This window comes from Barbus barbus, assembly GCF_936440315.1.
Source record: "Barbus barbus genome assembly, chromosome: 33".
Lineage (NCBI taxonomy): Eukaryota > Metazoa > Chordata > Actinopteri > Cypriniformes > Cyprinidae > Barbus > Barbus barbus.
In genome coordinates, this window is record NC_136761.1 from 22,265,436 (window position 1) to 22,387,331 (window position 121,896).

General features: G+C 36.8%; 8 protein-coding genes across 12 annotated transcripts; 3 read left to right on the plus strand and 5 right to left on the minus strand.

The window, feature by feature from the left end:
* Positions 1 to 34,106: 34,106 nt before the first annotated feature.
* On the plus strand, positions 34,107 to 35,408 carry LOC306853332 (putative G-protein coupled receptor 101; the record flags this gene model as incomplete). The annotated part of the gene is made up of 1 exon (XM_079390645.1): positions 34,107 to 35,408. One exon carries the CDS (start codon positions 34,107 to 34,109, stop codon positions 35,406 to 35,408), a length of 1,302 nt encoding a protein of 433 aa, XP_079246771.1.
* Positions 35,409 to 37,722: 2,314 nt separating this feature from the next.
* On the minus strand, positions 37,723 to 52,639 carry LOC306853102 (transmembrane 9 superfamily member 2-like). Of its 2 annotated transcripts, XM_079390288.1 has the most exons (18): positions 52,344 to 52,639; positions 52,051 to 52,118; positions 51,863 to 51,956; positions 51,414 to 51,541; positions 51,089 to 51,218; positions 48,255 to 48,382; positions 47,883 to 47,994; positions 47,721 to 47,800; positions 47,520 to 47,625; positions 47,175 to 47,216; positions 46,754 to 46,886; positions 44,193 to 44,312; positions 43,696 to 43,753; positions 43,435 to 43,594; positions 43,000 to 43,151; positions 42,799 to 42,910; positions 42,353 to 42,524; positions 37,724 to 39,805 (listed from the first exon to the last, which is right to left on the minus strand). In XM_079390288.1, the coding sequence occupies exons 1-18, from the start codon at positions 52,479 to 52,481 to the stop codon at positions 39,738 to 39,740; spliced, it is 2,001 nt and encodes a 666-aa protein (XP_079246414.1). In that variant the 5' UTR covers positions 52,482 to 52,639; the 3' UTR covers positions 37,724 to 39,737. The 2 variants fall into 2 exon arrangements, with proteins under 2 accessions (XP_079246415.1, XP_079246414.1); XM_079390289.1 differs by lacking the exon at positions 47,175 to 47,216 and having other exon boundaries at positions 37,723 to 39,805.
* Positions 52,640 to 53,492: 853 nt separating this feature from the next.
* LOC306853736 (RNA-binding motif protein, X chromosome) lies at positions 53,493 to 59,330 on the plus strand. 2 transcript variants are annotated; one of them, XM_079391369.1, is made up of 10 exons: positions 53,493 to 53,573; positions 54,394 to 54,519; positions 54,680 to 54,786; positions 54,984 to 55,143; positions 55,302 to 55,418; positions 55,498 to 55,606; positions 56,595 to 56,729; positions 56,806 to 56,897; positions 57,446 to 59,122; positions 59,200 to 59,330. In XM_079391369.1, exons 2-9 carry the CDS (start codon positions 54,411 to 54,413, stop codon positions 57,757 to 57,759), a joined length of 1,143 nt encoding a protein of 380 aa, XP_079247495.1. In that variant the 5' UTR covers positions 53,493 to 53,573; positions 54,394 to 54,410; the 3' UTR covers positions 57,760 to 59,122; positions 59,200 to 59,330. The 2 variants fall into 2 exon arrangements, with proteins under 2 accessions (XP_079247495.1, XP_079247496.1); XM_079391370.1 differs by having other exon boundaries at positions 55,317 to 55,418.
* A 215-nt stretch (positions 59,331 to 59,545) lies between these two features.
* LOC306853735 (rho guanine nucleotide exchange factor 6-like) lies at positions 59,546 to 85,497 on the plus strand. 2 transcript variants are annotated; one of them, XM_079391367.1, is made up of 22 exons: positions 59,589 to 59,832; positions 61,379 to 61,462; positions 64,080 to 64,164; positions 66,770 to 66,888; positions 67,894 to 68,098; positions 68,186 to 68,256; positions 68,346 to 68,440; positions 68,856 to 68,951; positions 70,386 to 70,508; positions 72,445 to 72,583; positions 72,672 to 72,731; positions 74,033 to 74,179; positions 74,986 to 75,072; positions 75,184 to 75,265; positions 76,604 to 76,719; positions 76,836 to 76,997; positions 77,437 to 77,457; positions 80,184 to 80,277; positions 80,456 to 80,542; positions 80,662 to 80,761; positions 82,502 to 82,556; positions 82,649 to 85,497. In XM_079391367.1, exons 1-22 carry the CDS (start codon positions 59,668 to 59,670, stop codon positions 82,766 to 82,768), a joined length of 2,313 nt encoding a protein of 770 aa, XP_079247493.1. In that variant the 5' UTR covers positions 59,589 to 59,667; the 3' UTR covers positions 82,769 to 85,497. The 2 variants fall into 2 exon arrangements, with proteins under 2 accessions (XP_079247494.1, XP_079247493.1); XM_079391368.1 differs by lacking the exon at positions 77,437 to 77,457 and having other exon boundaries at positions 59,546 to 59,832.
* A 654-nt stretch (positions 85,498 to 86,151) lies between these two features.
* LOC306853417 (CD40 ligand-like) lies at positions 86,152 to 89,327 on the minus strand. Of its 2 annotated transcripts, none has more exons than XM_079390805.1 (5): positions 89,081 to 89,327; positions 87,378 to 87,509; positions 87,219 to 87,240; positions 86,920 to 86,991; positions 86,152 to 86,805 (listed from the first exon to the last, which is right to left on the minus strand). In XM_079390805.1, the coding sequence occupies exons 1-5, from the start codon at positions 89,255 to 89,257 to the stop codon at positions 86,417 to 86,419; spliced, it is 792 nt and encodes a 263-aa protein (XP_079246931.1). In that variant the 5' UTR covers positions 89,258 to 89,327; the 3' UTR covers positions 86,152 to 86,416. The 2 variants fall into 2 exon arrangements, with proteins under 2 accessions (XP_079246931.1, XP_079246932.1); XM_079390806.1 differs by having other exon boundaries at positions 87,378 to 87,506; positions 89,081 to 89,320.
* A 2,882-nt stretch (positions 89,328 to 92,209) lies between these two features.
* Positions 92,210 to 99,769, minus strand: LOC306853410 (pinopsin-like; the record flags this gene model as incomplete). The annotated part of the gene is made up of 4 exons (XM_079390784.1): positions 92,210 to 92,404; positions 93,181 to 93,414; positions 95,994 to 96,322; positions 99,388 to 99,769. 4 exons carry the CDS (start codon positions 99,767 to 99,769, stop codon positions 92,210 to 92,212), a joined length of 1,140 nt encoding a protein of 379 aa, XP_079246910.1.
* Positions 99,770 to 105,571: 5,802 nt separating this feature from the next.
* On the minus strand, positions 105,572 to 108,501 carry LOC306853239 (uncharacterized protein). The gene is made up of 4 exons (XM_079390497.1): positions 108,332 to 108,501; positions 106,820 to 106,998; positions 106,326 to 106,715; positions 105,572 to 106,100 (listed from the first exon to the last, which is right to left on the minus strand). Exons 2-4 carry the CDS (start codon positions 106,989 to 106,991, stop codon positions 106,060 to 106,062), a joined length of 603 nt encoding a protein of 200 aa, XP_079246623.1. The 5' UTR covers positions 106,992 to 106,998; positions 108,332 to 108,501; the 3' UTR covers positions 105,572 to 106,059.
* Positions 108,502 to 109,159: 658 nt separating this feature from the next.
* On the minus strand, positions 109,160 to 121,564 carry adgrg4a (adhesion G protein-coupled receptor G4a; the record flags this gene model as incomplete). Its single annotated transcript, XM_079390646.1, has 18 exons — positions 109,160 to 109,323; positions 109,869 to 110,149; positions 111,475 to 111,571; positions 111,722 to 111,990; positions 112,142 to 112,263; positions 112,547 to 112,650; positions 112,763 to 112,808; positions 113,091 to 113,210; positions 113,591 to 113,740; positions 114,836 to 115,001; positions 115,731 to 115,932; positions 116,026 to 116,135; positions 118,093 to 118,219; positions 118,308 to 118,456; positions 118,549 to 118,613; positions 120,032 to 120,176; positions 120,435 to 120,492; positions 120,970 to 121,564. 18 exons carry the CDS (start codon positions 121,562 to 121,564, stop codon positions 109,160 to 109,162), a joined length of 2,970 nt encoding a protein of 989 aa, XP_079246772.1.
* Positions 121,565 to 121,896: the final 332 nt, after the last annotated feature.

Below are 121,896 nucleotides of genomic sequence, written 5' to 3' on the forward strand. Positions count from 1 at the left end.
TATATATATATATATATATATATATATATATATATATATATATATATATATATATATATATATATATATATATATATATATATATACACACACACATATATATACAATTTTAAATAAATTAATTCCACCTTATTTCTTAAACTATCTTTTGCAAAGTGACATGGGCTGACCTTAGGTTTTAATGCTTCTCAAAGCAGTAAAAACTGAAACTACAGTCATTAAAGGGCTGTGAACAAGAGGGGGAAGGCGGTGGGTGGGGATTTGAGGGGGGATTAGGTTTCTATGGCAACACTGAAGTTCAAGTCCCACCATGTACTGGAGAAAGTAGCAGAGCTCTGGAGGGTTCCATCCATACAGCACGGATAGACCCTTTGTTGGGGTGTTTTGCTGGCTCAAGACTGGCCCCGTAATATTAAATAAATCATGGACACAGGCTCCTGAGGAACAGGGCTGTAAAGTGCTCAGGACAGGACCCCTAATGTCTAGAAGGGGTTGGCCTTAGACTGGCACTAATTTGACACAGCGAGGTAATCTGACAAAACTGTGGGGCTTCTCCGCTTTGTCACAATGTATAAGGGTCCTTGTATTTAAGGATGGCTGCTTTCACAGTGGAGTTAATTAAGGTACAGTTTAACACAAATTGCTGAGGACAGGACCTAATTGATGGCCTTAAAGGTCAGAGAGCCACCTTAAGCCTTGCAATCTGAACTGTGAGTCTATAAGCTGGGCCGACATGGGAAAATTAATTTAACAGAGAAGCCATTCAGTCTTCTGCACCAATATAAATCACAGCAAACTCAGAAAATAGAAACAAATATCTGTTATGACTAAGAGACTTGAGAATAGAGTCCATCAATACAGCAGATCAATACCGTCTCTAACCTCTCTCACAACTCTGACACACTTGATATGTCTTGTGCAAGCAAGTGCAGTGAGTCACACTCAAAAGATAACAAAAAGAAAGTCAGCTTTCAACATCTGACAATGATTGTAAATGATGCGCCTCTTCAACAATAGGAAAAGGCTACTCCCCTTAGAATACCACTCATGAATGGAACAGAATCTAAATTCCATCAAAGACAAACACCCCATGCCACCTGCGACAAAGACAGTAACAAGGTCAATATTTAAATCTTTTTTAAAAATTCTGTTTATCCTTCCAAAGGCAAATATTTTTAAGGCAAGCATCAGAGGACTTCCCGAATCAATGGCTTCTCGCCTATATTCAAAGAATAAGGAGTGTGTCCAGGGGCTAAATGAATATTTTGGAGACCCATATAGTATACACACTACAACAAAACATTCAGAGTGGACTTAAGTAATATTTTTATAGTTTTACAATTACATTTTATTTTTTATTGTTAATTATGTGTTTGATCGTTTTTCTTTTAAAATAAAACAAAATTATATTATATTATACCAAGGACTTACATAATATTATTATACAGTTTTTAAAATTTTTTTTTTTAGATTGTTTTAGATTTAGATAATTTATATATAGCTTCCTTTTCAAAATTAATCAATTTAATATATATATATATATATATATATATATATATATATATATATATATATATATATATATATATAAAATATAATATAATATAACATAATATAATTTCAAGACATATTTGGTGAGCTTAAGTAATTATTTTTAAAAATAAAACTAATTTACATTATATTATATATTATATTACAGCATGGACTTACATAATATTTTTTATACAGTTTTTACTTGTTTCTTTTATTTTTTTAGATTAATAATTATATATTTCCTTCAAGTAAATTAAGTAATTTAAAATAATAATAATAATAATAATAATAATAATAAGTATAATATAATACCAAGATATATTTTGTGAGCTTAAGTAGTATTTTATAAAAAATAAAATTACAGTTGTTATGCATGTAGCTTGTGCATGTATTTATTTTTTTGTTCATTCATTTTTTTGATCATTTACATGTGACCTTTTTTAATAAAATAAAATAAATATTTTAAAGTATTAAAGCATTTTTAAAATAAACATTTTTATATAGTATTTAGTATTTAATTAGCTCCATATCCAAATGTTTTGGGCCAATTTAAGCCCTGAATGTACCATGAAATAAATATGCTATGCCAAAAGAACCATAAAGGCTACTAAATACATTCATTTCAGAAATCAACATGTTGATACAACGGGAAATATCATTTTATTAACATTCATGTAAGAAAGAACCTATTAGAAACTCTATGAAGAGGAAGGTCTTGTAAGTGACTGGGCCCCAGTCTAAAATGGTTGGGGCCCAGTCTTTGCCCTTGTCTTGTCTCTGGGGGCTGATTAGGAAATCACTACTGAGTGATGTCTTATTAGGAGCTCTCATCACTATTAAACAACCACTGCTTTGTTTGTTTCAACATGAACACAGGTCAGGAGATATCAGGTGTGAATTATGAGAGGCTAAAAGTTCAGATTGAAAATGAAAGCTGTATTACAGCTGTCAAGGGTCTGCAGCTGGCCTTAGTCACTACAGCTCTAAACGACCATACATAATCAGTTTTGGGTCACATGATGAAGTACACACAAATAACACTCAAAGCCCATCCAGTCAGAGTCAGCATCCAATGCTGTTAGTCCTCATGATGTGGTGTGCCTTACTTGTTAAGCTGTGATTTATAAATGCAATCACAACACTGCTCGACACAAACAGACATCATAGGCTCCAGTTGCACCTGGTATTAACATCAGTTTCGGTTGATCTGATCACAGCGGACAACTGAGAAATATTACTGTTTATACCAGGTATTTACACTCCCACGATAAAAAGGTACAAAAGCTGTCACTGAGGCGGTCAAAGTATACTAAAACTCTGTTATCATCATTTACTCACCCTCAAGTTGTTCCAAACCTGTATGAATTTCTTTATGTTGAACACAAAAGAAGATATTTGAAGTGTGTTGGTAACCAAACAGTTTCTGGTAGCCACTGACATCCATAAGGGAAAAAAAAATTACAATGGAAGTCATTAGCTACCAGCAACTGTTACCAAAATTACCAAGTAGAATCAGAAGAAAGAAATTCATATAGGTTTGGAACAACATAAGGGTGAGTAAATGATGACAGAATTTGAATTTTTGGGTGAACTATCCTTTTAAGTAGTATAGGGAACCGGCACAGTGACAGCTTTTGTAGCTTTTTTTCTTCCAGGAGTGTACATGTGTCTCATATGTGACCTCTTGCTGGATCATATTTCAAAGGGAGGGTCTCTGAATTTAAAACTACATTAAAGACTTACTACATCAGTGTATCATCATGTTAAATTGTTTAAAAAATTATAGTTCATTCCAAAATGAAAATTACATCAAAATGTACTCACCCATATGTTGTTTCAAACAGAAAAAAGGATATAAAAAAATTAAAAAAAGTCTCAGTGCTTCTTTTTCCATGGAAGGAAAATCAGTATGATTTAATGCGGTTTTGGACATTTAGACTTTTATTAATTATATGAACAAAACATTTAAACCATTCTTTAAATTATCTTTGGTTTGGAATGACATGAAGGTGAGAAATTACAGAATTTTAAATTTTTGGGTGAATTATTCCTATAACCCTTTAACTAAGGGTTCATTTTCAGTAATGAGTAGTCTAGAAAGTGAGAAGATTGACTTTGACTGCTGTGATTTAAAGTCTTGTCTTCAGGGGTCTTGAGTGTGTAAGAACACAAGTTTCCAAGTTCATCCTGGTGAATGCGCTAACCAGACTGCCTGTCTTCAAAGTGTGAAGCTAGTCCTGATGCAATCAAACTAAGACAGCAAAGCAGCCACTTACATTGCAAATGCACCATAAAAAATCCTATTTGAGGACTGGAAAAGGAGAACCAACCGACTTTGTTGGCTTGCAGCTGTAAAGCAATGTCAGACTCAAGTTTCCCTGACCATGAGAAACAGCCCCAAACGCACCCATCCATGGCGTCCCCCCACCACCCCTCACTGCCTGCCGCTCCCTAGGGGGATCACCACCTCCTGACCTCCTCTACTAAAGGGTCAAAGGGAATTTAACACAAGGCTCCCACATTCCTCCAAGGTGATAATTGCTGTTGCTCTCTACAGGGGGCCATCAGGCAGTGGGTAAACAGGAGGAACTTAAAAAACTCACCTACTCCCCTCCCCTCACACAGCATCCCGTGGATGACACACATGAATTATGGCATCAGCCGACAGTGTGTCGACAGCGACACCAGCGCAGCGTATGTTTTTTACAGCCCTCGCAAGTGTGCAGCTGTTAGCCTCAGTGTAAACAGCAGACCCACTTCACACCTTCAGTCAGATGTCTCCAAGCACCTCCTATGCTAATAAGATTTATTGAAAATTTCAAACTGAGCCCATAATAAAACAAAACATCATGGCGGCTTAATTAGTCCTCTTCATCATCTATACCCCCCACTCTGTTGTCCCGTAAGGAGAAGGCCTTGGAGGGAACTGATAGATGGACCGTGTCAGGGATGAGACCTCCCTCATTAATCCAGGACTGAAGCACTGCTCCTCTCCTGCGGATGTGAGCTGTGATAATGTGCAGCTAAGATCCAAAATTAACTTTCTGCCACACCTGCCAATGGCAGGTGAATTAAGAAACTTTATCCACTGCAGATATGTCTGACTGGCCGTGAAAGTATGTATGGATGCATGTATAGTTATTATTATTAAAATAATAAACATTTCATCCCTATAAAAATGGGATTAAATAAAGATTTGTAAATTTGTGACAAACAGTGCACAAGATCAAGAGTTATATTACAAATATGTTCCCACAACTTCACATTACTCTAAGCACCAAAAAAAACTGCAAGTACGAAAGAAGTGATATTAAAATTCTAGCTGACCAATAAGCAATAACTATTTTAATGATAATGCCTGATATTAAAATTCTTTACTATTTTGTGTAAACTAAAATTAAAACACCAAAATAAAACTTTTTAAATGTTACAAGTGAATTTAGGCAACATCACAATGTTATATTATAGAGTTTGAAATGATAAAATACAGTATAAAAATTGGATGTTCATATTGAGATTTGCAGAAGATTACACTGAACAGTTTTATTTAATTATTGGCGTTTTAAACTTTCAGTGAGAGTTAGAGGAGAGCAAATGTAATCTAAATAAAAATAATCAAACAAATTAAATATCTAATACTGATGTTTTTTTAACAAACCTGTTAATGTCAGCCAATTTCAAACATAGTGTCTTAACTTGAAAAAAATCATCATGTTTCTAGCAATGCAACATGATTCCCCATTAAGAAGAAATAAATGTTGCCGCCTGCTGCAATGATTATGGTGAGCATCCATAGCCAAATACTTCTCTAGCCTTGATTAAAAGCCCATTACTCAAACTAAATTCTTTGTGAATTTTAGATTTAAATCATTTTACTATTTAAAACACCTGATTCAACTCATCTGCTTGTTAGTGTGTTAAATAGGGAGACATCTAAAACATCCTCAGAAGTGGGTCCCAAGGACAGGAGTTGGGAAGTACTGACTTCAGGATGCATGGAAGATCAGCTTTCTCAACACAACCTCAAGTGACACATGAAAACTATATAACGTCTAAACTTCCTAGCATCATTTTAACTGCAAAACTATTATAAATCTTCAACAAAACTTTCTGAAAACCAGTATCCAACAATTCCTCCACTACAGCAGCCAATATCCCATAAACATTACAGACAGCAAAATCTGGTTAAGAACAGCCTGCCTTTGGTGTTTGGTTAAGGCTATTACTTTTAAGGGGAAAGGAAGACATTTTCTTGTCTGCTCGACATTTCCTGGCCTGTGCCCACATGTGGTTTCCCCGAGCCACACAGTGAGGCTTTGGGGGTAATAAAAGCAGAGGTGGTGATTAAGGAGCAGGAATAATGGCCTCCACAAAACCTGGAATGCGTTTAACTGCCACGACAACCCAGGAATCATTCAGGGCCCAGCTCCATTAATATCTGGCATTATTCAGCTTTTCCAGGGCAGATGCATTTTTGACTTATTAGGCTCTGCAAAAATACGGTCATTAGCTTAGGAGTTGTACAAAACCCTAACAGGGCATAAAAACAAAGAGAAGTGCGTAATCTCTGGAACCATGTAGGACAGTATCAATGTTCTGTTTCACTCAACCCAATTGGTTGCAAATTTATATGATTTTAATTCAAAAAATTAAGCATGAAAGTCCACATCTAACCCTACCTAACCAATCCAACCTTCAATGAAGTGTAAGCAGATCAAACTAAAATATACAAATGAGATTGTATGAATCCATACAAACTCATTAACTCACCAAACCGTGAAATAGTTATGAATACGAATAAGTCTGTGTTGGTTTCACTTGATGAACATGTAATATTGTCCATCAAGGCAAGACAAGCCATTCACAGGTTGTCTAGTGCCTACTAATTTTTGTCAGGCCGTGCTTCCGTTATGCTTTGCTAACCTGCCTACTGATTTAACCTTGTTAAATTTTGTGAGTCCTCTATAAATCCTGGATTAGGGAGGACAAATGTCACAGAGACTCTCACTCAAAGACATCCTCCATGTGACTGTGTGCTCAGCACACCCAAACCCCATCACTTTCCTCATTACATGCACTTCATGGCTCCTTAAGGCTCCGGGTTTTATCTGGGATTTCACATTTCTCCTCTCGCATTTGATATCCCTGGCCCAGTAACTTCTAATCAGGACCTGGCGCAGGACTCTAGAGCTGCAGTGCGGCACCTTTATTTCTGCAAAGTACCAATGGTAGAGTTAAGCCCTGATAATTACAGGTCAAAAATAAACTTCTGGCCTCCTCCCACAGAACACACTGACCTGAGCTAATGGTTAAAGTGTGGGAGCAACGACAGGGGTTTGTATTTTATCTGCTTGTTCAGTTGTTCTACAATGTGCCAGGGTAAGGGGGTCCATGTGTGTTTTGGATGTCTGTTGAGTATGTGTCTAATTGAGAGGTAAGCAAAAAAAAGGTTTGTGCCTTCAGAAAGTTTCCAATAAATATCCTGCTCTTAATTTTAAACACCTGCCCATAAACCTCTGAGGAATGCTAAATAAAACTAAAGCTTTCAGAGAAAGCCTTCTGCCTGGCTCTCACACCAAGACTGCAGGATTTGTAATGGCTGTAACTAAGATTAAGCAGTTCAGGCTGGACCGGCTGTGTAAAAAAAAATAAATGTAAATGCACTGGTACACACTTCACAGTAGGAATGTGCACAATATTATATATTGCATAAGTATAACATAACACATAAATAAAAAACATTAATCATTTAAAAATCATTCAATAAGACTGTTTTTTCATAAAAATAATCAATAAAAAAATAATACAAAATAAATAAATCCGTAAAATGTATCCAGACAGACATACATACATATATATATATATATATATATACATACATACATACATACACACACACACACATATTGTAAAGCATGTAAATGTGTAAACCACACATACACACACACACACACACACACACTTGTTTTGCTATCCTTGTGGGGACTTCCATAGGCGTAATGGTTTTTCTACTGTACAGACCGTATATTCTATTGTCCTACACCAACCTTACAGCTAAACTTAGCCCTCACAGGAGACTTTTTTAGATTTTCAAAAACCTTCATTCTGTGTGATTTATAAGCTTGTTTACCCGTGGGGACCTCAATTTAGGTCCCCACTATGACACAACTCCCCGTAAATCTGTGTGTATTCAGGTATATATATTCAGGTATCCACCGGTATATAAAAACAAACACACACACACACAAAGAATAAAGACAAAAAAAATTAAAATGTAGACATGTCAGGACCTAAACAAGAGCAAAAATAAGATAACAGCGTCAATCATGCTTTCTTTGTGTCCACCCTCCACATTCAGTCACAAAACACACAGCAGACCTTGTGCACAGCAAAATAGGGCAGGAAAAGGGTCTTGAACTTGCTTTCAATTTTGACCCCCAGGAGGGGGGCGAGGGGTAACCTAGGGGCTGGAGACGGTTCTACTATACTGCAGCTCTGGTTTCGATTGCCCAAACTCCTGACGCCTTCCGCTGCTGCACCTGTCAGCCGTCAATAGACCCCCTGCCCGCACCCTTTCAGCATGGTGAATATATGGCCATGCTGAATGCCCCCACCCAGCTAATTACTGAGACCTCAAAGGCCTGGATCTGCTGCACGCACCACTATGACACCAAACCAGCCAGCTCTGACCTATGCATCTTATATACACCCTCTCACACACAAACACGCGCGTGCATGCACTTACACATGTGGGTCGCTCGTGAGGAGCACGGCTGATGGAAGCACTATTGCGTGGCAGGAGATTAACGGAGCGGTCTACACGAGAGCATGAATAATACAGTTATCACTCCAGACAGACAGGCAACACAGACGGCAGGTTTAAACTGCAGCTCAGCACTGAAGCCCTGGCAGGACACTGCATCTAAATACACACTCTCTGCAAGAGATTATGTACATGAAGCATCTGCAAAAAAATAAATCAAGATTAGGGGAGACTGGGGCTAGTTGTCACATGCCTATGTCTCAGTGAATATGGTGTACTGAGTCAAAAGTCTCATTACACAAATGTGTTTTCTTTAGCAGTAGTTTTAGATGTGGGATTCAATACCCAATTCTGTTTTCTTTTTTTTTTTGTGAATTGGATTCTCCAATCAGCAAATATTTTTGCGATTGTTCTTGTGTGAAACCATTACACGTAACATAATCACAATAAGACACTTTAAGGCAAGAGTCAAATCTTTAATAATAAAGTCCTGTTGAAACACAACAAATTCTTCTGTATTTTGACATACAGTGTAATGTAATGGCTTAATGAGAAAGAAAAAAATACATGTAGGGTGGGGACTTGGTTCTATCCATCAGCTGTTTGGATTTTGAGACGTGGGCGTTGCATTCAAAAGTGGAGGCTGACGAATCAGAGCTTGCAGGGACTGGTTTAAGCAGACTACATGATACATGACACGTATCCAGAAAGAGGTCTGTCATTTTCACTACAAGGTCAAGTTGATCACACATTTTGATTTACAATTATGAAGGCAAATATAAAACATATGCAGATATTAATTGATCACAATATATCTATCACACACATCTGGGTCACGTTGTCACATGTTTGTGTAAAACACGTTATTATAAATACTGTTTATTAAAATGTACAGTTTATTATTCTGGTATGTAACCTATATTATGTATTTTTTCATTATTTTGCGAACAGTTTTGCGTTTCACAATTGTGTCACTGTTTATATTTTTTGGAAAACACTGTATTAGGTTGTAATGTCAGATTGTTATTATTTATGCAAACTTACCTCATATATTGTGACAACGTGCCTCTCTACAGAGACAAAAGGTGTGCAAATTATGGGGGGAAAATATTTAAATATGTATATATATATATATATATATATATATATATATATATATACTAAAGTATGTGCTTGTACAAAAAATTAGCCCATAGCCCCAGTCTCCTCTATATTGATCCTAATATGTGCCATTAAAGTCTTAACTATTATATTAACTCGATGTTCATATCTAACAGAAACTAAGTTTACATAAAGAAACGTGGTGCCAGTGCGTGCGTAATGCACAATATGTAGCGCAAAACATAGCCAATAATCCTCAAGAACGCAATCATGCATGAAGCATGATTTAGAAATGTGTACACCAGCGGGACAAAATTGTCAAAGGCACGTTCCAGACCGACGTGTAATCCCAACAACAACAAAAAACACATGACCACATACGCCTTGGCACCTGATTCGCTCTCGTCACAGTGATGCAAGGAGCTCAAACATGGATGCGCCTCATTAACACTTCATAGCGCGAATCGTTGCAGGTGCATCTTCGCATTATCTCGCTACATAAAGTGGGCTCACAATAAAATGTGCTGTACACAATCATACCCACATATAACTACGTTTCCATCAACTGTCAACACTTCAGCTTTCACTGTCTGTGGTGTTTGTCAGCTGCACCTGCGACAGCCCACCGGCTCTGTTCTAAAGCAAATCCCCAACATTAACGCATATATTTAGTTGAAGACAATGTTACAAGTCTACATATGCCCAGACTACAGAGTGCGACATGATATCTGTGCAAACTGGCATTGCTGCGTACCGGCGTCACAGAGAAAGTGTGTCGTCTGCGCTGAACTTGCAGAGGATGAAAGTGATGGTTGAGAAGCGCTCACTCAGCTCAGGTCCTCAGCATCCACCTCCCAAAACTATAGAAACCTGTCTCGAAGCCTCCAGTACAGAGCAGGTTCAGGGCGTCCCACAATCACCGTCCGCCCTGCGACATATTTTTAGTTTTGACCCGTTGATGTCATTTCCTGTATGAGTGCCACATACCTTGAGTCGATTCAAAACCACTAATTGGGAGCAATTTTTCAGCTCGCTTGACCGCGCTGGTCTATAGGGTCAAGCGAGCGGTTATCACAAAGAAATGCATAAACAAATCTGTCGGGTTTAGTGTTTTGAAAAATTTAAAGTGATATTCAACATCCTGCTTCGCGCGTCCGCCGACTGTGGCGCATTTACTTTATATAATCGCAGAATGATTCAGTCGCACTTTATCGAGTCAAATGCGTTTGCAGGAAATGTTTTATGTGAGTGACCTTTATCAAACTGCCTGAAGGCCTTTCTCAAATGTTCTTCTACAAAGTTTGTTGACAAAAACATTTTACATTTTTTTTAATCTATGCGATTACAGATTTCATTTAAACGCCTGAAAAGTGAGTTTTGTTGTTGTTTTTGGTATTTATTTATTTAAACTTTGATGTTTTATTAGCATAGATGTCTGCTACAAATTAAAGTAATTGTGTGAATTAATATCAATTACGCAGAGGGCTGTTAAAAATTAATGTTTGTTTAAAATATTATTATGCACCCCCCATTTTTTATTTTATTTTTTTATTCAAAATGGTAAAGAAATATTTTAATGAAAATAAAAATAGGCTAATTGAATTGAATGAAAACACCACATTAATTAAATATAGGCTGTGTATTTGTATATAAAAGTTTTTTATTTTACTTTTTATATCAATTGCTTTGTATTCTTTAAATGTTTATACAGAAATGTATACTGTCAACTTCTACTGTACCGTTAGGTGGCATGTGGTATGGTTTTTTTAAATGATGGAGGGAGTTGCAAATTCCTGCTCTCCTTGCATACATTTAGTGTTGATCCATTGCCATTATAGCCATAGTATTTGAACAGACTACAGTGTTTATTACGGTCATGTGTTGATCAGGCATTTAGATTTTGTAGGAGTGTTTGTAGTTCACATTGGTGTTGCCTATGTTTGTAGTTGGCCTATTTACATTTATTTACATTTATGCATTTAGCAGACGCTTTTATCCAAAGCGACTTACATTGTATTCAAGTTACAGTTTTTACATTTTTATCTGCTCTTGCTTTCCCTGGGAATCGAACCCATGACCTTGGCGTTGCTAGCCTATAGTCGTCTTGCCTATACAGTACCACTTCTGAGTTAAGAAAAGAAATACTAAAGATTTTCTATCACTGACTAATGCTCCCTCCACTGCTGGATGAGTGAAAGAGGGGCCCAGTTTGTTTGTTTTTTTTTTCTTTAAGGTGAAAGGATTCTAGGAGTTTAAAACTGGACCCCTGCAAGGCGCTCTCTTCTTGTCTTTTTACCTCTTAACCTGTAGACTCGGCAGCCTATCTCTGATCTATGGAGTTGCTCTCCTTGAGCCAACATGCCATGATAGATGGTCATTGGCCTGCACATACAGCCCAATATTTCAATTTCCTGCCAAGGCAGAGGCATTTCAGAGTTTGAATAGAGTTCATAGGCACAGTGTGGTTCCTGCTGCTGCCCCCGGCACCCGTAGCGAAGACCCCCAGACCCAAACATAGCACCAAGCACATTCCAAAGGCTCAGCAAAAGCAACCTGGCTCTCAATGGTAATGGAGTGGGCTGCTGCTACACCTAATACTGTTCAAAGAAACCTGTATACAAGTCAAAAGTGTTGGATATATACTTATTTTTTATTGCTATTTTCCACGATTTTGAAAAGTTTTAAAAACTACAGTGAAAGGATTGTAGGAGTTTAAAACTGGACCCACAAATGATTTTATCTCTTATTTGAATTCAAATTTAATTCACCTCACATTTGACATTGTCTCATCTTACGCTTAAATAAATGTATGTATGTATGTATTTATGTATTTATTTATTAATTCATTCATTTTAATTTATAACTTATATGGTTCACATGCATAAACTTGTGGGATCCTTTTCCTTCGCTGTCTGGTTAAACTCTTCATTTAAAAAAATAAAATAATAAATTGTTTATTTTAGTTTGATGAAATATGCACAATTTATATTTGTCTAACAAAGTAATTTTTAGCCTTAAGATTAAAAGGTTTTTAAAATCATGAGGGAAAAATGCCATATGTGTCCAAAGTTTGTTCTGAACATTAGTAGTGTATGTTTACTGTGTAAAAAAATAATTTTATCCTACTTGGGAAGTTATTATTTTTCATTCAAGATTTTGCCTCAAAATATGCCACCTAATATTATCTAAATCAGTTTATATTCTTTTTAGCTGCATTCACTCTGTCTAAAGATGGATTAGAAATATTTTAAAAGCTGTTTATAGTTTAAAATCAGTCACTCAGTAAATTCGATAATACACCAATTCTAATACATATGTTACATGCCATTTTTTAATGCTTATAAAAAATGTTATGCTCATATAAAGCGTAACATCTATATTTGATATTTTAAGTCACTTTTTATGATGATGCACCTTTCTATTTTGTCATTAATCTATAGGATTAGGTTACAGAGTATTTGATCACACAATTTACATTAAAGTGATAATGCAGTAAGCAGTCTGGCAGTAGTGCAACCATGCTAACTCAACAAAAACTGTAAAAGATCAAAGGATGTTCTTACGTGTGAGTGAGAGAGTGACACATTAGGCAACAAAGTTGAAAGAGAATCCCCTGCACAAAAGAAAGATATGCAGCATTGCTTTTCAAGGAAGCAACGCTTCACTTTGGAATCTTTTCCCTTCAGTATAGCGCTCTCTCCCAAAGCCCATATGGCAAACATTCAGAGAGAGCGAGAAAGAGCAAAGAGAAAGACAAAAATACATGCAAGAATGAAGGCATAGCTCACACTGTGATATGTGTCTCATTTTGACATTGTTATCTGGGTCAGTTATATTTATGAGTATCATGGTGTTTTAGGGAAACGTGATTATGTATATGTTCATTTTAGGTGACAAAGGAAAGCTGATATCCGTTTTCTGCGTGCATGGGGTGGGGGTGCATGTTTGCATGAAGAGAAATTCTGTACATCCTAGAAAGTGACTGGATGTGTGTGACTGCACATGTTCTATCCCTCTAACTATGGATTTGTAATGGAGCGCTCTAATTGGACGTGGCTCATAGTGCACTCTAGTGGCACGTGAGGACGGAAACACACAAACACAGCAGCTTATTCAGTATACATTATCACTGTAAACCATCAATAAATGTTGTAAAATAAAAGTTGTAGACCTAAGATTGTGCATGTACAATTGATCCTTAATCCTTATGATTACAATCGCTCGACAAATTCACACAATGACTTGCTGCAGGCTAGTGCACATTCATTTCATTATTCCAGCACTGATGTGGTGTATAATTGTGCTGTAATCTCATGTCTAAAAATAGCATGTATCCTCATGTGCCCCTCATATATGGGACATCATGCTTCTGTGATCAAAACAGAGGGTTTGTAAGCCCTCTAACCTTCAGATAACCCTGCCCCCATCCCCTCATCCAAACCAAATGGCACTAACAGCGACTTCAAAGTCAATAGGCTTCCGGCTATCAGTTCAGCTTCAACAACAACAAAAAAATGGGTAGAAAGCTGTATGGGTAAATGCTGTATCTTGGTACGAAAGGTTCTTTATTGGCATTGATGGTTCCATAAAGAACCTTTAAAGGAACACTCCACTTTTTTTTGGAAATAGGCTCATTTTACAACTCCCCTAGAGTACCATGGGTGCAGCAGGCGCAATGATATGATGCAGCGTCTGAAAGTAGTCCCCAGCTATATCATAACTAGTTACCTAGCTGGGGACTACTTTCAGACGCTGCGTCATATCATTGCGCCTGCTGCACCCATGGTACGGCAGCAAAGTTCCTTGATTATTACGCCGGAATGAGAGTATAGTTCCTACCCATATCAGCCTAGAAAATCACAACTTTTCATTTTCTGTCAGTCTTAGTACACAATGTAACTACAGAAGAGTCAAGCTTTAAATAGGAAAATTATCGAAACTCTTTTTTGATGACCAAATGCTAATGGTCTAATCTAATTAATCTAAGCTAATTTGTCTACACTAAAAGTGCTACCAGAGATTGGCTGAATGGATTAAAAAACGGTCAAACTCAACTGTTTAACTCTAGGGGACTTTTGGAACCTTTATTTTGTGGAAAAAGTTTTTTCAGATTATTACAATGTTCTTCACACATTCTTAAAATATAGAATATAGAAATAGAAGAACAATTTTGGATTCCCCAAAGAACCTTTCATTGAGCAGTTCCCAAAAGTGTGAAAAGCATTTAATAATCTAATCAACCTTTTTTCCACTCTAAAGAACCTTTTAGACACTGAAAAATGTCCATGGATGTTAAAGGTTCTTTATGGAACCAAAGATGCCAATAAAGAAACTTTATTTAAAACAATGCACTTATTTTAAACAATGCAGAAAAAAAGTGGTTCTTTTGAGAACTGTTCAATGAAAGGTGTTTGGGGAACCCAAAATTGTTCTTATAAATTGTTATTAATCTTTATTTGTAAGACCGTCACCCCCTCCTCTGCCAAATCAGCCAGCTGTCTCCCAAACAACCATTACCTGTGGCCATCAAAAGCTACTTAAATACTACTTGATAAACACCAGATTGAAGAACAAGAGGAAGACGAGTGGAATGAGTGCGATGGGATGAGGATGGGGTTTAGCTGGACGATGAGTGAAGTGAAAAGAGGTGGGGGGGGGGGGGGGTTGGACTGCAGCACGCCAGACCCCCTAAAGCAGGGTTTAGCCGAGGCCTACAGGCCTAGGCAGATTCCTTTTAGCTCGCGAAGTAGATTAATAATGAATTAAGGCATAAACCCTCCCCCAACCCCAACATACACATCCCCAAAAAGACATGCATGCATGCTAATGCATTCATTATTTATAATGTGTGTGCACGACTGGGGCAGGATGGCCACATCTGAGCCTGCGAGTGACAGAGTGCGAGAGAGAGATGAAGGGAGCACAATCACCCCCGGATGAGACTCCGAGGCTGGCGAGGAAACATCCGCCCATTGTGCAGCATCTCTGGGCTTCCCTGGGTTCGGTTTGGGGGGTGGGGGATTAAACAAATAAATACATGATAAGAAATGATCATGCTGGGGTAGGAGAGCTAAATGGAGACAAAGAGGCTAAAGGAACAAGCAGGGGGTCAGAGAGGGTTAGACTGACCCAGATTTACTGTCTGGACTACAGACCTGGTCATGGCATGTTGGATTTTTATATAGTTGAAGATCACATTTGCTAACTGTTACATTTTATTCAAGCGTACATGTTAAAAAAACCCATATGTATGATATATAAAGTTTGTTGATGTCTGTAGAGAGAACATAAAGGAGACTGGCAGCACTTATAGCAGCTATGCTCCCATGCAGAGTATGATAAGATGATAAGATAAAAGCTGTGCCCAGACTTCCCAGCAGCCTTTTGCCATCAATATTCGCATAGATATGGAGAGATCAGGCCTGCTGACTGCCATCATCTCCATAGATACCTGTGGGTCTTCAAATAACCGGAGACAGCCGGTTTAATCTGACAAAATGTCTTGAAAACTCAGGAGAATCTTCTAGAAGACAAACATTAAAAGATCTAGAATGGGTGTTTGGAAAAGTAATGACTGGTGACTTGTCTTCCTGTCAAATAGATTAATTTGACACCATCTAATTACTTTTTGCAATTAATATTTTGACATTAGTCGCTTATTTTGTTACATGATAGATATGCTAAAGTTATGTTATAAATTAACTGTTTGAAATGCTTGCTCATTAGCTGAATCATTATTTCAGAATGATTAAATAGCAAAGTGACAGGAAAGAAAATGTTTATGACAGGTACAAGAAAAAACACAGTGAGCTTTTAATTTACAGTAGCTTAATAATGCACTTCTCCGAAGTTACCACCTGAGGCCAGACCTCACAAGAGGACACCGGCGTTGTGCAAACATTGCAACATTTGTTTCACACAAGGTGTGCCACTAAAATCTTTTATACCCAATTTTACCTCACAGGAAAATCCATAAACTCTGGAAGTGTGTCAAAATAGCACAAGAGATTGGATTTTCCACTGTTCGAAGACAAAATTGGCCCTCACTTTTTTTTTTTTTACAAATACAACAACATCCTTATTATGTGTGTGACTACCACAGTCTGCACCATCTTGTTAGCTTATAAACGCTAAGCCTATCTGAAAGTGTGAGAGGGGTGTTTTGTAATCTTCCCTTTCTGCTTAGACTGCTGGACCTCTAATCAAGACCAGAACACGCTGCTCCTCTTTCACACATGTAGCGACAGTGTTTACAAAATTGCCAGAAACTCTGTGAAAAATTATACTCAGTGTTTTTTGTTTTTTTCCTAGCTTGTTTTTTTTTCTTTTTTCTTTTTCTTTTTCAGTGGATTAATAAACTGTAGAAGCCATTTTCCACCTAAAAAAAATAAAAAAATGTGTGATGAATATTTACAGTGGCATTTTAAGATATAAAGTCACATTGTGAGTCTCATCTACAAAACTCAAAGCCACATTTGCAGGATATAAAGTAACACTGTGAGATATAAAAAGTCATAATTGAAATTGAATATAAAATTAAACTTAAATTTGCAATTATGAGAAATAAATTCAGACCTGTGAGATAAAAAGTTGCATTTATGAGGAACAAAGACATTTGCAGGATATAAGTCACACTGTGACAAATAAGTTAGAATTGTGAGCTATAAAGTCAAATTCAGGAGAAATAAAGTCACATTTGCAATTATGAGAATTGTCAGTTATAAAGTAGCACTTATGAGAAACAAAGCAACGTTTGCAGGTTATGAAATCAATTATGAGATTAAAAAAAACACGATTATGAGAAATATAGTTAGAATTGTGAGTTATAAAGTCACATTTGCTGGACATAAAGTCATAATTGTGAGAAAAAATGCCTTTATGAGAAATTAAGTCAGAATTGTGAATTATAGGCCCAGTTTCATAAACAGGGTTTAGCCTAAACCAGGATTAGGCCATAGTTTAATTAGGACATTTAAGTAATTTTTATAAACATGCCTTAGAAAAAAGCATTACTGGTGTGCATCTTAAGATAAAACAAAGGCACTGACTTGTTTTAAGATCAGTCAGTGCAAGTTTCTTTCTGTTGAAACAGCTCAGATTTACATTTTAGTCTCGGACTAGGCTTAAGCCTTGTCTGTGAAACCGGGGGATAAAGTCACATTTAGGAGAAACAAAGTCACATTTGCGGGACATAATGTCATAATTGTGAAGGGGAAAATGCATTTATAAGAAATAAAGTCAGAATTGTGAGTTATAAAGTCACATCTGCAGGATATAAAGTCTGAGATATAAAGGTGCAGTTGTGAGAAATAAAGTCAGTATTATGAATTACAAAGTCGCAATTGCCATTGTTTTACTCTGAGGTGAAAAGAGGCTTCCATAATAAAACCCAACACAACAGTGATAATTTATGATGTGTACAGACATGACAGATCGATCAGTCCTGCAGCTTTGGTTAGGATGAGCGTTAAGCACTGGTCTCGTGGCCTGCTCACATGAAGGCCAGTACAGACCCCACAGCTGCAGAAGGTCCAAGCGACCATGTCTGTGACCTACCACAGGGAGTCTGAACAAAACAGTCCGAGTGTCCTAGTGACGCAGGACCGCCAACCTCCTTCTCCAGAGGCTTTCATTAGGTTTCAAAGGCTTCCTGGTTTTAGATTACTGCGAAAACACGCGAACGCGCTGACAACACTCTACAGGGCACCGTGAAGCTGGGCCGGCTGAAGACACAAGCGCGCAACCCCGCTGTGAATCAGGAGGATCCCATTTACGCCGCTATTTGAACAGAAACGCCACACAAAGACAGGTGTGATTTTCATTACGTAACCTCTGCTTAGAGCAAAACCTTCATGTTCAGGAGACCAAAGGGGAAGCTATCGAATGCTACGGTGCAATACAACGTCAGTCGCCAACTGACAACCCGTCCACCTTTTTGGTGGCACCTTGTCAATCTTCCGAAAAATAACCCACAGCATCAACCAAGATGGAAGGTGATGAGTTGAGTAGGCCCAAAATTGACCCTTCTATCCAATTACACCAAAACACCATTGTCCCGTCAGAAGTGTCTTCTTAGACATGTTAAGAGAAAAAGGCCTGCTGCTTCTTTCTGAAATGAGACGTCCATTCTTGGCCGGCCTTTAGCATGAGAAAGGCGCCTCACTGCATGCATAATTCTGCTGAGTCATTGTGATGGCCTTTCTACTGGCCGCTGACAAAAAGCACCAGCACGGGGGCTATTGTCATGGACACATCCATCTGCATCCAGGCCATTAGAGGATATTTGCACTTCCTCAGTGCTGCAGGCCCAGTGGGGTTTTGACATGCGACAGAAGGAATCGGGCTTTGCCCACCAGCTCTTCAGGTGCAGATTGGGGTAGAGCGAGGGGCAGCGCTCCTGTCAACCTCTGTGACGGACGCACGAGGAGAAGCAGAAATGTGGGGGTGATTGATGTGTGAGGGATCCCGACCGCTCTGTTTGGAACCTGCTTTTCTGTCTTTGTGTTTCTGCATGTTGGAGGGAGTTTCTACTTGTTGAAGTCTGTGTATGCGGTGAAATGAATTGGCGAGTCGAAAGAGCACAAGAAAGGCAAAGCATCCCACACACAACAGACATACATGCAGCCAGACTGACAGATGGGAGAAGTGTGTCCTCACCAGAGACCAACCACATGAGTCTCCAGTTCAGACAGTACTTGCATATGAATATAGAGTATTGATGAAAATAAGATGGAAGACCGGTGTAGCCAACATCCTAAGATTGAGTAAAAACCTAGTGAATGGGCCAATGATGTACTATAAGGAAATGGGAAAATCTAGTTTGAAACATGATTCAAGTTCTCAGAAATGTTGGTTTTATATGGTTTAAAATAGACTTTTAGGCAATTTTCAAAAAAAAAGAAAAAAAAAGAATAACTCATATGGTATAACTATAATTTATTATTACATATAATATATAACATACAACGTAATATCAAATTATCTTCATTTTACAGTTTTATTTTACATTTTACAGTATTTTACAGTTAAAATTACAATATTTTTACATTTACATTTAGTCATTTAGCAGACGCTTTTATCCAAAACGACTTACAAATTATTTTTCTTTACAGTGTTAAAAGGTCATAAAAAGATCAAAATATCTATTTTTAGATGCCTATTGACTTCAAAACAAAGCTACGAGGGCCTACAAGGGTCATCTAAATTAGTTTTTAAGAACAAATAATAAAACAATTATACCAAATTTCTTAAATTTAAATTCTAAATTCTTAAAATCTAAAATTGAATAATTTCGTTATTTTAATAAAACTTTTTTCTTCCGTTTTATTAAGAAAAGTATCACCCTTACAATGAATACTTTATGCTCCAGAAAAAAAATCATACCTGATATCATACAGGAATTTGAATTCAGAAATCAAAAACATGCAAAAGATGTGTATTCTAGTCATTGTATACATAAATTGCATTGCAATTGCAATTGCATAATGTATTTTTAAATAAATTAATACACAGGACAAAAAAAGAGTGGCACATCACTGACTCAGCTTTGAGACACAAAGCACATGTGAAAATGTGATAGCCCCGCTCATGAGTCCCATGAAATTTTTTGCTTGCACACTCGTTAAATTGTGATCCCATGTACAAATACGGTCTGTCAATCCACAACTCGCTGCATGTAACTTATATCCCTATTGTTGTTTTTTCCACTTTTGGAATGCTGGCAGCTGGAGATAAGAATCTTGATTGAATTAAGTGCTGCTCGTGAAGCTCTGTGCTGCGTTGTGCCAGTACGTGTGCGAGTGTGTGTGTGTGTGTGTGTGTGGTGATGCCAGCGGGCAGGGGGTACCTGTGGGCCGGCTCCTACTGGGACTCATTTGGAGCAGACAGCTCTCAATGTGTTCATTAGGACTGTGATTGGGCCTCACTCCTGTGGGGAGGACCAGCCTACCCAACGCTGAATAGTCCTGATTGTACTCAGCATAAATTGCCATCTGTTTCAGCAGAGAAGAGGGAGAGAGAGAAAAAGACAGGCAAAAAGAAGGAGAGAGGAGAATAGAAGTAGAGGGAGTAAGGGTACATTTCTTATTTGGTTTAATTTTTAGCATTTTGTTCAAATTAGGAAATCACATTGTTAAAAATTGCATTTAATAAAAAGGAATTTATCAAATTAAAATTCTATCATTGTCACTCTCTGTTGTACCAAACATGTATGCTGTTTTTCTGCTTTTAAGCTTTTAAGAAAACAAATACATTCTAAAGTTATACAAAAGCTGCTAACACTGTATTTTAAGGTGTCCTTGTTACACATACATGTACTTACTATTATAATAACAATTAATTATGCATAATTACATGCAAGTAGCCCCAAGCCAAACCCTAATCTCCTGACCCTATGCATATAGTAAGTACATGTAGTTAATTAATATTACTCAGAACTTAAATGTATAATTACACTGTACCAAGGACACCTTAAAATAAAGTGTAACCCAAAAGCTTAGTGTGGGGAACACAGCTGATGATCTTACCTTCCGCCAAAAAATTATTCAAAATAATGATTCAAAATGACAGACTGCAAAATTTAGAATTCAAGAATTTCTTCCGTTTCAGTTTTTAGAATTCAACTGGCTAAGCCCTACAGTTGAACTAGAATTTTGAATTGGAATGACAGGAAGAGAAATTAGGCTTAATTTGTTTTATACAGATAGCTATCATATGCATAATTTTTTTAGGGATGCACTATAAAAGATTACTGTGATTTTAACGGTAAAAAACTGTGAAAATAAAAACAGTAAAAACATGTTACATGGTTAACGGTAAGTTCCTGTAAAATTTACAAGGAAAAAACGTAAACTGACGTTCCCAGAATTCCCTGTGTGGCATTTCAAATTCTGTTTGAATTTGACCTTTTTTCTTTGAAATAACTATGATTCTTCTTAGTTTTACTTCTTATCAGTTATGTTTATTAGGGTTGTATGTTACATCTAATGTTGTTAAATTAATGTTTGTAGCATATTTCAGTTTAATGAGTCTCACCATGATGGTGTTTAGTGCTTGTGTGAATCACACTGCACTTGCTATGCATGCTATTATTTAAAAGCTGCTTGTGATGGGCTTTGGTTCATCGTGTGAATTTCTCATCACCACCTGCATTTGGTGGTTATCAGTATATTTCAAAGGTACAAAAAAGATTTCAGTTCTTTAATAGGTTGGTATATTAACATTATATCAGTGAAAGAAAATACGGTATTTAACTGTGAATTTAAGTTAAAACCTAAAATGTTGTTACCGTATACGGTAGAATTCCGGCAAACACAGCTGCCAGTTTTTTACCGTAAATTTTACATAATTTTTTTTACAGTGTAGATGCTACTTACACTAAGTGGCAATTATCTGCACCTCAGTATTGTAGTACATTATAAAACAGTCCGCCTATAATAACGTATTGAGTGTAAATTATAGTTTTAATTAAAATTATTAAATGGATGCCACCTTATAAGGACAATAAAGCCCTCCCTACACCTACCCTAACCCTACCCAATACTTTATTTTCAACTTTTTGATTATTTCCTTTATTTTTATTGAAAATAAATTTTCCGATGTGATATGAGATTTGAAATAAATAAAGTTGATGAAATAAAGTTTGGCAAAAGGCGGATTCGAACTCGGGTCGATCGCGTTAAAAAGCATGGGTCTTATTATCTGTACCACTGAAACTGATGCAAAATTAGTGTACTTTTTATTGTTGACTAACTAAATCACACGTTAGTGGGCGGGGTTAGTGTAAATAGCCTTTGCCAACAAGATGGGCTATTTGCATTTAGTGTAAATAGACACTCCGATAAAAAAAAAATACATTCAACAGAATATAACTCTTACTTTAATATGTAAATCGTGAGTCCATCTTGTTTTCCTTTCTCTTTTCTGACAGTCTGAAATGTATAGATAATTTACTGTTTGAACTTATGCTTACAAAATACTGACAATAATAAACTGCATGTCTGTGTGTCAAACAAAAGCAGTCCCCTCCCCTAAGCATGTATGCATAAGTACACAAGCACATTCACAAAGATAAAATGAGCTTTCCAGTGTATAATTAATCACATGGTGCCTGTGATAGCACGCAATGTCACTCTGTCTTTGGATGAGACCCCCTGAGAGAGGATATGACAAGCCAGGGCAGATTGATCGGGTAGAAAGTTACTGTAAAATAGAGGTTTGCTCTCTTTCCCACCAATCGATGCCGCTAGAGCAGTGTAGCGTAGGGTTCACTGAATCTATGAGCCCAGACTACAGGTTAGCAAAAGGGCAGCCTGTTAACCATTCACCCAGCTTTAGAGGCTGCCATGTTTTCCCATTTCCCTACTTTTCAATTAAAAACACACACATTTGTTTTTCTATCATGGTGGTGACTTTCCATTGACTTGTAATCAATCCTTTAACCCTAAACCTGACCCTCACTTTTATATTTTAGGACATCACTTAGCATGAATATTAAATATTAAATTTATTAAAATAATATTTCAGGTTGAGCCCAAGATAAGCTCAATTCCCTGTAATGATGATTACTACAAGAAAAGAAATCGACTCATCCCTATATTTATTATATAAATAAAAAAATCACACGTTGTTAAGCCACGTACAAACACAGTTTAAAAAGGCAGAAATGTGAAGTTTATGTTTTTTATGGCAGTCCTTGCATTAATTCTTTATTTAAAACCTGTGTATAATTTGATCTGTACAGCTGTTTAAATCATTTTTACAGTTGTTTTAGGGTTTATGGTCATTTTACGACATTAGTGGTGATATGTACAACTTGCGATATACATCAAAGTATAATGGATTATCCTAAAAGAATAAATTAGCGCAGACATTTGGTTCTATCCACCAGTAGCTGATGTGTTTTGAGATGTGGGCGTTGCTTGCAGTCGATTGGGGGCGGAGATTAAGCTGACTAAAGTCTAGCAGTCATCACATGAGAGAAGTCTGTTATTTCACTGGGCGATCAAGTAAAAATTAGTTAAGAAATTAAACAGGCACAGATTAATTGTTTGCAATAAGTTTAATAGATGTATTTAGAAAATAGATGGTTTATTTCACACTGATTTAAATATAAAGTAAAACTGAAAATCAGAGAGTATTTCACATTTACTGCCACTGTAAGTGCCTCACTGCTTTTATTTAAAGAAACGGAACGATTAAATTAATTTTATTCTGAACAACACATGCCACAAGTGTTGTCAGTTGATCTTAAGTCTTATTGAAGCCGAAATATTCCTGGTTTTTCTCATGCAGACCACCGACTGGCCCAATATAGGTGATTTTAGGAAATTTAATCCCTGTAAAAACACACATACAAACACACACACACACACACACACACACACACATACATCTGCTCTCATGAATACACACGTGCATCAGAATTCCCATGTTATCCCATTTTACTACAATTCAGCTCCATTTGCATTCAGATACATGGCCAATATATGAAGGCCAAAATTTTATTCCATCTCTTTTTTTTTCTTTCTTTCTTTCTTTCTTTCTTTCTTTCTTTCTTTCTTTCTTTCTTTCTTTCTTTCTCTCTCTGGCACTGCAGGGTCTTGGGAAGAAAGAAAGAGAGGGAGAAGAAGAGGGCCATGGCTCCTCACGGCTCGACTTTTTGAAGCGTCTTTATCGGGCCTAGCAGCGGCGTCCTGCGTGTCCAAGCCTTGCCTCGCTTTTTATCCTTTGTACTGGCCAAGGTGTGTCAAATGCACTGAGCTTTTGTGCGGCGGGCAAAGACGACACATCGCATTCTGTCTTCTGTCTCCAATGGGTGGGAAGGGGGGAGGTTGAAAGGGGGATACGAGGGAGACAAAAAGCCAACTTACAGAGGGCCCGGGTGCTTCAAAGCATGGTCGCACAAAGGCTTATGAAGCGTTACTTCATGCAGAGTTGTGCCAGATGTAATTGCGGGGTTCCCGAAGATAGAGAATCACACCCAACGCTGTGCCCCACCCCATAATATCTTGAAAGAGCCGCTGCTAAAAGGCGGCGATTCCAGAGAGAGGGAAAGTTTGCTGCACTTTGATTAACCATAAACAACTGAGTAAATAAGCTATCCTCCGGGGCTCCATTACAAATTTCCCCACTTGCTGACTCCAAAAGGTGATTTCACGCATCGAGCTTGATAGACGCCGAGTGAATGGAGGCCTCCGCCGGAATTCATAAAGGGGCGAAGCTCCGCAAAGTGTCAAACTATTTCATAACTGCTTCACACGTTTCTAGTATCAGCAGGATCGGAGTCTCTGGCAGCCTCTTTCAAGTTTAAATTGAACTTTTGACAGGCAATGATGTTGATTCATCGTTGATAAGCAGGCTCTTTGCTCGCTGACTGTGTGTGTCGTGCGGGGACATGTAGGCTCCACTGTTCGAGATAAGCCTTACTCGTCTTGATGTGTCTCACGGTGGCCTCCCGCTGAGACGTAAGCCCACGTAGCGTGCATGTCTAAATACGTTTCTGGGCACAAACAACCAAGAGGGGGCAGGTAACTTGGAGGCACTGCACCTTGTTGCGCCTGAATGCCACGTAATTGGAGATGACCTAATGATTCGCTGAGGAGACGGGGAGGGTCTGAAAGCTTCCAGATGAAGCTCTCCAGGGAACGAGGTGTTCCTGTGCTAGTGGCGGCAGAACTTCCAGGTCCTAGAATATGGTGATTTCTCTGAATGCCTCCATCCGGCTCGCCGTAGGGGGGCTCACAGACACTTAGGGCATGTCAGGTTGTTGGCACCAGGTGTGCCGTGGCTCCATTATGCCAAAAGAATAGATATGAATGAGAAGTGAAGAATGGTAAAATGAAGAACTTTTCAAGTGCCGACTTTCTGACTTTTCGCTGAGTGGACCACTTTGAATTGTGAATCGCATTATCGTATTAGTGGTCCTTTGGGATGCCAACCAGTCTGCGTATCGCTAATAAATGGAGTAATTCTTCTTGTGTTTAAAAGTGGTTCATTAGATTTGTTAATGTACAATGCAATTCCCCCGCAATCACAGAAGCTGTTTGGCGAAACATGCCCTAAACATGTTGTAAGTGAGCGGCTTAATTACTTTTTGTCTGTGCTGGAGTGAAATCTTCCCCTGATTTAAGTGGTTATGAAGAAGTCCTTGTACATCCAAGCGATGTTAAATGGCACCTGGCAGAGTGGGGAAGGCCTAGCTCTCCTTTGCATATTAATGATGAGGCTGCTATGAAAGAGAATAATTCATTCTCCTCTATGGCAGCACATACGTAATAGAACGAGAGCACAATAAGTGTACTGCTCCATCTCGAGTCTACGCTCACAAAATGGCAGACACAACAAAGGGCAACACTGTATGAAGGGGATGAAACCAACTTTTTGGAGCTTTGACAAAGTCTTGAAAGTGTAGAGTAGACAAAGCATATGTGACTGATTAATTGTTTTGTTGGCATTCTTCTGCTGCCAGTAACAGCTGGACATAGTGTGCCATGATCAGTGGGGGGAGTTGCTTACAACGCTAAAAATGAATTTATTGATGAGCACCTCAACCGGTTTTGCAGAGTGAGCATATTTAAAATGCATTTTCCTCTTTTGGGGAAAGACAGAAAGGTCTGATGACCAGAATGTTTTGAAGGGCATTTTATCCAGGGAAATCGTTCAGAAAGTGAGCTCTGAAAGAAGTTCATGCCTATAGGGATGTTCAAAATTCAGAATGGAAGAATTGGCTCCCTTTCAGTTAAGTTAAATTGGACGAAGAAATATCACATAATGCATGTCTGTCTGTCTGTTTATCTATCTATCTATCTATCTATCTATCTATCTATCTATCTATCTATCTATCTATCTATCTGTCTATAGTTCTTCATCATTCTGTCGTTCAGTCTATCATTTTCCATTAGTCTATCTATAGTTCTATAGTCTATTATGGATACAAACCTTCAAGGCTTTAAACTTATTTGTAAAGTCAACATTCACTTTGTCTTAAAAAACTTTCTTAAAAATTAAAGTTCAATTCAATTTATACTTTCATACATTCATGTTTAAATTACAAATCTGTATCAAAGATCAGCTTAATTCAAATTCAGGAATTCACATGGAATTTAAAAGGCATTTACAATTCACTATTGAATAGTGCACAACACAGATTCCTACAAAACAGAGTGCTCAGAAAACTACGCCATGGTGCTTGAGTGACCTGTCTGTTCTAGGACAAGAACCATGCTTTAAAGCTACATTAACCCCAGAAGGTCAGCTCTTTTTCTGAGACAACCCCTAACAGACAGCCTGCTGATGAGATACTATAAACAATAGAAACATATTGGAAATAATAAGACCCAACTGCCTATCTTCATAGACAGAGTTCTCCACCAGAATTCATAAAGAGAGAAGCTCCAAAATCTGTCAAACTATTTCAAACTACTTCACACTTCAAGTTTCTGCTGGATTGGAGTCTCTGGCAGCCTCTTTCAAGTTTAAAAGGTAATGATGCCACAACTCAGCAAACACTGAAAACACAACCTCAGAGCAAAACACTCTCATGGTTTAGGCCTTGATATGACAACAAAGAGCAGTTTAGTCTAGTAAATCATCTTCTGTCTGATATAGCTTACTCAGTTCTCCCTGAATATTACCGCTGCTCTGAGCTTCATCGGACCTTCATAAATGGTAGGCTACTCTTTCACAAATTTATGACATAGCCAAGAATGGACAAATGTTCACGTTCTCAACCCCCGCAGTTTTAAGGTTAAAATAACAAACACTTAATATTACATGGCATATTGAGTTTGGCAATCGAGAACTCGAGTCCAACCCGAACAGAAAATTAAAATGTCTTCAGTGTGGAACATATGCATAGATAACATGTTGGGGCTGCAGCCTCCTGCTGGGAGCAGGCACGACAAAGCCTCTCTAAAAGGAATACCTCTGGGATCGCTAATGATTAATTAGCTTGTGTCATTAAGTGAAGCAAATGTCACCCAAACTTCCTAGGGAAGCTGTCACACCACGTGCGCTCGCTAAAACTCCCCAAGGGGCTGCGAGCTGACGCGCCTCTGCGGCGAGCGAACCCTGACATCCAGTGGTCACATGTAGAACTGCAGCGTTATTGACAGGCGTCGTTACCTTGTTTAATTGATATGACGTTTAGTAGAGGACCAAAAGAGTAGCTTTAACTCTATCTTGTTTTTCTAACTGCTCAAATTTGAATTTTGTGAGTCACTGCCTCAAACGCTGAATTAACCATAGAGTATCATTGGACCAATGTCTGAAAACTGCATGAGGAGCTTTGGTGTAACTCAGAAAGCTATATATTTCATCTGTACATGACAGGACAGTGAAACAGTGAAGCAAACAGACACTTACCCACAGCTTCATCCAGCTTACATCCAACAAGGCCGAGGCCTGAGGCCTAAACTCCTTTAGTGCTTCCTATAGTGTGGTCACTATTTACCCCTTCCTGCTTTCTGTCACGTTAGGCTCTCGTTCTTGCTCTCACTCTATTTTTTCCTCCTTCTCTGCTCATTCTCTGACCTGTCTGTGTGGCTGAATGGTGACTAGTGCTGCCTGTCTGACTCATTAGAAGAGGTCCAGCCAACTGTGCAAGAGAGGCTTTCTCTTTTCAACCAGATCCTGAGGGGATGGCGGAAGTAGACAGGAGGAGGAGAGACAACAAAAAAAAATCATTGGCGATAACCATGTTACCAGCAGACACAGGACTTCCCTGGAACGTTTTTAACGCTCACACACCCTTACTCGTACAATGGCACACCTGTCAGAGCATTTCCACTCAGTAAGCACGAGCAAAGCGCCCAGGCCCTCCCTCTGGTGCACTCTCTACGTGGTGCTGCGTGTCTTCAAGAAGACTCTATTCAGTCGCCTTGCTTTCTCGGCTATGACCGTGAGATAATGGCGTAATTTCACCTCAATGTGCACACACATGCGTTCTTGGTCGCCTCTGAGGCACTCCCTCCTTTCTCTCTCTCTCAAACAGACACTATGACTATTGTCCGAAATGGTGGTGTGTGTGGGGTGTGTGCCGTGTTTTCTTTGAGGCTAGGGTGGTCGCACACACCCTCCAGGAGGTAGAGATGGACACGGCGAATGGGGCTTTGATGGACTTCTGAGTGCCGGCACAAAGCGCTCCATAGTCTTTATGTGTAAAGGGGAGAAGGGTGACCTGCACTAATCCTGCTGATCAACCCTTTGGTGCTCTTCTTCTGGTGCTCTCAACTACAACATCATTATCACCGGCTTTTTAAAGAGTATTTATGGAAATAGCTAAATAAATGTGTGGTGGACTGGTTGGTTTTGATGTTATGTAGCCAGAAATTTCGTAAATTCCTTTCAGGTTGTCCTTCTTTTTCATCTTGTGGGACTCGTGAGTCAGTGTAAATCTTCTGTAACGCCGCTCTGTCTCCGTCTTTGTGCTCGGTCGGTCGTACATGTTTGGGGCCCAGACGGGCCATGTGATGTGTATGTTTCAGGGCCGCCTGTCAGATAGGGAGATTTAATTAAAGTCTACTTTGTTCCTTTATGCCGTCTTTCCTTACAAGACCACTCCTCTGAAATTAATTAGACCGGCGGTATTTGCTATCCTCAATGGCGGAATCACCTTCCCCTGAAAGGAAGCTTACATCTAAGAAGACACTTTATTTTTACACACTTGAGGTTTGTTGTTTTTTGTGGTCATTACCCTATTCAGTCTTGGCTTTCATGCAGCTGTGGCCTTGGCTAAAAAATAAAGGCCTTTGTACTGGCTTCATGCATACAAGCAATGGGTCCATGGCAGGTAGCCCTCATAGTAAGTTAATCTCCTGAAAGAGCCCCATACAAGTCGTTTTAATGTCTTCCTTTGGCCCACTGAGGACTGTCATCAATCGAGCACTTCGCTCTTTTGTGCCGGTGGTCCGGTTGCATGAATGGGAAGCACCAGACTGTGACAATGGCTGCCAAGAGTGGCAAAGTAATCACCTTCCAGGGAAAACATAAGTAATCACGTCTAAACTGTTTGAGTGTCCATACAAACAGCATTTTGTGATCTGGGAATGTGAATGGGAGCTTTTCTAAAGTGCTAGTGCTTGTAGGGCTTCTGTTTGTTTATATGTGAGGACCAGAATCTTTCTGTCACCACTCGCTCTCCGCTGGAGAAGAACGTGGCCAGGAAGTGGCCATCACATTTAGTTTAGGATGGTGATAAACATGCAGGGTATGACAGAGTGGTGAGTTAAAAAAAGAAGAACCAACTGTATATGCAACCAAAACGTCTTTCCAAATGAATTAAATGTAGTATCACACAAATTATCACAAGATAATCAATATTTATGATTGCTCTCAATATATTCTTCTCTGTTAAATAAAAGATTATTCAGGAGCTGTCTTCTTATTTTAATTTACAGTTCCTATCTGACTTTACATTTGAAAAAGTTGTATTTCCTTAGTGAAATTACCATCATGGCCAAACAGAGAGGATTCTGAGTTGAGATGTTTCTGTAATCCAGCCTGATCACCAGAGCCACTAGGTGGCCTCTTCTAGTACAATGCAGCATAATAAGCAGTCATCAATTATTATTCACAATGTGGATTCTTACACAACCCTGCAATGTGTAATAAAATTTTCTTTGCATTATTCAGTAAATAAATCTCACTGAGAATAGCAAAGAGAGGGATTTAGAGGAAATGAGAAATGGGATTTAAATTTATTTCATTACCATATTATGGCTAGGTCATTTAATTTTACATAAAAGGAATTATGAAAATGTAACTTGTAGCTCAGGGACGTGGAAAGATAGTAATGCCAATGATCCATGCTAGACGATGGAAATAATAGTTGATATGAGTTACGTAAATAAGATGGAACAGGCTTGGTTTAATGATGATGGCATGATAGACCACCTATGTCCGCAAAACTTCAGTTGTAGTTTGTCTCTTAATACACTAGATGGTGCTAAACACCAACACCACATTGATATGAGTTTGCTATCAGACGACTGTCAATAGTCGTCTTGATCTAAATGAAACTATTAGGCTACCAGTACTCCGATCAGAACCAAGTAAAAAACTAATAATAGGCTAGCTAATAGAGAGGGAAATAAACGTTGTGTGTATCAGTAGAGTACACTAAAATGCAAACCAGTTATATTTGGGGCCCTTTAGAGCAATGTGTAAAACACATCAGGCCTGTGATTTTTGCTATCTGTTTGTTTGGGCTGCCTGACTAAGTGGCACTGGCTTAATCAATGGTGTGAGTTTGAATAAACAATGGAAGATGAATGGAAGTTTGATACTTTGTCACTGAAAACAGTCATTGTTTTGCACAACTAATGTTTTACGAATGTAATATCCATCCAACTAGTATGGACTAAATTTAAAGTGCCCCTATTATGGGTAATGAAAGGTTCATATTTTGGTTTTGGGAGTCCCCAACAACAGGTTGACATATGCATGCAAGGTCATGAAAACACTTTCATTGTCTTATCATATGCATTTATTTTTACCTTACTTGCTCAACGACTCCCAAACGATTCGCTTAATGATTCATTTTTCCAAACCCTTCCTTTGAGTGACGCTATTCTGCGGTGATTGGTCGATTGGTCTCATTTTCATTTCATCTCGCCTGTAATGCCGGATAAAGCCGCGTTGTTGTGTACAGCATCACCGCGAAAAACGCTATTTTTACCGCTCCAGAAGCGGCACTTAGTGGCAAAGAATGAATTAGCATTTTCATTCAGACCAACAAGTGGGTGGACAATATGCTAATGTTTCATGTTGACATCAACGTGAAACGGCTTGGGATTCGTTTTAAAAACGACTCGTTTCAATGATTTGAGACTTTTGAGAGACAATAACTTTATTATTATTTAATTACCCAATAATTACCCACAAGTACCCACTAGAAGTATATCAATGCATACTATATTCTATTCTGTTCTGTTGTATGGAATAGTATATTTCCCAGTAAGTACATTTAATATATGTCTGGTTGTAGTATATACTTTTATATTTAGTTGTGTGTGTGTGTGTGCGTGCGTGCGTGCGTGCGTGCGTGTGTGTGTGTGTGTGTGTGTGTGCATGTTTATGTGGTTTATGAGGACACAAATTTGTATAATGACATGGGTATGACAGATGTATTACAATATGAAGGTGGGTTATGAGGACACTGCCTATGTCCCCGTGATTCAAAAGGCTTAAAAAACATACTAAATGGTGTTTTTTGAAAATCTAAAGATGCACAAAGTCTCCTGTGAGGGCTAACTTTAGGTGTAGGGCAATAGCACACACAGTTTGTTCAGTATAAAAACCATTACGCCTATGGAGAGATGTGTGTGTGTGTGCGTGTGTGTGTGTGTGTGTGTTTTCCAGGTAAACCCTCCATTATATGGGAACAAAATGTCCACACAAAGATGGCAATATTCTTGTCCTTGTGGGGACATTTTTTGGTCCCCGTGAGGAAACAAGCTTATAAATCATACAGAATTAAGTTTTTTGAAAATCTAAAAATGCTGAAAGTTTCCTGTAAGGGGTAGGTTTAGGAGTATGCTTGGCGTAAGGTGATAGAAAATACAGTTTGTACAGTATAACAATCATTACACCTTTGCAGGTAGGTCTCTTGAAGCATCTTGGAGACGTTGCCACAGTTCCTCTGGTTTTAGTCTCAGTTTGTTCTGTTTCTTCATGTCATTCCAGACAGACTGGATGATGATGAGATCAGATCTCTGTATGGAGCACTGGCTGTTGTCAGACTCCTTGTGCAAACAAAAATCTCACTGGATTATTATATTTAATGGCAAAATGAATGTTTGGTAATTTACAGCAAAACTACAGCAAAACAGAAATAACACACACACACACACACACACACATTATTTATTTATTTTGGCATGTATTTATTTATTTATTTTTTTGCCTTGAACCGCACTCATGGTTGATTGTATACCCACTGGATGTGATCAGCACGATTATTTATTGTGGTAGGTAGGTTTGTGTTTAAGTGCACTCATGAGCACCAAAGGCGTTTCAGACCTAATGAGCAGAACGGTGTGGTGCTGATGATATGTAACCGCTGTGACACTGCTGTATGTATGTGCGCCACTGCATGTTCATAAGCAGGTTACAGAAAGCCACGGCGGTTTATTAAAACAAAATCTGCTCTGACACCATCAGCGAGAGCTTGATTGATGCCTCTCCATCTCTGAATGAAGTCCTGCTCACACAGAGCCGAGCAGAGGCGAGAGGACGCGCCTGCCATTGACGACACTGAGGAGACTAAAATGGGAGAACATCACTGGAGCCCTGTCAGTGAAAAGACAGACACAAAGGCGACTGACAACCGACAGCCATTCGAAAAGAGCCGAACGGATGCTTCGTTTTCAATGATCGTCACACGGTAAATGTCTTCCATTCATTGGTAATATTTGCACCGTAGAGAAACCAGCGCCACTTTTAGCGCGCGGTTAACAATGGAATTATGACAGGGGTGATTTCCAGCTGTTCACTGTTCGCATAAAAGGTAGATGCATATAATTTGGTCCGTGCTTACCAACAGTGAATCAAGAAAAGGTAAGATACGATGCACACAGCTTCTAAACCATTCAAATGGATTAATATTGTCTCTGTATACAGATACACTGTTTATCTAGTATTTATTATGCAAATGTGCATACCGATTTGTACATACATACAGTAATACTATGTAGTATGCACTGTGATATAGCAGGCACTAGAACCTTTGTATATAGGTACAGGAAATGCATGTACTGTATACATTGTAGCCTGTAGTGAGCACTATGTAGTAGGCTATCCAAGAGGGTTTATTATAGTATGTACTTTAAATTATAATATATATATATATATATATATATATATATATATATATATATAGCTATATGCACAGTACAAATTTGAAGTTTGGACATGAGTACTGCAAATATTGATGGCTCTTGTTTTATCAAGTTGTGTGATAGCATTAGGGATGCAGCAATATCAAAATTGTAGTCGATGCAATTAGGCAAAATGTGTTTGTTTTTAGTTGTATTAATATCTGAAGTTTTGGCTGGTAACTGATTAATATTATAAATGTATAATTATTTCATATTTAATATTACCCATATTAAAATACTATTTTAATAAAAATATAATAAAATATAATAAAAATTACTATTTTAAATAAATTAAAAAATTATACATAAAAACTTTAAATTCATTTTAAATGTATACAAAATATTTACATAAGTTTTTTTTTCGTAAGTGTAGATAACAACAAAGATCATCTAAATGTAAAAAAAAATAAAACAATAAATAGCACAATTAATAATCAATTATCAGTCAGTATTGGCAGATTAAAAGATCTCTAATATTGTTGAGTTACAGATATGGTACTGATATATACGGAGGTTATTATATATTTATATATACATCATGCATCCTTAAAAAGCCTCTGCTAATGACTAAAAATAAATATGTAAAATGTATGTGTAGGTTGGACACAATAGTTCTTTTAGATGTCTGTTTCACTGTGACTCAAATATCAATACAGAACTGACAAGTGTGAACATTCATCTAAGAGGGATCGAGATGTGCTGAACACTTCTTCTTGTGTTATGTCTTCTTTCAAGGTGTGAAAAGTGACAATACAGTTGTCAAACCTTCAGACTGGTGTTGGTGAAATCCGAAAGGCTCCTAATGCGTTATCTCCCACCTTGTCTCTGTCACCATGCCCACCTTTCCACCTCTGGGCAGTAACTCCAGCACAGTGCCCTGGGACCCCGGTGCACATTCTCTGGTGAACAGCATGGTGAAGATGGTGCTCATATCGGCGATCGTATGCACGTCGCTTTTTGGAAACGTTTTGGTGCTGCTGGTATTCCAGCGCAAGCCGCAACTTCTCCACGTCGCCAACCGTTTCGTGCTTAACCTGCTCCTGGCCGACCTACTGCAGACGGTGCTGGTCATGCCTTTTGCCATCGCCGCCACTGTGCCTGAGGTCTGGCCGCTGGACGCCCGACTCTGCCTGGCGCTTGTGGTGCTCATGCACCTATTTGCATTCGCTGGTGTCAACACGATCATTGTGGTATCCGTAGATCGCTATTTGGCCATCATCCACCCGCTTTCCTACCCCACACGAATGACACCTCACCTGGGTACCAATCTGATCGCTCTCACATGGCTTCTTAGTGTACTTCAGAGCACTCCGCCGCTTTATGGATGGGGAACCATCGAATTTGACCGGCGCCACAATGCCTGCACTGTTGTGTGGTCCTCAAGCTACTCGTATTCAGCCTTGGTGTCTGCGCTTTCATTCTGGCTGCCTGTGGTGATCATGCTTTGCTGTTATTGGATGGTATTCAGGGCGGCGAGGCGGCAGAACGCCCTCGTTCACCCCATCCAATCCAACCCCGCTCCAGATTCCCAAGCATCCTGTTCCAGCCCCCAAAGGCATCCCCAACCGGAAGGCCCCTTTTCGGCCTCTTATCCCATCAGGACCCGCCATAGACGCTTCCACTATCACTGTAAGGCAGCGCGGGTTGTGTTCGTCATCATGGCGTCCTACGTGCTCAGCATGGGCCCATACAGCGTACTAAGCACGATATCTATTTACTCAAGTGCAGCGGTGCCACCCTGGTTGGCCTCGATGGCGCTTATTCTCTTCTTCCTGCAGTGCTGCTTACACCCCTACATCTACGGCTACATGCACCGCAGCGTACGCAAGGAGTTCCTGGCGCTGCTCTGCGGGCCGCTGTGTGGGCAAGGCCGGATCAGTCAGGGCTCCGCCGTGGACAGTTGCTTCACGGTGACGGATGGACGCCTGGCACACACCCATCTCTCAAGCCAGGTTGCCCGAGTGTGTCCTCTCCAAACCTGGGAGGAAGGCACCACGTCTTGTTCTCCTACAGAGAGGAGGTCCAAAGACAGCCGTAAGGAAACCACCTCCATCAGTCTGAGCTCAGAGAAGGAGCTCACTGTACACAGCAACACCAACAAACCACCTGAGGAGAAACCTACAGGCAAATTCTGAACATATTTGTGTCAGAGTTGGGGTATATACTTCTCTTGTGGTTTCCATTTAGGGCACAATTTGGTACTTTTGAATCAAATACTGTGCCTTTAAACACAAGCTCACTGAATACACTGTAACCACACTCTCAGACAAAAAGGTACAAAAACTGTCACTGGGGCAGTATCTTTTTAAAAGGTACTAATATGTGCCATTTAGTTACTAATATGTACAATGTAATATTTGGCTGAGATACAACTATTTGAAAATCTGGAATCTGAGGGTGCAAAAAAAAAAAAAATCTAAATATTGAGAAAATTACATTTAAAGTTGTTCTTAGCAATGCATATTACTAATCAAAAATGAAGTTTTGATATATTTACGGTAGGAAATTTACAAAATATATTTTCTTGGCTGGATAATAGACTGTTTAAAGTATCTTTTAGTCAAGAGTTACATTTATTCATTTTTAACATATGTTCAACATATGTTTTAAAGAAATTAATACTTGTATTCAGCAAAGATGCGTTCAATTGCATTAAAATGCATTGAAATCATGATGTTCACAAAAATATTAAGCAGCATAATTGTTTTCGATATTGATATTAAGAAGTGTTTCTTAAGCATCAAATCAGCATATGAATAATTTCTGCAGGAACATGTGACGCTGGAGTAATGGCTGCTAAAAATTCAGCTTTGCCATCACAGAATAAATATAATTTTAAAATATATTAAAATAGAAAAGAGGTATTTAAATTATAATGTTTCATAATATTACTGTTGGTGTATTGTTGATCAAATAAATGCAGCCATGATGACTTGAAAAACAATTTAAAAAAATGTTATCACCTTAAACGTTTGAATGGTAGTGTTTACTCTGTGAATGGGAAAGTGGCTGAAAATATACCATCAGTTGCAGTATTTGTCTTGGTTATTTAAACAGACTAGAAATGAGGTCTGAATAATCATTTAATACACAAGGCTTGACATCTAATATCTTTTTATGTGTGGTTTAAAATATTAACTATTGGAGACATAGTATAAAGTGCTCCATCAGATACAGAATATTGATTTTCTTTTAGTGTTTTAATATAATACTTACAATATTAGGGAGTAAAATGTTGGAAAAATATTTTTTAAGACAGCATATAGTAGTGTATAATATGTCTAACAAAATGAATGTTCTTTGTATACATCCATTTCAAATGTATTGCTACTTTACAATTTAAAGACAAAGTATTCCTTATGTTGTTTTAAATGAATTTAGAATACGTGGAGAAATTTTGGTCTATTTTTCTAAGCATACATATCAACTTTGTTATACAACTGAATCATTGTCACTGGAATCTCTTACAGAAACAGTGTAAATGTAAGAGTAATTTCAAGCAAAAGGAAGCTAAATAAAAAAAAAAACATTCTATTTATGTATTGTTCATGCACCAATAAGCGATGAATCACATCAGCATTAGGGGATGGGTCACTGTATTTCTGTTTGTATTTAAAAGATGTGTAATGTGGAGGGGTTTCAGTGTTTTGAAGAGGGTGAGTCACATGAAAACGGTCAAGGTCATGTCTGTTTATATTTAACCCCCAAATGAGAAAAAAAAAAATTAAGCCTTCTTTTCGGACCATTAATGTTTTTGCATTGTTCCCACCTATCCAAATATTTCTAATTACCTTAATGTAAAAAAACAGAAAAAAATTAAATCAATTTTAAGTATTTATATTTCATGGTAGTATTTGTTGAACTACCGTTTTGTTTATTATTGATGGAAATGTGTGTGTAATGTGACCTGGACATGCTTTCGTGAGATTCACCCAAGGGCAGCTAATGAGCTCAGGATCTCAGGGTATTTATGATGTACCTCTTGACCGGTGTGGAGAGTCCGCTCTCTTTAAGAGTGCCTCCCTAGATGAATTGTACATCATCTCTGTGTCAAATGAGATGTTCAATCCCCTCACACTGCCAAACTGATATGATGACATGATCAAACAAGCAGGCTTTGAAACTGCTGAAGCACTTTATGCTATGGAGTTCAACCACTGCATTAAGGCAGGAATGTTAACCGCTCTTGAGCACTTAGCTTGACCCTGTACAAAATAGGACTGCTAGTACTTCAATATTAATTTCTGGCTGAGGTGTTTAGAAGTCAGCTGAATCAATGATGAGTCAAACCTGCAATTTCCTCTACTACAGCAAGTATTGTAATGAAACGAGTGAGTGCAGCAATACGTATCAAAGATATTCTGTATACCAGTTTCCAGCAATGTCTGCAGCTCTTACAAAACTGTGGACAGTCACTTTCAAAAACAAAAAAAAACAGCAGTCAGCTGTAACATGTCATCATGTTTACTCCAACTGTAACAACCGACTGTTTTATATTTAAAAAAAAAAAAAAGCTTAGAATTAGACATTTTTGTAATGATGTACTTTGTGATTTATTTTTCTTTCATTATAACATGGTGAAGAATGTTTATGTATACCTCATCATAAGACTTGAAGCTCAGTACATTCTGTGGGTTTTAAATTAAAATGATTGGAAAAAAGATGTGCAAGCATGTAGTTTCTTAATGTAATCACATTTAAATAATTTACACAGTATAAAAATCACTAAATATCTCCCATTATTTAGATATTTTTACTTGTATAAAAGAGTCCTGTAGCAAAAAAATGTGCTTCTTAACCATTCGATTTCCTTCACTCTATAAAAACAATTCATCAGCTAGATAAAACTATAAAAACAAAACAAAGTAGTTGTATGATAGTAACAACAAAGTAAAAATATTACTGATATTCACCAATAGGTGACATTATAGAGGTTACTGTGGTGTGGTTTTACATGCGTTGAGGTGCGGTCACTTTAATGAAATTTAGGTGAAATTTCATGGGCAAAAAAGTTTCTTCGTATATTGTCAACAGCGAGATGCATAAAGCAGAGCTCACGCAGATGTCACTTTAAAACAAGGCAAATCCATAAAAAACTTGTCTTGAACACGTAGCAAAAACTTTCACCCTCACCTGAAATTCCTGATTGGGTCAATTCCTATCTAAATGACCGGATTTAATTTGCGAAAAATCAACTAAATTTCACGGGCAAAAACAAATTCCAATAGTTAATAGTGTAGCGATGCATAAAGCACCACTCACAATGAAGTCACTTCCTAAACAATTTTCTGTTCTTAACTTCGCGTGACCAACTTGACACAACAAAATCGGTGTGTGGGGAAACTTTTTAGCCTTCAAGCAAAACTCCCAAACATGTGGATTCCAATCAAAATGTCTGTATTTCACTGTGAAATTCCACCAAATAATGGTGCGTTACATTAGTGAAACTTATTATATAGTGTTGCTACACCTCTTACTCAGAGGTCACTTCTAAGCATCTTTATATTGATCAATGTTACGAATTTGTGCGCTCAAAATGAACACACTTGAATCCCACGAGAAATCTGTGTTTGAAGTGAAGTGAAGTGAAGTGAAGTGACATACTGCCAAGTATGGTGACCCATACTCGGAATTCGTGCTCTGTATTTAACCCATCCAACGTGCACACACACAGCAGTGAACACACACACCGTGAACACACACCCGGAGCAGTGGGCAGCCATTTATGCTGCGGCGCCCGGGGAGCAGTTGGGGGTTCGGTGCCTTGCTCAAGGGCACCTCAGTCGTGGTATTGAGGGTGGAGAGAGCGCTGGACATTCACTCCCCCCACCTACAATCCCTGCCGGCCGGAGACTCGAACCCGCAACCTTCGGATTACAAGCCCGACTCTCTAACCATTAGGCCACGACTTCCCACAAGTCGAGTAAAAAAGGGTTTGGAATGTTTTCACGTGTCACTCACTCAAAGCTCCAGATTACGATGACTGCTTTTAGCCCACGGAATTTCACTGTAAAGGTAAATGTGACTGCACCCAAAACTGTGTCCCATCTGATCTTTCAAAAATGTCCAAAGGCTAAAACATTGAGAGAAATATCTGTGCTAAATACTCAAATTGTCTTTACAGATGATGAAATAAAACATACATTTGGATCAGTATGAAAGCATAATAAGACAATATTATTCATAAGATATGGGTTTCTGCTCTCAGCGCGGTAGGTTTAGCTGGAATGAAGTCAGGCAACGCGAGGCGAGTAAAGCACTAAAAAAGGGTCTTTGGAGTTCACACACACACACACACACACACACACACACACACACACACCTACACACACACCTACTGCAGGTCAGTGAATAACAGTTGACCCAAACACACTCTTTTAAGCTTCATTTAAATGTCTTTTCAGACTTCCACATGAAAGCTGATCAGTAAAAAGATGATGCTGTGTTCTCCAAACGTCCCTCCCTTAGTCCACCTTCAGCACGCTGTAGATTTTATTTACAAACCAGAAGCAGGCGAAGAAGCCTATAGTACCTGCACGGAAGGAGAAATGTGTGAGAATTAATATTAGACATAAAATGAAGATGTCACAAAATGTGCCAGACTAACTAATAGTGTACACATTATGAAACAGTGCTTCTATTAAAACCACATTTAGAGTCATTCGGGTGGCATTTTATAAGATAACCATCTATTAATAGTGCCATTTCCATGCAGCAAATTGTCTGACAGAGCCAAACTGAGCTGAGTGTAATGAAGCACAGGATTAAATCTAATCATCGCTGGGGCGGCAGTGACAGCCAATCAACAATAGGTCTGATTGAAATCTTTAGCTCGGAATCTATTTTCAGATGCGTTTATATACACACGATTCTCAGTCCTGCCCCCTCACCTTAAACACACACGCTCTCGCTGTATCTTCACTTGGCTCTCGGGATCTAAAAAGTCATGCTAGTTTGGGCTAAAACAAGCCATTTCTGGGAACCGTTGCTTTAAGATGTGGGACTGAGAGCATAATGGCGATCCAGTAAGCCTCGTTTCAATCGTGCCTTACATTTTCACCCCTCAAGTGTGCATGGAAGTTGCCATAACAGCCGTAGCCAGGGATCATAATGCATCTAGTAGAATCCATGGCAACAAATAGATTGTGGCTAATATCTGCTCAGAAAACCGATGACGGTGGTTTCCCATCATTCAAAGCAAAGCCAAATTACACTGGTAATCTGGAGGGTTTTTGTAAAGGTTCAACATGAAATGTCGCTGAGGAGCTTGGGCTATTTTACTCAGTCGATCAGTCGCAGTTGTACAGCTGTAAAATCGCTGTACTTCATGCTGGGTGAGGAAAACACTTGCTGCAAAGCTAAAAAAAATAAAATTAAAAATTAAAATACATTTACATGTCATTTGTAGAGAAACAAGTAAGCATGTGTAGATGTTATAAACCAACAGCTGTTTACGGCTGGCAGACAGCTGGCCATCTCTCACAACCTCCGCCTCAGCATATCAATGAAGGGAAGCGACAGAGATTTGATTAAGGCCGGCGGGAGCGCTGCTGTCTTTCAACAACAACAATAAAAGATGAGGAATATTTATAGGTGTCCCAATTACCCTCAGCCTAAACACAGCATTATGACCTATTGGGCAGGAACAAAACAACTAGGACTGGTCACCCGCCAAACGAAAGGACCAGAAGGGAGACACTGCATCACCAAATCCATGAGGAACTCTGAACATTTTATATTGATGGTGAAGTAAAATAAGCCAAACATTTTGTATGTTACACTAACCACAGTAAGCAGAGGCGGTTGCATCAGCTGTGCAGAAATTACAACTCAGCCACTATTAAATATGTTTGTGTTGCACCGTTTAACTTAGTTGCAATGTAATTCTATATGTAAACTTTTTTTTGTATCAGTATTTTTTTATTCATCCTTATTCATTTTAAATGCAGTTTCTGAATGTTATTTACATAAGAATACCTATTAATGTTACTGACCTGAGTATCATATTTCAAATGAAGCATAATTTTGAGGCGAAAAATTTAGAATCTCATATTTCAAGGCTGAAATTGGATCATGGAGGGTAAACATCATATCATGCAACTACACATTACTTTACAGAGAGCTTACTGGCTACATTCTGCCTTAAGAACAAATGGTGCAACCGAATAAAGGACATAATTAACTTACAAACTAGTCATTTCATGTTCCAATTTAAGTAACAACTTCCGAACGGCTGATGCAAACCCTACCCTGTAGAGCAAACATGGTGAATGATACACACTTAGTTCTGTTATCTCAACGATTAAACACTGTTCTTGTGCTGCAGTGTCACTATAGCAATTTACTCTAAACCAGGTTAAACTGGTCATTTGATTGAGGAGGAGTATTCAGTGAAAGGTCATTCAGTGTAGGACTGATTAAGTTTGAGTCAACAGCTTGTGGAACAGACTACATGTGTCGTATGCTTGTTTTTCATTACAGCCAATGAAGACAAAACAACAGTAAGACTGCAACTGAATAGAAAGACTGAATTCGAAGTCAGACGGCAAGCTAAAACTAAAAGTATTATTTATTTTGCTGTAGTTTCGCTCTGTTTTTATAAAAAAAGTGCAGGAAGCACTGTATAGCTCTATTCATCTGTGATAAAAGAATAAAATGTAACTTCAACCTGGTTTTCTCAAGTAGGTCATGACACAAATCTATTCTCTAATTTAGGGTTTCACAAACTGGGGGCTGCAAATTAAATCATAAAAATGTAAAAAAAAAAAAATATATATATATATATATATATTAAAATGACATTATAATCGTAAATTACATAATAATTATACTACTAAAAAAGTTTAAATACTTTATTTATTTACTTGCATGTCATGCGACCGTTAACCAACTTCAGAGAGCAAATGTTAAATGATTGAAATGTTAACATTAAAATCTAAGGCGGTAATTCAAGTAAATATTTTCATCAAACGAATCTGGTTGACTAAAAAAAGTTTGTGAATCCCTACTCCAATCGCACAGTGTATATGAATGAAAATATTTTTTAAAGCTAAATCAAATCAGGCCATCTTTTACTTACCTGTAAAAATGAAGAAAATGAGCACCATGATCAAGGTGTAGCCAAAGTAGAGGATGGTGCTCGCAGCCCCTATGATTTGTAGTTTTGAGAAAAAGTAATGTATTGCGTAGACAAACAGATACACTGCCGTGAAACCGCTGGTCAGAAATGATCGCCACCACCAGTGATAATCCTGTCAAACACAAATAAGAAGGTTTTAAATAAAAATTAATAATACAAACAATAATAATAGCACTTTTGACAAATATTTCAAATGATGTAGGCTCGTATGAAATAAAGACTCGTTCAAATCAGTGGCCTAGACAAAAACGCTCTGCTAGACTACACCACTGGATGTCAGCATATTGTCATATTAGTTGTTTTTGAACATAAGAACCAGCAAACACGAAAAAAAGTCAAATGTTACATTAAAACTAGTTTTGTTTAAAAGTTTTGTTAAATCTCACCTCTGCACATAAATGGAAGTAGCAGAGCAGAACAGTTGCCTCAGAGCAGGTAATGACCAAGATGATGAAGACCAGGAAAAGGAAGCCAAACATGTAATACATCTGATGAGACCTGCAGAGAAAGATTTGCATGCACCATTAGGACCAAAACATCAGTCCTCAAATCAACTCATTTCAGCATGGTATGACTTTAAATCATACCAAATGCTGTTGAGGATGAAGAAGAGTTGGATGAAGATGCAGCCGAAGGGCAGGATACCACCCATGATGATACCCGGCACGGGTTTGGTGTAGAAGGACTGCTGAGGAATTTGGCGTGGGATCTGGTTTGTTCGCACTGGTGGCTCGATGCCCTGTTAAAACAGGAAAACAAAAACACACCCACATTCATGATATCGTGCATGACAGCGTGCCAAAAGAAAAGCTCACACAGATGGGAAACGCAATAACAGCTGATTCAAAGATATCCTCAGAAATACAAAAATAGGAATGCGAAAGAGTATCAAAATCTGGGAGCTGATTATTAAATGTCATTTCAAGTGTGGAATCAGCACCTGTCAGAATGCCAGGATTTAAAAAATGTACTTTGCTGAAAAACGCTTAAGAAATTGGTCTGTTGAAAGAAGGCATACTTACTGGTTTTTTGAAACCGAAGTATGCACCCACAAAAGTGAGAGGAACAGAGATGCCAAACCACAGTGCCAGGATGGCCACGAGTGTACCAAAGGGAACAGCAGCGGAGGAGCCCTCTACCCACAGGATCAGATTCGTCAAGAAGAAATCCACAAACACAATCCTGCAAAAACATAGCATACTGAAACTGCATACTGGCATACATCATTTTATTCCTGTTGTTGGGAAATGTATTACTGTTGGCAATAAAGACATTCAACTTACCCAGGACACAAAAAGGCAGTGAGAAGAACATTTGTTTTCCAGTTTTCACCCCCGAAAGCTGATGAAATTGAGGAAGCAATTAATATTAAAACTGCCAACGGGGTTTCTCAAAACTGTACATCTGTAAATAACATATCTGTACATTCACAATTCTATATATTGTGAATTTTCTATATTTTTAGTCACTGTATGTTTACATTTTATTTCCTGTTTTTTATCATTGTGTTACATTCTGTATTATTGCCTTTATCCTTAGCACCGGAAACTCCTTTCAGCGAGATTCCTTGTTTATATAAGCTTCCTTTGCAATAAAACGCATTCTGATTAATCTTTAACATATTTAAGATGGTCTCTGTATTTTTCTCACATTAAAATGCAGGAAATGAACAGAAGAAAAAAAATGAATAGCTCTTCAAATGAAAAATTACAATGCTTTCATAACGATTCCAGAAGAAAACAAGGTAAAGTAAGTGCTACAGTTTGCAATATTTCCTTACTCTTATAGAGTCGGGCAGACACGTATCCAGCAGGTGTGCCAAGCAGAACCCACAACACCACTGCACAGGTCATCAGAGCCCCTCTGTTGGCTGGAGACAGGAAGCCCAGACAGGCCAAGACTAAAGAGAAAAGCAGGATTGTCACTTTTGTTCATTTAATGCTATTGGTAACACTTTATATAGGGACCAGTTCTTACTATTAACTAGTTGCTTACTAGCATGCCTATTATTAAGATATTGGCTATTTATAAGTACTTATAAAGCACATTATTCTGCATGACCATATTCTACTTCCCTAATCCTACTCAATAACTAAACTTAACTTCCTTACTAACTATTAATAAACAGCAAATTAGGAGTTTACTGCGGCAAAAGACGTAGTTAATGGTTTGTTAATGGTGAGAACTGGACCTTAAAAGACCATGCTAGGATAACATTAATAAGAAATAAATGACCAAACTGTGTACAACCATTTTTAATTGATCACAACATACAGTGCCCTCCAAAGGTATTGGAACAGTAAAGACAAAATTGCTCTGTTGGCTGTGGAGTCAAGACATTTACAAATATGATTAAAACATTAATATGAGACAAAAAAACAGAATGTTGATTCACAACACATAGATGTTTTACCAGCTAAGAAGATCAGCACTTTTAGAGTTTCCTCCCTCTATCTGATGTGAGCATAAGTATTGGGACAGTTGCCTCACAGGTCTGTCTAAGTGATCAGCTGTGTCCTGTTGCATTAATTCTTCAGGTATTAAAAGCAGGGAATGTGTCGTATCAGTTATATCCATTACTTCAGTATTCTGAATCTTGCATTCGATGATGACACACACAAACCAGGAATAAGATGAGGGAGCTGACTTTGAGAGAAAAGCAAGCAATTTGGATGCTAAAAGAAAAGAGGAAGTCAATTAGAGCTATAGCAAAAATAAAGGGCATGGAGAAATCAAGAGTTTGGAAACCACCAGCGACACCAGCAACCAACAACTACCTGATCGGCTGAGAAAACAACAGTAGTTGATGACAGACAAATCATAAAAGCTATGAACCCTAAAAGACATGTCTGTAAAATCACCAACAACTTCCAGAAAGCTAGGGTGATGCTCTGACAATCTACTGTCCTCAGGAGACTTTGACACAGAATTACAGATGCTACACAGCAAGATGCAAACCTCTGACCAGCACCAAAAATAGAAAGGCAAGATTAGAGTTTGCAAAAAAGCACAAAGGTGAGCCAGAATAGATTTGGAGCTGTGTTTATGGACTGATGAGACAAAGATGAACCTTTATCTAAGTGATGGGAAAGCAAAAATGTAGAGAAAAAAAGGGAACTGCAAATGATCCCAAGCATACAGCCTCATCTGTAAAGCATGGTGGAGGTGGTGTCATGGCATGGGCATGCATGGCTGCCTCTGGAACAGGCCCTCTCAACTTTACTGATGACTTAATGTATGATGACAGTAGCAGAATGAATTTGGAAGGGTACAAAACCATCTTGCCTACCAATATTCAAGAAAATGCCACCAGATTCATTGGGAAGTGCTTCATATTGCATCAGGACAATGACCTAAAACACCCTGCCCAAGTCAATCTCCAGATTTAAATCTGATTGAACATGAATTTCATCAGCTGAAGAGGAGAGTAAAGGTAGAAGCTCCCCAAAACAAGCAACAGTTGGGATTGGCTGCATTAAAGGCTGGGAAAAGTATTTCAAAAGGATGAGACCAAGAGTCTGGTGATGTCTATGGGTCACAGACTCACTGCTGTGATTGTGCGCATGAGACCTGCAACTAAATAATAGTTTTTAATCTTTTATATCTGCCTTATGTTCAAATGTCCCAATACTTATGCTCACATCAATGAGTGGGATGAACTCTAAAAGTGCTGATCTTTTTATTTGGTAAAACATGTACGTGTTGAAATGGCTATTAATAAAAATGTGACATTCTGTAGTTTTGTCTAATATTCATCTTTTAATTATATTTGCAAATGTCTTGACTCCACAGCCAACAGAGCAATTTTGTCTTTACTGTTCTAATACTTATGGAGGGCACTGTATATTACTAATAAAAAACTAATTAAAAATAAAGGCTTAGAGGAGAAAAGTTCAGATTTCTGGAATGCACGCAAATTTTAAAGTGCCCCTATTATGGATTTTTGGAAATGACCTTTCATGCAGTGTGTAACACAGCTCTAAGTGAATGAAAACATCCTGTAAAGTTTTAAATCTGAAAGTGCACTGTGTATAAAGTTATTGTCTCTCAAAAGAAAAAGTCGTTTTTAAAACGAATCCCAAGCCATTTCATGTTGATGTCAACATGAAATATTAGCATATTGCCCACCCACTTGTTGCTCTTTTCCAGATGGCCTGAATGAAAATGCAAATTTTTCTTTGCCACTTGGTGGCGCTTTTGGAGCAGTAAAATAGCGGTTTCCCTGGTAATGCTGTACACAAAGCAGGACTGCTTTATCAGGCATTACAGGCATGATACAAAATACAATACAATACAAAATATGCAGTAAATTTAATTCATTTTTGTTCCGAATGCACTTACAAAGGGTGATGAAGGTCATGATGAAGATCTGAGTGCCCTGTCCGAGGAAGACAGACAGAAGCATGCCCATCTTGGGCGCCCTGAACACGTCACCATGTACCTGCTTCCAGCCAGACTCCTCCTGGGCTTCCTCCTGCAGGAGATATAACAATAAATCTCAATATGACCTCACATGACCTGGTAAATCATTATGAACAGTCGTCAAACAATTAACTGAAATTGTGAAGCAAAAGCTGATGGTATGTGTCACACATGCTTTATTAGTAACATTATCTATTCATTGCAAAACAGCTTCCTTCATTTATTTATCTTGATTGGTGAGCATGGTATTGTATATTTACACTCGTTTCACCAAGTTCCCAAAGCCAAACAATCATCATATCATATAATCACCATTGACAACATAAGCTAATAAGCTTACATAGGTAACGTTTGCAGCTGGAGGGATCTTAACCCAGTCTGCCTGTGAATGTCACAACAGAGGATTCAGTGACTGGAGGTATTCTAATGGTTATTAAAATATGAAAAATAAGACCACACTGAAACTAAGAGAAAAACTATCGGTCTGTCTGTGCTTGAGCATTAGGATTTACATAACCCAAGAAGCAAACATAATATATTAACTGGAAATTTGCTCTAACAGTTTGTGCGTATGTGGGAGCGTCAGCTCTGTTGACACAAGATACTGTGGTGACATTAAACAGTCATTCATTTATTCTGTTATCTAGATGAAAGCTGGAATGAGAACAAAGTAAATTCAAGATACCTTGTCCATCTGGTTGTACCGGGAAATATCCTTGTGCAGTGTTCGAAGCATGATCATGGCCACCATGCCAGACAGGAAGAGGACAATGACTAAAGAGTTCATGATGCTGAAAAAATAAAATGAAGATGGGCCATGGAGATATGGAAAAAAAGAGCTTTCTTATTCTTGATTGTATGATATTTCCAACCAGTTTGTGCTCACCTGAACCACTGGATGTTGGTGTGAGGCATGGAAACTAAAATGTAATCCCATCGAGAAGCCCACCTAATTTCATTATTTTGCTAGAAAACGAGAAAAATGAAACTCTATTACAAATAGTTCTTTCCAACCATCTCATTGTACTGACTCTATAAACAAACGTACCTTAAATGTAACTGAATAAGTGTAGGTGACTTTGAAATTACTCTTGAAATCTGCTGGTATGTCCATGGGAGTTCCTTCACACGTTGGATTTTCGTCATTACGATGCTTTATGCTGTCCAGCAGACAACATATGTATAACTCTTATGTAACAAACTATAGTACAGATGAGATAGTAATGTTCTAATCTAATCATTACAGTAAATATTTACTGTTTTCTTACTGAAGTGTGCTTGCAAACAGGTGTCACTATGCCTAACTTTCAATTAAATATGAAATCTGAAAATAATCATATAGGCCCACAGAAAGTGGAGCAAGAGCTAAAATAAGGGCTTAAGTACACCATTTCAAGTCAAAAAAGTTGCACAATCATACCTCAGAGGTTCCAGTGTTGCCGCCACAAGTCGAGCATGCATCCCATTCATTTCATCTCCACTGTGGTAAAATATGGTGATGTCCACATGGTTGAAAACATAGTAAGTGTTCTTCTTGTTGAAATCAGCCTAAAAGAGTGGATAAAAATCATGTCAGAAGCTAGTCAGAATCAAAAAAAGCATATTTCTACCTCTTAATGTTTTGGTTACTAATATAGACTTATTTTGAAAAAAAAAAAAGCTGAAATGTTATTAATCAAAGACAACACGTGCATGTTCTGTTTTTGGGAATGCATTTTATATCAATATATAATACTGTAAAGATTTAACCATTAATGCTTTTAAACATAAAAATGAGCATTTAAGGGACCCTTTTTCACTGATGACATGTTTCCACAGATAATAACATAGCAAATGTAGCTAAGTTTGTTAGCAAAGCATTTCTAATACAACGGCTGATGGATCGATGGCAAATTTGACATCTTTCTCTCTTTCAGCTAACAATCGATCTCTCTATATTTTCCTCTTAACTCATAGAAATTATATCATGAATGTATTCTTTTGCTAGCGGAGCAAAAAGGACCAAAGCTTTTGCCCATTATTATGACTTCCTCTTCTGTGATGTATGAAAAGTGTCCATTAAATTTGAACAACCAGTCAGTAATAAACCAAAATAGAATTCAATAACCAAAACAGTTAGTTAAATTTTTAGTCCATTCCACAAATACTGTAAATCTCATGACTTTTGATGTATTATATGTTTAAGACATAATATCTAACACAAACTTAACCATGCTTGAGAAGTAGGTATTTTAAACACATCAGATGTTTGTATTGCCCTCCCTAAAACACACTGTAATGAATTTAATGGTAAAAAACTGTGAAAATGCTACAGTAAACCTGTTAAATGGTTAATGGTAAGCTCCCCTAATATATACGGTGAAAAACTGTAATAGACATTTCAGACAATTTTACAGTAAAATACCGTTTTTGGAAGTGAAAATGAATGTAAAATTTACAGGGAAAAAACGTAAATTGATGTTCCCAGAATTCCCTGCGTTGCATTTCAAATTTGATGTTTTTTCTTTGAAATAACTATGTTTATTCTTAGTTTTCTCTTATCAGTTATATTTATTAGGGTCAGTGTTGGGTGTAACGTGTTACTGTAATTAAATTACTTATCCACTAAATAAGTAAAGTAAGGGATTACTGTTCATTTTTAGGTAATTTAATTACAGTTACTTATAAAGTACTTGCGTTACATACAGTAAAAAATTTCAACAGTTCTAAAATCAATATTGAATTTGAAATCTAAATTTACCGACTAAAGATCAAATTAAATGCAGCGACTTTAACCCTACAAGCGCCGGCTCGTTCACTTTCAGATTTTCCTCAGATCAGGGCTGGTGCTGAGGGGTGGTCCTTCGCGGGCTGAGTTACTGTGCCCCCCACTATCCATTCTCTCCCCTTCTTATTGAACATGATCGATTTCGACATGAGAAAGCAATTGCACGCGATTGCACACATACACACACAACGTGACTCAGATACATATAAGACTAAAATCAATAGAATCTAAAAAGCTTGAAGTGTCTACTTGACACTTACTTGAACCAATTCTAATCAAAAACGAATATTTCTGATTATGTAATCCCTATGAAAGTAAAGCGAGGTACAGTGTTTCAAAAAAAAAAAAAAAAAATCAAGATTCATCTAATTTTCATCATTTTTGAAAGAAGACCTGCTATGAGGAATTTACCTCATAAGAACAGTGCGATCTGACATGGATTTATTCAGCAGAGAAGATCAGTTCTGTCATTTATTCTTACCTACATTAGTTAACGTGTTATTTTGACACAAACCTGTCTGGATTTTACTAGTTGGGCTTTTCCTGAACATCTTGCCAAACTGAAATGTATTGTTTAACTTTTAAGCTTTTTTGTTATTCAGATATTTCTATTTGTTAACCAAAGAAGGTTACATTTTTTTACATAAAAATGTTTAAGTATTACAGTTGTTTTAAAGCTAAAAGGCTAAACTATTCTATGTTTGACTCAAATTGAAAGAAAAAAAGAGTTTAATTTCTATTAAGGTTTATAGGGATTTTAAGATGTAGCCTAATTAGCGATTTGAATAAGTTACTTGTTGAGTAACTAAGTTACTTTTCAGACAGAGTAATTAGTAAAGTAATTTAAATACAATATTGATGATGTAATTAGTAACTTTTTGAAAGTAACAACACTGATTAGGGTTGTATGTTACATCTAATGTGGTTAAATTAATGTTTATTGCATATTTCAGTTTAATGAGTCTCACCATGATGGTGTTTAGTGTTTGTGTGAATGACATTGTGCACCTTCTATATATTGGACTTCTCAGCTTCTGGAAAAGCTTTGGTTTATTGTGTGGCTTTCTCATCACCACCTGATTTTGATGGTTATCAGTGCAAATATAAAACAGATTTCAGAACTTCCATAGGTTGGTATATTAACATTACATCAGTTAAAGAAATACGGTTTTTAATTGTATATTTAAGTTAAATCCGTAAACCCTAAAACGTTGCTACCGTATTTTTTTTTACAGTAAAATTCTGGCGATCACAGCTGCTGGTTTTTTACCATAAATTTTATGGGATTTTTTTTTTTTTTTTACAGTGCAGGGATTTCAGCCTATCCCAACAATAAATTAAAATCAACAATGTCATAATCTTAACATAATTCACATAATTGATATTCAATTTAATATTAATTTATCCCAACTTTTTATTCTATCAATTTATCCCATCACAGACTGCCAGCTCACAACTAAAGTAGTGAAAAAAGTGGTCCGTCTCACATTTATCACACAGGCATCCTTTGGTTTTCCTTCTTGGTTCACTAAACATCCAATGGGAAATCCTGGGTTGCAGACTTTCTGATTGTCCTCCACAATGTAACACCAAGTCACTGGCATGTTGTCAACAATCCTGTAAAACAAGTTTAAGGATAAACCAAATCCACTTATTTTTATGGATAACCATTAGAGATCATGTAAAGAATTCCATGCCAAACCCTTCAATGGCAAACTGATATTGTATCGTTCCAACTGTTAAAGCAAGATGACACAACTTTTATTTTGTTATTGGTACCAAACATACCATAGGCATCACATCTAGACTTACCAGTGGTGCTGGTAATTCAGCTCCATTCCTTTCTTTAGAAAGTCCAAGTTTAACTTGTCTTCTCTTGAACCTGCATCATAGGATTTGGTGCAGACCTTCACACAAGTCTTGTCAGCCTTAAATGAAAACTAAGGAAAATTTCGAAAATCAGTATATGAAGGATCAATGCATTATGTGAGAAGCACTGGAGTTATTTATAACACATTAATGCAGAATAGTAACAACTAGGAATACACTGCCTAAATACCATCAACTTTATTATACAAAAATATATGATTATATATGACATAAAAAAAAACACACAAAATGAAGAAGTGTCTGTGTCTGTCAGTTGCAACTACAAAAACGAGATGCCAGCTCTCAATGAACAAGGTGTGTAATCTTCTAAATATCACTGCCACAATAATGTTAAATGTAAAAAAAAACGTGAAATAAAAACAATTTCTTACCTTGTAAGGTGACGTCTCTATTCTTTCTCCAAATAACACCTGCCCAAGGTTCTCTGAGGGCCTTCTTTCATTCTTATCTTTGCAAAAATCAAACCTAAAGCAAAACGTATTCCCTCGCTGATCAGTTCTTGTATAGAAATGCATGCAGATATAATAAAGCTTATATAGTAAAGGTCAAGAATACTTACGCATCATATTCATAAGGCAGGATTGATTCCACTGAGTCCAGTCTATTCACAAACAGCTCTATGTCAGTCTGTGGGATTGACAGGAGGGGTGTGGGGTCAAGGGGACAGCTGACTAGAAGTCATATCTCAGAGATGAACGCTTAAGTCTGGTTTTATTTTGAACATGAATTTGCAATGCAGAGAATCCAGAATTTGCTTGTTAACTCAATATCTAAAACATTTATTTTAATTGCTATGTCTCAACTGTGTGTACACGGCAGTATAATAATAAGTACAGGACAGGGAAAGCTCACCTGACATTCCTTCGCATCTCCTTCCGACTTTTGCTCGCAAAAACTGACTGGTGCTAAACCCGGAAGGTAGAATCCAAAGCTTGAGCTGACTATTGTTAAACTCAGCAAAAATATAAAACGCGGATTTAAAGGCTTCATTTTTTCAAAGCAGCGTCCTGCGAGGATTCCGGTTTACTCTGCTGGAGCAAACCATAAAACTAACTGTGACAGTTCACACAAGAAATCACCAAAACAACGAGCTCGCAGCTGCTACTGACTCAAGAAAGATTTGTATATCAGAGTCACTTCCTGACTGTGCACGTAACTCCGCCCACCGCTGGCCCCGCCTCCAATTCATCTACGTCACTGATGCACAAAACACATCTGGATTAATGACAGCGTCTCATATTCAATTCATTTCTAATTTACTTTATTATCTTTATCCTTTTTGTGTATGTATGTATTTATGTGAAACTTTCTATTGATGCTATTTAATGCTCTCCTGAATGTGTTTGTATCATTTCTGTTACTTTAATAAAAAGAAAGTGTTTTATTTTGTAATTAATATACTTATACAATTAATATATTTAAAGTAATTAAATCAAATTTATTTATTTCATTATAAATATTTTATTATATTTAGGCTATACTTTAGTCTATTTTCCCCTTTTTGTTACATGTAAAGTTTGTCATAATGCTCAACAATGTTTTTCTGAAGGAAATGGCAGTACCAGTCCCACAGGTGAAGATAAACTTTTAATAATAATAATAATAATGCCAGACTTGACTTGATATGGAAACACTCGGCTCAGTAAGCCTATTCTAACTTAAAGTAATATGATGATATGTCAACAGTCATATATTTAATGGCCAAGGGATAGTAGAAATAAAATTATTATATTATTAGGGAAGTCTCAAATGTATAATATATATTTGAAATTTAGTTTGTTTGGTCATTATAATGCCTGAGGCGACCTGCTTCATGTAAACAGTTATTTAGCTACAGATATGACTGGAATCTTAATCCAGTACACAGTTTAAATACATATTAATTTATTTTGTGTACTATTAAATATTAAAGAGTGCAGCTGACTAAAATGAGTACAGTTTGCAAACATGGCAAGAGGGGGCGCTAGAGACCTTTAAACCGTCAAGTTCCTCCTTCTGGCCGTAGAGTAAAGACTGGGCGGGTCAACACATTAGTCACATATAAACCAGCAGACGCTTTTGTTTCTGTCTGTTGATCCTGAGGTGAGTAAGTGGATAATTGAAATAGATTCGTCTAATGTAATCATGGTTTTTGGTTAACAGGTGGACGTTTCATCTGGCAAAACCTTAGCTTAGCTCCTAGCCATGTATATTTAGCAGCTGTGATGATAACTGAAAATGGCCTCGTGCACGACAAGATGTTTTTCTAAATGCACATTTTAATCGCCATTTTGAATTTGCATGTGGCGTTATTCGCTTATGTACTTTAATCTAAGTAGTGTTAAATGTGTTTATCGTGCATTTATGACGTTCTTAATCAAACATATGCTGTAAGTTAGCTACACGGCCGGAAGAGGTCTCAAGCTGCTGCATCTGCCTGTAGCTTTATGATTTTAAGCGTCCGCCATTTTGTGAACCATGCTTTAAAATGCACATGTAAATGTCATGCAAACTGGTAAACCGAAATATTTAGTGTCTTTTGTAACCATATTAGTGAATGTTCGTAAGTTAGCCTTCGCACGTGTTCATCAACTGCAGCCAGGCAGGGCCTATCAGCTAATGGTGGCAGAGTTAACCATCTGCTCCAGAGAATGATGAAATTAAACGTGTTTCTGTAACTAAATAGCTTTTCTAACTTCCTTAACCGTGTAACATGTACTGGTATTTTGCATTGCTCCTAAGCATGTAATGTTGTTAAAATTGTCTCGCGCTCTGGTCTCCCAACATGGTTAGGTTGGTCTGTTTGCTGCTTTTAGGCACTTTTTTTTTGTTAGACCGGGTGATAGACCATCTTATGCTGGTTTAAATTTTTAACTTAAAATGCACTGGATTATTCTCATGCATAAATGTCTCTCCCCTGCAGTGGCAATATTGGAAAGCATGGCTGAGGCAGACCGACCAGGGAAGCTCTTCATCGGTGGCCTGAACACTGAAACTAGTGAGAAGGTCCTTGAAGCATATTTCAGCAAATTTGGCAGAATATCAGAAGGTAATTGTAGCTTTCTATTATTTATACTACTTGTTTATACATTGGTCTTTCTGTTGTGCAAGATTTAATACGTTATTGTAACTTGCTTTAGACAAGAGCTAAAATGTTTGTATTGAAGCATGTTTCGTAATCATGTTTTCCTCCAACTTGTCTTTTGTAGTTCTGTTGATGAAGGATCGTGAAACTAATAAATCTAGAGGCTTTGCATTTGTTACTTATGAAAATCCCGGTGACGCAAAAGATGCAGCGAGAGAAATGAATGGAAAGGTGAGTAGTAATGGTGTGATCTTCAGATTTGTGAGCTGTGATGAAGATTTGTGGCAGTGAAATGTTTGAACTGATATAGCCCACGATTGTCCTCTAAGAAGTTCTGAGCTTACATAATGAATGCACACATTTGCTTGTATCTATTTGTCTGTCTAATTTAAGAGCAATTTCCTAAACGTCTGTTTCTTGTGTTAAAGCCCCTTGATGGAAAGCCTATTAAAGTGGAACAGGCCACAAAACCTCAGTTTGAGTCTTCAGGACGCCGTGGTCCACCACCGCCACGGAGTCGTGGCCCTTCTAGAGGTCTGCGGGGGTCCAGGGGAGCACCAAGTGGAATGCGGGGACCACCAAGCAGAGGTAACTTTATCCCACTTTTTTTAACTTTTATTATTAGTGCCATGATGATACTATTTCGATGATCTGTTTGAACTGATTGTCCTCTAAGAAGTTCTGAGCCTATGCTTAATGTGCATGCTGCCAAAACAAATATTACCAAGATAACGTAGGTATTGTAGAACCCTTTTTTAAAGGCATGTCATCCAGAGGGCCACCACCACTGAAAAGAGGCCCCCCAGTGCGGAATGGAGGACCCCCACCCAAGAGATCTGCACCGTCGGGGCCAATGGGCAGATGTGAGTTTGGCGAACATGCAGATTTATAGTGTTAATGATCTGAACCATAAAATCATTATTTTCTCAATGTCTTTAACAGCGCCAATGTCCAGAGACAGGGACCCATACGGCCCTCCTCGCAGAGATTCTCTGATGTCACGACGGGATGATGGTCCTCCGCCTCGTGATGACCACTACAGTAAAGATAGGTGGGATGATTAGCAAAAAGCATGCATAATACAGAAATGAAGATGGGAAATCTAAATATCAGGTTCAAAAAACATGGGAGAGTTGCCTTGATTATTAAGGGTTATTAGTTCACGCAATAATAAAAATGACTCCATGATTTACTGACCCTCAAGCCATCTTGGGTGTATTTGTCTGGGTCTTTCAGATGAATACAATGGGCGTTATATTAAATGCTCTGGCTCTTCCAAGCTTTATAATGGCAATGAGTGGGCATTGAGTTTAAATCCAATAAAGTTAATCCATCCATCATAAAAGGGCTCCATAAAGGCCTTCTGAAGTGAAGCAATGCATTTGTGTAAGAGAAATATCCATATTTAAAACTTTAGAAACAGTTATCTCCACTAACTGTCGTACGCACGTTCATGAGAGAGTGGCGTTCCAGCAGTTTACGTAGGCGTAGAATTAGCTTTGGTGGGAATATGCTGATCTCGTGAGAACCAAGTTTTGTTTATGAAAGTAAAACCAGTCGTCTCTTGGCTTAAATCGAAATCCACTAACATCTCTTTACAAATCTTTGTTTTGTACTTTTAATTTGTGCACGCAGAAGATAGATTACAGTTTAAAGTTTTAAATATGGATATTTTTCTTACACAAACGCATCACTTTGCTTCAGGAGGCAGTTATGATGGTTTTCAACAGCTATTAGCTGGCATTATAAAGCTTGGAAGAGTCAGGACAATTTTTTTTTAATATAATCCCAAATGTATTAATCTGAAAGAAGAAATTCATGTTCACCTAGGATGGCATGAGGATGATGATTTTTTTTTTTTTTTTTTTGTGTGAACTATCACTTTAAAGCTGAAATATCAAACTAATTAAAATTACTAAAACTTAATTTAAATAAATTATAAATGCTAACTCGAAAGTAATGAACACAATGCAGGTGATTTAACATTAGACTAATAATCGAGCAGTATTCAGTGAAACTCACAAGCTGTTGTTTTACAGCTACTCCAGCCGCGACTACATGAGTTCACGGGACAGTCGAGACTATGCCCCGCCACCACGTGACTACCCATACCGGGAGTATTCGGGCCATTCCAGTTCTAGAGATGATTATGGGTCAGGATCCAGAGCTTACAGGTGTGTGTGAACATCGTACAACAGGTGTGTGTATGAAATGGCAGTTTAAGAATCCAGCCTAACATCTGTTTCTTAGTGATCGTGATGGCTATGGTGGAGGAAGAGAGCCCAGGGGTTACATGGATCGGCCCAGTTCAGGCTCCTATAGAGACCCTTACGATAGTTACGGTAAGACTAAACCTTTAGTGTGGTGAAAAGGGTTAAGGGGCTCCACTCAAACTGCCTGTTTTGCGCCTGCAAAGGGCTGCCTCGTGTCATTGCCAAAAAGTGGAAACATCAAATGCGGCGTCTTTTCATCCTGAGTGTTCCACCCCCCAAAAAATGCACCAACAAGGAATCTCTTGCAAGCTGTTTTTTGCACCCCAAAATGTTCCGGTCGTTCTGGTAGCTCTGTCCAAACAACCAACACAGATCCAGTATCCAAACTACAATCTAAACGGAATTCAGTCCAAACCAAGGAAAGTGCACTTACTCAACAGTGGCGTGCCAAAGGGCTCTGAGTGTCAACACTGCAGTTGGGTAGTCCAGGTATCTTAGGTTTAACTAGTCCCACCCGTAACGTGAAATCCAAATTTGTTCTATCCTCATTTGGAAAGTTTCTAACATTTTGAACTAGTCGTGACACAATTTTAGGGAAATGGGCACTTGACAACGCAGTATCTTGCAAAGAATGTTGAAGTTAATTTTGCCAATTACATGACCCATTGACCCTGCAGGTAACTCACGCAGCGCCCCACCCTCAAGGGGTCCCCCTCCGTCCTACAGTGGGAGTGGCGAAAGAAGTCGTTATGACGACTATGGCAGCAGTTCCCGGGATGGATATGGCAGTCGAGACAGTTATCCCAGCAGTCGGAGTGACCCGTACTCTGCTAGTCGTGGTGACCGTCCGGGTAGGCACGGGCGAGGGCCACCCCCTCCTCTTGAGAGAGGCTATCCTCGTGAATACAACAGCTCGAGCCGTGGGGCGCCTCGGGGTGGTGGCCGAGGTGGCGGTCGGGCAGATAGAGGAATGGCCCGGAACAGATACTGAGATGGACTCTGGGGAGGAAAAAATAAAAAGGAGAAATGATGGATTGTCGAAGCGTTCAAAAGACTTTAAGATTCCAAAAAAAAAAAAAGAGCACCCTTTTAAACTCTGGACTTCGTGCTTCAGTTTCAAGCTGTACTCAAACTTGTGAAGGTTTTATTTTTGTCATTTTTAAATATATAGTTTCTTTTCTCTTGCCCACTTCCCATTTAATGGTACCGTTGCAAATCTAAGTGTGTTCTTTTTGTATACTAGTGACTTGTTAAACCTGCAAATGCCCTAACATATGGCTTTCATTTACCAATAAAGAGAATTAGAAATGATGCATAAATATTAATTTACCTCTTCAGTTTTCCATGGTGAGCAACCCCAAATTCCACTTAATATAGAAGCAATGCAGAATATTCATGTAGGCATGATTGTTCACATTGTTGGGGACTGGGCAAATGTCACCTTTTTCCAAACTCTATGGGTGTAGTTTTCCTCAGTGCAAATGGATCCTTCATCACAAAGCCTAAACATTGACGCCTTGCATCGACCAATCCAAAGACAACCAAAATGCAAGAAACAAATCAGCACCACAGATAAAACCTGTCAACAGCTGGTAAGCAAAGCAAACCCTTTTGTTCTGGTATGTCAAGTCTCGGTGGTGTTATTTTGCAGTGTAATTTAGTCAAACATCGACTTGGTTGCCCTGGCTTTTTCAAATGCAATCTGAAACATAATTTCCAACATTTTATTAACAACCTCACTTCTGCCTTCAAAGGAGTCTATGATCACTCTTCCCCCAACCACTGGATCACTTCAGTTTAGGAGATCTTAATCTCAGAAATATCAGCCAGTTCTACTGCACTAAAGGAGAAAATGTCTGGAATTTTTTATTTTTTTTCCTACTCCTTTCAAATGAGAAATGGCCCCCCTTTTTTTTTTATTTGATTTTTTTTAAAAAGGATGTTAAGATGTGTCTCCTCAATGGATCTATATCTACGGCCAAATGTAAACCACATAGCTGCAAAACCTCTTGAAACCTCCCAGTGGAGCCCTTTTGAAAATGTAGTAAACTCACTTAGTATTAACAAAAAGCCAGAACGCTCTCAAGCATGCCGTTTCTAACAAAGGAGACCATGTGGAGAAAGACGGCACCCTATCAACAAACCTGGAAAACCAATCAGTTTGGGTCATTTGAGTTCTTTTGTAAAATTGCATTTAAAAATATTTGTCCCTTATGCTGAGCTACAACAGTTTGCTGATGGAGACTCTCATTGCAGGCTGAATGGGGTGGGAAAGGAGTTTGATGGTAATACCTCATTGCTGATCAGCACCTGTTGCCATTTGGTGATGCATGATGGTCTCAAGTAAGATGCAGGTATGTGGAAGTCTTTAAACCTTTTCAAACCTATGTTTGGTGTTTTCGTATAATTAACTACTTTTCTTTTCATCTAGGTCCAAGCTGTTCAGGTTCTTTGGAGGCTGCTGTTGAGGCACGAGTTGTTTAGATGGAGTCCTGGAGTGCTACAGATGAATTGTTTATTTTTGGGGGGGCTTTTCAATAAACTATGTATTTAATTGAAATGAACTTGGTTGTCTGTATATCTTAAGTGCTGCTGTAGTTGTATGGTCAAGTCTGTTCACTCAGGCTAATTTAATCTAAAAACAGTTGAGCCATATGGAAAATTGTTGCGGCATTTTAAAGCAATCACAGTTCCTTTTGTGTCACTGAAATGTCAAAGAGCCTTTATGTTGGTTATATGGCAGACGTCCACTGGAGAACTAAGTTGCTGGGCTGAATGGTCGTTGTAACATCAGTGAAAAAGCAGAAGCGCGACGGATGTGGGTAGCATCTCAACACACAGTGAGAGCTGGCGCACCAAGGGTGCAGCTAAATCTGAAAGGCCCATTGAGCCTAAAACTATGAACCCCGAGGAGCAGACGGTTACGTGGCTAATAACATTAGGCGTGCTTAATTCACCCAAAAAGAATATCGCTGATCCGGAGGACTTTCTGAAAACATCTCTCAGAGATGGGGTCGTCCTGTGTAAGCTTATGGAGCGAGTGCTACCTGGAGCCATCTTAAAGGTAATCGATAATATGCATCATGCATGTTTCCTTGATTAAATAGTCGTAGTCTAGTGAATTGAATATTTTCAGAAATGCAAAAGTATCAGATACAGCCATGCGGAATTAACGGTGCACGATGCGTAATGTCGGATTACTCGCTGTTACGAGTAACACTGAGATGCATAGCATTTAGTAAAAGACACATTAACGTTACATTTTGAAACAATTTTCAGCAAAGAAAGCGTTTATCTGTTTGTTTATTCAGTACACAATTTAATCGAGATAGAGGATCTGACTTCCTGTAACATTGTTCCGCATTCTCACATTTACAAAAAAAAAAAAAAAAGAGCATGTCGATTTTCACTTTAGATTAAAATACCAAGAGCATTTGTAAAGCAATGTTCTCTGGTTTGCAAAAGCTGTTTAACTCTGTCAGTCAGATCTCAGATTAATGTGTCTGTCTGCTAACCAATCCAGCTCCCTCTTGGCACATAAACTCGTTATTAATAACTAAGGTTTGCATTTAGATTTTCTTCGGAATAAAATTCTGTTGAAATTATTTTAATTTAAACTCACTAATTCCGTGCTTTGATTAATATAGAGCTCATTGAAAACTATAACGAATGTGCTGATCAATTCAACAACTTGTAAAAGTTTCTCAGTTTTATAAAGGGCTCATAAGTTTTCTTGGTTCTTGTCTTCCTTCTTTTTTTTTTAAGCTTATATGTTTCATATCGCTTTACTGATTTTAACACGTCGCTATATGGTTGAATGTATTTACATTATATTAATGAACGAATCATTATTTTGAGTCGGATCTTTTTAATGATTTGGATTAGTCGGTTCGCGAAACGGGGCTGAACGATTCTTGTGGGGTGTGGGTTCCGCCAATAGGTGTAAATTAATGAAAATTATATTTAAGTTCTAAATGACTTTTGTTACGAGCTGAATTTTTGCTGCAGACAGACACATGGAATAAAGTGCACAACGTTTTTGGTGGTCTTAAAAACGTAATAATCAACATTATGCGTCTATAGCTTTATTTGAACGTCAAAGTCGGTATTCTATAGTCTTTGGTTATATTTATGCCATATGATATACCACGCCTGGATGTCCCGTCACGGACGTCAATGCGCAAAATAATTTATTTTTGAGCCGGTTCTTTTGAATGGAACTGTTTGAAGGAACCGATTCGTGGAAATGAATCGGACTTGCCATCACTAGTAAACGGTCCAAGTAAAATCTTGCTGAGCAAACATCGTCACTTCCTCCAAAGTATATTTTCCTGGTGCGAAAGGGCCCTATGAGATCTAGCATAGATACTGGCTGTGTGTCTGTGTAACAGGACGGGGCTGACGCAAAGAAACACTTACTTAAACTCAACGCCAGAGACATTTAGCATGCGATACTGGACAGCAGTGGCAGGGTACAATGTGGCTCATAGGCTAGGTTGACATTTACTTGAAAAACGAGATCTTGTTGATCTCAGGTGGTTCTGTGCGTTGCAGTGAGCTCGAAACAAAGTTGAGATTATTTACATCGCCATTCTTCCATTGGTTTTCAGTATTCAACTGAACCCAGATGCGAAGCGGACTGCATTGCAAACATTCGAGAGTTTCTGAAAGGATGCCAGTCTCTAAAGGTTGAGGTAAGATCATTTTTCTATACATTTCTGTGCATGAGTGAGCTGGGATCACACAAATGCAACGATTTGCTAATGAAGGGTCATGCCTTTGAGAGAAACAGCTGAGTGTGTATTAATATTTGGCCCGTAGGCTGAAGATACATCACTCTTTTTAGGTAGAAGTGCATCGCAAATAACCTAAATGTGTTCTATAGTGTACATGCATTAAAAATACATTTCAGATTAAAGCTGTATTTCTAAACATTGACTTTATGAAGGAATGATTTGCATAACATAGTCTTAATAATTTATGTTAAGTATTCATGCAGAGTACTTCTTCCTTAAGCCCATCTATTTTATTTTAGCTCTCCCTGAGGACAGGCAAATAAATAGCAAGGTTTAGTTTTGGTTTTGCACATGTGATCTTAACATATGCCAATAAACAAGATTGCACATAATACTAGCTCTTCCGCTTGTGCATTTCATTTATTATGGTTATTATGGTCCTGAGCTGCAGCAGCATTACAGACCTCTCAAGAAGATGGTCGGGAATTATAACTATCACAGTAAACATTTTCAGTCTGCAAGCTCTACACACAGACAAATTATGATGCCACACCCTCTGCAATGACAGTATTCTTGGACTAAATCTATGATCAAAATCTGGTTACAGAGTGAGAAACTGTTCATATATGGTGAACTCATTAGTGCCATGTTACTTGCTTGTATGTAATGTTTGGCTTTGACTTAATAGTAAGCTTGCGAATAGAATTGTGTCTTTGTTTGACCTTCATTGAAAAAGCTTCACTTTTTATGGTCGAAACTCATTTGTAAGAGTATAAATTGAACATCTTGCCTCTGATCTATTTTTTTTTATATAGTTACAGATAAGCGCTGATGCGGTTAAATGAGAGCAAATAAGATTTGCACAGAAATTTCAGTATAAACAAATATATTTTACACCGCGTTTGCTCAAAATGAAAAAATAAATCAGAAAATGTGGGCTATGCATGGACAATGCTCTTTGAATTTTGAGAATAACACCAGGCAGAGTGATTATTGTTACCTGGCATTGAGGCACAAGTAGCGGCCAATGCTAATGAATTAATAATATCTATGAATATCTGCTAAAGAAAATTGATCAACTCAAGCCGCTAATATTAAAGTGTAATGCTGTGATCTTTGGCTAGACTAAGTCTCACTCGGCAGCACAAATGATTGCTGTTCTCCCCTATAATTTGTGTTGATGATGTAAAGAAGATCTTGACAAGGAGGGCTGATGGTGAGAGTAGCAGGGAATAGGTGGCGATATACTGTGATGCTGAATTTATGCCACGGCATAAACTCATGTTCACCTGATTTGTAAATGTAATTTTGGAACTTGATTAGATAAAAGAATGCACATGTTTTTATTGAGTTGTCCTGTCTTCAAGAACTGCACAAAAAAATAAAATCTCCATGTGCCAGTGTCGTCCAACAGATGACTCATTTGAACAACTTTTATTTCATTTTTACTTAAGCAAGTTTTTTTTTTTTTTTTTTTTTATTCTACATTACTTGTCTGCTATAAATTTTTGTCTTCTATTTAAATTTTATTTAACTGATTTTATTAGGTCTACCATCACTTTGGAAATATCAAAGGTAAAAATATTCTGTATAAATATATCGTAATCGTTCATATATATATATATTATCAAGTAAAATTTAGCAATATAATTAGAGAAATGTATTTTTAAGAAAGCTCCTGTCTCATTCTCTTTGAAAAGCCCAATGGGCATATGGTTGATGCAAGTCGTGTGACTAGATAGAGAAGCAAGTCACATAACTTTCACTTCTGCTTTTAAATGAGCTGAAAACGAGAAGTATTGTAACACAAGCTAAAGCTTGATATGAGCCTTGTTACATTATTGATGAGAGAGAAATGCAAACAACAAATAACAAATGTCCCAAAGCAAATGATGAATGTAATCTTAAAACTGCACTGACTATTCGTCTAGTTGCATCCTCCTTAGTGAAACAGTGCTCAGCAAATAAAAAAACAGATGCTTCTTGCATTGCTGTGTAAACACTATTATGTTTTATTTAAAACATGAAACCATATCCTAAGCAAGAAAGGGGATAGCTGTCTGTACCCAGCGTCTGACAGGGCCTGCAGACCAGACGCCAAACCAGCATCTCAAAATGTGGGTCACACTGAAGTTTATTTTCCCAACCAGTGAAATTTTTTACCAGTCATGATAAATTGATATGGATCATGGCATCGATCAAATGAGATGTTGGAGCATGCAGAAATCTATAAATCTTTTATGATTCATTTTCTATGTTGTTTAAAAAAATGAAAGTGTGTTTTTGTTGTGGATGTCCCAGTTTTCAGGGAGTTCAATTAAATGTTCATGTCATTTTGTTTGCATTTCTATTAAAAATGTAAAAACCTCATTGCGAATATCATGTTCCAGATATCATATTGCTGGCTAAGAGAATCTATGTCAGATCATATCATGAGGAAAATCCAATTTATACCTTTTTTATGTATAGATAAAGCCCAACTCTCCTCTGATTTCTGACCTACTTCTGCAGCTTCTGCTTCTGGAACTGTCTGTGGACAGCTTTTTTGTGTGTTTGACTTGTGTCTGTCTCTTAGGGCTTTGATCCAGAAAGCTTATATACTGGGGAGAACTTCAACAAAATTCTGTCGACACTCTTAGCAGTAAACATCGCCACTCAAGGTAATTCATAATTTTATGGTCATGTGTTCTTCACTTATATTCCATGTCTTTTCTTTCCTTGAGTACTGTAGGCATCAGCTTTGTTTTGTCATTGGTGAGTTTCCTTTTTTTATTGCGCTTTATACAAGAGAGAGTTTCAAAGCAGCTTCACGGAATTAAACAGAATCATTAATGCAAACATCAAAAATGAGGAAAATCCAAATTCTGCCATAAAGCCGATAGTGATTATTCAGCTCCGGACAGTTCAGGTTTTGTTCAGTTCAATTCAATAGTTGTGTGAAGTTCATTCATTATAAAACAACTTCAGTTCTGTGATAAGCAGCTCTGCTGAAGACAGTAGTGTTGTTATTCTGCTTGAGTCAGTTCAATGTTGATTCAGTTCAGTTCAATAACAGTGTCAATGTTGCAAAATTCATCAATTATTTGTAAACTGGATTGAGCTATAAAGCAGAAGAAAATAAAACGGAATACAAAACCTAAGGAGAAACCAGACTGAGTCTGGGTACCGGTTTTCCTCTGTCCCATATAGCCTAAATGTGTTAACACCAAGTGGCAGTCATGTTAACACAGACAGTCTTAACACATGCTGTAGTGTGCAGGACATTTTTAGAAAATTAGCTCCTGATGGTCACTTATGAGCTACAAAGAGTGTCTCTGTTTACAAGCAGGATCGTAGGCACTCAGTGTTATGGTTTTGGTGGAAATGAGCCATATCTTTCCTGTTGCGTGTTCCCTTAGGACCTGTTGCAACAACTGTCCTCCTGCTAGCATCGATGAGTTTTGTTTTTCTAAGTAGGTATAACGATTCGATTCCGAAGTGGTTCGGTAAATGTCTTTTAATTCTATTGTTAGTTGAAGTTAATTTTTTGAAGCCTGCGAATATGGATGGGATGGATATCACATGCCCATGCAAGTTTTTCTCAGAGAAATGCACAGTAGGCCTTTTAATGCGCAGTAAACATGCGATACAAATCGCATTTTTCTCAGGATGAGGATGACTGACCTCTTGTATTTGCTCTGTGAACGTCAAGAGGTGATTTGTCTGGGGTCGTACCCGCATCTGTGTCTTTCAGCTGCAGCTGCTCTCTACTACTGGAGGCAACAGACAGTTGCTTTTTGTAGGGCCTGTTCAGGCGGCTGACTGCATCTGCATAAGCACGCGGAATCCATGAGGCATGTAGTTATTCTCAGGTTTTGCTTCGTTGTCATGTTTCCCACAGTTCCTTGTGGCTGTTGCTTTTAGAGGAGATTGTGTCCTCCTTGTTATTGCACAAGTCTTCCTCAAGTCCCACAGGATTGCTTTACAACAGTTTTTCACATCAGCAATATTTATATCTCTATAAATAAAAGTAAATATATAAGTATACAGGATGCTTTTATTGGATCAAAGTATTAAAACAGTAATTTATTGAAATTTTAGTGCAATTTAAAATAACATTTTCTATGTTTTCTAGTTCAGTGTCAGATGATCTTTCAGAAATCATTCTAATATACTGATTTGGTTCTCAAGCATTCTTATTATCAATGTTGAAAACAGTTGCTCTGCTCGATATTTTTGTGGAAAGCATGATACATTTTTCACAGTATTTTTAATGGGTTATCTTAAGGTTAATCTTTTGTAACCTTATAAATGTCTGCTGGCACTTGTGATTAATACATCCTTACGTAATAGATGTATCAAAATATTATGAATGATAGTTTGTATTGGTGTTTCTTATTATTCGGGTATTCTTAAAAAAAATCACTATTTGTATGACACAAAGTCATTAATTGGATCAATGTTATGGTGAATACATTTGAAGAATTTCCATTTTTAAGTAAGTAACTCTTCAACAAGGATTGCTTGTCATTCCGAACAACACTCCTCTCTTATTTATTACTACATTATTCATATGGAATCTTGTTTACTCTTGATCCAACTTTAAATAGCTTTGCAAACTCTATATTAAAGTAAGATTATAATGATGTGTTAGTTATTAAGAATGACACCCTAATAAGTGCAGATTAAGCGGGGGCAGATAGATTCGACTGGATTTGTGTTAAAACGATTTCTATGATGAAACAGTGAGGTTTTCACTCTGAAGTGCGCTTAAGGCATAGAGAAGACGTTCCCTCGCATGGCCTTATCTGGGTTCTCTGTTGTGTTGGCTGAGGAACGTTTGGAGCAGGTTCACACACACTGTTTGTACACCGTGGGTGTTCGGAAAGAGCCTACCGTGAAATCCAGCAGACATGCTGAGCTTTTATTGTGTAGATGGAGCGAAGTGTGAGTCAGTGAAGAGCCCCAGAGGCCCCTGCAGCGCTGGAGATCTGTCAGGACCCAGAGTGCAGCAAACGGCAGCTAATTTCTTCTATCACTGAATATACTGCTTGCCTCCTTATACCTTATCTCCCTCTATTTATGAAGGACAGATTGCTCTTAGCAAATTCATACGAGCTAATCATCGTCTGCTAAGATTTGACATGAGTATGCAATGTGGTTTTTGTGAATTTTTATGACTAAATATTATGTTTTAGGGTTTCAGGCCTTGCTTTGGTTAGACTGGACTAAATCATACAGCATAATACAGTTTTAAAACTTCTTTTATTTTCTCATTGTATTCAGATACCCCTAATAGATCATGTCCACAGCCCAGTGCCTCTGCTCCTAGCCTGTCAGCCCCTTCACAAGCTGTCCCCAACTTAAAGTCCAGCAGGTCTTTACGGAGGCAGTCAAAAGCTGTGGTAAGAAATATGAACACTGCTGTAAATGCTGATGACAGTTGTTGTATTAAAACAACACAACATTTGTAAAGTTCTTTAAAAGTCATTTACATTTTTCAGTTAATTTCAAAACATAAAAAAATGACAGATTACTCATAAACTTAATACCCAGTTTATAAATTTGTAAGATTTGGATTTGGATGGGCTTAAAAGTGTCACTTCCGCTATATTGTAAAGACGTACATTAAACTATTAAGGAACTTGAGTATGCAAATAACCCCATCAGTCTATTCAGTATTCTACGTCATTTTAATTAGTTGTTCAGAATGACTGCTCTATTATAACAATATTGTTATAACCTCATAACATGTACAGGTTTTTGTAGTTACAAATAATCAACCCTAATATTGAAATTTGTAATCATGAACATTTTCGTGTTGAATTTCTAAATTATTGTGGTATTTTAAATATTTGATATTTTAAATAATTGGAATTATACAAATTCATCATTAGAGTATATAATTGAAAGCCAGCCTAAACTGCAAATTATCAAATGTTTTTATTTATCATTTAATGCAATTACAGAAATATTATAACAGCTTTTAAGTTAATTTAAAACAATATTCACATAAACCCATTATAATAAATGTGACATTTAATTGTGTATTTCTATTTCGGTCTCTGGTAATAATTATTTTAAATAAGAGCTGAGAGAGTTAATTTTGCACATTGATTTTCACTATAAATGAATAAATGATAAAATCACCAGATACTGTGATAAATGTAAAACAGCAAATGTTAATCTTAAAAAAGAACACATTATGTTTCTCAGCCCTAATAATTTAACTAGCTTCCCATTGACTTTTTATTGTCATTATTAGGGGCTTGTCCAGGATTTTAGTATTTTGATGACAATTTTTGTTGTAGATATTTGGTATGCAGACATTAGAGTGTTGTTGTGATCACCATTAAAATCATCAAGAATACTGCCTACTGAGGTTCTTCACCTGTTGCTGTTGTGTCCAGGAAATGTCGGAAAATGGAGGTGGTGGGCAGCTGGTGGTCAAGGCACGCTTTAATTTCAAGCAGAACAATGAGGACGAGCTGTCTTTCAACAAGGGCGAGCTCATCCATGTCACACGCCAGGAGGAAGGTGGATGGTGGGAGGGAAACCTTAACGGCAAAACCGGCTGGTTCCCTAGCAATTACGTCCGAGAGGTTAAGCCATGTGGTGAGTGGGCAATCCAAGATCTTGTCTAAAATGTTTGCATTGTTAGAAACATAATAAATCAGGTTGCCACTTTTCTTTTTTCTCCAGAGAAACCAATTTCTCCGAAAGCGGTAAAAGGACTTGACGTTCCTCAGTTGACTAAAAATTATTACAGTGCGGTAAGTTCTTTTAAACGTGTGAACAGATTCCAAAAAGGACATGTAAAGAAATTTTAACTTCTTATGTGAATGCATTATTTGTTTCTCAGGTGGTGCAAGACGTCTTGGAGCATGAGAGAGAGTTTATCAAAGAACTGCAGACGGTACTGGTCGGCTACCTGCGCCCTCTACAGGCCAGCGACAAGTAAGAGGACAACTCAGACATTACCATGGCATCAGGGAGCCTTTGATATCAGAATCAGCTTTATTGGCAAGATTTGTTATAGTGACAGAAGCTCCGCCGTGCAACAAAGACAGCAACAGGACAGGACACAGATAATAAAGAATAATATCCAAATAGGCAATGTACAAAACAGCAAAAACACAATATATAATGTAGACAATTATGTATGTACAGGTCTGATATGTGCAAATTAGAAATGAGAAAAAATAAGTGTATTGAATAAATAATGTATAATAGTTGTGTGTTCCGCGTTTATTGTCAATGAGATGGATTGCCTGAGGGAAGAAACTGTTCTTGTGTCTGGTCGTTCTATCAAAGCCGACTGACATTTTGGGGAACTGGGCCGTAATGACTCTTCTATCGGCTCTCTCTGCAGGCTATCTAGTGCGGACTGCTCCAGTCTGAATGGGAATTTAGAGGACATCCTTTCTTTCCAACAGGGACTGTGTCTTGCCTTAGAGGAGTGCTCCAAGTAAGAGCTGCATTTCAGTGTCTTTATTTCAGTCTTCATATACTCAAATGACTACTTGATTCTCTTTTTTTTTTTTTTTGTGCCAGTCTTACCCTTTGATATTACAGCGTCATCTGGTGGTGGCTTTGTCACATATTTGTAACATGTCTATATCTATGCTGTACCATTTTAAAACCTAGGTTATTTGCAGTATTGTGAAGGCTACTTTGGAAATTTAATAGGTTAAGGATTACAAGTTACCCTATTTAAATGTAGTAAGTAGTGTAACTGTTTCTGTTTCTTTATTAAAGTAATGTAACTGGTTACATTTGTGACCCTGGACCACAAAACCTGTCATAAGTCGCTGGGATATATTTGTAGCAATAGCCAACAATACATTGTGTGGGTCAAAATTATCGATTTTACTTTTATGCCAAAAATCATTAGGATATATTAGGTACAGATCATGTTCCATGAAGATATTTTGTAAAATTCCTACCGTAAATATAACAATTTAAATTTTGATTAGTAATATGCATTGCTAAGGATTTCATTTGGACAACTTTAAAGGTGATTTTTTTCAATATTTAGATTTTAAATTTTTTTTGCACCCTCAGATTCCAGATTTTCAAATAGTTGTATCTCAGCCATATGTTGTCCTATTATAACAAACCATACATCAATGGAAAGCCTATTTATTCAGCTTTCAGACGCTGTATACATCTCAATTTCAAAAAATTGACCCGTATGACTGGTTTTGTGGTCCAGGGTCACGTTTGATTAATTTGCTAAATTTCTAACAAATGTTTTCAACTGTTAATCATTTCCAAACATCTAAACCAGACAGGGTTAAATTTGCAGTAGTACTCAACACTGATTACTGTCAGAATTTCAAAATAGTTCATCACTTGAATTATGATAATATTAATGTAAATTTAAAGCACAGTCACCACAAAATCAGACTTTGGCTCCTCTTTTTCCTTTGAGATCATTCTGAGGTTAAATAAAGATTTAAAATCGTAACAAGAAATAGTTTAATATATATGATACTGTTCAAATAGCTATGACAGAAAACACTGGCATCTAACAATGCCTTGGGGAAAAAACTGTTCATCTTAAAAAATAAAGCATATACATAAACCCAAATTGGAAATAAAGCAGTTATCAAATAAGTATGTGTCCTAAACTCCTGGTGCATTTGTGTCCATGCATGTGTGTGTGTGAAAATATTCTGATGTAATCCCCTTTAATCATTAAAATGTTTATAAGTAACTAATATAATTACACATTTTCTCTCAGTATCTGTAACAGATTACAGTTACATTTATTTTGTAATTGAATTATGCAACACCTTTACATGTAACTAGTTACTCCCCAACACTGGTTATTTGACATAAAAAAAAATTAAAAGTCAGATAATGTATCAGGGCTGATCTGTGTGTTTTTGCCTTACAGGGCGCCAGAGGGCCAGCAGCGGATTGGCGGATGTTACCTGAACCTGATGTGTCAGATCAGAACACTGTACTTGTCCTACTGCTCCAGCCATCCTTCTGCAGTCTGTGTGCTGACTGATCACAGGTCAGTGTTCACAAAATTGTCATTGACATGTTGTTGGCTTTTGTTAATCTGATATTTTTCATGAAACTCTCCATCAAAAGCTCATTCCACAAAAACTTACAAAAGTGATCCAAATGAATCAAGCTGTTTAATTCAAGACTGCAGATAATTTACATAAACATTGATCAACGCACATCAAATAGAGCACATAAAATATGGTAAACAGATGCTCAATCATGTCATGCAAGTACTGTTGAGCTTCCATTTTATGTATGTAACATATTTTATGTGCTTTATGTACGGGTATGTACATTGATTAACTATTAATTAATTTATTTAATGTTTTATTTGTTAGGGACAGATAATTTACTGATTAATATTCATTTATCAATCTAACATAGAAACGAGTGCACAAATCAACTTAGGACAGAGCTCACATGTGATTTCTGAAACATTCGTATGCCGCCAATCCCATCGTGCGAAAGATCGTACGTTGATAAATGTGGCGGCTGAAAACAATCGTCATTTGAATATTACGAATATTATTGAATATTAATATTTGTTTAACACTAGTGACAATTTTTTTTGTCACTAGTGTCTTTGCTTTTTTTAAAATATAAAGATGAACCACCAGGTGTCACTACAAAGCTTTCATTGTCTTATGTCTCACTGAGCTGAGTGACTAAACAAGCAAATCTCCCTCTTGCCTTTACATATAACACTGCTGCCCTATTTCCAGGTGTTATTATTTTTTTTTTTGGTTTGTACTAGTAAACTTCACAGGTATTCATAAATGTCTGAGCCACATTTTACACACTTCCTGTACAATGAACTACATCAGGGTTTCTGTTAGTTTTCTCCTTCCACCTCAGAATGCTCCACGACAGAAGGAGAGAGTGAAAAGGCATGCCTCATACACACAGGAAACAGCACGAACCCAACAGGATATCTATAGCTGTGGTTGTGCTGATGGAGGCAGAAGAGAGACTTTTGATTGTGTTTGCTCTCTCGCATATCACTCTGCAGAATTGTTGCAGCATTTTTCCATTGTTTGATCGTGTATTCAAGGCATATGTTCGATGATTCATCTTTAGTCTAACCTTAGTTTGTCACATTTCAGCATCTAGTATTCTCTTCACGCCCGTTCTGTCACCTTCTCCAAAACATTTGCTATTGTTATGGTTATATGAGAAATCATTGTTGACATGATTGCCTCATCAATTTTTATCATTGTTATAATTTTTATAGTATAATGCCAAGACATGCATTTTAAAGTGCACCTAAAATGTTCAAAATATGTTTTAGTGTGCATTTATTTGGGTTGGTAAAAGAAGACTTTTATGCTAACAAAGGCTGCATTTATCTGATCAAAATACATTACATATTGTGAAATATTATTAGAGTTTAAAATAGCTGTTTTCTGTTGTAATATATTTTAAAATGTAATTTATTCCTGTGATGCAAAGCTGAATTTCCAGCATCATTACTACAGTCTTCAGTGTCACATGATCCTTCAGAAATCATTCTAATGTGATAATTTGCTACTCAATAATTTTTTTTTTTTATTATTATTACCAATGTTGAAAAAGGTTAAATAAAGTAGCTTAATATTTTTATTGGAAATAATATTTTATGCATTTTTTTTTAAAGAGACTTTGATGAATAGAAAGTTAAAAAGAACAGCATTAAAATGAAAAATAAATGTATTTTTAATTCATCCTCGGCAAATAAAAGTATTGTTATTTAAAAAAAAAAATCTTACTGACTCAAATTTTAAATGGTAGTTGTACATTCATATTTATATATGTATGTGTAATAAGGTTTGATCTATTTTAAACCATTCTTAAAATTAAAATACATTTTAACATGAAGGGACTTTTTTAAACACTGATGTGATTTGACTTGAATTGACTAGAAAAAGCACCTAATTGCAATACTTTGCTTTACCTTTAAACAGTGAGGAGCTGGACAAGTATATGGAGAGTCAGGGTGCCAGTGCTCCTGGTATCCTGACCCTCACCACCAGCCTGAGCAGACCCTTCATGAGGCTCGACAAATACCCCACCCTCCTGCAGGAGCTTGAGCGACACGTGGAGGTAACAGTAATCCAGTAGGCCATTAATGCCCGTGAGTCTTTTCATGAGTTATAATATTTACAGATTCTTTCTTTTTTTATTCTCGTAGGAAGCGCATCCAGACTACAGTGACATTCTCAAAGCAACTGTTGCTTTTAAAAATCTTGTGGTATGTTATGGTTATCCGTCATATTTGCCATTTAATCTTGGTCCTTGTCTGACACCTAAAGCTTTCTATAAAATCCATTCATCATTTTGACTTTGACTTCTCAGTTTTGACCACTGTGAGATGTTTCCTGTCATGTCGCAAAACATTTTGAATCTTTTCTCTCTAATTCCTTTTTACCCTCATCTCTAAACCGCACAACAGGTTCACTGCACTTTACAGGTTGGAGGAGATTTTGCTGTTACATGAAATGTAAAGGTTAAGGTTTTGCAAGAGTGCCTCTATAACATAAAAAAGACTGAGGAAAGATGAGTCATTCCATATATAATGGCTTCTCAGGTCAAATGTCTCTGCTAAGAAATTTTACTTGTAGGTGATTTCTTTACTCATTGTGTTCTGTGGAACAGTTTCATTTGTTCTTTTTGTTTTTATGACAGGTAAGGGAGAGTCCCATCTTCATAGTTTAGATCTCACTAGTGGAGGTGTCATGTAGACTTGGTCTTCCCCCTTTACCTATGCTTTTTTCAGTTACCTATATTGGCATTTGCCGATGAGATGATTTGCGCACTTTATTGTAAATCGCTTTGAGAAATAAGCATCATTTAGGAACATGAATGTAATGCCTGGAAATATGGAGAAGTGACCTCCTACTCCGAAAGGACCGTTTCGTGTTCCAGGTTATTGTGTTAGAAAACACGTTCCATTTTTTAATATGGCTATTTTGACGATTTATGATTGTCTGACATTCGCATTTGGCATTAAACTTTGTAGTCCAAAAAAAAAATGTTTCTTGATCAGAAAATCAGCATGTTAGAATGATTTATGAAGGATCAAGTGACATTGAAAACTGGAGTAATGATGCTGAAAATTCAGCTTTGCATCACAGGAATAAATAACATTGTAAAACATATTAAAATAGAAAAATAGCATTTTAAATTCCAATAAGATTTCATAATTGAAAAGTGTTGCTGTATTTTTATCAAAAAATAAGACTTTCAAAAACATTTAAAAAATTATACCAACCTCAAACTTTAAAAAAATAAGTTGTGTGGGTATGCATTCTGAATGTCCAGCAATTAATTCACATAACAGGACATTTTTAAGAGTTAAGAACCGTTTAAACTCACCTAACCCTTTTTAGAATCTTCTGTATGAATCTTAATACTTGACTGTAAAACAATATTGTTTCGAATCCTTATGTGTCATTGGTTTGTCTTTGCACTGACTCATACTATGAAATGCATATTAACACATTAATGAATCTAATTCTTGTTTCGCTGAATTGATTTGTTTGTGTATTTCAGACTCAGTGTCAAGATCTGCGAAAAAGGAAGAACCTGGAGTTGCAGATCTTGTCGGAGCCAGTGCGGGGCTGGGAGGGCGACAGCATGAAGTCACTGGGTCAGGTGGTCTACATGTCACAGGTCCACACCCAGAGCAGCTCAAATGAGGTGAGGAGGAGAGTGAGAACCAGGAAATAACAGTGTGGCAACTAAACTCGACCTGACCTGTTGTTTTCACATCTGCGTGGTTATATCACTGTTTTTCTTGTGCAAAATGCATGTTAGATGTTGACACAGTGTCAAAATAATGTGATTATTTTATCAAAATTAATTGAAATGTTGTGCAAAACAAGGCTCATTGGTGTAAAAGTGCTGATCAGGGCCTTTTAAACATAACAGCCAGAAGCACAGACTCATTTTTTAGTTTTTTTGTGACTTGTTTTTGCTAACCAATGGAAAATGTTTGTGTCAACAGCTCAAACCCCCTTGCAAAGTTTTGCATTTGTGGTCACTGAATGCGTTTTAGCCCGCTTTGAATCTGATGGTCTCGTTAATGGAAACAGTGCTGTGTGAGAGGTTGATAGAGCCACTAATAATATCAGAAGGGGGGTTAGCTGAAGGAAAAATAGTAGGCTGATGAAAGTGTTATATTGTTAAATTCATTCGGAGTGATTTCCCTCCATTTCTGTTCAATGTATTCCCTTTCTCTCTCTTTTTTGCTTAGCTGAAATTTATCTTGGTTTGCTAGAAATAAGGTATGATATGTGTTGATCATGAGTAATTAATGTAGCTAAAAATAAAGTTGTGCACCAATCTAAAATCATGTGTTAGTAGAGACATTTGATGTTTGTGTTTGTAAGGGTGTGCTGTCATGCCATACACCTGCATCTGTGCCATGATGTTTATATAGTGGTATTTCATATTATTTGTGCAGAAGTAATGAATTTAATGTGCATATGTGCTTTTTTTTGTAGGAAAAGGAAGAGCGATACTTCATGCTGTTTCCCAATGTGGTAGTCATGCTGTCTGCCAGCCCAAGAATGAGTGGTTTCATTTACCAGGTGAGTTCATTTTTGACCGCATGTTCATCTAGGTGCATGACAGTGAGCACTTGTTATTTATGAAAATGTCAATTTCAGTGCTCTCCTTTTTGTCTCTCACTCATTTCATAGGGACGTCTTCCACTGACTGGAACCACTGTAACCAAACAGCCAGAGGATGCAGAGACAGGCCATTATGCTTTTGAAATCACAGGTTTGTTTCAGTCCATGTAAACACAGTTTTACAGGTCACAGAATAATGTACACTTGACTCATTAATGCGGCTTTTTTCAATGCTGCTAGTACCTGAGTTGTTTTTGTATGGCGGCAGACAGCAGTGGAGTTTAACCTAACAAGTAGACAGCATGTGTGTGTGATTTATTAAAGGAATAGTTCACTCAAAAATGAAAATTGTCACAATTTGCTCACTTTCTTTCTCACTGTCATTCATTTACCCTGTGGAACACAAAGCAAGGAATTTTGGAGGCAAGTTTTTCATGCAGATATTTTACATGAAGACCACATCTGATAAGATCCAGAAAGGACATAATAAAGCACTATAATAGTCAAAGTGACTATATTCCAAGTTTTCTGAAGCCATTTACTTATTTACTAGACTAGACACTTTATTTTAGACTATATTCTAAAAGGTTCATTCAATGATTATTATTGAGTTAACTGAATGAGGGGAATATTATCAGTTAATAACGGATTACACTACAGCTCAAACGTTTTTTTGTGGGGTAGGAGGATACTTTTTCAGCAAGGATGCATTAAATTGCAAATGTCTTTACTGTCACATTTTATCAATGTTACAAAAGATTTCTGTTTCACTTAAAAGCTGTTATTTTCAGCTTTATATTTACTGAAGAATCCTGAAAAACGTATCCCAGTTTCCACAGAGGTATTAAGCAGTGCAACTGTTTTCAACATTGATAATAATAATAAGAAATGTTTCTTGAGCGGCAAATCAGCATATTATGATTTCTGAAATATCATGTGTCACTGAAGACTGGAGTACTGATGCTAAAAATTCAGCTTTGTCATCACAGGAAAAAATTGCATATTAAATTACATTTAAATTGAAAATGGTATTTTTGATCTAACATATGCAGCCTTGGTGAGCGTAAGAGACTTCTTTCAAAAACATTAAAATCTTTCTGACCGCACGCAAACTGTATATTTTGGTGCTTGCTCACACAAAGCTATGACATGACTTTAAAAGACTTGTATTTAAAAATAAATATATAAATACATTTGTTGTCATTTTTGGAGCTTAACAGGGATGTCTGCTATGGAAAAATGGCAGCTTGATAATTCTTCCAATGTTCCATGTGATGGCATAAAGGTTTTTGAACCACACGAGGATGAGTAAATGACAGAGTTTTTGACGGATGAACCATTTAATTCTGTATTTTTTGTATGTGTGGTTTTATTTATTTTACAAATTTCAAATAAAACGTATCTAATGTTAGGAAGCACATGCTTGAACAGTTACAGTGTTGTTGTTGTATCTTCCATTTTGCTGACCATGCTTTGATTGTGTTTTTAGGAGGGACGATAGATCGCACCATGGTGTTCTGTAGTAGTGCACAAGAGCAGCTGGAGTGGTTAGAACATCTTCATGCATACACCAAGGAAGGAAGTCCAGTCGGAACAATATTGAAGGTAACACATTCTCTTTTATTTTTTATTTATTTTTTTTATTTTTTTGCACCTTATTTCTCAGTATGATGACCGTCTACAAGTGAATCATTATTTTCTTGTGTATTTTGCCTACAAAGCCAACCATGGGTTGTACGTCGTCCCACCACTTGCACAGTTTCGGTACTCCTGTGGCAAACCGAGGCCCTCTCGAACCCCCCAAGATCACCAAGCCATGGTCCTTAAGCTGTCTGAGACCAGCACCGCCCCTCAAGCCCTCCGCTGCACTAGGTTATAAAGAGGTACGCTTTCTGGAAAACAGTCATAAGAGGTCTTGAGTGGGAGCGTAATTTACCTTCTGCGTATTCTTGGTGGTCCTAACAGGAAACCGATGCACACAGAGCTACTCTGACTCTAAAGTTTTTCAGCCAGCAGCCTCCTTCATCGTCTTCACCACAAGTTGCGGTGGAGGTGTTGTTATATCAGATTTAAGTGGAATGTTTAGTGGTCTGTTAGCTGCAGATTAGCTAACTCTACCCAAAGCCCACTTGAACATCTTATTAATGTGCATGACCTCTCTACAAGATTTTGCCTAGGGCGAAATGAAATGCATGTGAAATTTTCTGTTTCTCTGCAACAATTAATGTTCACCTCTCACTGATCTTTCCATCATATTCCTGTCAGGCTGTTCTTTTATTCTCATACACATCTTCATTCTCTCTCCATTTTCTGCTTCTTTAGAGGATGTCTTATATCCTGAAGGTAAGAGTAGACGTGTGTCTCTGTGTTTTGTGTGAGTACGTGTGTGTGTGTGTGTGTCCGTGTCTGTGTGCTTGGCTAGCACCGGTGTTGCACGCTGGATCCATGCTTATCTGTCTTTTTCTCTTTAATTCTGTGGAGAGCCGCCCATTTCCGGTGTTGTTTGCAGTTTTATCTTCTACTCCCACTGCAGTGATCTTTACTTAATATGCATTTATTTGTAATTTGGGATCTTTTCTATGTTGTATTCATTTATTAAAAGGAAGGGAGTTCAGATAAATTAGCAAAATGTTGGCTGGCAGTAATCTATGTATACTGAATCATATCCTGCTTCTCAACCTTCAAAGCTCATCGTCTTTAATCAATATACCCACAAACCCAACCAACCCTTTTCCTGCATGGAAAAAAAACTGCTGTGATACTTACAAAGATGGTGCGATACTTATCCAACCAAAAAACAAAAGTGTACACATGCAGACAGTACATAGAAATGTTGAGCTTCAATTTGATCAAATTCAGTCAAAACAAATAAATTGCATTAAATGTGTTTTTTGTAATTATTGGTCCGAGTAAACATTCTCTAGATATATATGCATCTTTGGTGGTTCCTTCTGCTTCCATGCCATTTGAACCACATTTCAAGATTAATTTTAAAAGCTGTATTAAAAAAAATGTGCCTCAAAAGCCCTGGATTGGGTTTCATTCCTACATTCTGTCCAGCTGTTTCAAAATGCAAGAACGGTTCTTCTGCAAACGGCTCTTTACTCATTTCATGCTGCTTGCTCTCGACAAGTGTTGTAGCCGGACTCGCAAAAACCTGCTTTATATTTATATATTTTATATTTATATTTATGCATTTAGCAGACGCTTTTATCCAAATTGACTTACATTCAAGCTTTTTTTTAATCAGCTCTTGCTTTCCATTTGGTGGTACTTGGCGCTTCAGTTGCTCTGATAGCAAGTATGATTAGATGCTTTTTTAAAATAATTGTATTAAATTTGTGTTAAATTTACACCCATAAGTGCTACTAATAATAATGTTTTATAGAAAACAATAGAAAATGGTAAATGCAGCCATATCTTCAATAATGACAATGAACGAAGTAACTTTTTTTTTACCATAATGTTTGAAAATGTATCATAGAAAACACATACGGTGTGTTCAGAATGTGGCCCTTGTATAAACTATATTATGAGGAAGAGATATTTCCCATTTTAGTTTCTAACTAGATTTGTGATTAAATTATAAATCAATTGAAGAAATCAAGAGCATTAGGTAGAGATTTCTTCATATTGGAAAAACATAACAGCAGTAATTGGTTCTATATTCAGCAATAGTCTAATAACCTGCGGCAGTGTTCCAGGGATATAAAATAAATCACTGGGATAGTGAATTGTCTTGCAGACTGTCTCAAGAGATTCTGAAGGGATTAAGGCATACGTTAGCTGTTACTGAAGTGTTAGAAAACTTTTACCATGTCAGTCAAAAATGTTCCCAAGCCTATACATTTTATTGCTTCCAACAAATATGGCCATTCTAGAAACACTTTTTCACAGCTGATATCACATCTTCAGATCCAGATAGCACATCTTATATTTGCAGAGTTCAGAAAATAATCTTATACCTGCGCAATGAACCTGTTAAATGTTGTCTACCGGTAAGCTAAATTTAGATGATCAAAAGTAGCTGTTCGTAGAAATGGCAAAATGACTCACAGTGCCTAGTTAGGGTGAGGTATAAGGGCACTGCTTACGTCACCATAAGAAGGAATATTATTTTCCAATCATGCTGCATGATTCTCTGCTTTATGTCCCGGTATTCTGAGCAAAGACTACCGCATAGTATAATGGCAAGTTTTTGTTTAAAAACTAAGAGGACTTCTCATAAACCAGGCCTTTCCGCTAGTTTTCACGTCATTTTCCGGGCTAAATGTTTGTCTTAACGAACCTGGAGGATTTTTCAAGAGACCAAGACGTCATTCATTGTTTTTCATATCTCAGGGCCACAATGTTGTGCTGTTAGTCAATGCGCTAATATTTGCCACCTTCTCTTTTCGTGTTGATTCAAATGATATTATACAGTAGTACATTCATTTCACGAATGAGCAATTCATTAGTGGTAAACATTTCTCTAAACTGTGAACGTGCATGCTTAACTTCAGTTATTTCTAACATTTACTTTCGGTTTGATGTCATGAGTAAAACATGAAAACTGAAAACACCATTTAGCGGGAAGCATGGCAAGTGTAAATGTGTGTATTTGAAAGTGTTTAACTCTTATTTAATAAAGCTGCCCACATAACTTTTTATGTCTCCCATGGTTAGTCTGTCATTTAAACAATTCAATGAAGTTGGTCAAAATAACTTGATTTGGAGGAGTCCAATTTAGATGACTCACTCCGCGGTATCAGCATTCAAGAAAAAAGTTGGCGGCAGCCCTGTGTCACTGCTGTAACAGTCAACAAATGACTCAGACTGAAATAATTAGTTCACAAACAGACAAGGGTCTCTCATCTGCAAATTGTTTTCATTCATGAGTCCTTGATAATTTTCTGTTAAATTATCCTGAATGGCGTCATAACTTATGTAAGCTACCGTTTATTGGCCTAATTTCTTAGCATCCTCGCCAGGATTTGAGCGCAAATTAAGGTCCTCTAGCTGCGGTTTTGTGGTTTTATTCAGAGCTCAGCAGATGCTGTTACTTCATTAACACCAGACTGTTTCCTCAGGACTCTAGTAAAAGCCCCAGACCCAGACCCAAGTTCCTCCCAAAGAGAAAAACGGAGAGAAAACAATCAGATGATGAGCTTCTGCTCAGAAAAAGTAGGTATATTAAAATGATAAATAAAATTAATTTAGTTCCCAGAACTTGCAAAAAATAGTCCCCGTAGTGGTAGAATTGTGGGGGTTTGAACAGTAGCTTTGCCAACATGCAATCAAAAAGAAATACAGATACATAATAAATTCGTCACTCTGAAAATGTTTTTTCTGTCACATGCAGGCACAGCAGCTCTGGTGGAGGACGCACAGATACTCAAAGTGATTGAGGCCTATTGCACCGGAGCCAGTCTCCACCAGTCCACCACAGGTAGACCTGCCAGTCATATGTACTGTATAACTAAGCTACTGAATTTTGAATAACGGAAATGTATTGTTAATACAGTTTAACAGTGTGATTTCATTAGAAGATTTGATTTGTTTGCACAGCTGTTCGGAAGGAGTGCATTCCCCAGGTCCTTCTTCCAGAAGAAGAGAAGATTATTGTTGAGGATATCAAGAGTAATGGCCAGACAATCACTGAGGAAAAGTATGTTCATTTGTCTGATATTGAATCACTTGATGATTAGAGTCCATTGAAGAAAAATGCTTATTTTGTTGTTTGTTTTATTAGTAACATAGAAATGGTGCAAAATGGTAAATATGTCTTCCTTTTTTGGATTAGTGGCCTAGAAATTGTGAATATTTATTCTTTTTAATTTAGTAGTAGCGACCTAGAATTAGTGCAGAATCATACATAATTATTGAATTATTATTATTTTTTTAATTGTTGGATTAGTTACTTAGAAACAGGGTTGCGGAGTAACGGAATACATGTAATGGCGTTCCGTAATTATAATGCAAAACACTGGTATCTGTAATTCGTGAAGTGTCAGACTAATGCAGTTCTGAGAGAGAGAGAGAGTCAGGGTAATGTAGTTATTAATGCAGTAATTAGAGAGAGAGTGAGAGATTATGTGAATTACCCAAGTCTGTCTCTCAACAGTGTTCGGCAGCAGTGTTCTCTTCTAATAGCGAGGCTGTAAATTCATCTGCTTCAATAACAGCGACATTATTACATCACTACTGAGAAATGTCATGTAGACTTTAGCAGCTCAACTATTTTACTGATGAAATCGTCAGAGCAGCATTGACAACTTGTTTCTGTGCGCATGAATGTTTCTGTGCGAATGTTTGTGTGCATTTGAGAGAGAAAGAGAATGCTTTCCGTACATCCAACGCTATCTCACGGCAATTCGTACTTATTTTACGAGGTGGCTAATTTGTACGAATTCGTACGACCTCACTCGTACGATTTAGTACGATTTGTCTAAACCCCAGTGACGGTTAGGTTTAGGGGCGGGGTTAGGTGTAGGTCATTCGTACAAATTCATACGAATTGGCAACTCGTAAAATACGTACGATTAAGCAAAAATCGTATGAATTTGTACGAGTGAGGTCGTACGAATTCGTACGAATTAGCCACCTCGTAAAATATGTACGAATTGCCGTGAGATCGGGCTGGTACATCATAAAATTTTGTGGCAAAATCATGGAAATAATTTGTCATTTTAATCCTATTGTTTAATATGTTTATTTGCTTGGTCATTGTTATTGAGGGTTTTGGTTATTTTCCTGTTGTATAAGGACCTTTTGAAAAAAATTAAATAATTTAGCGAAGTGAGATGTCGAAGCAGAATGTCTGAAGACCATATGGAGCAAGTCCTCTTCAGTGGATCTGTTATTATATTTGCTTGACAAAAAAAATGCTAATTTGCATTCTTTTCTTAAATATTTTATATTGCGCATCAAATAGTTTATATTTTGCATCATATACATAAGTCTTTTTGATAATATTGCTTTTACTTGACTTTATTTACATGTGACCTTGAAGAAATCCAAATGTAATCAGATTACATAACTTTCATATTCTGATGCTTGGATAACATTACTGAATGGTTTTTTCATTAAGTAATTTGTAACTGTAATAGAATACATTTTTAAAGTAACCCTCCCAAGCCTGCCTATAAATAAAAAAATTAAAAAAGCACAGTATTGTAAATTTTTCATACTTTTTATTTATTTTTATTTTTTTGATTAGTGACAAAATCATAAATATTTCTTAATTTTGTGTCTTCATGTTTCTTTTTAAATCCTAAAACTTTTAACCCTAGATTTTTCGATCTTGACTCTTGATTCTTACTGTAAATCTACTTAACAGTTGCACCTTGAAATATTCCGTGTTCCTTTTGAATATTTGAAAGAATGTTTTTATTTTATTGCTTTGCAGAAGTCTTGTTGATGCTGTTTACGCTCTAAAAGATGAAGTCCATGAATTAAAAAAGGTAAGATTGCACGTTATTGTAACTTTTGTTGGCCTTAACTTTCACACGCATTATGCCATAAGTCTTCTGATGCCGTGTGTTTGTGAATGTAGGAGAATAATTGGATGAAGCAATGTCTGGAAGAGGAACAGAAGTCCCGTAAGGAGCTAGAGCGTATAGTCAGAAAGTTGGCCAAGCAAAAGAATGACTGTTCCTGGGATGGGGGTCACTAAAGAACACTCTGGACGCTCGCCTGTTTCCCTTTGCCAGCCTCATGTATGTGTTTCCGTGTCTGTGTGTCCTCACAAATGTGTTTTTATGTGTTTTTTCCATCACATTGCACACTGAACGTTGCTTTTGGAAAGTCACCATGCTGGGGATTTTCAGCCATTTCTCATCGAATGTTTTTTAAGGACAAGATGCGATAAGAAGATCAACTCTGTGATTAGTGACTGTGTTTATCTCGCCATACTGAAGAATATCACTGTGCGGTTAGCTTCACGCTCCTGTGATGTGACATTCTGAGAACAAACCGGCAACTGTTCTAGAAGACCAAGTGAACTGCTTTTTTTGTGATTTGGAAAACTTCAGATAACTGTCGGAATCCTGTCCATTTTTTTGTTCCGGTTCACTCCACTTCAACAAGAATCATCACAGAAAAGATGGTGGAATCTTTTGTTTTTCTTCTGAACAAATATCTGCCTCGCTTTATGACTGTTACTGGTCATGAACAAAAGAAATCCCATGACTTTCAGCCCATGAACAGCATTCCGACTCTATTGCCGCTATTGCACAAGTGAAAATATTCTGTTTATGGCGTAAGAGAAGATACTTGTGCTTGAACATTGCAGGTTTCCACTGTATCCACAAGTATTGCTCTTTTTAGACCCATTTCTGCTTTTATAATGTGAAAACTGTTGCTTTTAGGTCACAAATGAACAAAATTGAGATTTGTGGTTTGCACCTTGTTGACATGAGATGCCCTACTTGCCATCTTGAAATGAGTTTGGTTTTTCCTTTTAGTTTGAAGGCTTTGAATTAAATGCCTGTAATGCGTCATTGGACTGTAGGTTTAGATTCACTTTATTCCAAATGTGTGTTACCCAGACAGTCACTCACATCAGTATTTCTAAAACAGCCATTATAATACTACATAATCATGCTTCTGATAATCATCACTAGTTTAAAGCTATCAGGGATATAGTTGTCAGAAATAGTTAGGTTTATAATACTATACTAATAGGATACATCTTATAATGTATGTATATCATATATACAGTATAAATCTGTATATATTATGGTAAAAGGAATATTTTTTAATGATAACACAAATACAGTAGGAAACTTCATCCTTTTTCAGAGGCTTGAAACTGTCACATGCATCTTAAACCGAAAAAATCCAGTATGTTTGTAGATATTTGGTACTTGGAGCCCTTTTAGGACTCGAAAACCAAGCGTACGTAGAAACATACGGTACTTTAGGCACTGATGTTTGTTTCTCACCATATCTTGGAGGCTCATATTAGAGTAACAAACAAATGTGTTTAGGACCCAGCTTTATTGATTGTTTTTTTTTTTTTTAGGCAAACTGCTCCCCATCAGCAGTAGACCTTAGGGTTGCGGCATATTTAATTTTTGACAGGAATGAAATGGAGGCTGTGATGGATAGAAGTATAGTGCATTTAGTGGATTGTACTGCAGTTTAATAACATACAGATTGTTCAGCTGACAAAACATCTTTCGGAAGAAACTTATGTGATTCGGAGCTTTATGCATGGTAAAGACAGTACGTCTATCCCTCACAGACTTGAATTTAATATGGCATCTAATCTGACTAAAGTCAATTACAGTGAAGGTGCATTTTCTTACTCATTTGTATTCTGCCATAGTTGTGCATGGTACGCGTGGTACATATTTCTTTTCTTGAACTCTTGCTATTTTAACAGTAACTAGTTACATCAAATGATTACACAGACAATTACTCAAATGACACTGTGTCTGGAGTGCTAAACCTTTCAACTTATCATTACCGATCATAACCGTGACTAATCTTTTCATTCGCAGTGGATCGGAGATCTTAAGCAGTGCAGAAATACATGTAATGAGCTGTAAAGACGAGCAAAACTCTTGGGGAGAGTTTTAAAAAAAAAAATTTAAATTTTTTTTTAATGTTTTTAAACCCACCAGCGGTCACCTCTGGAGCATTGCTGTGGCAATTCAATGCAATATGCGACTGGTTGCTGTGCGAGAGCCAGTTTTTCTCTTGGAAGGAGTATACTGTACAATATATATTCTTCCAAATTAGGCAATAAGATGTGCTCTGAGGTGCACAAATATAATGCTGTTACTGTGGTACTGTGTAAATCTGTTTCATGTTTGTGTGCGTGTTTGTTTTTCCAGCAATTAACCTTGCATGCCATGTGTTACACACAGCCTTGAATATTATTTTAAAGTGTTAACCCTGATTGTATTGTTGTTGTTGTTATGGAAACTCCTGAGGTTTTAAAACTTCTAAAAACTTTGACATCTGCAGTGGTATGATGCAAATGTGATATTTCTGATGGTATGTTTGTGTGTGTGTGTGTGTGTGTGTGTGTGTGGAAGAGATTGAATTGATCAGTAGGTTATGCTAGTATGTCTACATGCTATTTGCTCTAGGTGGCTACTGATCTCACTGAAAGGAAATTTACTTTGTCATGTCATGAATGTGTCCGGGGAAAAAAATTAATAGCACTTTCAGGAGATCATAAACGAGGGTTGAAGAATGTCCACTTCAGTTTCTTCTTAAAAGTGCCCATGTCTGCAGAACACAGGTTTCATTTTTGCAGAAAACAGGTTTTATCTATGCAATATAAATGCTATATATATATAATTTGTTTGTTTTTGTTTCCTAGTGCTGTTTTTATTTTGTCCTCATTTCAATAAGGATTTCTTTTAATAAAATAACATCATGTTAATAAGCTATACGTTTGACTTTATTTGGATCCTACTTACACATACGAGGAAATTCCACCTTGTTGTGAAATACGGAGGTAGTTAAAATGATACATTTTCAGTATCGTGTGTTACTTTTTTGTTGCATGAATGGAGTTAATGTACAGGCTAGAGTGAGTGTAGTAGGCTGACAACTTCCTGTAAGCAGAGGCATCCGCATGGCTCAAACCAGCACGCATTTATCACCTAAAACTCACTGTTTCCATGGAGGAGGATGGAATGCTGTAAAATAGGCACAGCAGTAGTCACATTTGGGTTGTATTATCAAATTGAAGTTAAAAACAGAACTGGTAGGCTTATGCGTCTTTCTCTTCGACTCGTCCTACACAGTAGTTTCCAAACTTTAAGTTTAGAACTTCTCAATCTATGAACCTCAATCTACTATGTTAGGAAACACTTACACACCTCATGACCACTTGGAAACATTAGTAATAATATAAAAAATTAAGAAATAGTATAATAGTGAGGGGAAAAAATGTTTTGGCTCTTTTATTCAAAGTTACTTATACTAACCACATAATGTATATTATATATTAATATTAACATTTAAATTATATATATATATATATACATACACGTTCTGTTCTTGGGACGTACTATAAATAAGAATCAACCATCAATTATAATTGTCAAGCTTATTCCAAAATAAATATCTTTATTGTTGTTTTTAAACACTAGAGGTGTTCTTATAGGGTATAACTTCCTTGTTTGTCCAGAACTTGGATTGTGGATTAGTGTCAAGGAGAAGAGATGGTGCAATGTCTTTCCCTTGAGATGTATAACATGACTATGATTATCCATTTGATTATAGTGCCTTGATCCTTTCAATCCCTGACCGTCTCGTATCATCCATCTCCCCCTTGACCGCTTCAGTTCCAGAGTGTTCTTTACCGCAATTTGAATAATCCAAAATTGCAAGAGTCCCGGTTTAGCAAGGATGTGTTTGTTACTGTAACATAGATCTGTTGGTCTTTCTCTAGATGGAACACCCCCGCCACAGAAGCTGTACACAAATTTGGTGGGTTTGGTTTCAAACTGCAAAAAGACTTGAGTATCTCCTTGTCTTGATGATTCTTGGGTACTGTGATCTTTATGGATTGCTTTAATGAAGATGAAGGATAATTTCTGGAGAAGGTGACCTGGGAATAGATGAAATAGATTCCGGGATACTGAATGGTCAACTTGTCCTGTTCGTTGCTGAGCCGTACGTCCTGTACCAGTGAGTGATTTTCATCCCAAAGAAGACTATTTGTCTTCAAGAAGGCAGAAGTCTTATCTGGTGGTTTTAAAACAAGGAGAAACCCATTATCACCACACAATGGCTGGGCTTAAGTTGAATTACATGATTTAATACTAAATGAATGATCCTAATACATTCTATTACATTCACCTTTATACTCAGTCAGAGCAGTCATGTGTGCAACTGGTCCAAGAAAGCGTGGCCCTCCAGTTAACTTAGACACTGTAGGAGACAATAAAAAAATAAAGGGTTACAGTAAAGTTACAAAAAGATATAAAAAAAATAGTTAGACACCACGTTGCTTGCTAAACATTCAAAGCAAAAAAAATAAAAATTATGCATTTAATTTTATGCAGGCACTAACATTAAACATTAAGTATTTAACAATAAATTGTGCCATATGTTTTAGATAGTTTAGTTAATAAGGTTGCCAGGTTGGCAATACTTACATTTTTCATTTGCTTGTGAAATCTTAGGGAGGAAGTAAAAGAAAATTAATGATACATAAAGTCATAGTTATACACAATGTTTTCATATAATGGTTATTTTGTACGATTCACACATAGGAGCATCAAAATATTTTTAAGCGTGACTTTTTAAACATATACCTTTGCTATAACAGCTTTATATTTTTCCATCAGTTTGCCACATTCTGTCATTGAGTCTTCTCCCATACTGCTATCCGCACATTCCTGTAGTCTCTGTAGGCTGACTTCATCACGATGACTGCCCTGGAGCTGCTGAACATGAAGGAAAAGACATTTAGTAATGTTTCCCTTAATGCTTAAAGAATGTATAGTAAATATCTAGAGAGAGCTCTAACAAAAAAAAGATAAAACGTGATCACAGAGAACCCAGAATGTGAATTATATGACTTTTCATGTATAATACAATGAAAATGTTTATATAAATGTACACAATGCTCTCTGTCGTAGTTTATTTCACACAGCGCTACAAGTACAATTACCTAGATGTTATCAATTATTTGTGTGTATATACACACACACACACACACATATATATATATATATATATATATATATCCCACTTTATATTAGTTGTCTTTAAACACTATGTACTTAGTAATTATAGCTGTAACTACAGTAATTAATTACAGGATGGTATTTTCAAATATAAGTACAATGTAAAAATGTGCATGTATAAAGACACTTAATATAAAGTGTGTCCAAAATATATCATTTATATATGATAAAACATTGACATATATTTGTGATTTGTACATCTTTAATAAGCTTAATAATAACTATGTAATAACAGTCATGTTTAGCTTTAGCAACATTTCACCTGAAACTGATCGCAATGAAATGTACTGTTACTATATTTACCCTTCTGGTGAATGTGACTTATGTTCACGCATTTGTGAAACATGCAGTCTAACTTGCTTTTTAACTTTATCATTACGGAAATATTTGAAAGCCCTACTGAAACTAACACTTCGTTGATTCTTATATCAGTCTGTCTGGTTGATTCATGGAAATGCATACAAAAATCTATTTCGAAACTGTATATCCATGTCTGTCAAGAGAAGGGCTGTATATATAGATTTAAACATTTTTTGCTGATGTTTAAAGCTAAGTTTGGAGTTTTTATTCAGTTTGACTCTAATGAGGTTTTAATTATCAATAATGCTTACTATGTAGGGATAATCATGCCTAAAATGGTTATTGAGTCACTCCTTTGGCATATTAATCAAAGAGTGAGATTGCATAATTTGTTGGGTGGTTTGGTTTTAACATCCTCTTGAGACAGAAAGCCTGGTTTTTGTTGTCTTTGTTTCTTTGATGCGCTGCATGCTACATGCCTTGCTCATAAAACCACACAGCCCAGGAAATACACCCATGAGATTAGGCCTCGCAGTTTTTTAAGTTTAAAAGTTTCTGTATATCCTGAGACAAAATAATCATTGCATAAAATATTGTTCTCGATTTTAGTGTATATTTGATGTTAAAGTTGTTAACCTCATGAAGGCACCTTTTACATCGCTTCTACAACCAAACCATTAACAATGATTGCTTAGCTACAAAAATGTTAATAATGTCAATAATGCATATTGAAAAAAATCATCATAAGCAAAATGACTATAATATATGGAGCCATATAATAATCTGCCATCTAAAAGTCTGTTAGCTTATATTAAAATAATAAATGACTTCTATTAAAAAAAGATATTTAAAATTGTGCCAACTTAATCTTATATTGCACAGAATTTCATTTCAATTGTACTCCCATGAAACCTGCAGTAGATACAAACTTGAGCACCAAGCGCCACTAAGAGAAGAGCCGTCCATACCATGTTGAGTTTCTGGAACAGGTAGAGGAAGCCTCCGAAGGTCAGTATCATTAACAGCAGTAGCATCACTGACAAAAACTTGACTAAAGATGTGTTGCCCACTGGCCGGGGTTTGCTGTATCCTGCCCGTGGAGGCACCGGCGGAGGATTGTAGCTAGTGTGAAAGGTGTTTATCATGATGAACAGAGCACGAGTCGATTAGAGAAGAGACGTGTACTCCAGTGGCACCCATGCAGTTCTGAAGAGCTGCTCTCAATGCAAGCAAGCTCATTTGAATGCAACTTCCTGAAAGATGTCACCTTTTTTAAGATGGGCTGAGACTTACGGCGTATGTGTTTGTGTGCAATTTGGCGTAAATAAGCCTGAGTCCTCATACCAGGTACTAGAAAGGCCTGGTTCCATGAGGTCACACATTTGTGCACAAAGGTCATTGTATTTTTTAGATTCAAAATCTGCAGTTTGAATGTTCTGTTTTCTGATTTTGTGAACAAGTTTTTGTAAAGATTTTTTTTAAATCAACTAATATCAAAACTTCAATTAATAACATTGCATTCGGTAAAAATCTCAAGCCAAATGGCATCTTACAAACAAATAATTTTAGATCTTTTCTCAGAAATAAATTTTTCTGAGCCATTTTTGCAATTAATTCTAATCAACTGATCCCAAAGTGATTTTTAGTGAGTGTAAGAAGACATTCATGTCCTATTAGAGGAATCATAGTTCATCACATTGACTATGAACATTATCCACTAATATTTGACAACCACAAAATGTCCAAATACTTTTTTGGTTTTATTTAGTCAAATGCAATGATATGCATGCATTTTTAAGAGTGACTTAAGTGTCTTAATACTTTCAGGGCCTCTTTATTTTTGTGCATTAATTATTAGTGACATTGTAAATTGCAATTATAGCAGAGCTTCTGTTTGTCAGTAAACCACAGGAAATAAGGTCACATGTTGTATGTATATATTTCTCAAAAAAATCTGACCACAGCGAAGCACGTGTGGTAAACAGCAGAAAATGGAGATACTTGAGTTGTGAGTATAAACACAGGAGAAACACATTATGAAACCTGTTTTTTTATGAGCCATAACTATTTTGTTTGATAATCAAGGTTGACAAGTTACTAGTTTACCACATCTATGAAAGATCCTCGGAAATCTATGAAAGGTTCTTCATTTTGGCTTTTGGCCTATATTCAGCTTCCATCTTCTGACCTCATTTTAACCACCAATTGGTGGTCTCAGCTACATACTCTCATAACTCCACTTGATCCTTCTTGACATCTGTTTATAGAATTGTTGTATCCGTAAACGAGTAAGCATCTATACATATATGCTTATATGTGAAAGAGTTTAAACATTTTCTTTTTTAATTATCGGACCTTCAAAACCACTGTATCGTTAGTTATAAACTGTGCATTACATCAAAACAAAAAAGTTTTTCATTTAAATGTTAACAACAGAAACTGCTGATTATCTAGTATCGATCAATTTTTTGCAAAAGAAAAATACACAACAGGTTTCACATGAACTGAAGCATCTAACCTCAGTTCCACCCCCACTGATTATTTTTACATTCCCTCTGCCAGGGCTCACATTTTCCGAAGTCATCAGTATTATTTCGAACGCATACTTTATGCGTTTTATGCAGAAATGATCTTCACCCACAAGGCATGAAAGGCCACGACATCAGACCCTGACCTTTATTAACCAAAATAATTTACAATGTGCTTTCTGCATGTGAATGGATGTAGGTGGAAGGAGATATATTTTTGAATATGCAGTGCTCACGAGTAACGTGAGGTCATTTACAGTGAAAAATATTGGCACTTATCAATTAGTCACAAATTAATGCTATACACAAAACATGTTAAAATTCAGCAAATTCTACATTTACTTTTAGACATCCCTTAAAAAGCAAGGCTTTATTAGTTATTGTACAGTAGTTAGGTAATATACTGCTAATCATGATGTTGTTGCTTTATGTAATTTTCACTGTATTTTTCAATGAGGAAGAAAGCTATTGTGGTAGACTTCCAATGCATTAGCCGTTCTGTAAATGACTATTAGAATAACTAAGTGCAGTAAATGGTAAAACTAGCAACAAACCAGTGTTTATAGTTACAACAGTACAATAATATGATAAGAAATACCTATTTTTATGACCATATGTCTGATACTTTGAAACTGACTTATACTGTGTTGCATTAGTATTACAGTGAACATTAGTCTAATATGAAAAAAAAAACACATTTAATGCTTAAAAATGATTTCAGGGAAAGAATTCAACACATATATAGCAAACCATGTATTCACTGCTTCTTTTTCCAGGGATGGGAAGAATATATGACTCACTGAAAAAGAGACTGTGGGACTATGGAACTGACTATGAGAATGGCACATTAAAATGTTCACACTTTCTGGAAAATGTGCAAATGATGCAGGATTGAAGTCTGAAAATACTTCAGTTGGAATAATGATGTAATTACATATCTGTGTTATAACATGACTCACAATTACTCACAAAAATGTACACTTTATACATTATAAAAAGCTTAATAAAGTACATGGAGATATTACATACTATGCTATATATATATATAACGAACATGCCACTAACAAAGGCCAGTAATAAATTATGCATTCAAAAAAATCTGTCACAAGCATCATATGGATATGGACTAAACTTTGCAGAGTTCTGGTAAATGATATGGTATCCGCAGTATGATATGGGCAGTGGCTCCTACTGTTGGCGACAAGTGTAACTACATACAGCATTCACAGACTGACACTTACACTAACTGCTTCACTGCTCGGTTAGCAGTGTGTTGTCTTTATTCATTAGCTCATTATATAATCAGCATTTGTGTAGTATGTATCTACATATATTTAAAAATGTATTCTTTTGCGCTAGAGTATTCATTAAACTGATACTGCATATTAATTTCAAGTCCTAGAGTACCATGAGTTTCGGTTTTGGTCCTGCTCAGGGATTATGATATACTGGTCGTATGAATCTTTGTGGTGTGGTTTAAGATATCGGAACAATCATCACACTGTCAGTTTTCATTATACCTCATTATAAATGCTGATCTGTAAAGGGCCTGGGCAGTTTTTGAGAGTGTCAGGGGGTGTAGTGGACTACTAAGGCCAGGGTGTGCTGCTCTTTTTTCTGGGGGCCCTTGACGCCACGATGCCATGAGGGCCCGTCACAGGGCTTGAGCGCATGAGGATCTTCTTTGCTGCTGTGCTGAGGATTCTGGCTGTGAAAAGATGGACCTCCTTGACAATTCAGAAATGCTAAGAAACACCTGTAGAACTGAAAGGAAAATGAAACAGGCTGCATTTAATTTCACTAATATAGCCTTTCGGGGTAGATAAGATAGAATGTTGTCTTTTTAAGTGACAAGCTCGTGGACCGTGCACAACATCATTTTTTGTGTTTGCACATGTTTGAGTAATCTGAGCACTCAAAAACCATTTTTGCACATTTTTGACAGTGTATAGATACACTAATATATTAAAAATATATTTTTGAATATCTAAATATTAGCTCTGACAAATCAATTATGATTAATAATTATGTGATGCATTGCTTCTAAAAATCAGAAAATTTGTTCATATGTTGATTTGATTTTGTGATTCTCAATTATTTGCCAATTGGCCTTAAATGTACAGTTTTCCTGACAATATGCATAAATTAAAATCTAAAAATATATACTATTTAAATATCGAAATACTAGCTCTGACAATTGAATTATGATTATTAATTATGTGATGCAATATTATGAAAAATCGGAACATTTGATAAGAATTTGGTTAGATTTGATTTCTGTGATTTAGAATTATTCTCCAAAATATGCATCAAAAGTAGTGAATGGAAATTATGGTATGTGTCTGAATATAGTGGGTTTTTACAACTGAAAATAGGTTAACTTTTAGGTTATTCTAAAATAAAAAAGTAAATGATAAATAATATGTAATTCTAATAATAAATGCACTTAATTTTTATTGTCAAATCAATAAACTAGGACACACTAATGTGTTTCTACACCACAACTAAAAATTCAAAATTCATTCCATCTGTGGACTAACCTGGTTGTTGAAAAGCACATATATGACCGGGTTGACCACCGTGCTGCTCTTGGCCAGGACTGATGGCACCACACTGGTTATGGGAGTGATCAGTCCCCTCCTGCCAAAGGTGGCCAGCAGAGCCACCACCCCGTACGGCATCCAGCACAGCAGATAGCAGGAGACCATGGTGATAACCATGAGAAGGATGTGGTTCTCCCTCTTCTGTGCAGTCAGCAGGTTGATTTTAGTTACCTGAGCCGAAAAAAGAAACACTTAATGCATGTGCATTTTAATCTCCAATGTATACGTACATAAAAAGTTGCATTTTGATGCAGAAAGACCTTTTCAACCATCTAAATCAAACTAAAAGCCTCCATCTTGCTGCAGAGAACATGGACTCTCCTACAGTTCATGAATTAGCTTGCTGTGTGTAAGCGGTCAAAGGAAGACTGGCAGATGGCTCCATCATGCGTTAAAACATTAGAGTCGTGACTTCTACCCTCTGGAGTGTGTTAACCTTCCTCATCCCCTTCCCATCATGAAGCAATCTCTCTGTATAAAGATCTCCTGCTGGTTGGTAACAGAATGTGAACTTCCAATCAGCAATGGTGGCAAATGAGAGCTGATGAGTGGAGCAGAGCTCCCTGCACCGGCTCATGTCGTCATTCGCACCTTTTACATGCTCCATTTGTCCTAAACAAGATGATTGTGATTGTATTGACAGCTCCAGCTCGGCTAAGTGTTTTCTCACCTGTGTAATCCTCTGGACGTGTCCTTCAGCAATTTGTAGGATCAATATGACACTGACAAAACAACATATACAAAACTTCCTTTCAGTACAGTACAATTCTTTCCATTTCCATCATTGAATAACCCTACTGCCGGGACATCTTTGATTCTGCAAACAATTTAATACACACAAAAGTGTCCTCCATTCATAAACACCCCTAAAAGTGCTTCTTAATTGTATCTGAATACATTTTCATTCAGCTTCCCATTGAATAGTGCAATGGAAATCGATTTCATACTGCATGTCTGGAGTGACTCTATTTTCGGAATGCAATTACTTTCTCAGCCATGTCACCCCCAGTGCTCTCTTCTTGTAATTCCCCCTTTTGAATCCCATCAGAATTCCATGTTTGTGTTTCTAAGAAAAGCCAGAGGGCTGTAGTGACTTGCCCACTCATACGTGTAATGGAAGCAGTTCTTTCCATTTGTCAGATACACAATGTGGCGCCTGCTACTGAACAAAGCAAATCCTGGAGGAAATAAGTTTGTTACATAACAGTTTGTTACCAATAGTAACAGGCCCTGCATTCTAAAAATAACTCAGAGGGTGATTCATTCATAGATTCGCTCTGGTGACTATAGAGGCTCTGTGCCTTACTACCTGCTGGAAACGCTCATTACATATTCCTTCATACAGTGATGTGTTTATGAAATCCACCTGCATGGATGAGTCACAAAAACCTAAAGCCTTCTTCACCCTGAGCACTGTCTAACCTGATGCCCCAAAGTGCTTTGATCTTATTCCCTTAGCTGGACAAATTAATATCAAATGGATAAATAAAGAATCCAAGAGCGCAGGATCTGTTATCTGTAGCTCGCCGGGGTTCAAATGTTAATTGGGCACTGGCTATGAGACATCATTCCATATTTCTGGGTACAACAGCTTTATTTCCAAAGAAGGGACATTAACGCGGTGAGAGGAGAACGTATGCCACTGGTGTTATACAACAGCACTGGTATCACTCTGCTTGTTGATGTTTGTGCTTTCAGTCTCTGTATTAGTGATGGGAGTTTTACATTGACTTATTCTCCAGGTTTTTTCGATGTACCAGTAAGTGGCAACAAGTGAATTTACGAATCACCGAATTTTTCATTGAACCAATCTGTTCAAAAACATTGATTCATGAATGAAACAAGTAACTTGCCTAATTGCCTAATTATTAACCTGCATCCGAGTATGCATATGTCCCTACCTATAGTAGGCAAACAACAGTATGTGAAAAAAATTGTATGTTCGAATTCACAGTATTCATGAAACATTCTTTAGTGCACATCCAATGGACACTTCACTCTCACGGAAGAGGATTTGTGAATGGCACTGAAGCATTGTAATTGATGCTGATAGGTCACATGACAGTGACAACATGACAAATGTAGTACATCTGGGTTACATTAATACTACACACATTCATACTACATAGAACATACTTTTTAACAGTGGCAAAGTAGTACCTACTCAGAGTGCATGCGATTGCATGATATGCAGCCTTACTATTTCTTCCTTAGAAAAATATGGTAAAAATAGTGAAAGCAGTATGCTAGTATTCAACAACTGTCTTTAAGAATAAGTTATTGAATCACTCATCATTCACAATCCGACGATGGAGCAATATGACAATATGATAATCGTACTGAGGAAAAAAAACAATAGTAATATAAAATAAGTTTTGACTTTGAAATATTTTGGCTTATAAATAATAGTTTTATATTAGTATTACTTTGTTATGATTTCTAGAAACTGGCCAAATATCAGTTATTTTATTCTACAATCTTAAAAAATAAAGTTTCCAAAAGGGTGTTTTTACAGTGATGCTATAAAAGAACCCCAAAGAAGCTTCAAGTAAACAGTTAAAAGAACCATTTTTCAGAGTGTAAAGAACTTTTTAATGATCTAAAGAAACTTTTTCCACTATAAAGAACCTTTTTGTACAATGGTGTTATATTTCTCTTCCAGTACTCTAATGATGGGTGTAAAATGTAGTTATGTAGTTAATTTAATAAATAATAACAATAATAATGAATGAATCCTCTCTCTCACTCACCCCTTTAATAATGCACAGGATTTTGCCATAGCAGAAGATCATGAGCATTAGGGGTAGAAGCAGACAGAAGATGAACAGGCACATCACGTAAGACATGCTGTTGGTTGAGCGCTGATGCCACTGCACTGAGCATGTTGTCCCGGGCCCTTCAGGTCCATAGCTACTCCAGCCCAGGAATGGTGGCAGAGTCCACACCAGTGAATAGAGCCAGGATCCAGCCACACAGAGCCAGGCCCTGCGGAAGTCAGACACGTCTGCCTTGGTGGGGCGCAGCAGGGCGGCATAACGCTCATATGATAGTATGGACAGAGACATCAGTGACACAATTCCTGTTTTGGGATAAAGAAAACAGATATGGAAAAATGGAGGTCACAATACAACCAACTAGTGAATATTATACATGTATTTTTATTGTAATATATGTTAATATTTGTACTGTATCTATTGCTGGTCTACACCAAGTGCTGTAAAGCAATGACAGCAATTTTGACAACTTTCTGTAGCGCATGGGAAAACTGACAATAAACCCAAGTTTGACAAAGCAATTTACTGTGAACATCCGGGACAGTCCCTAGAAAGAAGTCTGAGGTTAAGTGCAAAGAACAGTTATGCTCTCAATGATCGTGTATTCTGTTCTGTTCCTGGATCAGTCACACAACCTGCATCTGTTATATAAAAACTGCCAAAATGATCTGCGGCATTGAGATAGTGTGTTAATGAGACTGCAACTGCTGTTTATTAAAACTAGACAAAACTATTTATTGATTAAAAACATTTTTATGAACTCTAAAATAATCAATGCACAGTGATTATAAACTAACTGAAATAACATTAAAAAATGCCTTACTTTTATATATTGAAAGGTTTTGACAAATGCAGAAGAATCAAAACACATCTAATACAGTGAGCAGGTATAGTTTTACTCTTGACTCTAAATAAAATATAAAATATATTATAAAATAACTAAAAATAAAATATGTAAAGAGTACACTGTAACAATCAAAAATACTGCTGAAACAGACTACAGCTAAACTGAAATATAGAATAATGTAATAAAGTTTCTGTTATGCTGTCTGAGACTCAAGGAGCTCATTAAGGTACAGATCGTGTTTTCCAGAGAAGGTAATGTCAAAGTTATGAAGACATACCGTTATTTAACAACCTGTAAACAATGCAGATTTGACACAAGATGATGGAGCTAGAACAAGCTGTTGACAACATATATTTCTACTGTTCAATTGGGTAACGACAGAGAAAAACTGTGAGCTTCATTCTCCTTCAGTGGGTTTGCACTGCAGGTCCACATGTTCTGCACAAAAGCGCTCTGCACTTGCCCCTGCAGTTCCTCTACACATCACAGGAAGAGAAACAGAGGGTGTCACAACACTCCCACTAGAGTAATTAACAGCCTTAAACATGCTCTCCATTCAAATGTCAGATCACCGGGGAAAGACTGTGACTTCTGAGACAACCCCCAAAGAAGATAAAATCAGAGTGATTCTGGCTTCTGCCTGTCTTGAGCATTTGTGGAAAATTTTCAACAGGCCGAAAATAAAGAAGCATATGATCTGTGAACTTGACATGATCAAGAACCATGTTTCCTTTTAAAATAAATAAATAAATATTTTACTACGACTAAACTTTTACAGCACAACCTGACGCAGTAGTCTGCTTTAAGTGATGTAGTCAAAAAAATATGAAGGCACACAGGTTAGTAGGATATGTTTTTATAATTAAACATATATAATTAATTAATTGAATTTTAATCAGCTCATGCATTCTTTCAGATTTCAATGTTAATTCCAAACTCAGAAAATGTTTTCAATGTTCACACCTAAATAAATAAAAAGTTAAAATAAATCACAAATTTCTGTAAAAGGCACTATATATATTATATTTTTAATGCATTATTTAGACAGTGACATGTTTTTTGCTTAAGGAGAACTAGACAATATTTACACAAAAATGAAATAATATGATTTTTTAACACTGGTACTACAGAACTATTGTTTCTTTGTGATTGTGGTCATGCTACTAATTTAGTCTACAGATTGACCTTACACCATGAGAAATTTTGCATATGCATATGTATTCTTTTTGCATATGCTATGTATATTCTGATTATTGTTGTTTAACTACTTTAACTGCAACATCTTGAACATTTATTTATTTATAATTTATTATTTTAGTTTGTTGGTGACAATTTTAAGGTTATGTAAATTTTGGGACTTTTTTCAGAATGAATCGCTGTGCTTTTTAGTGACACAAACAAACATTTGATAGTTAGCAACATACTTCCTTCAGGACAAAAATGTCCTTTCCACATTATGTATTATCTACATTTTCAATCAATTATACACAGCCCTCCAAAAGTTTGGAAACGCCCTAGAAAAGTGGGGTTTTGGACAATATTGGCATGAATCCTTTTTAATTTGTGATAATTTTGCACTGATAAGGGACAGCACAAACTTGTTACATAAACAGTTTATACATTATATTACATTATACAAAAAAATAAAAATTTTCGATTCATCAAAATATCCACCATTAGCAGCTATTACAGCTCTGCATAATCTGGGCGTCTGAGCTGTCAGATTATTCAAACATTAACTTTGAATTGGCAATCAATTGTTGAAGCTACAGTATTAAGGTGTGCTGACCCAAAAATCTTTTAAAAACCTGGGCCAAGTTTAAACCAGTAACCAGGCATCACAGCTTTGACATGTATATATTGCCATGATTATGTTTTATTGCTGCTCTTCAATGATAATGTCAAGTTACTTTAATGTATTTGCACCAAAAAATGATAAGGATGTATGCTGATATCGTCCAAAACCACACTTTGCCAGGGGTGTTTCCAAACTTTTGGAGGGCAGTGTACATTTTTATAAAATGCATGTTGTGTTAACAGTTTGTACCTTTAAAAATCATAAAATGAGTGTTACAAAATCTAGACCATTTGTCCTATATATATATATTAACTATATTAGAGAAGGATGGGGGGAGGGGGTATAATATATGTATATATATACAGGATGAGGGGGGGGGGGGTATAATATATATTATTATTTTAATAATATATATTACCCCCCCCTCATCCTTCTCTAATCCTAGCCTATAATTTTCTGGCTTATACATTTTTTCCCTGAGATTCCCCAAAACTACTAAAATATGAACATTATTAATCTTTTGGTTTGAAGACGCTATTAATAATTAGTTATTAAATTTATTTACCATGGGTATTGTGTTTAAAACGTAACTCTTTGATCAGCAAAATCCATACACCTAGTGTACGCCAGAAAGTAACGTTCAGCTGTAAGATATCCTCTGAAATAGCATCTGAAACCTGTTACACGTACAACTTTACTGTTGGATGAACTTCAGTAAAACTTACCAAAAAGCGAATTGGCGAACCCGTACCATTTGCAGCCGTGGTATCCCAACAGCCATTTCCCATAGAGACTGGAAGCGAAACTGAAGGGAGTCCCAAACAAACAAACCAGAATGTCACTCACACTGATGTTCAGCAGGATGAGGTTTATGGGTGTCCACAGTGAGCGAAACCTCGCAAAGATGAGCAGGACAAACAGGTTGTTGAGGAATCCAAACACCAGAATGATTCCGAGGCAGACGGCTGTCACCGTGTGGCCGGTCCGGCTCAGGCCAGGTGAGGCATCGTGGGGCTCTAGGGGGTCTCCTGAACTGACATTTGCACTTTGATTGAGCGCAGAAGTGTCTTTGTAGCTAATGTTCAAACTCCAGATGTAGACGACCATAGCAGCCTGACTGCACGGCTAAATAGAGCTGACACTATGACTTTCCTCACTGATGGATTCAGAGTTCTCATCACCCCCCTCACTGACGCGTAGCCCACCATTAACACCCAGCCTCTGCCTCTGCTTCTGCTGACCTCCGTGCGTCTGAGAGGCGCGTCGTCTTTGACCAGGGTGAGAAATATGAGGGGTGGGGGGAGGGGGTTGCATATTATTTTTTAGCCTATATATATTATCTTTTATACATTTATATATCGTTGTCGTATTGACAAATGCTGAACTCACTGCGTGTATTTTCCAGATATGTATAGCTTTCAACACTCTCCAATGAACTCTATTCTAATTAAATCAAGTTTGCCAGAGGATATAACCATAGCAACATTGCGCTGCTCGTAAGCTTCAGTATGCGGTACGTCGACAGAGTAGACGACTAATATTTTGTCATATTTATTAGTTACCTATGAAAATGTTAACAATTAGAAAGGGATTGCATCTGAATATTTACACACACACACACACTTTTGTTTTTGTGAAAAGTGGGGACATTCCACAGGCGTAATGGTTTTTATACTTATACTGTCCTACGCCTAAACTTAGCCCTCACAGTAGACTGTGCATTGAAATTTTCCCCCAAAAAACTCACTTTGTATGATTTATAAGCGTTTTGAAAAGTGGGGACATGGGTTAATGTCCTGAAAAGTCACCTTCACCTTGTAAATTGTGTCATACCTGTGTCATTATATAAATTTGCGCGCACGCGCGCACACACACACACAGAGAGAGAGAGAGAGAGAGAGAGCCCCCCCCCCCCCTTTGTAATTTTCAAACTGTAATTACAGTTACATTTATTTTGTAATTACGTAATTCCGTTACATGTAACTAGTTACTCCCCAACACTGCTAGTAGCTACTGACAGTGTCCTAAGGCGCAAACAGTGGAGTAGCCTAATAGACAAACCGGTTCAAATGAGTGAGTCATTTTACACTGGAACTACACTGGCTGATTCAAACTCAAACGCGATTCACTTGCAAAAACCGGATCGCGAATCATTTGATTTAGATAAGAACAAGCAGCTAGGCAAGTCTGTTGATTCAGATTGGAACTTCGGAGCGCGTGTCATGGATCTTTAGGCTATTTATAGATTGGGACTTTGGAGCGGGTTCGTGAATCTTTATTTAGAATCTCAGATCGGAACTTTGGAGCGTATCGCAATTCATTTGATTTAGATTCAGATCGAGACTTCGGAGTAGCTTTGTGAATCTTTTAATTCAGATTATAACTTCGAAGTGTGGATTTTGAATCATTTGATTTAGACCGGGACTTTGGAGTGCGGATCGCGAAACATTTGAAGAGGTCAGACGCAAAAGCCTCTAATGCTGTTTGAAATTTTCTTCTAAAATTAGCATTTTTATCAGGCACTGTGTAAGGTTCAGTCATTTCACTTTAATGGCAATGAATGGGTTCTTTTCATTGCATTAAATTGAAATAACTGTACATGAACATAGGAGTTTAAGAAAAATGCTCATCAAGAAAAACTCTTAATTTGATTCAGATCGGATTATTGAACAGTGCAAAACATCAAACCATTAAGGCAGTACAGTTCTACAAAAGAAAGAAAGAAAGAAAACAGATTCAAATCCCTTAAGAAAATTAACCATGGTTTTATTGTAGTAAAAAATGTAGTAAGGTCTTAACTAAATCTTAACTAAACTTTTATGAGGCAATTTTGCAAGATTTGAAGTGAAGTGACATACTGCCAAGTATGGTGACCCATACTTAGAATTCGTGCTCTGTATTTAACCCATCCAACGTGCACACACACAGCAGTGAACACACACACACCGTGAACACACACCCGGAGCAGTGGGCAGCCATTTATGCTGCGGCACCCGGGGAGCAGTTGGGGGTTCGGTGCCTTGCTCAAGGGCACCTCAGTCGTGGTATTGAGGGTGGAGAGAGCGCTGGACATTCACTCCCCCCACCTACAATTCCTGCCGGCCCGAGACTCGAACCCGCAACCTTTGGATTACAAGTCCGACTCTCTAACCATTAGGCCACGACTTCCCCGTTTCGTCAAGTAACATAGCCTATTGAAATTTACAGTGAATGACTTACACATTTAAACCAAAATTGAGATGGATAAATTGCGGGGTTTTAAACTTGAGCTCAGAATCACTTTTTGAATGAATGAATGAATGAATGAATGAATGATGATTTTTGATTCAGATCATCTTGCCAGTTCTGCCGTTTACCATTTAACCGATGATTTACAACCCACACTGTGTCATGACATTTCCCACTCCCCTACCCATGCATAAAGGTTCTATTGCCTGTAATTAGTGTTTAATTTGCTGGAAGAAAATACTGCCTATGCTTAAATTACATTCAAGAAAATATCTCTTTTTATAGATAAAATTACATTCAAGAAAATATCTCTTTTTATAGATGGCCATTTGTAATATCTGTATAGATTTTTTTCTTGTTATTATTATTATTTTTTTGTCCATTAGAAGTTATTAAATCAGACCATGTGAAGCATGCTTTAAATCATTCAAATCGCCAACATCTACCAGATAGTGCTGTATGCTGAGAATCAAAAGCAAACTTGTTAAGCTTTGTCTGATATATAGTATTAAAGATATCACCACATGCATGGTTATATTCCATAGACAATGTTCACATTAATTTTTCTCCATTCACTCTTTGGACAGTATGCAATCTCCAGTTATCCACTGGGATGTCTAACCAGAGCTGCCATTCTTCACAGTTATTGATGATGTTCTTTGTCAGTTTTCTGCTGTCCTCCAGCTTTTTATTATTTCACATCCCATTCAAGCCTTCTTCATATGATTCCAGGTAATCAAAAGTCGCTATCTTACAACAGCCAAAATGCTTATTTAAATATGTCCATAGTCAATTTTTTGTTTTAATTTTGACACTCTTTGAATCTTTTCCCAATACTGCTGTAATCATATATCACACATCCAAAGTAACTGTTTTTTAACTGGTTGTGTGGCTGTGAGTTTTGATTCACTCCATGGAAAGTCTATACCTATGAAACAATCCTTTAAGAATCATTTTGTCAACACCTTTGTGATGATTCACATACATAAAACAGCTGCACCTTGTCATATCATACTCAGTGCTACAAGAGCTGTTAGAGGGAAACTGCAGTTACAAAAAAGGTTAATAACACAGGCATATCAGCATTAACGCAAGGGCTGCTGGCAGAATCCACCGATACTCATAGGCCAGTGTTATCAGCTAGCTCATAATAGTTAACAGAAGCTATTTAGTCTCTGCTGTCAGGCAGTATTGTTGTAATGACACATTATCATGAAAATTGGCTATGCAGCACTGACAACAGAGATAATAATACTATTTCATGAAGCCAAAAATTAAATATGTCCTATTTAAAGGTGACACCTCTGTAGGTCAGCACTAATTGAGTTGTGTGCTGTGGATTCTCTGAGGTGTCACTGCAGACTATATTAGAATTACAGATTAAGTGTGAGTAAAGAGGAGAGCGGAGGCTTGAATGGAAAGAGTGTTGATAATAAAGTCAAACCGAAATGCCAGAGGAGTTGTAAAATACTTCCAATCTACCCTGTGCACAATAACATTGGGGTTTTTTTCCACAATGTCCTTTTTAAACAAGCCAGACTTGTTCTAGTTAAAGGTGAGAAGCACTGCATTAGAAAGATGGCTCAGTCAGACTCCATAACTTTTGAGCTTTATCATTTTGCAAACATTATGAAAATGTTACTTTTGAATGTTCTCTGAACATTGTAACAAGTAGCAACATTTAAACAAACATTTGAAATTTCAGGTGAAAGTCCAACTAAAACATTCTCTGAAAAATGCATTAATAATAACCTTGCCAGAACTTCTGAGAATGTTTCCTGTTAGCTGGGGTAAGGAATAATGTAAAAATGGCCGGACTGTATTTAACCAGCTGATTACACAGTGAGTCAACAAATAAATAAAATGATAAAAAATTATAATTTCACCTGTATATTATCTTCTGTCAAGAAAAATATTCAATTACAGTGTCTGAACTGGCCAAGCAACAAGACGAACACTGCAACAACATTAGAGTAATAATAAAGCTGAAGTCCTCTGAGGTTTGATATCACTAATTGATAACTGAGATGTAAGATGGTGCCAGTTTCATTTTTATCAGTAGCTGCATCCAAAATCACATTGTCAGAGTAGGTAATAATTTTGATAAATGTGTGTAGTATGAATATAGCAATGTTATGTGACCTGTGGAGTCAGTTGCAGCACTTCCCTGCCATTCACAGCTCCTCCTGTGACCTCTTGGGATAGAAAAGTGTCAGTTTAATTTTGCCTGCCATTTTCTGAATACTGGGAATTTGAACATATTTCCCGTACTGCTTTTCGGATACTAGTAGGGAAGTAGAATCAAGTAATACTATATAATAATAATAAAGCATAAAACTGTCACTCTAAAGTTTTCTGCTCAGTAAAAGAATTTAGTCCTCCGTTCCCACTGTAATAAAATGTGGAGTGATGGATTATTGTGCTGAATGTTTCTAGCCAGAGGTGAGTCTGAGTGCAGAGTTTAGCCTTGGCTTTGGTCATTTTTATTTGGAAAGGGACGTGTGTGCCACCAGATGGGTAACAGCTAAATATAGTGCAAGGACATCAATAATCCTCAAGCAGGGGTGTGGAGAGATGGCTGTTCCTCCATCTGCGTCGATGAATTGGATTCATGGTGGGGGAGTGGAGTTTGATACCTACATCATGGTGTGAGATTAAGATTGGCTCCAAGACATACAGACTTCACATCATGCTGCTATAATTAATGCATTTTTACAGCGAGATGGAGTGCAGTGTTGTTGTTGCCCACTAGGGTGCAGTGTTGATGTTTTCATTAGCTGGGATGCAGTTAAACCAAGTTTGTCTTAAATAGGCCTACTGTAATATACAAATTAAATGTATTTGAGTAGCACTGAAGAAATGCTGTAACGCACCATTTATGGAAATGCAGTACAATAACATTTATATAACACAATACTAAAGTGATGTTCAGCTGGTTTGTGACCTGTCTTGCAATTCTGTTCTGATTATCAACGATAGCAGGGGAAAACACTGCCTAATGCCAATAATAAAATGTGATTAACTGTATAATTGTACATAATTAGGGTAGCAAAATAAATAAGAGTTTAATTTTTGAAAGAGAGGGGAAAAATTCCTTTTGTTGTTGACATCAAAAGCTGTGCATCCAATCAAACTAGTATTGTCTGAAATAGAATAAAACAAGGTGTGAGAACCAGAAAGGCATAAGTGACATTTCACCAACTTTACAGGAGAGCCAAAACAAAAAATTTTACCATAGTTTGATCTGACTTTGTGTACCGATTTCAGTTGTTTAAAATACAAATGTGTACACTCATGGATGACAGTACTTTTGCCAGTACACTGTAAAAAAAAAAAAAAAAGTTGAGCCAACTTAAAAGTTTAAGGCAACCAGCTTCAGCAGATTTTTGAGTTTTCTCAACTTATTTTTTTTTTTAGGAAATTTCTAATTTTTTGCTGTGTAAGCTTAAAACAAGAAGTTGAGAAACCTCAAAAATCTGCTGAAGCTGGTTGCTGGTTTCTTTTAAGTATGGCACCTTTTTTTTTTTTTTTTTTTACAGTGTAGAAAGAGCTCATTAAGAGCTTTTATTTTATATATATATATATATATATATATATATATATATATTATTTCACCAAAAATGTCACTTACGCCCTTCTAGTTCTCACCACTCTAAATATGGTATGTGCAAAATACAAATTGAAACATCTGCACTTTACTAAACTATAATAAAGCCCTTATAAAACCTCTTTATACTTTTAGTTTTTGTACATTTATATTTATACATTTCTTTATGTAATCATTGTACTATGTTTGTAATAATTTTTCAAATCAGTTATTTACACCCAGAGAAGCCTCCTGACAACTCAAATATCTTCAGATAAAAAGATATCAGATGTTTGCATTAAAAAACGACAACAATCAAATAAACTCCACCTGACACTCTAAATTATGTAAAAACACAGATTTAGTGTGTGTGTTTTTGTGTGCGTGTAAAACGTCTTTAACCATAAAGCCTGAGGCCAGTCTCTTGTTCAGTCCTCTGTGCTGTGGTAGAGCTTGTTTCTGAACAGGTTGGATGTACAGACGCCTCCAGGTGAAGCATTGCGAGGTCCATTAGTCACTTGTTCAGTTAAAGAACAGAGTGAAAGACTACTTTGTTCTTCCTTTTCAATCTCAAACAACATTGTTAATACCAAAAACGATCCTTTTTCTCAATCACCTGTACACCTAAAAGGCAATCACAAGTGACTTAATTAAATACTTAAGATTGATAATGTCTAATAAAATGTAAAAAGACTGTTAATAATAAGAAATGTTTCTTGAATAAGAAGGATCATGTGACACTGAAAACTAGCGTAATGGCTATATATTTCACTATGAACTTTTGAAAATATAACTGTATGATTATGTAGGTGTGATTAAAATAGGATGGTAGAAAATGATGGCATTTACCAGAGTTAAGAGTCATATCAGTCATCTGATTGCCAAATCCAGAATGCTTTGTCCATCCAGGCGTAAGGTCTTGTTTGGAGGAGGGTAGCACCACTGTACCCAAGTCAGGGTGATCGTTGTGGAGGAAATTTAACAGAGAATTAGAGTACTGATGTTCTGCCACCATCAAACCATCAGAGGATACAGCCGAGGGGTACATCATGGGGGGCAGAACGACACTCAATCCCTGCCTAGAATCCCCTGACCACAGAGCACTGTTTGCAGGGTGATTTGATGGCATTTGATAGTTTGATTGAGACTCACTGCTTGTTCCTTGCCGGAGATGTTCTGGAGGAAACAAGGGATGAAACCTGGATTGTGACTCTGCTTCCCATTGACTTGAAACTCCATCTAAAAATCAATTAATTAATGAATAAATACAGGAATTCAATGTTTCAATTCATTTAGCAAGTCACATATTTTGTGTAAAAGCAAAATTTAAGAGGAACAGTTACTTGTTTGAGTAACTTTACGGTTTCTTTTGATTTTGGAGCGTTCCTCCTTCGGTTTATTTGCTTGACTCAGAGCACGGGAGAAATGTTCATCCACCATGCTGTTGATGTCTCCTTGGAAGTAGGTGAGAAGGACACTACCAGACTCCTCTTTAGTCTTCTTAGCCTCCTCCATCACTGATCTAAAAACAAGTGTGCATTGCATCATTTATCCACCTATCCTGCCGTGGTGGCAGATTATTGTGTGTTTAATTATACATGTCTTCTAAAACGAATGCAAAATTGCAATAGCATTGCATTATTTGCATTCTTTCTATGGTATTGATTTGTCTGATTGGTATTAAGATATGTCACAGCCAAGCTGTTCTGTATTTGCTAAGTGGATTTAGATTATTTTAGCATCACTCAAGTATTTAGGTTTTTTCTTCTAGAGCTGCAATAAGACATATTATTTAGATCAACATGAGACAGAATCAATTTTTATGCACTTTTTGGTTGACGACTTATTCTGCTAAAGAACACAATCTTGCACTTTCCACATAAATCTTTTTTTTAAAGCATTAGAGGGATCATTTATTTTTGTTAGCCTATGAGAATTATTAGATATGTTTAATAAATTAAAAGTGGACGGCATTGAACAAAACATATCATCATATGTCAAATACATATTACTTCATACTATATAGAAATGAAATAATATATATATTGAATTTAATTTTTTATATGTATGTATATGTATATGTGTGTGGCTGTACATACACATGTAGTTGTTTTTTTGGTGTTTGGCTTAATGTTAGAAGCATTATTATACTCATACCTTTTGTTGTTTTAATATTTTGAATTCTTTAGCTTATTTTTTTGTTTTCATTTAAATGTTCAGTATTGAAATGTTGTTGTATGCATTTGTCAATTTTATGTAATTTTTTAATTTTCTTAAATGTGTGTGTATATAGTATTTACAGAGATTTGACTTTTAGTTTTAGTTACTTATTTGTAAGTCGCTTTGGATAAAGGCATCTGCTAAATGACTAAAAGTAAAGTAAATATATGTTGTTTATTAAATGTTGATGTATTGAATGCATTGCTGTCTATCTATCTATCTATCTGAACAGTACCAAATTTTGGTAACAGGTCTGCAAATTATATTTAAAATAAATGTAAAATAAATCATTTGATATTTTTAAGTTAATATTTAATAATATAATTTAGTTAGACCACCTGAGGTTGATGATCGATATTATCTGAAGGTTTTCTGAAATTTTTTAGGTCTATCAAAAGTTATAATTAAATACTATTTATGATAAATATCTGTTAAATATTAAATCTTTATACTTAATACGTACTATTAAAACAGTCTGTCCCCTCTCTAAACAGCCAACTGTGGGTTGGAAACATGTAAATCACTAGGTTCAGTATAGCACTTGATTGTCTCCAGATTTATAGAATTCAGCATTAACGCTTAACTCTAAAGCTATTTTAAAATGATGAAATATTGCTGTAATGGAAATAGCTCACCGTGCAGCAGTCGTGTTTAATCAGGCGCGGCAACCCGATCAATTGCACTATTGATAAAGTAAAGGCGAAATATCCGCTGTTGCGCGAGACTTGAACACGCTGCAGTTAAATAAGTTTAATCGCTTCCCTTTGCACGTCGACTACTAGAAACTACTTCACTTTTTGCATGTGGGGCGTTAATCTGTGAACTTGAACCAGCTGGAGTAGAATGTGACTGAACAAGTTAGACCATTTAACTGTCACCTAAAAAAAAAATGTTTTTAGGACATGTTGTTTTACTTCATTTTCCCGTTGACATTGTGGATCAGATTATCTGTCAGTATTTATTTCATTATTAATGTCGCAATAATTTATCTTAATGCATGAAAGCAAAGTGTAACACAAACATATAGTTTAGACACATGTTAAAAACCCTGTTACTGTAAGTAGCCTAGGATTTTGAATGATTTCTTGCACCATTGATTTAGACCTGGCAGGGAAAAAAGCTGTCTTTTTTAATACTGATAGTCTGAAGCAAAAATGACTAACCTAGTAATTCAGAAAAAGTGCTGCCTTTAGCTATACAGATGTAAGATATCAGTCACTTGATTGACACAATAAGTCATAACACATTTAAACAGATGACATCAGTAATTCATCTCTCTGGAAGAAATAAAAGGATCATTGAAAAATCAATGGAATAATGACAATATAGTCGACAAAAAGAAAACAAACAAAAAACAACTTAATGAAGCCTTTCATGGATTTCTGCTGGAGATTTCCAAACATGTCATTTAAGATAAACACCAAAAAGAAATTGAATACACAGAATTCATATGCTCTCTTTTTTTATTGTTTTCTGTCCTGTGTCAGGAAAACACCATTATGGCTGCTCCCTGAGTTTGAGGTATCAGAGCTCTTCCTTTCACTGGTAGTCTCTGACTTCATGGACGGTGAGGAGACTTGTAGACCACCTTTCGCTTTGGCCCCCGGTGTCACAGAACAGCTCCAGTCTGGTCAAAATTCAAATAAGCTTGTCTCTAATTGATAACTTTTTAAGTGGGATTCTCTTTATATTCAACCTTCTATTATTATTATTTTTGGTTGGTGTTTGATATGCAGTTTTGTATAATTCAAATATTATACAATATTATTATTATAATCTCTAGGTATAGCTATTTACCATAGGTTAAGTATGTGTTGAACTTCTTTATATGAGACAAACCTGAGTTTTCAGTCTGTCTGAATCTTCCAAAGCAGAGATGTATCCTCCACTGCTTCCTTACATTGTCTTTCATCAGACAATAAAACAGGAAGATAAAGAAACCTGAAATACAGTAAAAAGCATAACACTTGTCCAAAGATCCCGTACATTCGCCATTATGACTGCATTCCAAAAACAATATTATCTGTTGTTAAACAAAATAATGCATCCTTATTTCATTCTTATCTGTATGATTGACCTACTATAATCATGAGTACCACTGCATGTATTTGTACCGTATGCACAGTGTTACATATTTTAACTTTCTCTCACATAAGCAGTCCTTGCTGTTACCTTGAAGACTGTTGAGGAGGGAGAACAGGTACAGCAGGGGGGTTTTGGCTGGGCCCCAGGCGATGAAGGTTAGTATCCAGGTAAGTCCCAGCAAGAAGGTGAGGCTGGCCACTACTCTCAGGTCATGCAGGAACCCTTTTCTGCTGCTGGAAGGCTTATTGATCCGCATTTTACGGATCTGTACCAGCACCACCACAAACACGCAGATGTTACAGACCATGACCAGGGTCACGAAGGAAACCACCGTCACATAAAAGGACACCTCATTCTTTAACCAGCAACTGAAGAGGATGAAGAGAAACAGTATAACCATAAAGGTCCATTAACTCCAAAAAGATCATTATAATGACAACCATAAGATAAATAAATTGCCGTCAACACCAACAGACGATAACTTTCTATTTATTCTGATCGTGGCCTTTAGATATGTTTTGCACACACTTTAAAAGTTTTTATTGCTCATCAGCTGGACAGAATTTGCTGTGAGTGATTTTAACTACATCATTGCTCCAACGCCTTCAAAAATATTTTAGGTTTGGCAAATTTGCACATCTCAAAATATGCTTTTGTACGACATCACCAATGTGGAAAATTGCCAATCGTTACAGTGGCCTAGAGAGCTCAACGTTCTGCAACTTCAGAAAACACATGCAAATAGAAAAAGCACCAGCAAATTAAGGAAACATCTTCATCAGTTTGACAGCACATGTGCTGCAAATGCTCACAACACAAACACAGAAACACGCTACAAATACAGTGCTTACAACATAACCAAATAGACAAATGCACAAGTAGCACAGACCACAACAAAATTACTCCAAAAAAACGAAAATTAACCATGTTTTTTTTTTTTTTTTTTTGCTGTATTTATTACCATTTGTATAACCACAGTTGTAATATACTAAAACTATAGTTAGTGTAGTAAATCCATGGTTAATTTGTGCATGGTATAACTATAGTAATCAGTTTTTGTTTTTATTTATTGTATTTATTAATTAATTAATTTCAATAGTAAAACCATAGGCTACGTTTAATTTTTGTAAGGGAAGTTGTAAAGTAAGTTAGCCAGCTTAAGAATTTGTTTGTGTTGTGAGTATTTGCAGCACGTTTCTGTTTTTGCAGCGTGTTTCTTTGTTTGTTTGTGTTGTGAGTATTTGCAGCACGTTTCTGTTTTTGCAGCGTGTTTCTTTGTTTGTTTGGGTTGTGAGTATTTGCAGCACGTTTCTGTTTTTGCAGCGTGTTTCTTTGTTTGTTTGTGTTGTGAGTATTTGCAGCACGTTTCTGTTTTTGCAGCGTGTTTCTTTGTTTGGTTGTGTTGTGAGCATTTGCAGTGCATGTGTTGTCAAATTGATGAAGATGTTTTCTTAATTTGCAGGTGTTTTTTTTTTATTTGCAGGGCGCTGAGCTCTCTTGGCCACCGTAAATCGTACATTTTTATCACATGAATTTGTAAGGAATTGCAACTTCATGAACTACAGAATCGCAACTAAGTAAAAATACGTTTTCTTGTGAGATCAGATTGCTTGCTCTATGATTAGTAATATTTGTTGGTGTTCACCAATATATGCAAATGTGTATTTTAAATCCTTTTGCTTATAGCACCTACAATGCAGTGGATTCTTGGTAAAGTCCTCTGGAGAGGCTGGTGCCATATGAATTTATATCAATGGCAAGCACTAAACTTACAACCAGCAGAGGTATACCTGCAAACAACAGTTCAAGAATTAACAAACACAAAAATGTTCCTTGATTTTCTTAGTTGTTATGCAGAAATACTCTAGACACATTTAATTCAACTGAAATTACACAGTATAACATTTGAAGATAAAAAAACACAAAACTGCTTGTCTCACCCCATCCAAGTGCACAGAATTTGAGGATGTAAGACGGCACATATGAATTAAAGACCTTGACCAAGGCCAGATACATATTGATTGCACCCAGTCCCATCCAAGTAAAGGTAGCCAGGAAAAAGTAATGTTGAAAGGCTGCTACAGTAATACAGATGGCATTGCTGTTAAAAGAGGCAAGCCAGGAGTTCACCAGGAAGAGCATGTTCAACCCTAGCAAGGCTACGGAGAGGTTAATAAGGATCTTTGAAGGGTAGTCTCGCCTCAGTTTCCTGTGGTAAGAAAACATGCAAAAAAGACAACATTTATTCACAATCAACGTTTATTGACACTATGTTTGGATGTAAACAAACCAATTAAGTCTCTAAGTCTGTATTGTTATTCTGGTTCAAGCGGTAACTTGCAAAGTGTCTATGAACTCACTCAAAGGACAAATAGGTCAACAGTGTGACTCCAAGAAAGATGGAGGATATTCCACTGCCCAGGTACGAGATGATAGTCAGAATCCTTTCGTCTTTCATGCTTATTGGGGTTTTAGAGATATCCTGGAGCACAGATGGGTTCAGGGAAACATGCATAGTGGTTACAATAATCAAAATGCAAATGTTGTGAACATTGCCAGCATTTGTCTTCCAACAACTAATGACCTTTAGTTTCCAAATGTTTTTATAAAACCTTTACTGTTAATTATTATATTGCCTTTGGTAAATATAATGTCATTCATTGACCATTTAGTTTTACACAACCATGAAAATTAGGTAAAACTTTGTGTACATTATAACATTTTTAATTGGCTGTCTACATTTTGGGCAGACAAACTGAACTCACCAGAAGAACTCCAAAATGTGTCAGGTGATCACAGGAACAGGACGTATAAGTGGCATTAGACATCACTGTCTCACATCCTGTATCATTCCACCCACCTTTCTCATCTACGAGACATTCAGTCAACAACTATCATGGGGATATTAACCAAAATTAAGTGCACTTTTACTGTAGACAAGCCTACATTTTGAATTTGAAAGTGTGTATCAAAAAGCTTACTGTTTTTGTTGAAGTCCCAGTAGACACACTTGACAGTGTCCCAGTCCTATAGAGCAAAAAAAAGAGTGTGGTAAAATATTATTATAATGATCAGGCTGTAAATCTGTGATAATGCCAGGGGCTATCATAGTCAATGAATTAGAGCTGCCTCGTTTTCATGAGAAGCTACTGTATTCTTAGGTAGATATTTGTTGACAAAAGATAGCATACATTTGGTAGCTCACATTATTATGGTAACTGTTTACTATAGTTTGTTACAACAGGACAATAAGGATGCTGAAATGAGTTGTGGTTTGTTTTGGTGTTGGCTGATTGTATCCATACAGACCTCTTTGTTTTGGAGATGACGGAGAGTGACCATCACTGGGATCTCAAGGTCGCTTACTGTGGCATTGGTGACACTGGCAGATACTACATAAGAGTTCAGCTTCATGTCAGCTATAGGGTCCTAGATATTAAAAGTCTGCCATCAGAAGTAAGTACTGAAAATGCTGCATATAAATAGTTGAAAACTGCTAATTCCATAGTTTTGCTGTTGTTTACGTAAACCAGGGATCCTCAAATCTGCTCCACGAGATCCACTTTGCTGCAGAGTTTAGCTCTAACCCAAATCAAACACACCTGAACAAGCTAATCAATGTCTTCAGGATCATCAGAAAATCAGAGGTAGATGGGTTTGATCAGGGTTGGAATTAAACTCTGCAGTGCATTGGCCCTCCAAGCCAAGATTTGAGGAACCCTGACGTAAACCGATTTGAAGAGCTTTATTTTTCAGAAAGTGAGAGGATCACACAAGAAAAATGTGATCACCAATTCAATGTATGTTACCTCAAAGAAACCTTCTGTGCCATAAAAATGAAACTGTACACGAGGTCTGGCTCCATTGTTCGGGAAAAAGCTCTCAATTGTATGAGGTAAAGAAATGAATGCTGCAGTTCCTGTGTCTGGATGCACTGTAAAGTTCTTGTCATAAAATATCTACAGAAAAAGGGGAAAAAACATTACAGCATACTTTAAAAACCATTTACCATACATGTTCTCATTTTTCTCTGTATTGATTGTTCCAGGCTGTGAGTACAGGTTATGCCGATATGCACTATGACTATGATTATATGTAACTATGAATGAGTCGCTGAATCATTCACTTAACCAATTCAAAATACTGTTTCATTCAGTAGCACTGCTACAGTTTCAACACTTGAATCTGCTTTGGCTTCATATTTTTTTATTTGGACAAAAACTAGCATGAGTAAATGAACAAAGCAGAAATTTTCCTTCAGCATGGTAAAAATACATGTTCTTGATCTTCATGTACTAGGAGCATACACTGTAAAAAGTGATAAGTTGACTTAACTTAAAAAAAAATTGAGGAAACTCGTTGCCTTAAAATGATCAAGTAAATAATAATTTTTAAAAATAAGTTAAGTGAACCTGACAATTCCCTTAACTTAATTTTTTAAATTATTATTTACTTGATAATTTTAAGGCAAGGGGTTTCCTCAATTTTATTTTAAGTTAAGTCAACTTATCACTTTTTACAGTGTATATGTGATATAAATATAAATGGAACTTTCTGCACCAAAAGCACCATTGAACGAAACAAACAATCATCCTCATCAGCCGATGATCTAAAAAACAGATAGTCCCGTCCACAAGTCACACCACTGAGATGCAGTGTTTACACAGTGTTTTGAGAAAATTAACCTATGAATGGCTTATGTCTTTAATATGGAATAGAAAGATATTATACTTATTATACTTCAGCTTCAATACATACAAAAATGCTGGCTCAATACATTCATATCATTCTTACTTCAAAGTCATTTGGTGGTCATGGCGAGTATCACACCTGACATGTAAATGGTGCTAAAATAACCACTTGTGTCCCATGATCCAATAACACAACACACACAAGGACACAGAAACCTTGTGGTCACAATGGTGTGAAAACACATTCTCAAAGGTACTGTGATAATTTAATATCACACTTCTATTTTCGCTAAGAGTCTAAAGTTTCCATAATGATCTTGGTCTCATGCAGTGTTAGATATACAGTTTCTCTTTGTCTCTCACCTCAGGGGTGCTATCATTCAGTAAAGAGGACACCTCGAATGTGAGGCCATGGAACTGAGAGGTATCAGGGTTGATCAGCTGAAGTGCTAATGAAGGTGCTGTCATGTTATGAGAGTCTCCCTCAAACACCGTCCTGTCTCCCATAAGGTCTGTAATAGAAAGAATTCTACCACACACAAAGACAGAAAGACACAATGTGACTACAGCAGGAAAATATATTAGATATTCAGACATATTTCAGAGATATATTTTTGGACATATTTTCTGCTATACTGAATATGTTTTTTTTTTTTTTTTGGCTCAACCTGAAAATGAAAAAACTTTGGGTTTCAAGAAATATTTGATCCCAAAAATTAAAATTAGCTGAAAATTGACTTGGCCATCCAAGATATAGATAAGTTTGTTCAGTCATCAGAACAAATTTGATGAAATTTAGCATTGAATCACTTGCTCAACAATGGATCATCTGCAGTGAATGGGTGCCGTCAGAATGAGAGTCCAAACAGTTGATAAAAACATCACAAAAATCCTCATGTAATCCAGTCCATTAACGTCTTGTGAAGTGAAAAGCTGAGTGTTTGTTATATATCCATCATTAAGATGCTTTAACTTTACGTTGATGTTTTTATCAGCTGTTATTGCTCCATGAAAAGAGCCATGAAAAAAGCATTATCCATTTAAAATAGTGTGGGATCTTCTGACACCATATTATAGCAACTTGGGCATTATATTTTAATTTCTCTTTTTGTGTCCAGAGATGAAAGAAATGTGTTTGAAACAACGTGAGAGTGAGTAAATAATGATAGAATATCCATTTTTGGTTCAGCTATCTCTTATACTATTTGTATCAAAATATAATCCTGCACAAAGTGTTCTGACCTTTTTGCATACTTACTTGTTGATTTGGGTGGGACTAGTTTTGAAATAAAAGATATCTGAAACAATTTTAGTAATGTCACCAGACAGGTCTGTGGTCAAGGTTCCAACCTCGGTGACCTTGGACAGTTTTTCAAGCACAATGTCCAGCTGAGCATCATTCAGATCGTTTTGTTTATTTAAAATATCCTCAATCATGTCCACAATGTCTGCTGAGTTGTCTGGAGACAGATGCAACATGGAGAATTTTAAAGTGGGCTGAATTAATTGTTTCGGTCTTCTCTGACAAATAAAGACCAATAATGATAACTTACCAGCTGTAACTGTGATATTTTCCAAATCATCAAAATCTGACACTGTTCGAATACACTTGCTCATGTCTGGATGATCCCACACTGCTCTGTCAGTTGCCCCGTATAACTTACTAAATGGAATGAGAAAAAACTGTGAGTCTCATTTAGCCATTTATTAAAGGGTTTGTTCACTCATTTTCAAACAGCTTTGTATTGTTACAATGTTGGTAGTGCAAGTAAATTAACAATGCATATATTTACTAGAAACAATTCTCCATTTATTTGTCAGCTAGAACGTGGTAGCACTTCATCAGACAATAATCACAAATTACATTTTGATTATGTAAAACCAACAATACTATTAAAATATGTTTTCTTTGGATTGTTTGATTACTCAACAGAGAATATAGCTAAATAGACATACATGTCACATAGCCTACATGAAAAAAATCTGTCTCTAAACCTCTCTTTTCTTTATTAGTTGATCTAGACAAGTAGCCTAAATTAAAACTATCCAAAGTTCTGTTAATCCTAAAGCAGTGAAAACTGCATTTCTATAGCCTATTCATCCTCTTCATAGTGTGTCCTCTTGAGGTGTTATTTTTTTTTTTCTTTTTTCCTTGTTTTGTCTTTAGAACTGTACTGCCTTAATTGTTGGTTGTTTGTACTGTTTAATAAAAAAGAAAAATAATCACGATCTAAATCAAACGATTTACGATGCACTCTCCGAAGTCACGATCTAAATCAAACGATTCACGATAGACTCTCCGAAGTCACGATCTAAATCACTCTCCGAAGTCACGATCTAAATCAAACGATTCACGATAGACTCTCCGAAGTCACGATCTAAATCAAACGATTCACGATAGACTCTCCGAAGTCACGATCTAAATCAAACGATTCACGATACACTCTCCGAAGTCACGATCTAAATCAAATGAGTCACGATACACTCTCCGAAGTCATGATCTAAATCAAACGATTCACGATACACTCTCCGAAGTCACGATCTAAATCAAATGAGTCACGATCCACAAGCCGAAGTTATATATATACAAATATATATACATATACATATACATATACATATACATATAGCTACACTCTAAAAAATGCTGGGTTAAATACAACCCAGCACTGGGTAAAATATGGATGAACCCAGCCATTGGGTTGTTTAGACCCATCGGTTGGGTTATACAATTAACCCAACTCTTGGTTGAAAACAACCCAGCAAATGTTCTGTCCAATATTTACCCAGCTCTGGGTTGTATTTAACCCAGCATTTTTTAGAGTGTAGGGGCAATTTAGTAGTTGATGGATACTAGTAGGGACATGTCACTAGCATCACTACTAAATTCTTCATCCTTGTTTGTCAGCAAAGGACTTTTGACAGCTCCTCAGCTAACAACATTTTTTAAAGAATGTTTTGCCAGTGTTTATGAAAATATTAACTCTGAATGCTCTCTGAAGATTCAAAGCATCAAGTTTTTCTTTTAAAAATGTTTTAATTTTTTATTAAAACCCATTTTGGCAGCAGTGAATTACTCCTTTAATGCATTCTCCTGACATCAAGAAAATATTATTTACAAGGTTTTAGAAATGACTGTAGTACAGCTTTTCCCGAGGTTTCTTAGAACTCTTGAAAAGATCAGTTTTATGCAATGGTGACTGGTGTTATATTGCTGTACTGGGAATTAATTAATATTGGCATTGTCAGGAGTCCAAGAAGTATTGTCAAGCTAATTATTCAATTAAAGGATATTGCTTTCCACAAGAAAAAGATAAGGCATATTAATCAGCAGGGCCGCACAGAATTGTTTGTATAGTTTGTGTGCCAAATGACGCAAAGCTAAACATGGCAAACTAGTGTTATCTGAATGTTTTTCCAGGGCCAATGAATTGTATCTATAGAAACAAAACAGTATTTCACTTTAAAAATAGATTCAATGGTGATTACAAAAATGATAACGTCCATAAAACAAATTGGAAATTAGTTTTTTAATACTTCAATAGATTAATTGGCTGATGCTCATATTTTAACAACCTGTGTATTAATTGCAAAACCACTGCACAATGTGTAGTACTTACCAGAACCTTGTAGCAATTTCATTCCCTCTTACACATCCCATGCTATATTTACTTTGAGGTGTCATTTCGGGCCACATGTATATACCATACACTGTGAGCATGGTCTCCTCTGGACAAAGGCCTGGATCTGTAACAATAAAACCGCATTGAGAGACCACACATATATTTTGATTCCATTTCTTTAATTCCAGTATAAGGCCAAAATTACACTGTACTTATATGGCTGATGTTGACTTCACCGGATGGGACAGTGATACTGATGGTAGCATTGGTGTATCCTTTTGTCAAAAGTTCAAAAATCAGCCTCTCTGTTGCTGTGATATTCACTGGTGCCATAGCCTGAACCTGAAAAGTAGTGATGTACCTAAAAAAAAAAATAATTTGAGTAACAAGAAAGCATCTATTTCATCTGCATTTGTGTGTTCCATTTTATGTATTCCATGTTGGGACACTTACTTAGGAGCTCCTTTTATCACAAGATTCCAAACATCCATGTGGCATTTTCCCAGTGTTTGCTGAAGCTGAAGAAAAAAGCACATCAAATACAAAGATATGTGACCCTGGACCACAAAACCAGTCGCTGGGTTATATTTGTAGCAATAGCCAAAAATACATTGTATGTGTCAAAATTATCAATTTTTCTTTTATGCCAAAAATCATTAGGATATTAAGTAAAGATCATATTCCATGAAGATATTTTGTAAATTTCCTACCGTAAATATATCAAAACTTAATTTTTGAAAAAAACTTAAAAGTACTTAATTTGGACAACTTTAAAGGCGATTTTCTCAATATTTAGATTTTTCTGCACCCTCAGATTCCAGATTTTCAAATAGTTGTATCTCGGTGCTATCCCAACAAACCATACATCAATGGAAAGCTTATTTATTCAGTTTTCAGATGATGTATATATCTCAATTGCGAAAAATTGACACTTATGACTGGTTTTGTGGTCCAGCGTCACATATGGACCAAATTACCTTTTATAATATGTGTCATTACTCACCCATTGCTGTATAGTGTGTTGAGGGTCTGTGATGCTGCCACTCATTGTTAGATTGAGATAAACTCTATAAAAAATGTCTCCAAAATCTGGTGAAACATTAGTCATTTAAATGGTTACACTTCATTTTAAGGTGTCCTTGTTACAGTGTAATTATATATTTAACTACTGAGTAATATTAATTAACTGCATGTACTTACTATATGTTTAGGGTTTGTCTTAGGGTTACTTGCATGTAATTATGAATAGTTTATTGTTATTATAAGTACATGTCAAAGTACACTTATAATAAAGTGTTACTAATTAAATTAACTTTTTAAAATACAACATAATATACTTCAAAATATTTACTCATTATTTGACAGAAAATAATATCACTCATTTAAAAGAAACATAAAATAAGGATAATTAACTCAATATGATTCTATATTTTGCACAAAGATTTGTTACCCTCATAAACCCTGCATTAAAATATGTTTTACATAGTAATTGTTTGAGATTCTGGTATATCCACAATGTACAAACCATACATAAATGTGTGCTATGTCATTGTTGAACTCACCTCTGTTTGAAATTAAGCCTGAAGTGATTGAACAGATATTATCCATCGCCAGTGTTTGCGATAATGTGCGAGTTCCTGAAGAACAAAATGTTTTTCATATGAGCTCTTGAAAAGGAATGTGAACTTTTTGTATTTGTTATATGAATTATGGTGAAAAGGCTTCTGCATTATTAAAAGCATTTAATTGGTGAGTTATGAAGCTCTGAATGGCACAGACCTGATATTGTAATATTTGTACTTGAGATTGGTGGAACAGTGGTCAAAGCAGGATTTGAAGTCACGTTAGGAAAGGCAGCTGTAAAATTCAAAACAGTGAGCTTTTTTGTTGGCTGAATCCTCCCCTTCCCACCCCTTACATACAGCTACGTACCTACTGAGAGGATGTTTATAGATGCTGGGTTTGTTTTCAGGAGGATGTTGTTGTAGTTATAGATGGGTATTAACAGCTCCTGGATCATAGACACTGTTTTACTCACATCAGCTGCAGGTATCACTCTCACAAACACCACACAGTCAAACCTAAAACCACAAACATGACAAATCCTCCTTTAGATGGTTTGATATAAACTTGTGACATATATGTGTGTATTGCAGGTGTATGAGAATTTTTACCATTGTTTCTTGGTTGGTGAATTTACAATGCCCTTCAAAGAAGCATAATGTAACATTTATATATAAAACATTGTTATATGATATAGTTTTAGTGTTTTGTAGTGTTAAAAGGATATAAATTATATATGTCCAGTTAATCATGAAAATGTATAGTATATGCTATACCTGAGTTTCCTCCTTATTTTGTCCAGCTCCTGTTTGAGGGCTAAATTTGGGCACTTCTCTTAGACAATACAATAACATAAAAATTACATGGACACCATATAACATCACATGCTTACATAAATAATGCAAGTTGTACAAATATTTGGATATTTATGTATGTTCGTTGGTAAGTTAGTTTAAAAAATAAAATAATTACCTTAAATCTGACAGGGACACAGAATGCACTGATATTTTCTGAGGGAAAACGTGCTTCAGCTGAAATTAAAATGAAAAAGTTTATAAATACTAAAGTGTAAGTGAAAATGTTAAATATTTTATATATATATATATACACACACACATATTATCTTACCCAGATTAAAACAATCTCCTGGATATCATTTTCAGTATTATCATTACTGATATTTTGTGTAATAGTTGTGTTCATTTGAATTTTATATTTTGACGATTCTGAAATTTGGTGAAGGTACAGTTCGTTAGAATGCATTTCATCATATAACACAAGTTATTGTAAAATTCATTCTATATTTCTCACCACAAATAAAGTTGTCATCTGGAATGGGTGGACACTGATAATCCAAATCTTGCTCTCTCCAAGTCACAATATTCCCATCTACACATCTGCATGCATCCAGCTGTTGTGGACTCATCTGCACTCCCCACATACGGAACAAGGACATGTCCCCCTGAAATTCCTTCCCAGTTTCAAAATCAATAGAACCTCCAACAAAATTATGTGACACACTCAAACTCAGGGTACCGTTTGCGGCAAGGAACCTGGGTGACGTTTCATTCAGATGAAATTCAAAAATGTCTTTATTAATGATCACCTGGAAAAGCCTACTATGACTCGACCATGTCAGACAAACTGTGTGCCACTTGTTTTTGGGCATGTCATAAGCAACTGTCCATTTGTCTCCGAAAAGAGAGGCTATTACATTGCCCATATCTCCAGCTAAGCCAAGCTCCACGTGCTGTTGACCTAGACCTTTGTAGTCAAAAGCAGTCCATCCAGAAGTGCTAAGATTTCTCTTGAGGTTGATGCAGACACTCAGTTCCTCTAAAGGTGGGATGATAACTCTTTTATTCAGCTGCCAAACACAGGGCCGGATAGTAAAAGTCTTCTTCATCCCCCATAGGCTTGAGCCTAAAAGTCACAGATTACAGATTAGGCATCTATTTTCAACTAAGAGCAATTTTTTGGTTAAACAAAACCATTTAATGCAACAGTTTGCATCAGTCCTCTTAAACTGATCACTCACATGTTAACAAGCAAAATAATACTTGTCATTCTCTTGTCACTATTAACAGACACTTATAAATGTCAAACATAACAGAGCTTCCCTTCACTCAAAAATAATAATCAACAAATGATTTACTTTTTAGCAATAGAAAAACTTTTAATGACATTTTCCCAAGAAATAGAGTAACATGGACATGGAGAAAAGATAATTACAAAATA

What these genes read in the sequence shown, in the direction of transcription:
- LOC306853735 (XM_079391367.1), top strand. Translation starts at nt 59,668, where the DNA reads ATGAACCCCGAGGAGCAGACGGTTACGTGGCTAATAACATTAGGCGTG. An exon ending in TACCTGGAGCCATCTTAAAG is followed by an intron (nt 59,833 to 61,378) that starts GTAATCGATAAT and finishes ATTGGTTTTCAG; the next exon opens with TATTCAACTGAACCCAGATG. An exon ending in GCCAGTCTCTAAAGGTTGAG is followed by an intron (nt 61,463 to 64,079) that starts GTAAGATCATTT and finishes TCTGTCTCTTAG; the next exon opens with GGCTTTGATCCAGAAAGCTT.
- LOC306853102 (XM_079390288.1), bottom strand. Translation starts at nt 52,481, where the DNA reads ATGAAGCCTTTAAATCCGCGTTTTATATTTTTGCTGAGTTTAACAATA. An exon ending in CTTATTCAGTTACATTTAAG is followed by an intron (nt 47,801 to 47,882) that starts GTACGTTTGTTT and finishes CTCGTTTTCTAG; the next exon opens with CAAAATAATGAAATTAGGTG. An exon ending in ACTGCCTTTTTGTGTCCTGG is followed by an intron (nt 43,595 to 43,695) that starts GTAAGTTGAATG and finishes ATGTTTTTGCAG; the next exon opens with GATTGTGTTTGTGGATTTCT.
- LOC306853239 (XM_079390497.1), bottom strand. Translation starts at nt 106,991, where the DNA reads ATGGAGGAGGCTAAGAAGACTAAAGAGGAGTCTGGTAGTGTCCTTCTC. An exon ending in CCGTAAAGTTACTCAAACAA is followed by an intron (nt 106,716 to 106,819) that starts GTAACTGTTCCT and finishes ATTGATTTTTAG; the next exon opens with ATGGAGTTTCAAGTCAATGG. An exon ending in TGATATGACTCTTAACTCTG is followed by an intron (nt 106,101 to 106,325) that starts GTAAATGCCATC and finishes ATTGCCTTTTAG; the next exon opens with GTGTACAGGTGATTGAGAAA.
- LOC306853736 (XM_079391369.1), top strand. Translation starts at nt 54,411, where the DNA reads ATGGCTGAGGCAGACCGACCAGGGAAGCTCTTCATCGGTGGCCTGAAC. An exon ending in TCAGGATCCAGAGCTTACAG is followed by an intron (nt 56,730 to 56,805) that starts GTGTGTGTGAAC and finishes TCTGTTTCTTAG; the next exon opens with TGATCGTGATGGCTATGGTG. An exon ending in AGACCCTTACGATAGTTACG is followed by an intron (nt 56,898 to 57,445) that starts GTAAGACTAAAC and finishes TTGACCCTGCAG; the next exon opens with GTAACTCACGCAGCGCCCCA.
- LOC306853417 (XM_079390805.1), bottom strand. Translation starts at nt 89,257, where the DNA reads ATGATAAACACCTTTCACACTAGCTACAATCCTCCGCCGGTGCCTCCA. An exon ending in TGTTCCAGAAACTCAACATG is followed by an intron (nt 87,510 to 89,080) that starts GTATGGACGGCT and finishes CTTCATGTTCAG; the next exon opens with CAGCTCCAGGGCAGTCATCG. An exon ending in TGCTCTGACTGAGTATAAAG is followed by an intron (nt 86,806 to 86,919) that starts GTGAATGTAATA and finishes TAAAACCACCAG; the next exon opens with ATAAGACTTCTGCCTTCTTG.